The 143,636-nt window shown below is 42.9% G+C and overlaps 8 protein-coding genes across 49 annotated transcripts in view; 5 read left to right on the forward strand and 3 right to left on the reverse strand.

The window, feature by feature from the left end:
* Positions 1–15,053: 15,053 nt before the first annotated feature.
* On the forward strand, positions 15,054–18,629 carry pus1 (pseudouridine synthase 1). The gene is made up of 6 exons (XM_021602276.3): positions 15,054–15,253; positions 15,904–16,136; positions 16,808–16,945; positions 17,138–17,240; positions 17,551–18,248; positions 18,446–18,629. Exons 2-6 carry the CDS (start codon positions 15,936–15,938, stop codon positions 18,482–18,484), a joined length of 1,179 nt encoding a protein of 392 aa, XP_021457951.1. The 5' UTR covers positions 15,054–15,253; positions 15,904–15,935; the 3' UTR covers positions 18,485–18,629.
* A 301-nt stretch (positions 18,630–18,930) lies between these two features.
* Positions 18,931–26,021, forward strand: noc4l (nucleolar complex associated 4 homolog). The gene is made up of 15 exons (XM_021602278.3): positions 18,931–19,120; positions 19,292–19,412; positions 20,836–20,942; positions 21,848–21,955; positions 22,267–22,416; positions 22,641–22,743; positions 23,676–23,710; positions 23,816–23,866; positions 23,966–24,077; positions 24,315–24,375; positions 24,630–24,740; positions 24,867–25,030; positions 25,204–25,286; positions 25,389–25,502; positions 25,752–26,021. The coding sequence occupies exons 1-15, from the start codon at positions 18,968–18,970 to the stop codon at positions 25,875–25,877; spliced, it is 1,599 nt and encodes a 532-aa protein (XP_021457953.3). The 5' UTR covers positions 18,931–18,967; the 3' UTR covers positions 25,878–26,021.
* Positions 26,022–26,300: 279 nt separating this feature from the next.
* LOC110523521 (vacuolar protein sorting-associated protein 29) lies at positions 26,301–29,062 on the forward strand. 2 transcript variants are annotated; one of them, XM_021602280.3, is made up of 4 exons: positions 26,301–26,418; positions 27,968–28,159; positions 28,284–28,519; positions 28,663–29,062. In XM_021602280.3, exons 1-4 carry the CDS (start codon positions 26,416–26,418, stop codon positions 28,778–28,780), a joined length of 549 nt encoding a protein of 182 aa, XP_021457955.1. In that variant the 5' UTR covers positions 26,301–26,415; the 3' UTR covers positions 28,781–29,062. The 2 variants fall into 2 exon arrangements, with proteins under 2 accessions (XP_021457955.1, XP_036833054.1); XM_036977159.2 differs by having other exon boundaries at positions 26,343–26,433.
* Positions 29,063–31,394: 2,332 nt separating this feature from the next.
* Positions 31,395–33,837, forward strand: atpbb (ATP-binding domain 1 family member B). Its single transcript, NM_001165158.1, is given in 8 exon segments — positions 31,395–31,582; positions 32,014–32,122; positions 32,207–32,374; positions 32,516–32,640; positions 32,754–32,869; positions 33,030–33,126; positions 33,248–33,376; positions 33,535–33,837. Coding segments are annotated over 8 exon segments (858 nt in total). The 5' UTR covers positions 31,395–31,534; the 3' UTR covers positions 33,601–33,837.
* Positions 33,817–37,027, forward strand: LOC110523522 (actin-related protein 2/3 complex subunit 3-B). The gene is made up of 7 exons (XM_021602281.3): positions 33,817–34,024; positions 34,494–34,593; positions 34,890–34,966; positions 35,362–35,430; positions 35,591–35,717; positions 35,834–35,928; positions 36,051–37,027. Exons 1-7 carry the CDS (start codon positions 34,019–34,021, stop codon positions 36,111–36,113), a joined length of 537 nt encoding a protein of 178 aa, XP_021457956.1. The 5' UTR covers positions 33,817–34,018; the 3' UTR covers positions 36,114–37,027.
* LOC110523523 (ubiquitin-conjugating enzyme E2 G1) lies at positions 36,654–40,712 on the reverse strand. The gene is made up of 6 exons (XM_021602282.3): positions 39,990–40,712; positions 39,355–39,457; positions 39,168–39,265; positions 37,773–37,951; positions 37,428–37,537; positions 36,654–37,249 (listed from the first exon to the last, which is right to left on the reverse strand). Exons 1-5 carry the CDS (start codon positions 40,030–40,032, stop codon positions 37,451–37,453), a joined length of 510 nt encoding a protein of 169 aa, XP_021457957.1. The 5' UTR covers positions 40,033–40,712; the 3' UTR covers positions 36,654–37,249; positions 37,428–37,450.
* A 5,066-nt stretch (positions 40,713–45,778) lies between these two features.
* Positions 45,779–82,826, reverse strand: ulk1b (unc-51 like autophagy activating kinase 1). Of its 41 annotated transcripts, none has more exons than XR_016495956.1 (27): positions 81,957–82,826; positions 81,075–81,167; positions 80,922–80,963; positions 70,061–70,093; positions 67,570–67,606; positions 66,350–66,523; positions 64,830–64,903; positions 64,389–64,490; positions 62,045–62,103; positions 61,611–61,693; positions 61,462–61,512; positions 61,180–61,271; positions 60,261–60,423; positions 58,778–58,841; positions 58,569–58,655; positions 57,867–58,001; positions 56,004–56,158; positions 55,823–55,900; positions 55,231–55,481; positions 54,805–55,063; positions 51,032–51,154; positions 50,415–50,596; positions 49,184–49,374; positions 48,841–48,959; positions 48,435–48,632; positions 47,936–48,071; positions 45,779–47,146 (listed from the first exon to the last, which is right to left on the reverse strand). XR_016495956.1 is itself a non-coding variant. In XM_021602284.3 (27 exons), the coding sequence occupies exons 1-27, from the start codon at positions 82,044–82,046 to the stop codon at positions 47,091–47,093; spliced, it is 3,087 nt and encodes a 1,028-aa protein (XP_021457959.3). In that variant the 5' UTR covers positions 82,047–82,826; the 3' UTR covers positions 45,779–47,090. The 41 variants fall into 41 exon arrangements, 27 of the variants coding, with proteins under 27 accessions (XP_021457959.3, XP_021457958.3, XP_090090466.1 ...); XR_016495962.1 differs by having other exon boundaries at positions 48,475–48,632; positions 49,184–50,274; XR_016495963.1 differs by having other exon boundaries at positions 49,184–50,274.
* A 25,557-nt stretch (positions 82,827–108,383) lies between these two features.
* Positions 108,384–143,636, reverse strand: part of mmp17a (matrix metallopeptidase 17a) — a 99,614-nt gene continuing 64,361 nt past the window's right edge. The window contains exons 4-10 of the mRNA XM_021602292.3: positions 138,329–138,615; positions 133,838–134,014; positions 122,329–122,431; positions 120,390–120,472; positions 117,191–117,343; positions 113,016–113,273; positions 108,384–109,549 (exon numbers count right to left, since the gene is read on the reverse strand). Coding sequence (XP_021457967.2) covers positions 109,221–109,549; positions 113,016–113,273; positions 117,191–117,343; positions 120,390–120,472; positions 122,329–122,431; positions 133,838–134,014; positions 138,329–138,615 — 1,390 coding nt within the window. The 3' untranslated portion in view covers positions 108,384–109,220. The remainder of the gene's footprint in view (positions 109,550–113,015; positions 113,274–117,190; positions 117,344–120,389; positions 120,473–122,328; positions 122,432–133,837; positions 134,015–138,328; positions 138,616–143,636) is intronic.

A 143,636-nucleotide genomic window follows, 5' to 3' on the forward strand; every position in this document is an offset into this window, starting at 1 on the left:
TCTTTCTTACTCCCCCTTTATTTGTACCACTATGCTCCATACTTGCTTCACTTTCTTCTCCATCACTATCTCCTACCATCTCTGACCCAGTCACAGCACAGCCGTACCGAGTAAAGTTTGACGCTTTGTTTATCAACGATTGATACCGGAGCTCGGATCAACCCACGTTACTAACGTCTCTACTGTTCCCAGCTCACTTTCCTCAAAGAACTATGCCGCGTTCACGTGCTAGTCGGAACTAGGAAATGTGAGATTTGTGCTAACTGGTTGGTTATTTAGTCGGACATTTTCGAGTCTCCTAGTTCCGACTAGCACATTAATGCAGCGTTACATATATTTTCTTTAATATTACAGCCCATTCATATAATTTATCTGGTAATATTTAGAGCATTTTTATTATAATATTTATATAAAACCAGCTAGTGTGAAAAACCTGATAGATTAACTGTAAAATAATCTTGGCATATCACTTGAGGGTCAAAACATACAAACATTAGCTAGGATTCCATCAATTGGCCACATTTTCATGCAAATTTCAAAATTCGCATAAAAACAATAACGCCTTTAACCGCCAGAGATGTGTTTCCATAAAATTGGTATGTTGCAGATATAGCCCCACAGTGGAGGCATCATAATACCCTCCCAAAACCTAGCAGTCAAAAAGGGAAATGGTTCTAATAGTTTTTTCGCCATTCATTTTCTCATTGGGGATTTCTGAAACACTTAAAATAAGCACTGTGTTTCGTGTAGGCTTACCCGGGCGTGACGTTTTGATAACCATGTAAATCTCTCTAGGACAAGGCGACTTCTATCAATATATTCGGCTCTATTTACTCTCAGGTTAGATGACGCTAATTAGTATCAAAGTAGACATCATGCAAGATTGCAAGTCCCTGCATGGTCCTGCACGTCATTTAGAGAGAGATTTACACGGTTATCAAAAAGTCCCCCGTCCCCCTTAATCATATTACAATCAACTTTTACCAGTTGAATGTAGATACAAATATATTTTTTCCCCGAAATATTGTATTCAAATTAGCAAATGAGTTAATAACTAATGAAATATGTGCATATTTGCATTTCCTGTAAAAACATTTTTTGGGACACTTATGCCTTAATCACAAATCAGCCTAATACTTTGGTTTAATTTTGTTAAAGGCCAATTATGCCACTTTTTAACCTTATGTTCATTATCTCCAGCACCAGACCAGTGTTTAAATATCTGAAAATGGTGAGTTTATATGATCTGTGGTTAAAAAGAAAGGTCATAAAAAAAAAGGTTGTCTGTAAATCAAATAAAATAAAATTGTATTTGTCACATACACATGGTTAGCAGATGTTAATGCGAGTGTAGCGAAATGCTTGTGCTTCTAATTCCGACAATGCAGTAATAACCAACAAGTAATCTAGCTAACAATTCCAAAACTACTACCTTATAGACACAAGTGTAAGGGGATAAAGAATATGTACATAAAGATATATGAATGAGTGATGGTACAGAGTGGCATAGGCAAGATACAGTAGATGGTATTGAGTGCAGTATATACATATGAGATGAGTATGTAAACAAGTGGCATAGTTAAAGTGGCTAGTGATACATCTATTACATAAAGATGATATAGAGTACAGTATATACATATGAGATGAATAATGTAGGGTATGTAAACATTATATTAGGTAGCATTGTTTAAAGTGGCTAGTGATATATTTTACATCATTTCCCATCAAATCCCATTATTAAAGTGGCTGGAGTTGAGTCAATGTGTTAGCAGCAGCCACTCAATGTTAGTGGTGGCTGTTTAACAGTCTGATGGCCTTGAGATAGAAGCTGTTTTTCAGTCTCTCGGTCCCAGCTTTGATGCACCTGTACTGACCTCGCCTTCTGGATGATAGCGGGGTGAACAGGCAGTGGCTCGGGTGGTTGTAGTCCTTGATGATCTTTATGGCCTTCCTGTGACATCGGGTGGTGTAGGTGTCCTGGAGGGCAGGTAGTTTGCCCTTTCTTCAGCCTCCTGAGGTTGAAGAGGCGCTGCTGCGCCTTCTTCATGATGCTGTCTGTGTGGGTGGACCAATTCAGTTTGTCTGTGATGTGTACGCCGAGGAACTTAAAACTTACTACCCTCTCCACTACTGTTCCATCGATGTGGATAGGGGGGTGTTCCCTCTGCTGTTTCCTGAAGTCCACAATCATCTCCTTAGTTTTGTTGACGTTGAGTGTGAGGTTATTTTCCTGACACCACACTCCGAGGGCCCTCACCTCCTCCCTGCAGGCCGTCTCGTCGTTGTTGGTAATCAAGCCTACCACTGTTGTGTCGTCCGCAAACTTGATGATTGAGTTGGAGGCGTGCATGGCCACGCAGTTGTGGGTGAACAGGGAGTCCAGGAGAGGGCTCAGAACACACCCTTGTGGGGCCCCAGTGTTGAGGATCAGCGGGGTGGAAATGTTGTTGCCTACCCTCACCACCTGGGGGCGGCCCGTCAGGAAGTCCAGTACCCAGTTGCACAGGGTGGGGTCGAGACCCAGGGTCTCGAGCTTGATGACGAGCTTGGAGGGCACTATGGTGTTAAATGCCGAGCTGTAGTCGATGAACAGCATTCTCACATAGGTATTCCTCTTGCCCAGATGGGTTAGGGCAGTGTGCAGTGTGGTTGAGATTGCATCGTCTGTGGACCTATTTGGGCGGTAAGCAAATTGGAGTGGGTCTAGGGTGTCAGGTAGGGTGGAGGTGATATGGTCCTTGACTAGTCTCTCAAAGCACTTCATGATGACGGAAGTGAGTGCTACGGGGCGGTAGTCGTTTAGCTCAGTTACCTTAGCTTTCTTGGGAACAGGAACAATGGTGGCCCTCTTGAAGCATGTGGGAACAACAGACTGGGATAGGGATTGATTGAATATGTCCGTAAACACACCAGCCAGCTGGTCTGCGCATGCTCTGAGGGCGCGGCTGGGGATGCCGTCTGGGCCTGCAGCCTTGCGAGGGTTGACACGTTTAAATGTTTTCCTCACGTCGTGTAACATCACAGGGTAGGATTAAATGTAAAAAAGGTGATTTTCAAAACCTGCAACGTCCCTCTGAACAGAGGGAGAGTATTTTCTTGCGCCCCACAATACCGCAAATCTCATTTTTTTTATTTTTTTTTATTTCACCTTTATTTAACCAGGTAGGCTAGTTGAGAACAAGTTCTCATTTGCAACTGCGACCTGGCCAAGATAAAGCGTAGCAATTCGACACATGCAACAACACAGAGTTACACATGGAATAAACAAAACATACAGTCAATAATACAGTAGAACAAAAGAAAACAAAAAGTCTATATACAGTGAGTGCAAATGAGGTAAGTTAAGGAAATAAATAGGCCATGGTGGCAAAGTAATTACAATATAGCAATTAAACACTGGAGTGGCGTGCAAAGGAGCAAAATAAATAAATAAATAGATACCAGTATGGGGATGAGGTAGGTAGATAGATGGGCTGTTTACAGATGGGCTATGTACAGGTGCAGTGATCTGTAAGCTACTCTGACAGCTGGTGCTTAAAGCTAGTGAGGGAGATGTTAGTCTCCAGCTTCAGGGATATTTGCAATTCGTTCCAGTCATGGGCAGCAGAGAACTGGAAGGAAAGACGACCAAAGGAGGAATTAGCTTTGGGGGTGACCAGTGAGATATACCTGCTGGAGCGCATGCTACGAGTGGGTGCTGCTATGGTGATCAGTGAGCTGAGATAAGGCGGGGCTTTACCTAGCAGAGACTTGTAGATAACCTGTAGCCAGGGGGTTTGGCGACGAGTATGAAGCGAGGGTCAACCAACGAGAGCGTACAGTAGTGTTACATAGTGTTACAAAATCACTGTTTTTAAAATGTTTTAACCTTTGGTAATGTCACCAGGTATAACTTTGTAATGTTATATAACTTTTTACAAAATGTGGAAAAATTTGCAGTTTTCACATGTAGACAGACACTGGTTTAGTACTGGAAATATAATTATGAGGTTGAAAAGTGGCGGAGTTGCTCTTTAAGACACACTTAAGAGCAGATTGTGGATAAATTATTTTTTATTATTATCTTTCTATTTGTAAAATACTAAAGACATGTACATAAAATGACTTTTTGCCACCTTTTTCTAAAGAAAATGGACAACAGAATAAAACATGGATAACATATCAACAAGTCTCGAGAATATATCTAAGGATAACCACACAAAATTTGATGAATGTATATGCTTCTGGATCTGAGTAAAATTAGTTGTCATGTGGGAAGAGTCTTATTTTCGGGAAATGGCTGGCAGTTGGCTGGCATCTATTTAGACCCAATCTCCATCTTTTCAATGTAACAGTTTGTTACATTGTCTGTGAAATTGTCTTTTAAATGATGTGTAATTCAATGTAGTGAGCTTTGAAATGATGGCTGTATGTCCATTTTAAAGTGGTTAAAAATCATAAAATGTTGCTGGCGGTAGTATGATAAACTAAAGAAAATATACATTTTCATCAAGATTTTGACATCTTTAGGTTTACTTTTTGAAAGTACTAATATTAATGGACCAAAATACCAACAAATCTCAAAATTGATAGGCAGATGCAAACATATCATTTCAGCCTGTGGTGCCTGGCCTTAACATACAACTGACAGCTAATATTAACACATCTGCTAAGGTCAGCAAAAATAAATAATACTAGAATTACATTCACTCATCCGGTTTGATAAAAGCCCAGTTAAAATCCATGTTGTCTATGTTTTTTCCCTCATTGATTGCAGTGGAGAGCAGACCTGGGTTGTGAGGTGTGATTCAGAGAGGTCCATTATCTATTGGTTTGCATTGGTGGACTGTGATCACCAACATGTCATAGGTGGACTGATGGGTTTCTGGAGGTCAATTGCGTATTCAGTGTTTTCATACAATCTTGATCCAGATAATTTAGTCTCATTTGTGGGAATCCCACTAAAAAACCTTTGACTCTGCTCATGTGAGTCATTGACCTGTCACTTCTCCCTCACTCACAGTAGTTGTTCTGTCAATGCAGGAAGAGGATATGAGAGGCTGCCTCCTCCACTCAAGACCACATCAGATGTTTCTATAGCTCCTCAGCATCCCCAGTGTGAGACACTATTTGCTGCCTGGCTCCAACATGTTCAATCAGGCCATCACTATTAAATGGCTTGCATGAAACCCCTACTCCACTGGAAGATGATAGTCAGTGAGTGGAGAACATGCTGTAACAGCTATCTTGCACAAAGTAACTCACATTTAACACAAAGTAAGAGATGGATAATATTTTTGGTTAGTATAGTGCATGTGTATTGGCAGTGTGTGTGCCTGTATGTGGTTATTTTGGTATTTTATTAGGATTCCCATTAGCTGTTGCAAAAGCAGCAGCTACTCTTCCTGGGGTCCACACAAAACATGAAACGTGACATAATACAAAACATTAATAGACAAGAACAGGTCAAGGACAGAACTACATAAAAAAATTGTAAAGGCACATGTAGCCTACATATCAATACATACACCCAAACTATCTAGGTCAAATAGGGGAGAGACGTTGTGCCGTGAGGTGTTGCTTTATCTGTTTGTTGAAACCAGATGTATTATTTATTTCAAAAATGTGAGATGGAACAGAGTTGAATGTAATAATTTCTCTATATAATACTGTATGCTTTCTTGAATTTGTTCTGGATTTGGGAAATGTGAAAAGACCCCTGGTGGCATGTCTGGTGGGGTAAGTGTGTGTGTCAGAACTGTGTGTAAGTTGACTATGTAAACAATTGGGGATATTCAACCAATTAATGTTTCTTATAAAAAGAAGTGATGCAGTCAGTCTCCCCTCAACTCTTAGCCAATAGAGACTGGCATGCATAGTATTGATATCAGCCCTCTAATTACAATGAAGAGCAATATGTGCTGCTCTGTTCTGGGCCAGCTGCAGCTCAATCTGGTCTTTCCTTGCAACACTCGACCACATGACTGGACAATAATCAAGATAAGACAAAACTAGAGCCAGCAGAACTTGCTTTGTGGAGTGTGGTGTCAAAAAAGCAGATAATCTCTTTATTATGGACAGACCTCTCCCAATGTTTACAACCATTGAATCTATATGTTTTGACCATGATAGTTTCAAATCCAAGGTAACGCCATGTAATTTAGTGTCCTCAACTTGTTCAACAGCCACACCATTCATTACCAGATTCAGCTGAGGTCTAGAACTTAGGGAATGATTTGTACCAAATACAATGCTCTTATTTTTAGAGATGTTCAGGACCTGTTTATTACTGGCCATTCCAAAATAGACTGCAACTCCTTGTTAAGGGTTTTAGTGACTTCATTAGCTGTGGTTCCTGATGCGGAAATGGTTGAATCATCAGCATTACATGGTCCCACATGCTTTGTGTTTAATGCCAGTGTCAGGTCATTGGTAAAAAATAGGAAAGAGTAGAGGGCCTAGAGAGCTGCCCTGCGGTATACCACACTTTACATGTTTGACATTAGAAAAGCTTCCATTAAAGAAAACCCTTTGAGTTCTGTTAGATAGATAGCTCTGAAACCACAATATGGCAGAGGTTGAAAAGCCACAACACATGTTTTTTCAACAGCAGGTTATGGTCAATAATATCAAAGGCCGCACTGAAATCTAACAGTACAGCTCCCACAATCTTCTTATTATCAATTTATTTCAACCAATTCTCAGTCATTTGTGCAGTGCAGTACATGTTGAGTGCCATTCTCTATAAGAATGCTGAAAGTTTGTTGTTAATTTGTTTAACATTTGGTCAAACACAATTTTTTTCCAACAGTATGCCAAGAGCTGGCAGCAAGGGTATAGGTTTGCTGTTAGAACCAGTAAAGGCCACACTTGGGTAGTGGAATTTCTTTGGCTTCTGTCCAGGCCTGAGGACAAAGACTTTCCTCTAGGCTCAGATTAAAGATATGACTGATAGGAGTGGCTATAGAGCCAGCTACCATCCTCAGTAGCTTTCCATCTAAGTTGTCAATGCCAGGAGGTTTGTCATTATTGATCGATAACAATAATTTTTCCACCTCTCCCACACTAACTTTACAAAATTCAAACTTGCAATACTTTTCTTTCATTATTTGTTTTTTTATGTATGAATGTGGTGGCTCACTGTTCGTTGTTGGCATTTTCTGCCTAAGTTTGCCCACTTTGCCAATAAAGTAATCATTAAAATAATTGGCAACATCAAATGGTTTTGTGATGAATAAGCCATCTGATTTGATGAAAGATGGAGTTGAATGTGTCCATAATTTAATTTAAAGTACTTCAACGTTTTTTCCATAATTGTTTATATCATTGATCTTGGCTTCATAATACAGTTTCTTCTTCTTTTTGTTGAGTTTATTCACATAATTTCTCAATTTGCAGACTTATTAGCCACTCCTTTTGCCCCATCTCTTTCAACCATACAATTTTTTAATTCCTCATCAATCCATGGAGCCTTAACAGTTCTAACAGTCAGTTTCTTAACAGGTGTATGTTTATCAATAATTATTAATCACATCAGACCAACAAATATTGTTAACATCACCCACATAAGAGTCACAGCAAAATATTTTGTTGAATCTCTTAAACAGTATTTTAGGCCCAGCTTTTGGAACTTTGGCATTCCTGGATATAGCCGATACAGCTTTAGGTGTCTAGAAGCCTCACTGTCATCACTATCTGTATGCAGAGGATTCCCCCCAGATACTGGTATTATTAGGTCTGTGAGAGATGAGCCCCATGCTCTGATAGATATGGATGTGGATTCAACACAGGTCACCCCATTACCCATTAGGCTATCTATGGCCATATCAGGGTCTATTAGCATGTGCTGTGGCAGCTAAAAATAATACATGAAATGTTGTTGCAGAGTTCTATAAAGTTCTACTTTATTATTTTTAGGCCTATGTGAGTGTATGATTCACATTTCCTGATATCATACCAACCAAGGGTGCAGGTTCCTGGACACAGGTTAAGCCTAGGGGCGGCAGGTAGCCTAGTGGTTAGAGCATTGGGCCTGTAACTGAAAGGTTCTTGGATCAAATCCCAGAGCTGACAAGGTAAAGATCGGTCATTCTGCCCCTGAACAAGGCAGTTAACCCACTGTTCCCCTGTAGGCTGTCATTGTAAATAAGAATTTGTTCTTAACCGACTTGCCTAGTTAAATAAGAAAAATTGTCCTGGAATAAAATGCACACTCAATGCAGAATTGAACATGCTTTTTGGTCCAGGATAAGGTGTAATCTATGTCCAGGAAACTGCCCCAAGAAGTCGAGTCTGTACAAAATCTTGTGAATGTGAATATCACCCCTGGGTTGTGAGTTATTCGGGGAGGTGGATTATAGTAGGAGATGGTTTCTGTCTTTTACAGCTGGCCTGTTGTCTGCCTGAGATTATGGTTATTTATAGAGACTGTGATTAGTGTGTCTTTTCATACATCAACCCCCAATGAGGAAAATAGATAGAGTTTCGTGTAGACCTCTGATGGAAACAATAAAACAAGGGTCTGCAACATTTCTGCCACGCCAGATAAGATGTAGGAGGGCTGACATTGTTCAGCTGATGTGGGGTTGTTATGGAGATCTGCCCATCAACTAGTCCCAGAGCTTTTAAAATGGGCAGTAGATGTTTAATGCACATTACTCCCATACAATGTAAAGGTTAATGTAAAAGCTTAAGGTAAATGATGTCTTATTGATGTTCAGATGGACTGAAATCCATCATGAACCGTGGGTCCCCAGTATTACCGTTGAGAGAGATAGAGATACAGACAGGCTGACTGTTGCAGACTTAACATCATGGTAAAATATCATGTCATGTCCATTATCTCAGATTTGAAACAAACAATAAAAATATATTATCCCCCCAGGCTCCCACCACCAACACACACACACCAGTTCCTACTTATTTTACCAAATAGTTTTACTTGTGTGGAAATGGAATGTGGCTGCTTGTGTTCTTTTCCCATATTAAGTCTGTTTGACAACTTCCTCTGGGCAGTTTGTCAGATGATCACCTTATAAGGTGCTGTGAAAAATTGGGAGAAAGAATCTGGTTTGACATAGAAATAGGGAAAATTCACTCTATTGATTAAGGATGATAATGCTGATTGATGTGTCATTCATGGCGTCTCTACATGTAGTAGACTTGTGACCAGTATACCACCATTAAATCAAATCAAAATCAAATCAAATGTATTTATATAGCCCTTCGTACATCAGCTGATATCTCAAAGTGCTGTACAGAAACCCAGCCTAAAACCCCAAACAGCAAGCAATGCAGGTGTAGAAGCACGGTGGCTAGGAAAAACCTAGGAAGAAACCTAGAGAGGAACCAGTCCTCTTCTGGCTGTGCCGGGTGGAGATTATAACAGAACATGGCCAAGATGTTCAAATGTTCATAAATGACCAGCATGGTTGAATAATAATAAGGCAGAACAGTTGAAACTGGAGCAGCAGCACGGCCAGGTGGACTAGGGACAGCAAGGAGTCATCATGTCAGGTAGTCCTGGGGCATGGTCCTAGGGCTCAGGTCCTCCGAGAGAGAGAAAGAAAGAGAGAATTAGAGAAAGCACACTTAAATTCACACAGGACACCGAATAGGACAGGAGAAGTACTCCAGATATAACAAACTGACCATAGCCCCCCGACACATAAACTACTGCAGCATAAATACTGGAGGCTGAGACAGGAGGGGTCAGGAGACACTGTGGCCCCATCCGAGGACACCCCCGGACAGGGCCAAACAGGAAGGATATAACCCCACCCACTTTGCCAAAGCACAGCCCCCACACCACTAGAGGGATATCTTCAACCACCAACTTACCATCCTGAGACAAGGCTGAGAATAGCCCACAAAGATCTCCGCCGTGGCACAACCCAAAGGGGGGTTGTCCAACTCAGACAGGATGACCACATCAGTGAATCAACCCACTCAGGTGACGCACCCCTTCCAGGGACGGCATGAGAGAGCCCCAGTAAGCCAGTAACTCAGCCCCTGTAATAGGGTTAGAGGCAGAGAATTCCAGTGGAAAGAGGGGTACCGGCCAGGCAGAGACAGCAAGGGCGGTTCGTTGCTCCAGAGCCTTTCCGTTCACCTTCCCACTCCTGGGCCAGACTACACTCAGTCATATGACCCACTGAAGAGATGTCTTCAGTAAAGACTTAAAGGTTGAGACCGAGTTTGTGTCTCTGACATGGGTAGGCAGACCGTTCCATAAAAATTGAGCTCTATAGGAGAAAGCCCTGCCTCCAGCTGTTTGCTTAGAAATTCTAGGGACAATTAGGAGGCCTGCGTCTTGTGACCGTAGCGTACGTGTAAGTATGTACGGCAGGACCAAATCAGAGAGATAGGTAGGAGCAAGCCCATGTAATGCTTTGTAGGTTAGCAGTAAAACCTTGAAATCAGCCCTTGCTTTGACAGGAAGCCAGTGTAGGGAGGCTAGCACTGGAGTAATATGATACATTTTTTTGGTTCTAGTCAGGATTCTAGCAGCCGTATTTAGCACTAACTGAAGTTTATTTAGTGCTTTATCCGGGTAGCCGGAAAGTAGAGCATTGCAGTAGTCTAACCTAGAAGTGACAAAAGCATGGATTAATTTTTCTGCATCATTTTTGGACAGAAAGTTCCTGATTTTTACAATGTTACGTAGATGGAAAAAAACTGTCCTTGAAATGGTCTTGATATGTTCTTCAAAAGAGAGATCAGGGTCCAGAGTAACGCCGAGGTCCTTCACAGTTTTATTTGAGACGACTATACAACCATTAAGATTCATTGTCAGATTCAACAGAAGATCTCTTTCTTTCTTGGGACCTAGAACAAGCATCTCTGTTTTGTCCGAATTTAAAAGTAGAAAGTTTGCAGCCATCCACTTCCTTACAGTGCCTTGTGAAAGTATTCGGCCCCCTTGAACTTTGCGACCTTGTGCCACATTTCAGGCTTCAAACATAAAGATATAAAACTGCATTTTTTTGCGAAGAATCAACAACAAGTGGGACACAATCATGAAGTGGAACGACATTTATTGGATATTTCAAACTTTTTTAACAAATCAAAAACTGAAAAATTGGGCGTGCAAAATTATTCAGCCCCCTTAAGTTAATACTTTGCAGCGCCACCTTTTGCTGCGATTACAGCTGTAAGTCGCTTGGGCTATGTCTCTATCACTTTTGCACATCGAGAGACTGAAATTTTTTCCCATTCCTCCTTGCAAAACAGCTCGAGCTCAGTGAGGTTGGATGGAGAGCATTTGTGAACAGCAGTTTTCAGTTCTTTCCACAGATTCTTGATTGGATTCAGGTCTGGACTTTGACTTGGCCATTCTAACACCTGGATATGTTTATTTTTTAACCATTCCATTGTAGATTTTGCTTTATGTTTTGGATCATTGTCTTGTTGGAAGACAAATCTCCGTCCCAGTCTCAGATCTTTTGCAGACTCCATCAGGGTTTCTTCCAGAATGGTCCTGTATTTGGCTCCATCCATCTTCCCATCAATTTTAACCATCTTCCCTGTCCCTGCTGAAGAAAAGCAGGCCCAAACCATGATGCTGCCACCACCATGTTTGACAGTGGGGATGGTGTGTTCAGCTGTGTTGCTTTTACGCCAAACATAACATTTTGCATTGTTGCCAAAAAGTTCAATTTTGGTTTCATCTGACCAGAGCACCTTCTTCCACATGTTTGGTGTGTCTCCCAGGTGGCTTGTGGCAAACTTTAAACGACACGTTTTATGGACGTCTTTAAGAAATGGCTTTCTTCTTGCCACTCTTCCATAAAGGCCAGATTTGTGCAATATACGACTGATTGTTGTCCTATTGACAGAGTCTCCCACCTCAGCTGTAGATCTCTGCAGTTCATCCAGAGTGATCATGGGCCTCTTGGCTGCATCTCTGATCAGTCTTCTCCTTGTATGAGCTGAAAGTTTAGAGGGACGGCCAGGTCTTGGTAGATTTGCAGTGGTCTGATACTCCTTCCATTTCAATATTATCGCTTGCACAGTGCTCCTTGGGAGGTTTAAAGCTTGGGAAATCTTTTTTGTATCCAAATCCGGCTTTAAACTTCTTCACAACAGTATCTCGGACCTGCCTGGTGTGTTCCTTGTTCTTCATGATGCTCTCTGCGCTTTTAACGGACCTCTGAGACTATCACAGTGCAGGTGCATTTATACGGAGACTTGATTACACACAGGTGGATTGTATTTATCATCATTAGTCATTTAGGTCAACATTGGATCATTCAGAGATCCTCACTGAACTTCTGGAGAGAGTTTGCTGCACTGAAAGTAAAAGGGCTGAATAATTTTGCACGCCCAATTTTTCAGTTTTTGATTTGTTAAAAAAGTTTGAAATATCCAATAAATGTCGTTCCACTTCATGATTGTGTCCCACTTGTTGTTTCTTCACAAAAAAATACAGTTTTATATCTTTATGTTTGAAGCCTGAAATGTGGCAAAAGGTCGCAAAGTTCAAGGGGGCCGAATACTTTCGCAAGGCACTGTGTGTCTGAAACACATGCTTCTAGCAAGGGCAATTTTGGGGCTTCACCATGTTTCATTGAAATGTACAGCTGTGTGTCATCCGCATAGCAGTGAAAGTTAACATTATGTTTTCGAATGACATCCCCAAGAGGTAAAATATATAGTGAAAACAATAGTGGTCCTAAAACGGAACCTTGAGGAACACCGAAATGTACAGTTGATTAGACATAGGAGATGGTTGGGGGGGAATTGGGGGAAATGGTAAAAGAATAACATTTGTTATTATAACACACTGTCATGACAGGATTTAATCAAAAAGGTTATTTGCTATTATTCAGTGTCTTTGCTTACAAATTACAGATGTGTCTTATTGTGAGATCTGGTGAGAGCTGTGAGGTGAGTATACTTCGCATTATAACATTAATCAAAAACCTTTGTGATTGTATTTGACCGAGGGTAGAAATGTACATGTGCGGCTGCAAATTTGATGGAATTGAGCCCTCAACTCTGACCCTTGCTTTTCATGGGCATACAGTATATTTGTGATGATCTACTGCACTCTAGTGGGCACAGATAGTGCATGAAAATAGGGACAGAGCTTGAGAGGATCTGCAGAGAAGAAACTTCCCAAATACATCTGTGCCAAGCTTGTAGCATCATACCCAAGAAGACTCTAGGGTGTAATCACTGCCAACGGTGCTTCAACAAAGTACTGAGTAAAGGGTCTCAGTACTTATGTAAATGTAATATTTCAGTATTTTTTAAATATATTTGCAAACATTTCTAAAAACCTGTTTTTGCTTTGTCATTATGGGTATTGTGTGTAAATGTATGTGGGAAAAAAATAACAATTTCATAAATTTTAGAATAAGGGTATAACAATATGTGGAAAAAGTCAAGGGGTCTGTATACTTTCCGAATGACCTGTATATGCCCTCCAAAGAAAGGTTGGTGGCAGTGGCGTGTATTCATGGATGCCATGGAAATGTATCCTTGGCATCCATGAATACTGTATCTCACAGGAGAAAGCATCCGAGTGAGCGAAACAGCACCCCTCTCTCTCTCTATGTGTAGGCCATCTATCTGATGTTGTCTGGGAACAAACAAGTATGACATTGTAGCCCACAGCATTGAAGGGAAGGAAAGCCAGCGAGCATCTGGCCTCCCTTGACAAAAAAACTATAAATAAATAGCCAATCAGCATTGAGCTAAACTAAGCGATCTCAACTGTGAATGCTCCTGGTGTACCAAAAAAAAGTGTCAAGGGAAGCCAACTTGGATTTGGTGTCAGTCCTATCAAATCCCATTGAGATCATTCGTCATTGACAGAAAAACTTGTTGTGTTGTTGTCCTCCGGTGGTTAGCTTGCCAGCTAGCTAAAATGGTCCCTTTCCTAAATTAGCCATGGCTGGAGAAAGGGATTTGGACTTGTGCTTTTACTTTATCCTCTGTACTAGCCAACGATTATAATGCCAATTCTGATCCAACCATTATGTCATACATTGTTGTGCCCCTGGCCTGAGAGGATGGAAGTTCCCTTTGTAGCTAGATGTAGAAGGCTAATGTTAACTAGCTAACGTTGCCCAAGAATGGAAGTTAGGCTAGAGAGCAAGAATTTTAGCCAGGTAGCCTAGGACAATAACAAATAAATACTTTACTGTATGACAGAGTGATAGACCGTTTTGTCAACTTGAAAGAGAGGACGATGGCATTGGTGTTTCTCTACAAGTAGGGTGAGTCAACATGTTTTTCTACTTGCACAAACGCATGTGCACGCACACACACATGCACACTCAAACAGAAATCAGAACCATGGACAGCCACATCATATTTAACTTATGTTGATTGGACTAAATTGTGTTTGGTATCTTTTAGTTGTGACTGTATTAGACTAAGCAGAGGTGATTTGTGGATGTTGAAATGTTGAAGTTGAAATGGTCCTAGAATAGTGGAGGCAGCTTCTGTTTTCTTTGCAACTTGCGGTAACTGTCTGTTGTTCTAAATTAGTTTAGTGGTCTGCACATTTCGGATACATTAACTTGCTTGGCCATGCTGTAGGTGATGTAACGGTCTGTTACTGTACATGCAATAATCTTTGTGTACTTCACTGGACAGAGGTTACTATCTGGTTTTGTGATAAAACATAGGCGTGGTTGAATTTATTCTGCCACTGTGTCTTCTTACTATCTTGGCCTTTAGGCCTGTATATCATAGTTGCAAGCATAGGAATTAACAGGTTATAGAGAAAACAACGCAATTATCACAACACAGGTTGTAATGTGGCTTGAAATCATCATCACATCTGGTTGGCAAGCATGTGAATGGTTTGTGTCTGGAGTGTATAGTAGATGAAATGGTGGAACATGTTATATAGTTATATAGTATGTTGAAGAGAGGTGAAAGGCTATGGTTAATGAGTTTGGAAAGGGATTTTAGAAGTTAGTAGGGCTCTTTTTTTCTCAGAAGTAATGAGTCCGGTAGAAGGATTTAGAAATGTGGAGCTTATGTTGTAAACCGTGATTGACCACACTCCAGCACAGTAAGTGGCGGCATGCACCTTTAACGTTTGTTTGCGGAACCGCCATTATATCATAGAAGAAGAAGAAGGTCAAAGTTGATTTTGCCCATGTGTGTCGCTGTTTCTGCCTGCAGTGATAGCTATCTAGCTTGTAAAGGGTTTCTTGCATTTTTGTTTCAGATTGTACAGCTGTCGTAAATGGATTAACTGCCAAAGTTGTGCTATAAGCAAGACGTGTATTTAACGATTTTTCGTGGATCACACGTGAGTCTCCTGCAAATGATTTTTCCTATTTATTGCTGGTCATGGTAGCTAGTTAGCTGGCTAGGTAGCAAACCATAGGCAATTTGTATTTGTTGTGTGAGGAAGCTAGTTTGCCTAGCTGAATCGGTAACGATAGCTAGCTGGCTCCTATTTAGATCTTCAGAACTTAAAACATTATCATATGTCATTAAATTAACACTTGAGAAATGATGAATATTTGTCCACCAGTGTTGCGTATCAGAAGCAACTGTAAACCTAATTGAACGAAATGATCTGACTACTTTGGAAGAAAGTCAAATTTAGAGAATCCATATTGTTGTGGTGTTCTAATGTTCGTAAAACTTTCATGTAATGATGACCATTAGCTCCTCCTCCAGGCAGGAAGTCATGTAGATCTGAAATGATTGGATATGTTGTCTGTAGTGATTCTAGAGTACCTAGGGATAAGGGTCTAGGTATCGATTTCAGCCTTAAGCCAACGGCTGGATTTCATTTTAGAAGGTTGTTCCCTCCGTTCTGGTCTCCTTCACTCCCCTTCTCAGATAGGATTTTTTAGATATGAAGTGATTTATTAGGTGAAAGGAACAGGGTGGAAACTCTAGCTCACTCACAATACTATCCCTTTAACTAGCTATCTGTGTTTTCACCAGGTTGGCTTTACAAGTGTGCAGGGATCCGGTGGATGATGAGTGAAGAAGGGTCAGGAAATATGCTGATCAAGCCACTGAAACGAGTGGAGGAAGGAAATGGAGAGTCGGGTGAGAATGGACACATCAGAAAGAAGCTGAAGTCTGTAGAACCAACTGGCAATGAGAGGAAACACCCCAAAAGAAAAGTGGTCCTGCTTTTGGCATATTCAGGCAAAGGTTACTACGGTATGCAGGTTGGTATTAATCTTAATATTTTCATAAAGGGATGATTTAATAAAAATAGCTAGTCCTCCATTTAGGTGCAGCTTTCTATATACTGAACAAAAATATAAACTCAACATGTTGGTCCCATGTTTCATGAGCTGAAATAAAAGATCCCAGAAATGTTCCATACGGACATTTGTTTACAACCATATTAGTGAGCATTTCTCTTTTGCCAAGATAATCCATCCACCTGACAGGTGTGACATATCAAGATGCTTATGAAACATTTGATCATTACACAGGTGCACCTTGTGCTAGCGACAATAAAAGGCCACTCTAAACTGTGCATTTTTGTTGCACAATACAATGCCACAGATGTCTCAGGTTTTGAGGGATCATGCAATTAGCATGCTGACTGCAGGAATGTCTGCCACCCAGACAGCTGATGTAACAGGAGTATTTCTGTCTGTAATAAAGCCCTTCTGTGGGGAAAAACATTTTGATTGGCTGGGCCTGGCTCACCAGTGGGGGGATCTATGCCCACCCTTGGCTGCGCCCCTGCCGAATCATGTGAAATCTATAGATTAGGCCCTCATTTCAATTGACTGATTTCCTTATATGAACTGTAACTCAGTAAAATTGTTGAAATTGTTGCATGTTGCGTTTAGATTTACTTAATCTGCTGTGTTTTGTGTTTCAGAGAAATGCTGGATCCTCCCAGTTCAAAACCATTGAGGATGAGCTGGTCACAGCACTGATTAAGTCTGGGTGCATCCCAGACAACCATGGAGATGACATGAAAAAAATGTCGTTCCAAAGATGTGCGAGAACAGACAAGGTATGGGAGGCAAGCATGGAAAAGGCTTAGTAGCTGTCTGCCCAAATGCATCCCTTGAGCAAGGATCCTTACATTTGTTTTATACCTGAAGAAATTAAATGCACAGGAAAAGACGTACACTTTGTGTGGCCTCAAACACAAATTCATTGTTATTACCTTGCTTTGTGATCAGCTTAATTTGTTTTCTGTCAGGGTGTTTCTGCAGCAGGTCAAGTGGTCTCTCTAAAACTGTGGATGATTGAAGACGTAATGGAAAAGATCAACTCCAATCTTCCACCACAGATCAGAGTGCTGGGTGAGATCGCACTGCTTCCTGTCAAATGTGTTGGAGACAAGCCTAAAACCGTCACAAAGCAGCCTATGGTTCTTGTATAAAGACTAGGAGATCTTGGTGGTCCCTTTTGGGAAGTAATTGATTCAAGGTGTTATGTGAAAATGTGTTGGACATGCACTGACAATGCAATGTTGTTTGTCCAATGCTGTTTATTCTGCCTATTGGCTTGAACATATAATAAAAACAATTGATATCAAAAAGAACTTTAAAGACAAGAACGGTTTAGTTACCAATGTTGTTCTGCATTGTTTGTGATCTTTTGTCCCTATAGGTCTGAAACGAGTGACTGGCGGCTTCAATTCTAAAAACAGCTGTGATGCCCGCACATACTCCTACATGCTCCCCACTGTGGCCTTCTCCCCAAAGGACTATTACACCAACAATTCCGCTGCATTCCGCCTTGAGCCAGAGACACTGCAGAGAGTAAACCAGCTGTTTGGCAGCTACAAGGGCACCCATAACTTTCACAACTTCACCTCCCAGAAGGCCGCGCGGGACCCCAGCGCCCGCCGCTACATCACAGAGATGTCCTGTGGCGAGCCCTTTGTGCGTGGCGGCGCCGAGTTCGCAGAGATTACTGTGCGTGGCCAGAGCTTCATGATGCATCAGATCCGGAAGATGATCGGCCTGGTGATAGCTGTGGTGAAGGGCTATTCGGGGGACGAAGTGTTAAAGCGAAGCTGGGGTGAGGAGAAAGTGGATGTGCCGAAAGCCCCTGGGCTGGGCCTGGTGCTGGAGAAGGTGCACTTTGACAGGTACAACAAGCGGTTTGGTGGGGACGGCCTCCATGAGTGCCTGGAGTGGACTGAAGAGGAGCAGGCCATCTTGGCTTTCAAGGAGGAGCACATCTACCCCAGCATTGTGGAGACAGAGTGCAAGGAAGGGTCCATGGCTAGCTGGATGGCCACACTGCCCATACATGACTTTGAGGCAACTGCAACAGGAGCGCAGGATAAGGACAGGGAGCAGGTGGGTGAATACAACACAATTATATATTTGCCAGTTCAATTATCAGTGGTTCTTTGTCCTACAAAATGTTTAACATTATTAGATGAATCATCAACTATAAGCACTTAACACCCAGACCTCATAAAACCTGCTGTGTTTTTGGGAGGTGCCATCACCCTCCCTTTTTTGAAACTCATAAAACCATTTTCCATTTTCAGGATGATGAGGAGGGTAATAGATCAGATTCTGCACTTTGAAGTCTCTGGCAAGTGGAAAGACACCTTTTGCTTTGCTGTATCTCAAGAATGAGCTTTTGTTTTGCTATGGAAATGCATTGTCAGTAATGCCACTGATTTACTCAATAATGAAGACATTTTAATAAACATTTTTGTTATTTTTAAACCATTGTGTGAATCCCATTGTGAATCCTTTCTAGTAAAATCTTTGTAACACATTTTATTTGTAAGGATTTGTTAGTTGGATGTGTATCATGAAACAAACACAAATTGATAAGACATGTAGGTCTAAGACAGGAAGCAATGATAGGAATGATGGTGTTTTATAAAGCTTTCAATTTGTTTTGGAATGTCACATGTAAATTATGGAAGTATATTTGTTACAGTACAGCTAGAATATTTATTTTAGATATTTGGCCAGGCCCAGCACAGTATACACGCCGACCGCAAGGGGGCGAAATTAGAACGTAAAGGAAGTCAACACTACCCTCATCTGGGGGAAAAATGGCGGCTTCGAGGAGGTGCAACGTGAGTTCGGAAAACTTAACCGTAAATGATGTGAAAACACCTAAAATAGACATCAACGGTAAAGTAGATCTGATTATTCAGAGCAAGAAACATGCCAACGATGTGTTCGACGTTCTTGAGTATCTTCAGGTATGTAACTCAACAGAAACGGTCTAATGTGCGTGTTCAATGTTAGCTTTGCCTCTTGGTTTTGGAAAGCTAGCTAGCCCCCCCCCCCCCAATATTTGGCCCCATGGTTCTCATGGTGATTGACGATATATATTACATACCAATGCACATTCTCCCCACTTTCATCCTCAGTCAGAGAAAGAGAAGAACATTGTTTGTGCGATTGATGGATGTACTAAACTGTTCAGCACGTTGTTGGAGAGGGGAGAGCTGTATGTTGGGCAACTGCCCAAAGAAGAGTTGCTGATTGGTGGTGAGTATCAGTTTTGCTCTGCAACCTCAGATCTGGCAACCAGAAAAAAAGGTATACTAAAAATATATATAAACGCAACGAGAAACAATTTCAACAATTTTACTGAGTTACAGTTCACATAAGGAAATGAGTCAATTGAAATAAATAAATTATGGTCTAATCTATGGATTTCACATGGGTGGGAGCCAGGCCCAGCCAATCAGAATGGCTTTTTCCTCACAAAAAGGCTTTATTGCAGACAAAAATACTCCTCGGTTTCATCAGCTGTCTGGGTAGCTGGTCTCAGACTATCCCGCAGGTGAAGAAGCCGGATGTGGAGGTCCTGGGCTGGCGTGGTTACACGTGGTTGTGAAGCCGGTTGGACGTACTGCCAAATTCTCTAAAATAACGTTTGATTCAGCTTATGGTAGAGAAATTAACCTTCAGTTCTCTGGCTACAGCTCTGGTGGACATTCCTGCAGTCAACATGCCAATTGCATGCTCCCTCAACTTGAGACAGCTGTGGCATTGTGACAAAACTGCACATTTCAGAGTGTCCTTTTATTGTCCCCAGCACAAGATGCACCTGTATAACGATCATGCTGTTTAATCAGCTTCTTGATATGCCACTCCTGTCAGGTGGATGGATTATCTTGATACAGGAGAAATGCTCACTAACAGGGATGTAAACAAATTTGTTCACACAATTTGGGAGAATATTTTTTTCTGTGTGTGTGTGTATGGATCATATTTGGGATCTTTTATTTCAGCTCATTTAAAAAAAATGTTATTTCACCTTTATTTAACCAGTTAGGCCAGTTGAGAACAAGTTCGCATTTACAACTGCGATCTGGCCAAGATAAAGTAAAGCAGTTCGACACATAGCAACACAGAGTTACACATGGAGTAAAACAAACATACAGTCAATAATACAGTAGAAAAATAAGTCTATATACAATGTGAGCAAATGAGGTGAGATAAGGGAGGTGAAGGCAATAAATAGGCCATGGTGGTGAAGTAAATACAATATAGCAATTAATACACTGGTAGATTTGACAGATGAGTGTGCACAGTAGAAATACTGGGGTGCAAAGGAGCAAAATAAATAAATACAGTAGGGGAAGAGCTAGTTGTTCGTACAATTTATAGATGGGCTATGTACAGATGTTGTGAGCTGCTCTGACACCTGGTGCTTAAAGCTAGTGAAAGCTCATGAAACATGGGACCAGCACTTTACATGTTGCGTTTTATATTTTTCTTCAGTATTTCTGTGGCATTTCCTCACCAAGTACAAGGACAACATATGTAGTCTGTTTGGGAAAGTCTTTTGTTCAGTTACATCTATAGAGTTAGACTTTGCAACAACAAAAAAAAAAATACCTTTAGGTGTCTTGTTGCTTGGGCCTCAGGCTATGCCGGTGATTGACTTTTTGTGTCCTGGCAGGTGATCGCAGTGCGGATGAGAAGTACTGCATGTTCATGCGTCACCGATACAACGGTTGTTTGGAGCTGCTGCTGGAGCACATCAGCCATGAATCATACCAGATTAAGGCAAGTTACTTTTTTGTCAACACCAAAAGTTCATTGTTAGGGCCAGGAGGGAAGACTGGCTTGGTCCCAGATCAGTTTGAACTCTTACCTACTCCTTATCACTCAGGAGGATAGGAGTTTGCGAGAGAACAGAAACACTGGCAACCAGGCTAAGAAAACTCTAGGCCCTAGTTAGTCCCAATTGTGGCACATAGGGGAAAAAAACAACTAAATGTCCCTTGTCGGTCACGAATGTTGTATAAAATTATATTTGAACGTACTCTGCCGATTGGCCATCAGGTTTGTCTTTCAGTGGGTTGAAATTTGACACAAAATATCCACAGGAAACTTTTTTATTAAAACGACTTCAAAACGCAAGTCTCAGTCTGTGGCAATCAAGAGTTGTTTGCTCTTGACCTAAAGCACGTGCACAAGACGGAAGTACATGCACTAACTGAAGTCTTGCAGGTGTTTACATGGTTTTGCACATGTGCTAGGGGTATACATTTCAACAGCAGTACTGGCACTCTAAAAAGTCTGGTAAGTAATACTTTTCTGTGGATATTTTGTAAAAAATGTTGACCCACTAAAGGACCAACTGCACAGACAACCGTTTAAGTAAGTTAAAATGTTATTTTATTTAACATTCTGGCTTGTAATTAAACTTTTTGCAGTGCTTTGTTTCAGACTGTATACCAGTAATTGGTATCTCAGTCTGATTTAGGCACTAGAATAAAAGGTCAGCTGCTTCATAAGTTCTGATTTATTAGTGCCTGGTGTTTTTCTGGGGTCTGGTCACACGGTAAAGAAAAACCATTGGTCCTAATCATTAGTGACGTGTGGTGTGTGTGAAATGTACTTATTTTAAATGAAAGATTTAGTCATGTTGTGTGTTTGGGCTGACGATGCTATTTATTCCGATGCAGGAGAGTGCCCTGTGTGCACTGATGCAGTTTGCCTCCATGGAAGGAAAGTTCCCCCTCCAAGACTTGGACTGGAGTGAACACTACAGCTTCCCAAGAGAACTCATCCAGGTAGGGGTTTCAATTAAATACTGTACTACATGTTAGTTGCCTGGCACAAATGTTGCACAATTTAAACTGTCATAAGGGTGCATTTGCGCACCAAAGATGCAAGTTTGAAACTGAACCGCCTGTATTTATGCCATTTATGAGCCGCTTTTATTCAAAGCAACTTAGTCATGTGTGCAGACATTGTTAGTATTTGTGGCACCAGCGGGAATCGATCCCACAATCTTTGGCGTTACAAGCGCCATGCTCCACCAACTGACCCATACCTGTTACATTGAGATTTTGTATGTAACGATCCGTTGCTCTGTGAACAGGCAGTGGTGGAGCGGCTGCTCTCTCAGGAGGAGGATATGGCGCTTCTTATCTCCAGATTTCAGGAGTACCTGGATATGGAGGATGTGCGTTACTACGTCATGAGCTCTGTCCGTGAAAACGTGGGCAGGGTGATGGACAAAACCAAAGGGGTAAGCCCCGCCAGGACTAATGTCTGTTTGGAGGCTCTAAATGAGATGGTGTAAAGTAACTTGTTTAGGTGTTTGTTCTATAGCAGTTATGTATTTTTAACATTCTTGACTATTTTGTCTTTAATCACCTCAGTTGACTTGTGCTCCACGCCTTAGCTCAAGTGTTGGGCTGTCATATCTGATTGATGTTGTTTGTTTAGAATGGTCTTGTCTTGTCTCTTCAGGCAGTGATGCCCATTTACCAGAACAACGTGTTCACACTGCTGTCCAATATCAACATGCCTAGCCAGGAGTCAGAACTCACCAACTACCTGGTCAAACAGGAAGGTCAGCCTGCTGTTTTGCTCTTATTCTATATATTAAAATGAAAACAATGCATTTTTAGTAACTTGTATGCAACATGTTCTTAAAATTGTCCATATTTTTCAATGGGGAAGGTGCATAAAGATGGAGGCCCCCGTGTACTTAGCACAAATGCTTAGTTCGCCGTATTGTACATTGCTCAGCTTTTTTTACAGCATTAGCACTGTATACATGGCCCGAATTCTAGCTCCAAGACAGTAGCAATTTGAAAAAACAAAAAAGTAAATTGTGCTGGTTTACTGGTACATTGAACCATGCCGTGCGCCGTAGTTTAAGAACTCTGTGGGTAGTGTTAAAAACAATGATGTCATTTCTGAATTCCTCCATCTTTATGCACCATCACCATTCTTGTGCAAAGGTGCCATTAAATTATCAGAGTGGCTGAGTTGCCAAATTCTCTGGATGCCTCTTCAGCTAAACACCTGAAGCTTCTGTGTATGCGTGGGATTCTCTACGCACAGATGTGTTTTAGCTGCTCAGGAGCGATGATCGGACGTCTTTGTCTGGTGTAGCCGGCAACCTTCGACATGTTGTAGAAAATATTATTTAACAAACTTTGTCTGTTGTAACAGTAGGCTATTATAAAACGTAAGCGCAACAGACAGGCAGTCTAAATAGCGATTTCATGTTATTTTTTCATCATCATTGCAAACATTGGCGAGGCAGACAGGCGGTCAAAGTTGTAGTGTTTTTTTTGGGGGGGGGGGGGCTTAAGTGAGAAATGTGAAGGGAGGGTGAGCAGCAGCTACGGAGAAAAAGGTGTGCGTAAAATAACACATACACAGAACGTGATTCGGTTCTTTAGCTCTGGGGAAGAAGCTTCCAGACTTCCTTCTGTTGCGCAGCCTCAGGCTTAACTTATTGTGTGATTGTTTGCCCCTTGGTTCATTTTACAGCTAAACATGAAGACTGGAAAGCAGCCAAACTAAAAGTAAGCAAAGCCCCCTATCATCTGGAGAAAACATGCTTTTTGTGTCTCATGATTTGAAGTATTGCTATAACTGTGAATGTAATGATTATCTCTCCTTCCCATCAGGAACACAAGCGTACCTTTGAGCGGTTGTGGCTCGGGTTTCTGAAGTATAAGGTATAAGATCCACTTTAACATATAGACCACCTTTGAACTTGTCTTTTGTTCCAGTCTAGAGTCCCAGATTTTCAGTCTCATGTCTTTCATACCCTGTAGTTGCCCAGCAGCATGTACAAGAAGGTGCTGGTGATCCTCCATGACTCCATCCTGCCCCACATAAGCAATCCCACAGTGATGATCGACTTCCTGACTGCAGCCTATGATGTTGGTGAGTTGAGTTTCCATAGTTTGTCACCTATAGAACAATCTGACTAGATGCCACACTGTACTGAAAGAGAAGAGTACTACGAGAAATATATTATTTGTGGTGTACTGTAACCATACGTGTGTTAGAACGTCTGTAATACAGCCATACTCATCACCCAAAGTGGCATTCTGTGTAGCTTTATTTTGTACGACTGGGAAAGTTCATTCCTTGTATATTGTTTTTTCTGTGTCTGTACAGGAGGGGCAATCAGTCTGCTGGCTCTCAATGGCCTGTTTGTGCTCATCCATCAGCACAACCTGTGAGTATTCCACACTCTTAGTGCAGAAGGTACTGAACCAGCAAACATGGTCTTCCTCAGCTTCTGAAGGTTTAGGTTTTTGCATTGGATGCAAACTATTTAAACAGAGGTAGACATTACCCACTATCATAGGAACAAAAAAAACCTGGTCCTAGCTATTGAATATTTTTACGTTGGAGTTACTTTCCCTCAACACATGAGTCAAGTGACTATTCTAGTAATAACCGTTTAAGTGTGTGCCTGTGTGTTTGCAGAGATTATCCTGATTTCTACAAGAAGTTGTACAGCCTGCTGGAGCCCTCTGTTTTCCATGTGAAGTACAGAGCACGCTTCTTCCACTTAGCTAACCTCTTCCTCTCCTCCACGTAAGACCTCTCTGTCATGTTCACTCCATTAACTATCGATGACTGGCATTTTATCATCACACTTTCTGTAAATCAGTTAACAGTTATCAACTATTTGTCCATGGTGTCTTTTCTTTCTCTCTCCAGTCACTTGCCAGTCTACTTGGTGGCAGCGTTTGCCAAGCGTCTGTCCCGCCTGGCCCTCACGGCGCCTCCTGCTGTTCTGCTCATGGTACTGCCCTTCATCTGCAACCTGATCCGCCGCCACCCTGCCTGCCGAGTCCTCATTCACCGGCCTAGTGGAGCAGACGGTAAGTATCCCCATTTCACCCCATACATTCACCTGTCTGGAGATGGGAATGAATTCATTTGATTGTGATGATAATGTTGATGTGGTGGTTTGACATATAGGCTAGGTCTTAAAAAGGCTTTCCAATAGATAGGTTGTTTGACATGGCTTGTCATTTCCTGTGTGTTTGGACAGAAGCCTGTGATGACCCCTACCTGATGGAGGAGGAGGACCCCTCCCAGTGCCACGCCCTGGAGAGCAGCCTGTGGGAGATTCAGGTGTGTAGGGGTATCCAGAGAAACAAGAACATGATACATAGAGATGAACACAGCCAAACTCACTGTGCTCTTCACTTTCCCCTCCTGCTCTCCTGAGTGTAGACCCTGCAGAAGCATTACCACCCTGATGTGGCCACGGCTGCCATGGCGATCAACAAGCCACTGTCACAACAGGAGGATGCCATCAGTGAGCTGCTGGAGCTATCCACCTATGAGGTGAGGTGACATGACCAAACTCTGAATGTCCTTTCGTCCACTTTTTGGTCCTCATGGTGATTCACATTCCCAAGTGGTTTTACTTTGTTGGTGAGGATATTAATCTCAATTGTAATGTCTTATCATTTGTTAGCATGTTACTTTGTCAGTGTTTTGGTGTCTGTCACTGTAAATTGTGTGCATACATGTGTACATGCATGGCTTTGATCATGTTGTTGATGGAATGTGGTTCTGTGTCTGTGCACACAGCTGATGGAGCGGGACCTGAAGCATAAGCAGAGCAAGACTGTGCCGCTGGAGTTTGACCCTGCCACCCAGCTGCTGCAGGGCTCTGGGGGGGTGGGGGTGCTGGGCCTGAACTTCTCTCTAGAGTAGAGACAAACAACCCCAGGACACTCGCACACCTAGCTCTCTGGACCTCACTGTCTCCCCCATATCCCCTTTTCATTCCACATCCACGATTACATATTTCTGTTTGGAATTAGTTGTACCCCAATAAACCTTTCTAGAAAACTGTGAGCTGTGTTTATAATTTAGGCTTATTGTCAGATAAGATTTACAATGTTTTGTAGCTGTTGACTCATTGGTATGAATGTCTGCAATCTCTGTGAGACTGATATAATTTTATACAGAATTTAAATAAGGTTTGACAGGGAGGGAGTAGCACTTGAAAGATACATTCACAACTCTATGCATTATGTCTATAATGCATTCGAATGTGGGCATTGAGAGAAAGTAAAGCAATTAATTAAAAAGAATGGCAGGAATCCACCTTGCCCACATTCGAGTATGTTCTACATTGGCCTCCGTAAGATTGCCCGGCATTCATTGGCTGATTGCATGACTTACTTGTTAACGTCATTACGTTTTCTTGCGTAGCTGCTTCCTGAAGCCCAACACAGCAAAATAGACGATGGTAAGTGAAAATAAAGTAAATATTAGATTTTTTTTTACCTTGTTTATTTTTCGTGAACATTGATTGTATGTGGATGTATGGACTAATTGCGTTGTGACCGTAAACTCTTATCTCTAGATCCCAGCATATAAAGCATGTTGGTCTGCTAGCTAGCCCGAGATGGATGGATGAACGATGATCACATGACAAAAAAGTGGTCTGAATAACAACGCAGTACTGCTCAAATCAATCACCCTTTCAATCTGCATTGGGTTCTACTTTAAATTGGTCATTGTCTGTGAATCTGTGTGATTGAGTTTGCTCGAGTAGGCTAGCTAACGTTAGCTAATTTCCTTCTCCATGTCTCAGCTAGCAGGTGATTTCTTCATTTTCTCTGGTTGTTTAGCTACCACCATGTCATTTCTCATGCCTACTCATCGCAGCAAGTTACGTATTTAAATTCAGTCATTTTAGTTTGATTTAAACTTTATGGACCTTTTGACATTTTGTGTCAGTGCACAAACCTAACGTTAGTGTTTGGTAGGGGCACTACTATAATCACTCACGCTATAGTTATGATCTTACTTGCAACCCACTAACAATTAAGGCTATCATCTATTGTCACCTTACTAACACTTATTTGTTTGGAATGTTTCCTTAATTTTTTATTTAAGTTTTCACTATTTTCCCACCTGGTTTTATTTTTTAATTTCCTATCTTTGATCTTGCTTCATGTCAATCTCTCCACATACATCCTGCTTCCCACCCCTGTTACCCACCCTACCCCTTCTCCAATCTTCTGCTCTGTATTCAGGCTGGTCACCGGGTAAGTGCACGCTCTCTGTTGGAACCTGTACTCTGCCTGTTCTACCTCTTCTGGAGGCTTGTTTTGCAGACTAATGGAGGGATGCCTGTCATTGTAACACTCCATACCTCGCTAAACTCTAAGGGTTAGCCTTATAATGATGTCCTGGTAATAAAGACATTTTCCATACTAACACACATACACACCAAGAATGTTGCCATGCATTCAGGTGAGGATATTGAGCAATCTGTTTGATACATTTAGAGGCAACTCTAAAAACAAACTGTTATTTTGGGTACACACCCTTTGCTGGATGGTTGGTGATGTAGTATGACCTTTCTAATGTGTGATGTGGAAAAATAAATACGCCTTAATTATTTGTTCGTCGCTGTTCAGACAAACTGATATCTGTGCGGATAGAGTATTCTGCGGAATGGGACAAGCTTTAGTCCTTGATCAAATTGGCAACAATCTTCTAATTACCATGGAGTATTGATATACCCTACTCGAGAACTTAGTTCTCTTCCAACTCAAGAACCAAAGTTGTGGCATTTTTAAGATTAATTGAAATTCAATACGACAGACTAGTTGAACATTTGCAAGTCACATGTTGAATTTCATTTCCTGAGTTGACTGAGTTTAAATGGTATCGACTCCAAACTTGATGTCATCCTCCTAATGGACAGCCTACATTTTGTAAGTATGACAGCTCCCTCCTGTAACTGCCAACATATCTCATCTCTCCATCCACTGTTTTGATGCCAGTTGGTCCTGGTGTTAGGTGACCTGCACATCCCCCACCGATGCAACACCCTACCAGCCAAGTTTAAGAAGCTGTTGGTGCCAGGCAAGATCCAGCACATCCTCTGTACAGGAAACCTCTGCACCAAGGAGAGCTATGACTACCTGAAGACACTGGCTGGGGACGTACACATTGTCAGGGGAGACTTTGATGAGGTTTTTATATCCGCTTCCCTTATGCTTTATTACATAATCCATTATATCAAAATGAATGTATAATCTTTTAATGGGTAAGGAAAGTGGATGAGCTGTGGTGTTTTCTGCCTTCTCTTCCCTATAGAACCTGAACTACCCGGAGCAGAAGGTGGTGACAGTAGGTCAGTTTAAGATCGGCCTGATCCATGGGCACCAGGTGATCCCCTGGGGGGACATGGCAAGCCTGGCCCTGCTGCAGAGGCAGCTCGACGTCGACATCCTCATCTCTGGACACACACACAAGTTTGAGGCCTTCGAAAACGAGAACAAGTTCTACATCAACCCTGGCTCAGCAACTGGAGCCTACAATGCACTGGAAAGGTAATGGTGGAATTTCTACAAATTAAGCCGTTGACATATTTATTGGGTCATTTAGCAGATGTTTTTAAAGTGACTGCTAACTGCTAGCATTACACTGGTGTGTAAATATGAGCATTCCTCTCCCCTGTTTGGCTTCTCCTCAGCAACATCATCCCATCTTTTGTATTGATGGACATCCAAGCATCCACAGTGGTGACGTACGTATACCAGCTCATAGGAGATGACGTCAAAGTGGAGAGGATTGAGTACAAGAAATCCTAAACCCAGGGCTGAAAAGGGAGGGGTGAGGCAAGGGGTGCTGTCGTTCAGTGTATTGTTTCATTCCTTTCTACCTGCAGCTCCAACTACATAACCACAAAAAATGCTCTACCATAACTGTTTGCTAGCTTAACTCTATAAAGAAATGTATAATATTTTATGTCATCCGCATTGGAATGTGTTCCACCCACCATGTGGTGTCTGTAAAAATACATTTAAAAAATGCAATTGTCACACGCGTTTGCATAATGTCATTCAAATAAATATTTGGTGCCACTTTTTGAATTTTATGTATTGTCATGTAAAATGTCCTGTAAGTACATGTAGCTCCATGGCCTTTTATTTTCCTGTAGTGAGCCTTCTCTTACTAATTTCACCCACAATAAGAATCCCATTTCATTCTCAGCCACCTGTTCATATTAAATTGTAAGACAAAGAAAACACTTTTAGGGATACTTCAGGATTTTGGCAATGAAGTATGCTAGCAGATACCCATAGACTTCCAGTCATTGCGCTAATACTAGTTAGCATTGGCTCGCGAAACTTGACACAGAGACATCAAATGATATCCACAAGATCATCTGACTCTGGGGAAGTAGATAACAGGCCTCATTGCCAACATTCCGAAGTATCCCTTTAACACTTAAAGAAAATTACACCACATGTAAAAACACTGAAAACAAATGAGCGATGCAGTCATATGATTGAGAATAAGTCGTCTTGCTCCCCCATAGACAGTGAGCTCATGCATTCACTCAGTCATCAGCCATTTAACTCCAGGTTGTCTTTTTATGAACACTGATAAAGGCACAGATGTAAGCATGGAGTAAAAAACTGCCTTGAGGACTTTAGTCCTGCTTTTTAGATTTCCTGTCTTTCGACACAGAATAACCTGGTGATGTCCTGTAGGGTTAACAACAGGCAAAAAAAAGACAGTTTTTGACATCAGATTCTAAAAAAGTAAACACCATACACCTCATTTGTTGATTGGGGATATTTGGTAGAATGGTTTACCCATATGTCCTTTGGTCCACAATGTGGTCGAGGCGTGGTCTTGCTGTGAATTTTGGAATGATGTTAATTTGTCTCATGACTTAACATAGGTGTTCATCCAACCTCTGGATGCACATCTAGGACTCGGACCTTCTCCCTTATGGAACCTACAAAAAAAAAATGTGAATCCTATGAGCACTTTTGTTATGCCTCAAACAGGTATGACCACCAATCTTAAACATCATCATCATTGTAGTACTTCACTGTCCCCCAACCTCCTTGTAGGATGTGTCCACCGTGGTTATAGAGTAACCACTAGTTTTCCCTGTCCTGATGCATCTGTGAAGCACATTTTAGGTCATGTTTCTGGATGAGTTTATGTGCATGCTCTGTAAGCATCAGCAATCGTGGATATGTAATGCTTCTGTCCTGGTGTCAGCCCCAAATGCTGTAGTCTTTTAGCCAAGTGTGACATGCCAGTAGCCTGCTGAATCTTTCACAGACGTGGCCCAGTGATTGCATCGGGCCTGAATTAATTTGCTGCTTTTTGGAGTGGGAATCAATTCTTTAAAATACATTTTCAGTAGTTCCAAGCTAGCGTTCCTAATGTCGTCTGACCCCACATGGGCAGCATGAGCCCCCAGTGATTTGAGCCTTCCTACGGCTTTAGGAAAACACTACAACATTATGCATTAATGTCAATATGGTTTTGCTTTCCTACTGAGACTAAGGGTCTGGTTGCCTTGGAGCTTGATGTTGACCAAGAGGAGTGGCCCTAGCAAGAAGAGCGGCTGTTACTCCAAGGGAAACCACTGAACACACTGCTGCCTGCCAATATGCAACATTCTTCATTTTGATATTTGAAATATTTTGATGAAGATGTTCCTCACTAATATACTTGCCGTTTCCACATAATTCTAATGCTTATTGGTTATTTTGTAATCTCAATTTTCCCGTAAATTTAATGCGCTGCCACAGTCCCCATTAGAAAAACTCGTCTCAGATTACAATCTACACATATCATGATATTGAAAACATGTTGTTTTTCCTAAAGTTACCTCTCTTTGAATTATGAAATTCTACAATAGAAAATAGGTATTTTCATTGTCTGGTTAAAGTCCTTGAATTGACCTATTGAATGTATTTATTGACGAAGTGAATTGACCTATTCTATTACTTTATGTCAATGTTAAATTTAATTGAACGCTATAAACGAATGTAATCTATAACATTTAAATAACATTTAAAATAATTAATTGTACTATTTCAATAAGGGACATAGACACATGATTAGAAACGTGCAATGTAATTTGTCCTATATAGTGTTCAAAGCAGATAATATTGGAGAATGACATCAAGACCATTATTGCACTGAGACAGCCATACATTTTTGGCAAGATACCATCATCGTGTTTCATCCGATGCACTCTGACATAGTCTTGGCATTTTCAGCAAATATCACCTGTTTTTTTTTATTCAAAACCAGAAGTAGCAATAATATTGACTGACAAAATCTAAGTTGCTGTCGATTCATGACATTGACGTGTAGGTAAGATTATTTGTACGCATGCGTGAAAATCTACTGCTCACTCGAACGACAACTTTTGGTCTTCACACAATACCCGTAGTTAGCGAATGTCTTCTGCCTGCAAGCATGTTAGCTGTGAATGTAGCCGCCGACATGGTTTAGCAACATTACTCTTTAATAATTAAGCGACTAAAATTGTTTTGTGTAGTTTCAGTCCTTGGGATATTATAGTATAAATGCCTCGTTATGCTCAACTCGTGATGGGCCCCGCGGGAAGTGGAAAGGTAAGTTAACTAACTAAGCTAGCTTGTTTGTTTTTAGCTAAAGTCGTTAGCTATCCACAACACTGAAACGTTACTGTTAGCTTCAGTGGGTAGCTAGCTAACGTTAAGTGTTTGCTGTTTGTTCCATGTCATTCCAAAATGTAGCTAAACGAGCAGGGCTAGGCTATGCTTTACAATTAAAGGCAATTCACATATTAAAATAGTTATAGTTAGCGCTTGCTAGTTTAGTTGCAACATCCAAGGTCTGAGCTACATGCACTGCCATTGACCATGACTTGTCAGTGTCAGAAATGCAGTTCCAGCACTTTTCTAATGTGCTTGTACTGTAGATGTTGCTTGATTTATCCTATTAAAAGTTATCATATCATCACGTATGTTTTTGCCACAGATATTTCAGTCCGCTGTGGTTTATTAATCTCCCCTATCTGTAGAGTACCTACTGCTCGACACTGATCCAGCATGCAGAAGCCATAAACCGCTCTGTACAGGTGGTCAACCTAGACCCAGCCGCTGAACACTTTGATTACCCGGTCATGGCAGGTAAAACACATCTCTGGGGAGTTCTGTGATAGTCCTGTTTATATTACAATGAGTGGCACTGACTGGTTGTTTTTCTACCCTCAGATATCCGGGAGCTGATTATGGTGGATGACGTGATGGAGGATGAGTCACTGAGGTTCGGCCCAAATGGAGGGCTGGTGTTCTGCATGGAGTACTTTGCCAACAACTTTGACTGGCTGGAGGAGAGCCTGGGCCACGTGGAGGATGACTACATACTGTTTGACTGTCCTGGTAAAGTGCTATTCATAGAGAGGGGCAAGGACTTTGATGGATCTGATTTTGAACATGATGATCATAGTTGTTGAGAAGTTTGTGCTGATGTTGTAGTGAGTGGTATTAACTAAAATTATGACGGGTTGTTGATGTCTGCAGGTCAAATAGAGCTCTACACACACCTCCCTGTGATGAGGCAGCTCGTAGAGCAGCTCCAGCAATGGGAATTCCGTGTTTGTGGCGTCTTCCTGGTAGACTCGCAGTTCATGGTGGAGACCTTCAAGGTAATCTGGCCACTATTAACCCACTTTATTCCTGATCATGCTGCCTTTTACTCTGTCAATAATATGCTCTGACAGTAGTATTTGAAGTTAATTGCAATTTTCTCCCATCCCAGTTCATCTCTGGTATCATGGCTGCTTTGAGTGCCATGGTGTCTTTGGAGATTCCAACAGTCAACATAATGACTAAAATGGACCTGCTGAGTCCCAAGGCCAAAAAGGAAATTGAAAAGTAGGTGCCAGAATGAAAGAATTCCTCCTTTTTATGTGTTTATCTGTCACAGTGGTCTTTGTTTATCTGATTTTGTGTGTCTGGCTCTGAATGCATCCTATGCACATGGTTAGCGGACCTGTATTGGCTGACACTGACAGATCTCACTCTCTCCATGCAGATACCTGGACCCAGACATGTACTCAATGATGGAGGACAACTCTGTCACCATTAGGAGCAAGAAGTTCAAGAAGCTGACCAAAGCCATCTGTGGCTTGGTAAGTTCCTGCTGTGCACACAGCCACGCTCAGAGAAAAGGCAGCAATGGTGTTAATGATTTTGAATGATTTCTGAATTTGGAATTCATTTAAAATATATATATGTTTGTTTGTTTTCCAGATTGATGACTACAGCATGGTGAGATTCCTGCCATTTGACCGCACAGATGAGGAAGGCATCAACATAGTGCTTCAGCACATTGACTTTTCCATACAATACGGAGAAGACTTGGAGTTCAAGGAGCCAAAGGTAAGTACATAAAAATCCACTATGTGGACTGAAACGTATGCCTAGTGCTTAACTATAATCCTGCTTTTGGAAGTAATGTACTACATTTCTAAGTATACTAAGTGCGCTCCCAACTACTTAAAACCTTTCACTCACTTTACTTGTTTTTCTGTCCTTAGGAGCCTGAGGAGGAGCCTGACAACACAAATTATGATGATTTATTTCAGGACAAAGTAGAGGACTGAGAGGTGACATAAGAGGCCCAGAAAGAAAAGAATAACATTTGATGGTCAGAGGGAAATGTTAATTGCAGTATCATGCCACAATTATTTATTTATAGACTTATTATGTCTGTTTAAAAATGTTTTAGTTATCATTTTAAGATTGTGTATAGTGTATTGTGACCCTGATATTGCAACCCCCTCCCCCCGTGGAATATTTGGATTATATTTTTTTTGAATAAAAACTATTGTAAAACAGTTTTCACACAAGTATTGCTATGAAAATGTTAAATTGGCACCACCCTGTGGCCATTCAAATATTATACACACCGTATCTGTCTACTTCCTGTAATTCTGTTGGGTGGGACAGGCGGAAGCAGTGTTCTGGCAAACGAAACATTTTTATTTTGCTTGGTTAAAAGATTGACATTTATTTCTTAAAATGCCGGTAAGTAAATTACAATATTATGACCACCTCTTAAATGAACAACCTTTATCAAGTGTGTAGTAATACTGAAATTGGATTAGTTGTATGATAATTGTGCGTGTATGCACCCTAATGATGTACAGACGGTAGAATTGCTAGCTATTGGTGATGCCTTTACCTCACCAGAAGAAGTTGGCTACGTAATTTAATGTACAATATTGCATGATAGTGAGACAGACTAGTTGCCAGTTTAAATGAAAACTAGCAAATTAACATGTTAGCGCTTGCAGCTAATATGGCTAATTTCTAAATTAGCTAGCTAATCTGCTCTTTTGTAACTACTAGTATTATTGACAGCTATCAGGTGCACTGGCTTCTCATCTTGTTTATTTTTTTATTTAACTAGGCAAGACAGTTAAGAACACATTCTTAATCTCACGAAAGGGCCATTATACTATACAAACATCAACTTTTTCAATTTGCTTCGCAGGCGTACCACTCTGGCTTGATGGATGGGGACACCAAGATGGTGGGGAACATGGCTATGCTGCCACTAAAAACCCAGTTCAAGGGCCCTGCAGCAAAAGAGAGTACGTTTCAGCTTGCAAACTCGTACCATCCACACATGGTGTTTAGAAAATAGGCTACAATAATGGACAAAGTTCATGTGTGATACGAACAAGTATTCTGTGATTTATAATTGAGCTATCCATACTCTCAACCTGCACATCAGTTTTTTTTCATTCGCTTCTGACTTTGGTTGCCTGGTGGGGCATGTTTCTTCCTTATTTGGTGTCATGAGTCAGTCGCGTGTTGATTCTCTTTATTTTGAAGAACTTGTCCATCATTCCCTAACTTCCTGTATACTCAATACTCGTTATTTCAGCCAAAGATTCTGACATCATTGAGGAGGCCATCTACTATTTCAAAGCCAACGTCTTCTTTAAGAATTATGAAATCAAGGTAAAGGAAAACTTAATTATTTTATTGTCTATGAGTAAAATGGTGACTGTAAAAGTAGTCACCTGACATGTAAGGAATACTGTCTATGTTGTAATTAAGTTACTTTTTATTTTTTTACAGTACCTATCATTTAGGCCTCTTGCTACAGTGCTTTGGCCCTAGTTTTCCAACATGCCCCAGCCTGCCTCTGAATATTGACACTACAATATCGGCAATACAATCTTCTCATAGCTCTGTTAGCATTCTAACTAAGTTGGATGGTGACTGAAACTAGGCTCTGCTCGCATACACCTATTCATGTTGTTATCAGATAACAGATAGACTAAAGTCAGTAGTAATGAGAATACAAAAGGCTTGGTGTATTCTTGGAGTTAACAACCTGTCCCCCTTCCCAGAACGAGGCAGACAGGACTCTGATCTACGTCACCCTTTACATTTCTGAATGTCTGAAGAAGCTACAGAAGGTAACTGAATCTGATTTGATTGCCAACATGATTTTCAAATGAACTAAATGGCTAATGAATCCAAATAACCGCTCCCTAAGTTATAGAATGTTAGGTCCTCAGAATAATGCAAAGAAAGACATTTGTATTGTGAACTCCCCTCCCAAATTATTTGTTACAGTGCAGCTCCAGGGGTCAGGGAGAGAAGGAAATGTACACTCTGGGCATCACTAACTTCCCCATCCCTGGAGAACCTGGCTTCCCGCTCAACGCCATGTATGCAAAGCCCAGCAACAAGCAGGAAGAGGGTAAGGAGCATTAGCACAAGTCCTTGCAGGATGAGATGTGGGAATGCCAGTAGTACGTTAATCACTTATTTTTAATTGATCTTATTGGTTTCTGGTTTCTGGTTGTCCCTGATCAGAGACAATGAGGGCGTACCTGCAGCAGATCCGCCAGGAGACGGGGCTGAGGCTGTGTGACCGTGTGTTTGACCCCCAGACAGACAAACCCAGCAAGGTGAGACTAATATTTGACTTCCCTATCTGTCACACTAAATCCCAAGTGTACTCAAGTACTAACATTGACAATAAAGTGAAATTGCAGATTACTTAATTGGACTGTGACCTTTTTTTTTTCAGTGGTGGATGTGCTTTGTCAAGAAACAATTCATGAACAAAAGCCTTTCAGCTCCTGGACAGTAGACAACTCAGGAGTGCTGGAGGTTATTCTAAACTAATGTGAGGCAGATGGATTTTTCGGGCCTCCACTTTCGTGTGGCTAAGATGATTTTATACTGAGAGTACATGGACGTGCTATTGTTTCATTGATCACGTTAAACTGGTGCTTAATGTGTCCCTGTTGATCTGAGAAAATGTAAGAACAGCATTGTATTTTTCTTGTTAATTGTGTAAATCAACACTTTATTGGGCTCAAGTTATAGACATTAACTGTGGGTGTAAATGCCTACAATTTCACGTCACACAGGTGAATGGGTAGAACTATTGAGCTACAAGTTTTATTTCTTGTCCATCGCCACTTCCATTAGATATTGTGTTGCGGAGGGCCAGTCTAATGTCTATACTTGAGTAAACATTTAACCAAAAGTGGCATCACTTCATTCATCATACACACAAAACAAAAAGGCTGAGCCAAATCTAAAATTACTTGTGTACATGAGGGCAAACTGATATGTCCCTAAAAATCTAAGCTATAACAGCAAGGAGAATCAAGTACAGTACATATTTACAATCAAATTTTAGATGATCTTTATTACAAAAAATATTCTCTGTTCATCATGCTAATGTTTTTGGTTTATCCCCAAAAATATTGATCAAACACAGAAGAAATGTATCCAGACAGATGTTGACATCACTGGAGACAGTTTCCTTTGCTTACAGGAAAACAACTTAAGGCAGCAGAGTGTATTGACCTCTTTGAAAGGACTTTGCAGAACACTTGAGGGGATGGGCTTCCAGGGGTATAGAACGGGCAACGAAAGCCTTTGTTGGTAACAATCTCTTCAAATACTCTGAACTCCAAAATTGCATAAGAGACAAGTCTAAAATAGATGGCTCAGTGGCAGGTTGAAAATAAAGAATAAGCTCATCAAAACAAATACATCTTGAATTGTCATGATCATCTAAATAAATAAGTATAAGGTGAGAACTGGACAATAACCATGAGGGGGATGTTTATCTACACACATTTACTTGACCCTATTTACACAACTAAAGAAAAGGGTTGGCTTTTTATTCCACATCTTCCTAAGAGCAGAACACGGGTGCAAAAGTCTTTATTGAAGAGTGACATGATGTATCCGCCAAGGTAAAAATTTCAGCTAAAAAAGAAAAAACAGTTAGCTTGCAGACATAAAATATAACAGACAAAGGAGCATCAAGACTGACTAGGAAACACAATGGAAGACTATTTAGTGACCAACCAAGGCACTGAATGGGTCTCACTTTTTGCAACATGAGTGTGAAATTATAGCTGTGTGGATCCAGAAAGGAACTCACTGGGTTTGTGTCGAGGAGGGGGCCTAGTCAAACGCCATCTCCTGACTCTTTCGTACACAGCGAGCGACCTTCCTCTTGAACTCTCCGCAAGGATCCTCTCTCCATTCCTTCTGCAGGGCACAATACAACTGTACATCAAAACCCTGGGTTTAACAATCACTACAATCAACTAAATGGTGGAGTATCCTTCACCACTACCAAATATCAAGACAAATCATGAGCAGTGAAATTTCACATCGAGACAATAAAAACAAACTAGCACCATAATTTCAGCTTTTTCTAACTGAATGGAACGCATGTTTCCCCTGTCTGTGAGGATGTATGTTTGAATTTATGGGACTTAACGGCTGCGTCCACGTTGGCGGGTGAGTCGCCGTTCGGGTCGGCCAGCATGGAGATGACACTGATCATGATGGTCTCTACAGTGTGGATGGGCAGCCAGCGCTCCTCAGGCTTTTCATAGCCAAACTTGTCTTCTCCGGGCTCATGCAGAATGGAGATACACACGTCACCATTCTTTGCCACTGAGAGAGGGAGGAGAGGGGGAGGACACAAACACAGATCTTTGGCTAGATGTATAGCACATGAAACAAAACTGAAGACGAACTCAAAATGTCAAATACATTCTTCTGTACGGATCTGAAACATGGATACCTACTACGAACATGCTGAACAAACTAAAGTCATTCATTAAACACCATCTTATTCGACTTCTGGGAGTCCACTGGCCAGACTGCATCAGCAACATCTGGCTGTGGGAAATTAAAAAACAGGTCCCAATAGAAGCACAACTTAAGAGGAGGAAGCGGTGCTGGATAGGACACACACCAAGAAGAAACAATAAATCAATCACAAAACAGGCCCTAACATAAAACACATAAGGCAAACGCTAAATAGGAAGACCTAAAACCACCTAGAGACCAAGCACAGAGCAGATGGTCTGACATCGCTAGGCCTAGAGAGGATAGCACATTTTATTTTTAACCTTCATTTAACCAGGCAAGTCAAATAACAAATTCTTATTTACAATGACAGCCTAGCAAGAGGCCTATGGGGGCGTGCTGGGATAAACAATTTAAATGTAGGACAAAACACACATCACAACAAGAGACACCACAACATAAGAGACCTAAAGACAAAACATGGCAACACAAACATTGTTAGGCACAGACAACAGCACAACATTTTAGAGACAAAAACATGATGCAGCCACAAGTATCAAGAGTGTAGAGATGGAGATAAAACTGTCCAGTTTGAGTGTTTTTTTGCAGCTCGTTGCTGTGGCTAGCTGTAGGGAACTGAAAAGAGGAGCGATCCAGGGATGTGGGCCTTTAACAGAATGTGACTGTCAGAATGGGTGCTGGAAGATGAGGGTTGCTGTAGGCATCTCAGACAGGAGGAGTGAGGCCCAATATGTTTTTTATAAATAAGCATCAACCAGTGGGTCTTGCACCGGTATACAGAGAGGGCCAGTTTACAGAGCAGTACAGAGTGCAGTGGTGTCCATTGGTGGAAAATCTGATGGCCGAAGAGTAAAGAACACCTAGCCGCTCGAGAGCACCCTTACCTGCCGATCTATAAATTGTCTCCACAATCTAGCATCTAAATCTGGGTTAGTTTGGCAGCAGGTGTGAAAGTGGAGCGAGCACAGAAAGGGATGAAAGCATTCCACGATGGCTTATGTTCCACAAGGAATACAAAAGGCCTAAGTAAGTAAGAATTGCACATGAAACCAATTACCATTGGGATGCCATATTTCTGTGATGAACTTCATCTTCGGGGGCCTATGAGGGTAGTCATGGGGAAAGGTCAGGTAGGCTTTAAAGAAACCACCCTCACTGTAAAGAGAAGATGAGACCATTTGTAAATCAGATGGACGGTAGCAAATGACTTTTCCAAACACACAAAGTTAGTAAAACATACTCACAATAATGTATCTTGAGGGCCAATAACGACCACCTCCCACTGATGGATGTCATCATCGTCTATGAGACCGGCAGAAAATCCCTCCACGGGGTTCTTGTTGAGTTCTAAAAAGATTAAACAAACACACTGACGTTACCCAATACCCCAGCCTGGAAAATGTGCTTTACTTGTAACGTTAGCCGTGCGTGTTGTCAAGCTTTTCTCAAACATCCTACTGGAATTCAAATAACTTTGTTAGTTAGCTAACGAGTTACAATGGAAATGTAGTTTTAGACAGCTGGCTTTGAAGTGACGTACCTGGTACACTACTCCACAAGCCTTAGCAAATTAGCTACTAACGTGTTAACGTTACTATCAATGTTGTGTTTCGCTAGTTAACTAGCCAGCTTGCTAGCTAACTACAAGCAAAGAAGTGGTATGTCACGCGTTAGCTAGCTAAACATTTATCAGCTGTGAATTTGCATTGCGTAGCTAATAGCTGTAAATAGCTAAATTGACATATTCAATACAAGCAAAAACCAGCATAATTCGACTACTAAGTGATTAGTCACTAACGTTATAGGTAGAAAGTTAACGGTAAAAAGCGTGGTAGTTTAACGTTAAGTTAGCTAACGGTTGTGTAGCGAGCTATTTTACCTGCCAGTTGTTTTCGAAGCAGCAGTGATGATTGATCAGTCATTTTATGTGGATTAGTTGAGCTAACTAATATAGACAACGACCTGAGCTAACTCTAACATAAAATATAACACAACAAAGAATTAGAGAGATACCTAACTACAGTAGCCTGCTTCCGATGTTAGAATAAGGCCTATTTGGTTGATCGTTTCGCGCAGGGATGCACAGCTTGTTACACGGCTAAGCTAGCAAAAGCCCCACACAAACACCGCATGCGCCTTGCTCGTATTCTTCTTCGAGGTTTATTGGCAGACTACACTCATTAGATGTATTGCCGCCACCTATTCTACGAGGTAGTAAAAATACCCCAAAAAACAAAATATGTTTTTGGATGAAAAAAATCATACTAATTACCAACAACAACAAAAACACTAAGCAAATGCACGCTACATTTCAAACAAAACACTGTACTCCTTCAGTTGGATTTAAATGCCTATTCAGATCCATACACAGCACAGCAACCTCTTCATTCAGTAGTCCGTGTAACATTTCGGCTGTAAAGACCCAGAAACCTATTTGCCGCTTCTAATTAGATTTTTGATTCGTTTGTTGCGTTCACTTGCACTAGTCAAAGTCCACCTTCTTCACTGTTCGTGTGTCGGGATCCTTCTCCTAGATGGCATTCACTCCAGATGTGGGACATCCACTACCATCTCTACTCTACTCACCCCTTCAGCAATTTTCACTGTCTCTACATATAACACCTGCTTGATAGTCCTGAGCCTAGCTACTGCGACCTTCATCCTTACAGGGCACTCCGGGGATTTGGGAACGTGATTCCTTTCACAACTACAGAAACATGCTTAATCTGACTCTTCAACTACTACACATTTATTTATTTACACTTTCCACGTGTCCAATGTTTTACATTTGTACCCCTGCAGCAATTTCTGTACATAGGGTCTCACAGAATATTTCACATACCCAACTTTTACATAAATCGGGAGAACCACTTCATCAAACGACAGGAAAACCGATAGGCTTAGTTCCTTCTTTCCGTCTATCATTCGATTTAAGCGACGTGCATCTACCACGCCTGTAATGCTATCCCCAAAAGATAACACCTTTAATCGGTGCCCTACTCTGAAACGCCAAGAAGAAAGAGCAAGACATGTGCAATAGTTTTGTCCCCGTCCCTGTTTAGGTAGAAATACTGAGGGATGTGTAAACCACTCAAATACAAAACTGTGGTTGCAAAACTGACAACCCATGATATCACAATTATAGTTTTAACCAGGTTTTGAGGCCATATAGTGTTTGTTTACATTTGCTTTGCTTCCTAACATTGGAGTAAAACAAGCTTATATGTTGGGTTCTGATGGGGTACAACATTGATCTAAGCTCATGAGACATAAATTATATTCTTCCAGGATCAATGAATGGTGATTTATAATTAATTTAGAAGTCCTAAAATGGATGTAGCAAGATAAATCATTTTCAATTTCTTCCATTACTGCAAAAATACTTTTAAACAGCTGAAGGAAAGCTACACAATATTTCTTCATGGAACATTACCTTCTTTATATCTTGAAATTATAACATGCCAATGGATACAATTACACTGAACCAAAAATATAATTGCAACGTAAAGTGTTGGCCCCATGTTTCATGAGCTGAAATAAAAGATCCCATACATTTACCATACACACCAAAAGCTTATTTCTCTCAAATGGTGTGCACAAATGTGTTTACATCCCTGTCAGTGAGCATTTCTCATTTGCCAAGATAATCCATCCACCTGACAGTTGTGGCATATCAAGAAACTGACTAAACAGCATGATCATTACACAGGTGCATCTTGTGCTAGGGACAATAAAAGGCCACTCTAAAATGTGGTTTCCTCACACAACACAATGCCACAGATGTCTCAAGTTTTGAAGGAGCATGCCATTGGCATGCTGACTGCAGGAATGTCCACCAGAGCTGTTGCCAGAGAATTTGATGTTCATTTCTCTACCGTAGGCCACCTCCAACTTAATTTGAGAGAATTTGGAAGTACGTCCAACTGGCCAACCACATTTAACTACATCAGCCCAAGACCTCCCCTTCCGGCTTCTTCACCTGCAGGATGGTCCAGCCACCTGGATAGCTGATGAAATTGTGGGTTTGCACAAGCAAAGAATTTCTGCACAAACTGTCAGAAAACATCTCAGGGAAGCTCATCTGTGTGCTCATCATCCTCACCAGGGTCTTGACTTGACTGCAGTTTGTCGTCGTAACCGACTTTAGTGGGCAAATGCTCACCTTCGATGGCTACTGGAGCTGGAAAAGTGTGCCCTTTACGGATGAATCCTGGTTTCAACTGTATCGAGCAGATGGCAAACAGCTTAGCGTGTATGGCATTGTGGACGAACAGTTTGCTGATGTAAATGTTGTGAACAGAGATCCCCATGGTGGCAGTTGGGTTATGGTATGGGCAGCCATAAGCTCCGGACAACAAATACAATTGCATTATATCAATGGCAATGTGAATGCACAGAGATACCGTGATGAGATCCTTAGGCTCACTGTCATGCCATTCATCCGCTGCCATCCCCTCATGTTTCAGCATGATAATGCATGGCCCATGTCACAAGGATCTGTACACAATTCCTGGAAGCTGAAAATGTCCCAGTTCTTCCATGGACTGCATACCCACCAGACATGTCACCCATTGAGCATATTTGGGATGCTCTGGATCGACAGCATTGTTCAATATCCAGGAACTTCACAGAGCCATTGAAGAGCGGGACAACATTCTACTGGCCACAATCAACAGCCTGATCAATTCTATGCAAAGGACATGTGTTGTGCTGCATGAGGCAAATGCTAGTCAAACCAAATACTGACTGGTTTTGTGATCCCTGCAGCCTCCTTTTTTTTTAAGGTGCTTGTGACCAACTGTTCCATATCTGTATTTCTAGTCATGTGAAATCCATAGATTAGTGTCTAATGAATGTATTTACATTGACTGATTTCCTTATATGAACTGTAAGTCAGTAAAATCTTTGAAATTGTTGTTTCTATTTTTATACAGTGTACAATAATGTTAAGTATAGAAGTAGCTAGACTAACATCATTTCAATTACATTTCAGAGAGTTTGTTGCACACCTCCAGAAGTATAACATTGGAACTTCAACTTCCTAGAATATAAAACCACCAAATTAACCACATGCACGAATAAAACAAATAATAACAACTTAATTTCTTGCACAATTTTATTATTTTAAACCAAAAAATGATACATCACACAGACATTTAAATGTGTATAGTTTAAAAAAATCTTTGACAGGCTTAAGTGTACAACAGTCAGAGATATACAGTGAGCTCCAAAAGTACAGTGACACTGTTGTTGTTTTGGCTCTGTACTCCAGAACTTTGGATGTGAAATGATACAATGACTGAGGTTAAAGTGCAGACTGTCAGCTTCCATTTGAGGGTATTTAACCATTTAGAAATTACAGCACTTTTTGTACATTGTCTCCCCCTTTTAGGGGACCAAAAGTATTGGGACAAATTGACTTATGTGTATTGAAGTAGTCAAAAGTGTAGTATTTGGTCCCATATTTCTCGAACGCAATGATTACATCAAGCTTGTGACTCTACAAACTTGTGCATTTGTCGTTTGATTATTTTGTGCCCAATAGAAATTCATGGTAAATGATGTATTGTGTAATTTGAGTGACTTTTATTTGATATTTGTGCTTCTGTAACTTTCCCACGCATCATTATTCAGGAGTATTCATAATCATAGTAGCATCCACATGAATGTAGAAGTGTTCAGAACATATTCTATTCTTATTTACAATAAAAGTGACTCCAAAATGACAATACCATTTCTATCAGGCACAAAATAATCAAACTCAACCAAAACAAACAGCAAATGCATCCAACAAGTTTGTAGACTCACACACGTAATCCCGGTGTACTAGGAATATGGGACCAAATAACAAAACATTTGACTACTTTAATATACGTATATGTGGCACCTTCATTGGGGATATAGATGAAAATACCTTCAAATTAAAGCTGACAGTCTGCACTTTAACCTCATAGTCATTGTATCATTTCAAATCCAAAGTGCTGGAGTACAGTCAAAAAAAGTGTCAAACCCCAATAATTTTGGAGCTCACCGGAACTCTTGACTAAAATCTAGAATTTACTGGGATTGTTCTAATACTATTATTTTGAAAGATGTTTTGAAAGGTGTGTGTGTGTGTGGGGGGGGGGGGATTCTATCCATGCTTTGTAATATAAACACATTCAGAGCAATAACATACTTTTTTTTTTTGATACAGAGTCTGAGATAGTAAGGTAAATTAGCAGTGTGGAACAAGCTTGCAGGTATACTGCATTGATAAAGCATAGAAGCAAAACTGCAAACCTCTCAGGTTGTATGGCAAAACCTTGTATTTTCAGTGATATCCCTTATGGAAGTGGGCATGTATTTTTAGTGTCACCTAAGCATTGGCGTGCAGATCAAGCTTTTACGTCATGGGCTTTTCAATTAACCACCTTCTAAGTTGTAATTCTTCTACAGAGTGATTTATTTGCCATTTATGTGGCTTTAGGCTACTAATTGTAAGAAACAAAAGAAAAAAGTGACACATGCATAAAAAGCTTAAAGGTCTACCATTGCCTTGCTACCAGCCACTCGTTGAACATTTCCCACTTTACACTAGCTGATCCGTAGGAATCACACTGGCTGACAAGAAGCATATGGGTCACTAGACATGACATAATCATCTGGAATGTGTATAATATAAACTAGACATTAATGCATTGACATACGCTCTATGCAAATGAAACATTTCAGAGTAAGAAAAAAAGAGACTTTTTACTGACTGGCCAGAAAGCATCTATGGGGAAACCAAAATATTCAGACAATCTTCACAGGGGAAAATGCTCCCTTCCTCATACTGCTCTACCCATGACGAACAAGGCGGTCAGGTAGGATCCATAGCTCGATATGCAACAGAGCTGCAGGACTGCTCTCGCACGGAACACGCAAGCTTCTTGGAGTGGGTAGAAGTCGCTTCTAACCACTCGTCCATTGCACCGTCAGATATATGGTCAGATGTTTTATCTACCCACAAATTGTTATTGCTGGGGTTACAATGATGTGGTCCTAGAGCTGTGGTTAGGGAAACATCCACCCACCTCAAGCAAAACTCTTCCCAGCAAATATCCATTGAACAACTGATACACTACAATTCCATAAACTCCAAGCATCAAGTCCTCATTTTGGCTACTGTGAAATGAAACAAACACACTCCATACAACAAATATTTTTTCAGTGTATAAATGTAGCAGTTTTTTTTTAGGAGGGGGGGGGGGGGGGGGGGTCTTCTTCTCAAAGGCACCTTTCAAAATTTAATAGCTTATGACACTTCCCTGTCAAGATTCAGACACCCATCATACATCTGACTATGAATAAACCTAAAACAAAACCGCCTAAAACTACAATAAAACCCATAGAAATTATTCTATATAAACTGAAATCTCTCCTAATATGTACAAGAAAAACTGAACATATAATGTTTCATGTACATCTTATAAGTCACCTTCACTCTTCTTTCTGTACAGTACTGATAAACCTCAACACAGTGCTATAACACCAGTAATCAATCACTGGTGTAGTTCAGTCACAGGGGCTGCTACTCTACTGCCAACATGTCTTACAAACTGATTGTGATTGCTGTACTCCGAAAAGAAGTTTGAATGGGAAAATATGCAATAAATAAAGCTCAACTAAATCTCACGTGTCTGGTCAGAGATCAGTGCAAATTTGTTTATTTTTCAATTCGGGCAATATTCATTTGTCTGATTGGTCTACAAAGTGCTATTCCTGGCCTATACTGGATAAAATAACAATATTTGCTACAAACTTCAGGAAATATTAATAAGATGATCCATCTCAAGCACTCAGACTAAAAAAGCTCAATGGGGTTTATGCAGTTCCAGCTGTTCTTCCACCATGGCAGCCATTTCACTTTGGTCAAAAGGAAATGCGCAGTGAGGTCCATTTCCTGTCAAGGCCCAGAAGTGGCACATACAGCAATCCTCTCTACATTCTCCTGTTTATGGTCAAAAAAATCTATCTGCTGGGTCCAAAAGGGCAACATTGTCATTCTTAATACGGCAAACTTAGCATCGACAAATTGTCACAGACAGCGATGAATAAAGTACAATACTTCTGTAACAGCACCTTTATATGGTTCTATCACAGGAATGTACATTAAGCTGGGTCAATAACAACACACAACATTTTTTTCTCCACACACAGGCCTGTGGGCTGTGACAGGCCATACAATTGTGTTAACGCTCTTAAAAACTCTTCTGGTTTCCTCGAAAACGACAAATAAAATCAAAATCAATGTAAATCATCAAAGAAACCAAAAAGAGGAAAACAGACAAGTTAAGCCCACTCACTATAATATCAGGCTATACTATTGTCCACAAATCACCATTACAAGCCAAACTAAAAATAGCACAATGCCCCGCGTAGGGGTTGAGATTCATATTTTTCACACAGAGTGGCTTCTTATAGAGTGATACCTCACGTCTTAAGAGAAGTGAGGGTCTATTTGTGATTGCTTAGCGCTGAATTATTGACAGAATCAAATGGAGCGTGTCTGTGACTGCAGTAGAATCCTCCGGCAGACTGCTTGGCTGTGATTGCTCAGGGCAGCGTTACTGACGGTAAGAGGCTGTGTGTATGGGACACTGCACAGAAATGAATAGCTAACACACTCAGTCCGTGTAGTGGGGTCCTGTCTGACACACGGAGGAGTGTGTAGTGGCCTTCTCACAAGCCCTTCATCTCCAACATCAACCAGGCGGTCACAGGCTCCACTGTGAGTATGAGAGACCAGCGTCACCAGTCCCAAGCATACCCAGTCCAGGCCCTTCATAACACACCCCCTGCCCCCACCACTGGCTGGTATCTCCATGGAAACTAGAGGGTGGAGGGAGGATACTGAGTTGGTAGGGAGGAAGTCAGATTGAATGGGCATGGTGGTGTCTGTCCAGAATGACTGACATCATAGTTTAGCAGCATCCACGGGTGCTGAGCAGAGTCCTCAGATGCAGAGCCCTGACTGTAGTGCTGTGAGGCGACGCTCGATGCACTCCTTACCTGCAGAGAGAGAACGGGGGGATGGGGGTTTAGAAGCAGTAGTTAATCAATGGATATGGTCAAAGGGACAAGTCACTGAGCTAAGTAAACAACAGTATACTTCCAAAACTATTTAGCGTGAAATTGCATTCCTGTAGTCATGGAAATAAAATGGTGTTCTATGAAGATATATGTTCCTTTTTTATTTTCCCCTAACCCCATCACCCCTCCCGATTGGAGAAAACTAATGGACAACAATACTTAGGCTTCTATTTCCAGCTATACATACATTTTACAGACACAGTATATTTAAGCAATAAGGCACGAGGTGTGGTATATGGCCAATATACCATGGCTAAGGGCTGTTCTTATGCACAACGAAGCACCGAGTGCCCGGACACATACCTTAGTCGTGGTATATTGGCCATATATCACAAACCCCTGAGGTGCCTTATTGGTATTATAAACCGGTTACCAACGTAATTAGAGCAGTAAAAATACATGTTTTGTCATACCCATGGTATACGGTCTGATTATAAACCAACCAGTTCATAATTTACATTCGTTCTCTTTTGTTTGTTTTAGTCCCATCCTTCAGCTATTCTCAACCCCTCCCAACTATCTCTGAAGAGCGTCCAGTTTTGATTTCTAGCTGCCATATATTTTTTCCACTGTGCTGTTTCACAAAAGAACCTTCCTATTCTCATAGTTTCTACAGATTGTAAATTAAAGATACATTTTTTTGCTAAGAGTATTTTGCTAGGCCAGATCTAGGTAAGGGGTTGTGGTGAGAGATGAGAGGTGACTTACATTTGGTAACGATGAGGATGTCTTCGTGCTCGGTGAGGAGCAGGGACAGGCCCTCCATCAGCAGCAGGGCCTTGTGGTAGCGCTGCACCGACGCCTCTCCCTGGTGGAACATCTCATCCAGAGCAGCAGCCTGCACCTGGGGAGAGACAGAGGGAGAGACAGAGGGGGAGATAGTGGGCAAAGTCAGAGAGGATAGAGGAATACTGCCACGATAAAGGTTTGTAAATGGGTTTGAATACAAGGGATTCCATTTGGAAGTATGGGTGAATAATAGCAAAGACCCCAATCATACTCCTTATTATCAGGTTAACTCAAATATCACTTTATGACAGCTACACACTACATGCACGTGGTTGATGAAAACATGTAGCTGTATAAAATGGTTAAACGAGTCAACCACAAGCCTAGTAGAGGGTGAAGAAGAGATCAGATGCTGAAGAAGAGATCAGATGCTGAGATGACAGAAACGGTGTTGAGCTGAACACAGTGTCTCCCTCACCATCTGAACGGTGTTGAGCTGAACACAGTATCTCCCTCACCATCTGAACGGTGTGGCTGAACAGCAGCCTCTCGGCGGTGATAGTGTTAATGTGGTCCATGAGACGGTGCTTCCTAGAGAAGAAGCGCTCCAGCCGGGCGTTGAGGGAGAGGCAGGACGACACGCTGGACTTGAAAAGCTTGTTCAGTCTCTTCACCACTAAACACACGGTCACAGAGGAGAGGGTTAAGAGAGGAACAGTGTTATATACAGACAGAGAGCATACCTACTCCAAGTAGGGTTGGGCTCAAGAATATTTACTGATATATCATCTACTACTTAGGTTTAATGTTATATCCTCCTGTAAATGTTGGCTTTTAATTTTGGCTTCTCCAATCAGCCATGTTGTAAGGTTGTTGGGTCTTACCTTGTTTGACAGTAGCAGAGGGGTACAGTTTGCCCTGTTTGATGCACTCCATGGCTGTGTGTAAGGCAGACGACAGGAGCTCTGCAGTCTTCATGTACAACACCAGCTGCTCCGCATAGCTGAGACACAAACACACACAGATCAGAATCATGGCAAGTTTTTTAGCTAGTGCTACAGTCATCGCAAAGTGTCTCTGAATGTCAAAGTGAGCAGTAAACAAGTCTGACTTGCTTTTATCATCCATTTGTAAAGAGCTCCTCTTCCATTAAAAGGAAATACTGGACAAAGTCGTTTCAGTAATAGTGGTAGAACTGGTTAAGCTTTATTGGCTGGTGGCTCTCACCTCCACTCCCGGCTGAGGGAGCTGATCTGGTCTGCCACCAGGCTCTGCTGCTGCAGGAGGGAGGGTGGGGAGGTGTCCCCTTGCTCCGCCACAGCCCCAGCCCCGGTCCCCCTGACTCCCGCCACCTCCATCAGACAGCAGGCAAAGTCCAGGGTGAAGTGAAGGCTCCTCAGGGTCTCTGTGTGCTCCTGCTGCTCTCAGACAGTCAGAGGGAGAGAGAGAGACAAGGTCACTCACATTGACCACTACAAAGTTCGCTATTACAAACCTAATTATCTTAACATGTCACGTTAATTCTCCTAACCTGCTACAAAAAGTCACTTCTGCTATTCAAAACTGGCAGATATGCCCTGAGAACAGTCTTGGTTTCCACTAATGCGATAGAGCCGCTCTGCATTTGAGTAACCATAGCAACTGCTGCGTTTGGCTGCTGCTCTGCGCTCACGAGACAGTTGCCTCGGCTGCACACAGGTGATAATAACAACATTATGAGATTTTGGCAATGAAGGCAGCCCTTGCACTTTATTTGACTTGATGAGAATCTGTTTGGGATGAAAATGTTGTCAATAAAGTAGTGAATTGGGAGCTTTAACAGTGTGAGGGCCTTCATGTTCTATACTAGTATTCTTTATTAGCCCTGCACCTATGTTTTTAAGGATGTGCATATGACCACAAACTTTCCTAAAGACAGCCCTTGTACTTACCCAGAGTTGGATGAACTCATGGATATGGACATGTGGAATTGTGTAAATCTCTGCATGCATTTGAGGTAAAGTAGTGACTGGCTACAACTGGAGCGAAACTGAGCCGACATGAGGGGGAGGGGCAAAATGACCATGGATTTTTAAAAATATATTTCTATTAAGTTAACTATTAGCCCTACAAACAGTCTCCTTCTGAAATTATCCACACAATACATATTAACCCCCCAAACAAACTCTGTTTAGAACTACTGCCCGTTATTGTGGAGTGTCGATTCTGTCCTGTCCTGAACTTGACTCTAGAACTTCACTCCCATTCCTGCTGGAATACCACTGGACCTGCAAGACCCACGGGAGTCCTGTTCCCGTGTCACCCTCTAATGGGCATTCCTTAATACAGACACAGAGATGAAATGAGAGAAAGAAACATGCAGAGACAGAGAGAGTGACAGAAAGAAACATGCAGAGACAGAGAGTGACAGACAGCAACAACCCCACATCCCACCCCATGCCCACTCTCATCCTCTCACCGCCATCAGTGTCTCCTCTGGCAGCTCAGGGGCCAGGAAGGTGACCGGTCCCCCCATGTTGGCTGTGATGGGGTCCGTGAAGCTGTAACGTGGACTGGAGGGATCCTCGAAGCCTTCCAGATAGGTGCCTGTCTGATATCGGCTAGTAAAGGACCCCACTGGGCTGATAGAGCTGGAGGAGCCTGCTATAGAAAGTAGAGGTTAGAGCATGGCAAGAAGCTCAGAACAGGCACTAGATCATGGCTAACATAGGGAAATGTATTGTGTACATCGTTGCCACTGAGATCGCCATAGCCAGTCGCATTCTAATTCTGTGGTGGGACAGCTAGGAGGGGTCTCACTATCTTCCTGGCAGGTGGGAGCTGGGGAGGGGGGATGGGAGGGTCAGGTCTACGGGGATCTGGGATTGTGGGAGGAGGGAATCTTATGGTCTACCACAACCTTTTTTGTTTCATACTGCAATATCCAAATTGTACCATTTGTAACCTTTACCAAACTGTGCCATTGTATACTCTGCTGCTGTTTTTCATCATTGGTATCAATATCATTTTTTAACACATTACATAGTGGTGCTGTGCTGAGTAAAGGATGACATCACCAGGCTGCTGAGAATTTACCTGAGTACTGCCTGGTCCTGGAGGTGTGTGGTAGGGTGCTGCTGTTGGGTGGGGAGCCCACAGTGAACACCACCTGGGCTGGGCTGGCTGAGCCTGCAGCCATGGCACCATCACCAGAGGGTGCTGACGGACAGAAACACAGCACTAATAATTTTTTACATGTATTTTATTTCCCCTTTATTTAACCAGGTAGGCTAGTTGAGAACAAGTTCTCATTTGCAACTGCGACCTGGCCAAGATAAAGCAAAGCAGTGTGACACAGACAACACAGAGTTACACATGGAGTAAACAATAAACAAGCCAATAACACAAACAAGTCAATGACAAAGTAGAGAAAAGAAAGTCTATATACAGTGTGTGCAAAAGGCATGAGGAGGTAGGCAATAAATAGGCCATAGGAGCAAATAATTACAATTTAGCAGATTAACACTGGAGTGATAAATGAGCAGATAATGATGTGCAAGTAGAGATACTGGTGTGCAAAAGAGCAGAAAAGTAAATAAAATAAAAACAGTATGGGGATGAGGTAGGTATATTGGGTGGGCTATTTACAGATGGACTATGTACAGCTGCAGTGATCGTTTAGCTGCTCAGATAGTTGATGTTTCAAGTTTGTGAGGGAAATAAAAGTTCAGCGATGTTTGCAATTCGTTCCAGTCACTGGCAGCAGAGAACTGGAAGGAAATGCGGCCAAATGAGGTGTTGGCTTTGGGGATGATCAGTGAGATATACCTGCTGGAGCGTGTGCTACGGGTGGGTGTTGTTATCGTGACCAGTGAACTGAGATAAGGCGGAGCTTTACCTAGCATAGACTTATAGATGACCTGGAGCCAGTGGGTCTGGCGACGAACATGTAGCGAGGGCCAGCCGACTAAAGAATACAGGTCGCAGTGGTGGGTGGTATAAGGTGATTTGGTAACAAAACGGATGGCACTGTGATAGACTGCATCCAGTTTTCTGAGTAGAGTGTTGGAAGCTATTTTGTAGATGACATCGACGAAGTCGAGGATCGGAAGGATAGTCAGTTTTACTAGGGTAAGTTTGGCGGCGTGAGTGAAGGAGGCTTTGTTGCAAAATAGAAAGCCGATTCTAGATTTGATTTTGGATTGGAGATGTTTAATAGGAGTCTGGAAGAAGAGTTTACAGTCTAGCCAGACACCTAGGTATTTATAGTTGTCCACATATTCTAGGTTGGAACTGTCCAGGGTGGCGATGCTAGTCGGGCGGGCGGGTGAGGGCAGCGAACGGTTGAAAAGCATGCATTTGGTTTTACTAGAGTTTAAGAGAAGTTGGAGGCCACGGAAGGAGTGTTGTATGGCATTGAAGCTCGTTTGGAGGATCGTTAGCGCAGTGTCCAAGGAAGGGCCAGAAGTATACAGAATGATGTCGTCTGCGTAGAGGTGGATCAGGGAATCGCTCGCAGCAAGAGCGACATCATTGATTTAGACAGAGAAAAGAGTCGGCCCGAGAATTGAACCCTGTAGTACCCCCATGGAGACTGCCAGAGGTCCGGACAACATGCCCTCCGATTTGACACACTGAACTCTGTCTGTAAAGTAGTTGGTGAACCAGGCGAGGCAGTCATCAGAAACAACAAGGCTATTGAGTCTGCCAATAAGAATACGGTGATTGACAGAGTTGAAAGCCTTGGCCAGGTCGATGAAGACAGCTGCACAGTACTGTCTCTTATCGATGGCGGTTAATGATATCGTTTAGTACCTTGAGCGTGGCTGAGGTGCACCCGTGACAGGCTCGGAAGCCGGATTTCACAGCGGAGAAGGTACGGTGGGATTCGAAATGGTCAGTGATCTGTTTATTAACTTGGCTTTCAAAGACTTTAGATAGAGACCTATATCCATCCTGCCCTGCCTAACAGTTTGGGTCTAGGGTGTCACCCCCTTTGAAGAGAGGGATGAACGCGGCAGCTTTCCAATCTTTAGGGATCTCGGACGATACGAAAGAGAGGTTGAACAGGCTGGTAATAGCGGTTGCAACAATGGCGGCGTAGAGTTTTAGAAAGAGAGGGTCCAGGTTTTGCAGCTCTTTCAGAACATCTGCTGTCTGGATATGGGTGAAGGAGAAGCTGGGGAGGCTTGGGCGAGTAGCTGCGGGGGGGATGGAGCTGTTGGCCAGGGTTGGAGTAGCTAGGAGGAAGGCATGGCCAGCCATTGAGAAATGCTTATTGAAATGTTCGATTATCATGGATTTATCAGTGGTGACCATGTTACCTAGCCTCAATGCAGTGGGCAGCTGGGAGGAGGTGCTCTTGTTCTTCATGGACTTTACAGTGTCCCAAAACTTTTTGGAGTTAGAGCTACAGGATGCGTATTTCTGCTTGAAAAAGCTAGCCTTTGCGTTTCCTGACTGACTGCGTGTATTGGTTCCTGACTTCCCTGAACAGTTGCATATCGTGGGGACTATTCGATGCTATGGCAGTCCGCCACAGGATGTTTTTGTGCTGGTCAAGGGCAGTCAGGTCTGGAGTGAACCAAGGGCTATATCTGTTCTTAGTTCTGCATTTTTTGAACGGGGCATGCTTATCTAAGATGGTGAGGAAATTACTTTTAAAGAATGACCAGGCATCCTTGACTGATGGGATGAGATCAATATCCTACCAGGATACCCGGGCCAGGTCGATTAGAAAGGCCTGCTCGCAGAAGTGTTTTAGGGAGCGTATGACAGTGATGAGGGGTGGTCGTTTGACCGCGGACCCATAGCGGATACAGGCAATGAGGCAGTAATCGCTGAGATCCTGATTGAAAACAGCGAAGGTGTATTTGGCCCATGTTTACGGATTTAGGGTTGTACCTGGTAGGTTCCTTGATGATTTGTGTGAGATTAAGGGCATCTAGCTTAGATTGTAGGACTGCCGGGTTGTTAAGCATATCCCAGTTTAGGTCACCTAACAGAATGAACTCTGAAGCTAGATGGGGGCCAATCAATTCACAAATGGTGTCCAGGGCACAGCTGGGAGTGGAGGGGGGGTCGATAGCAGGCGGCAACAGTGAGAGACTTATTTCTGGAGAGGTTAATTTTTTAAATTAGAAAACACATAGGCCAGAGAATATGAACCATAGTAACTAATGACCTAGCTATGTGCAGTGGAGCACGTAGTCATTTACCGTGGTAGTTAGATGCATGCTTTTAACATCCAGTTTGCCCATATTATTAGCAGAGCAGTATAAATAAAACCTGATGTCCTCCAACAGCAGGGGTTTAAAAACAGTTAATGTTTTAGTATGTTGAAACATAATATACCAGTAAGGAAACCTCCATCTTATCAGAATCAACTTTCACTGACCCACTTAGACAGGCCACCTTGAAAAATTATTGGCTCTTTGTGTGGTTTTGCACGCCAAATGTGCTACAGTTACAGTCCAAAGCTGAACGCCACACTGAAAGCCTCTATCCTGACCAAACTGACTAGCATGATATTCCACCTTATCTCATCTAGAATAAAATGGGATCCTTGTCTCTTTTTCAAAGGTTTAAGTGTTGAAATTTACCCCTGTGGAATGTCACCCAATTGATACCGTGACCCCAGTTGAAAAAGTGAGTGAAGAAATCTGTTTAGTCTTGCTGAACATTCATACAAAGAGTGAACCAACGAAGTTGCTTAACTTTAAACAAGGATCTCCAGTCAGTCACTGATATATATATATATATATATCTCTAGTCAAGCTCAGTTCATGAACATAGCAGCTCTCTCTTTAGTCATTCAGGTAGTCATCTACTGAAGAGTAAAACTTGGTAAACAGCTCTACTAAGCCCACCTGTGATGTCTATGGCTCCTCTGTTAGAGCCGAGGTTCTCATTGCTCCCCTGCTCCCCCAGCGGCCCTCCAAATGCAGCCATCAGCAACATGTCAGACAGACGACTTGCACTCTGAGACCTGCCAACCTGCTGTCCTGGGTCCCTGTGGTCTGAGGCAGTCCTGCTGCCAGGAGGGGCCAGAACCAGGCCCTGCTGGGCCAGGAAGGTCACCAGGTTGGGGGTGCTGGGAGGTTTTGGAAACTCAAAGGGTGGGATGGCCTGTAGACAGGATGTCAGTGTCAGAGGCAAGACTCAGCCAAAGTAGAGAATATAAAGACTATGGACAGTGAGATTGACTGATTAAAGCCATTTGCTGGATACCTCAGCTTCCTGTAAACACAAGCATAGGTCTTATACTTGATGCGCTGTCCAAAACATGAACTTACTCTCGAGGGAGATCCTAGAATGGTGGGGAGGGGGCTGCGCTGCATGAGTTCACTCAGCCTGGGGGAGGAGTGCAGGGGCCGCATAGTCACCATGCCTGCCTGGTGGTTGGCCACCACTGGGTCAGAGTGCTGCTTCCTGATATTTTGCCTGCCGCCCCTGCTAGCAGCCTCGAGGAGACATGGGGCGCTGTGAAGCCGGGTGACCAGGCCTTGCTGCTGAGTGGGAGGCCGCATGTCGAGGAACTGGAGAGCTGGAGAGGGACAGGGGTTAGAGGAGGAATAATAGTGCAGCAAAATGTGAATAATGAAATGTCAATATATATTATATTAGATGAGGGACTAACTATATACACACTGACAAGGTGAGGGAAAGACACATGGAAGTAAAACATCAAAAGGTTCCTTTAAGTCAGTTTTAAACCCCACTGATCAAGCCAACAGGAAGTGGATAACCTTGGGATACAAAGCAAGAGTCTCCAGTGCCCCTGACCAGTTTAACCATGACATCCACCACTAACAAAACACTAAAACAGTCAACATAGAAGTTAGGGGGACGAAAAGGGAAAGAAGGAGGGGAACTCTGGGTTCTCACCTCCGTCCTGCGACCCCCCGCTACCGGTGTCTGTGCCCAGCGGGCGCACCTGCCCTGGCAGCTCAGGGATGGTACCCACTTCAGACACAGAGGGAAATGAGAGAGGGGGGGGGGAGAAAGAAGAAGAATAAGAGGAGAGAAAAAGAGACATTTTATGACACATCAGTGCACTCTGGCAGACCTTGAGGTGAAAGCTGGAAGGGTCTGGCCCCTCCTACAGACAGCCTGCGGAGGCCAGCCAAGGCCCCGTGGCCTCCTGGGTAAGGCAGAGATGGGCCAGTCCTTCCAAATCCCAGTGAACTATTGCTGCTACAGCGACGCACTGGGGTGGACAGCCTGTGGTGGGGAGAGAAACAGAGAAGTCACAAAATAAGACAATATTCCCTATTACCGCCAAGCCAGAAATTATACTACTGTGCCACAGAGGAGACTATAGGTTAATATAAGCGTGTGTGTAGATAATGCATGTATATCTGCAGTGCTTCCATGAGTTTCCACCCCCATGAGTTATTCCACATTTTGTTGTGTTACAGCATGAATTCCAAATTGATTAGATACACGTTAGTATCACCTTTGGCAGAGATTACAGATGTGAGTCGTTCTGGGTAAGCCTCTAAGAACTTTGCACACCTGGATTGTACAATATTCTTTTTAACATTCTTCAAGCTCTGCCAAGTTGGCTGTTGATCACTGCTAGATAACCATTTTTATGTCTTGCCATAGATTTTCAAGACGATTTAAGTCAAAATTGTAACTAGGCCAATGTCTTCTTGGTAAGCAACTCCAGTGTATATTTGGCCTTGTGTTTTAGGTTATGTCCTGCTGAAAGGTTCAATTTGTCTCCCAGTGTCTGTTGGAAAGCAGACTGAACCAGGTTTTCCTCTAGGACTTTGACTGTTCTTAGCTCTATTCTGTTTATTTTTATCCTAAACAACTAGTCCTTGCCGATGACAAGCATACCATAACATGATGCAGCTATTACCATGCTTGAAAATATGAATCGTGATACTCAGTGATGTGATGCTGTCTCAGCCTCCAGTATTTATTCTGCAGTAGTTTATGTGTCGGGGGGCTAGGGTCAGTTTGTTATATCTGGAGTACTTCTCCTGTCCTATTCGGTGTCCTGTGTGAATTTAAGTGTGCTCTCTCTAATTCTCTCTTTCTTTCTCTCTCTCGGAGGACCTGAGCCCTAGGACCATGCCTCAGGACTACCTGACATTATGACTCCTTGCTGTCCCCAGTCCACCTGGCCGTGCTGCTGCTCCAGTTTCAACTGTTCTGCCTTATTATTATTGGACCATGCTGGTCATTTATGAACATTTGAACATCTTGGCCATGTTCTGTTATAATCTCCACCCGGCACAGCCAGAAGAGGACTGGCCACCCCACATAGCCTGGTTCCTCTCTAGGTTTCTTCCTAGGTTTTGGCCTTTCTAGGGAGTTTTTCCTAGCCATCGTGCTTCTACACCTGCATTGCTTGCTGTTTGGGGTTTTAGGCTGGGTTTCTGTACAGCACTTTGAGATATCAGCTGATGTACAAAGGGCTATATAAATAAATTTGATTTGATTTGTTGTATTTGCCCGAAACATAACAATTTGTTCGTTATTCAGGACATGCAGTTTACTTTAGTGCCTTATTGCAAACAGGATTAATGCTTTTTACCCATCTACCAATAGGTGTCCTTTTTTGCGAGGCATTGGAAAACCTCCATGGTCTTTGTGGTTGAATCAGTGTTTTAAATACACTGCTAGACTGAGGGACTTTACAGATTATTGTATGCGTGGGGTACAGAGATGAGGTAGTCATTCAAAAATCATGTTGCACTATTATTGCACACAGTGAGTCCCTGCAACATATTATGTGACTTGTTAAGCAAATGTTTACTCATGAACTTATTTAGACTTGTCATAACAAAAAGGTAAACTTACTAATAAAACAATTCTAAAAACGTAATACCACTTTGACATTATCGGGTATTGTGTAACAACAAAATGTGGAAAAAGTTAAGGGGTGTGAATACTTTCTGAAGGCCCATACACTGACCGTGGGGAGCCGTCCTGGCTGGGGGAATGGAGCTTCTGCTCCATACGCTGGTAGTTTTGGACCTGAGTGGGAACCGGAATGGGCACCGACTGACCATAGTTACCACAGTTACTGCCAGAGAACTCGTTAGGCCGACTGAAAGAAGAGAGAAAGGGGGAGTTGGTTACGTTTAACCATTCCATCTGTTAAATGCATTAAGAGAGTGAAACTGCAAAAATACTGAGGAAAAAAATCTATGTAAAAGTGTGTGAGAGAAAGAGTGAAAGAGAGAGAGACAAACAGAGTGAGAGAGAATGAGAGCTGAGAGAGCCCTTGCTTTGGGGTTGACGTACTGGCCAACCGAGTGGCGCAGTGGTCTAAGGCACTGCATCTCAGTGCTAGAGGTGTCACAACAGACACCCTATTTCGAATCCACGCTGTATCATAACCAGCCGTGATTTGGAGTCCCATAGGACGGCGCACAGGGGTTGGCTGGTGTAGGCCATGAATTGTAAATAAGAATTTGTTCTTTACTGACTTGCCGGTCATCGAGCCTTACACACTAATCCTCTTACTATAGAAGGGTATATCATCGACCTTTGCTTTCAGTGCACAATACACCACCCAGCTACCAGGGTGACCTGACTAGCATGCCTAGATGGTTTAATCTGTCTGAACACTGAGAATGAATTCCTGTCCAGTAAGAGTGTGTTTTGCTCTTACCTGATAGGATTGGGGGAGCCACTGTAGGAGGGGGAGTGGGGTGGGGTCTTGCCCTGACTGCCCAGGCCACCAAAAGCTAGCAGAGAGCTAATGAGGAGTTGAGAACACAAAAGTTTTGTGATTATAATGTATATTATATTACTATGAAGAAGTAGGATTGGGTGCATTTACCATCAGCATCTAGGTACGACCCTGACCACTAAACTCACCCGCTGTTCATCAGACTGTCGTGGAACACCTTTCCAGTAGGCCCCTCACAGGTGAGCTCACCTGCTGAGAAACCATGGCAACACATCAAACCAAACTGATGAAACCTTGGAGTAGAAACCTACTACATCCTTAAATCCAGACTTAGTACGTCTCATTTAAATAATTTGTGATTATGAAATATAAAATTGTCGAGGCGACAAAACAAAACCAGGCAAGACATAATGTAAACAAACCCAGACAAGACGTCATAATGTGCTCTGAGAGTTCTCAAGTGGCTCCTGGGCCAGCCACCCTTCCATCAGTCAGTACCAGACAAGCATGTAGGTTACTCTACTGCATAAAAATTACAATTTACAAGTGAGTCAGCTATGAACGTTGCAGCACTAAAATGTAATTCTAATTGACATAGACATGTTCAACAATATAGGCCGTCTACTGCCATGCGATGGTAGCGCTGTTATAAGCTTGATCTCTTGCAGTGCAAACACTTGCCTGGAAAAGTTGACACTCAGCAACTATAGGGTTTAATAAACTCGCCATCAAAAAGGTTGCATTAGAATAAACATAATAAATAGAATAAACTCCACATCCAAGAGGAAAACAATAAGCCAGCTAGCAACTCCAGATACATTTGCAAGAGTATGAATGTTTATTTAGCTGTAAACGAATCACCCAACGGTAGGCTATGCACATTTGCAAGCAATGCGTGTGTGGTCAGATCTATCTGTTTCCTAGTTAGCTTGCTTCACTTCCCAGTAGACAGAGCTGACTTTCGTAAATATTATCCATAGTGTCCAGCATGCTGCTGGCACAGATCGTGCTGAGAAGTCTGAAATATGGTCAAACTAGCAAGTGCTGCACTAGGAAAATATTCTCAATCCCCTGCTGAATGAAAACTGCCCACAATTCATTAAGAAGCTCAAGCTAGCAACATCAAAGCAACTCTAACAACAGACCCACCAGTGGTTTCAAATCTGCAAATCATCAGCTGTCGCAGACAGACCCACAGACAGGAGCCAATATTAATAACCTTTACGACATGCATTTGTCAGCTAAATTACATGTTTATTCTGTGTCACTCAACTCTCATTTGTGAGTCTTGTTTGTATTCAGAGGGATATAGCTAGATTGTGTTGCTGTAGTCGTGGATGGATCAGAGGGACAGATCGGCCTAGTGCATGTTCTATGTGTCATAATTACCTGGATAAATCTTACCTGCAATTTCTTAACAATGCTGCTGTACTTAGAATTTGTAAAATCTTCATTTGTATCACTTCGAAGTGATCCAAATGACAAATTCATCTTTCATCCATTGAGATATATTTTTTTTTAAGTAACATTTTATTAGTCTGGCTTTAAACCTTTATTTTCTTACTCCGAGAGAAAGTGATCAATTCTAAACTTCACTCACAATTTCTGGATTCTATACATCACTGACTGAGCTCTATGGGAGTACATTGGTAGAGTAGAGAGTGTACTCACTGGGAAAGTGGGCGGGTACCATGACAAAGTCGTCTGTGTCACAGGAGGAGTTCTTACTGCTGCAGCCCCCTCCAGACGAGTCCTTGAGGAGGAAGCCAGGGGAATCCTGGGTAGGAGAAGCGAGTGTCTTAGTATGGACCTGCTGGACCTCAGCCAGGGACTGCTGCAGAGAGAGAAAGGAGAGAGAAAGAGAGAGGTAGGAAGGAACGATGACCACAGCACTGACCCTGAACTACCCGCACCGTCTATGTTTCAAACAATCAACCATCCACCATATACAGTATCACTGATAACAGACTATAATCACAAGGGTGTCATCAAATTTCACAGGCAGCAGCACATTACACTAGATTAGACAAAAAGCCCTATACCAGCCAGCAAACACAAGACCGAGCACACACTTTGACAGTATATACTGTATTTTATACCATCTATTGCATCTTGCCTATGCTGCTCTGTCATAGCTCACCCATATATTTATATATTCTTATTCCATTCCTTAGATGTGTGTGTATTAGGTAGTTGGTAGGGAATTGTTAGAGAACTTGTTAGATATTGCTGCACTGTCAGAACTAGAAGCACAAGCATTTCGCTACACTCGCAAAACATCTGCTAACTGTGTGTATGTGACCAAATACAATTTGATTTGATCAACAGTAGCTCTAACCTAGTATGTTTCAGTTAACAACTGTTGGGCAATAACAGTCTATTCTGCCTATGGGTCATTAAGTCAGACAGCTGGGCCTTATCACACAGAGTTGAACACATCATCAGTGATAAGACTGAGGCCCCACGGATGAGTTACTACGGTCACCTCTGAATCACGCTGTTTACAAGATGCTTTAAACAAACACATGGTATATACACTGTATAGCATGCACACAAGCATGTATATATTGATGCACACACACACACTCACCGGTGGGGAGGCCAGGTGTGAGGTGGAAGAGCTGCTACAGGAGCTGGCTGAAGCGGAGCTGGGAAAGCACGTCATGGTCACAGCAGGAGTTGCTGTATGAAAGAAAAATATCAATATCAATTCTCAAAGTAATAAATCAGACTGTCCTCTTCATATGATAGATAGGCCAATTAAGTCAAACCCATCAAAAATCACCAAGAAAACAAGTGAAAATCAATATTGGGATGGTTTGGAGGTTTCAGTTAGGGATGGGAAGATGGATGAATAAGGACTATTAGTCACTTTTCTTCATGGACGAGCTCGCCTCCAGGAAGGGGTGACGGAAGAACTCCTCTACAATGAGAAGAGAAAAAGATTGAAAGCGAGGAACATGCTAGGGATACCCTATCAATTTGAAACATCTCTTAAATAATGAGCGTGGCCAGACTGACCAAAGTCCATGCGGTCCTTGTGGTTTCGCTGCAGAAGACCCAGCAGCAGAAGCCTCAGGGGACAGGAGGTCTCTCTGGGGATACTGGGAGGGGAAACACACAAGTCACCATGAATGCGTGATGGTACTTTACGCGTAATTCCTGCTGTAACAACTGATCAGGGGCATGTTTTGCAATTTGCCAAAAATGGTTAATTTTACAATTGTGGTAGTGAAAGCTACTAAAAGCAGTATGTGAGAGTATGATAATCAAAAGTCATTTGTAACACAGGCAATGATGAAATGTGATCTCCCACAACATTAGTACATTAAAATGGAAGCAACATTAGTGCATTAAAATGGAAGCAACATTCAACAAACAATCTCCTGTGAAAGAATAAATCTAAGAAATCTGAACCCTCGGTCTCTAAAAACAGACAGTTCGTGAACACTTACTTGGGGCTGAGGTTCTTGTTTTTCTCATAAAATAGCCGGAGGTCCTGGGGACTGCTAGCCTACGGGTACACACACACATCAAATCAAAGTTGAATGGTCGTGTACACAGATTTGCAGGTGTTATAGCAGGTGCAGTGAAATGCTTATGTTACTAGCTCCAAATGTGCATTAGAACGTCTCACAAATACAATACCATTTTTTTTATATACAGACAGAACAAATCACTTGAATGTTTGCATGTTTGCAATGTTTGCACACATATTATTTTCAGAGTGGAAAGATCTAAAGTGGAAACAGTCAGTTGACCTTTAAAAATCATTTTCTGGACAGTTTGGATTACTTGTATGTAGTTCACTCTCAGAGACAAGACACCTCTATGGTTTCCCTAAATTAGACTGTCATGTTTTGACCTACCTGAGAGCCTTAGGAAAGGCTGAATAAATAGTATTGTTGAGATAAGACGGTTTGTTTAGAAAAGTCAGTCTGTTTGGACAAGTCTGAGAGAAAACCAAAACAGATTGCTTCCATACCAGTCTGAAATATTGAAGTGCAGGCAAAGCACGTGTGTGCAAATGGCTGGGGAACGACGGCTGGCTAGTGGTCAGTTTGTTCATATGGGCAGAATATAGGGCTTGAATAAATAAAAATGTGCTGCATTCACTGCCTTTCTTTTAAACAGAATAACCTAAATAAAACAGGGTTGGGCGAATAACTTTACAAATTTAATCCATAAGCATACATTAGAGGGTAAACTCATTTAAAACCCGTCTGAAGGTTTTCATATATTTGTTCACGTATGTCTTAAAATACATTTGTTCATATGGGCAGAATATTGTATAAAATATATATATCTTTTTTATAAACTGCAATCGTTGTCTTCCTTTTAGACACAGAAAATAAATCAAGGTTGGGGGAATAACGTGAAATCGATAAGCCTATTAATATATGAATATATTTCAAATGTTCACATATAAAGAAAAGTTATTTCAAGCGTGTAATAATTTATTTACTTTCAAATTGCTTCATGGAATCTAATTATCAATATAATAAAACTAGGCCTATGATAATTCCTTGACATTTGCTTCCAACCCCTTATGGCCCATCAGCGGGACAAGTCTAGCTGAGTCTATAAGAAGGTGTGTTACCGCTTTATCAAGCGTTCCTTTGATATTTTAGGCTACGCGATGAAAACACTTTTCATGGGCACACAAATCCAAAATGATTGCAAATTCAAATGCTTCTTCCTGAAAGAGTCACCTAACTTTTGTATGGTTCTTCAATAGGCTATGCCAAAGTTAATCGACTTACCTGTTGGATGCGCATTAGGTACCTGTTTAGTTAGGCCTAGTGATATTGTCAACCATCCTGGATCATTTCCTTCTGATCCAGGAAATACTTGACAGTCAAGTGACAAACAGCTGTTGTGATCTAGCATACGATGCAAAAACACCCAGTGTGGAAAACGGTGTCCAGAACATGTTGAGGTCTCATTCGCTGCGCAAGGGAAGTTGTGATCCGCGTAAGATCCAACCCAATACCCCTACATTTATGTTGATTATCTGCTATTGTCTACAGATTTACAGTAGGGTACATTTTTAATATTTAAATACTTAAAGATTTAACAGAGAAACCACCAGGGTATTACAGATTTAACAGAGAAGGCATCAAGGCAATGAGTTAATGTTTTCATATGTTTCTGTGCATGGGATTAGACACCGAGGTCGGCTACTTTGCGTGACTGTGTAGGATAGCCTAGGCTGTTGTAGGAACACCCAAAGGTATTTCCTTTCTATTATCCAGGACATTTAATGACAACAAGTTAGTAGCCTAGTGGGCTTCTAAATACATTCTTTTGTGATTTTGAATGATATAAATCATGATAATGATGATGGTAACAGACAGACTCTGGTCCCTTTAATCATAAACTATTGTTACCTTGTGTCTCTGAAATCACATTTCTAATGTCATGTAACAGTCTTGAAAGGACCAAATGTCGTTGGCCTTTCACCAGATGTAATATTTTCATAAAAACAGAAGCCTATGCTACAAAGTATAATATTCTGACCATATGAATTAATTTTAGGCCATAGCCTAAAGAACAGCTACATGATTGAATGAAAAGCAGCAAATAGACAACATTGAGTATTTTATTGAAGAATGTGAAACAAACAGAAACAGGCAATATGCTACGGGGGGGGGGGGGGGGTCTGTTTCTCTCTCTCCCTCTCTGAATGACCCATTTCTGAATTGAGTGGATTCATTTTAAACATTTAAACACCCTCTCTTTGAGTTGGGTATATCTGCGTATGATTGAGTCTTATATCGTTAGGACTATGGTGCTCACCTGAAACGGGGCTTTCCCTGTCAGACACTGGAACAAAATGGTTCCTATGCTCCACAGGTCAGCCTTGGCATCATAGTTCTGAGACATGATGACTTCAGGTGCCTGGTGGATACAGGAAAACATTTCAGAGTTGCCCACATCAAAAATTGGACTGGCAGATAAATGGCAGATAAAACATACAAATAAATACAAATGCTGTATTTAACCAGGCAAGTCAATTCAATTCTTATTTACAATGACGGCCTACCCCGGCCAAACCCAGACGACACTGGGACAATTGTGCGCCGCCCTGTGGGACTCCCAATCACGGCCGGATGTGATGCAGCCTGGATTCGAACCAGGGACTGTAGTGACGCCTCCTGCAGTGCTTTAGACCGCTGCGCCACTAGGGAGTATGACCATAGGCTGTTTGAGGGTGTGTAAGGAACTAGAAGTGCTCACCATGTACATAGGGGACCCACACAGAGTAGCAGCCATCATGTTGTTCTGAAGGTACCGTGCAAACCCAAAGTCAGCTGGAGAGAGGAATAGGAGAGAGAGGGATAGAAGGGGGAAAAGATGATTCAGCAATAAACCGGTTGGTTGTTTAGCAACAAAACCGATGCGAACACAACTATGGTGTAAAACAGACAGGGCTGGCTTAGATTGCTGATAACATATAAACTATACATCCTCTCCAAATGTTTATTGCAACAAATACATTTGTACAACGAGCACTTGTCTCTCAAATACACTGTTACAGTTGTTGATTAGCTAGCAATTTTTTGTAATATTAGCGTTGACAAGAAATCAGTCAAAACACCTCTACTAAACTATATGAAATAGTTTTAAGGTCATACCAATAATCATTTAGCTATTTGATTTTAAGTGTTGAGACCCCTTGAAGTATCAAAATAAATATATATTATTTTTTAGGCCTTACTGCTATTAGCCCATACAAACGCATTGAATAACAGATTCACTACATGGAACAACAGATAGTGCCACTCATTTTTTCAACTGGTACCGGGGACCTTCGGACAAGTCTTGTGAGACCTGTGGGCGTCCTAAAGCAACATCTATGTGTTCGTGAGAGTCTCATCTTACCATAGAGGGGTATTAGTGTGTAGGCTAAACCGTTCGACGCTACAGACGATTTTGTGTGAAGAACAATTTTCGGGATGTCTCATGGTCTGACAAACACTGCTGTAGCTCTGTCACCTTTCACCACAGATGCGCATAGATGCCTGACTGATTTTTATGGGGATTTTGTTTAATGCTAATTAGATTTGTGGGGGTGCGTACATCGACCTTTGGGGGTTAAAAAGGCTAACATTCAAGATCAATGGGCACTGAGAAATATCCACACAAAAATAAATGAGCAAGTTTCAAAAGAAGTATCAGGATTATAGCAGTCTGTTGTGAAGCATGCTTCAGTCTTCACAAAGGCAATCAATTCTGTCTGCAGGATACATGGGCTTGAGAAGGATTAATATGAGTAAGGACTAACGATGTATAAAATTCTGCTCTTCAGTCTTCAGCCCTGCACTCATCCATTCTACCTCATCCCCATACTGTTTTTATTTATTTACTTTTCTGCTCTTTTTGCACACCAATATCTCTACCTGTGCATGACCATCTGATAATTTATCACTCCAGTGTTAATCTGCAAAATAGTAATTATCCGCCTACCTCCTCATGCCTTTTGCATATATAGACTCTCTTTTTTCTACTGTGTTATTGACTTGTTAATTGTTTACACCATGTGTAACTCTGTGTTGTCTGTTCACACTGCTATGCTTTATCTTGGCCAGGTCGCAGTTGCAAATGAGAACTTGTTCTCAACTAGCCTACCTGGTTAAATAAAGGTGGAAAATTAAAAAAATAATAATAATAATAATAATCTTCACAGCTATAAGCTTGAACACGTCTCTATCATTTATATGATGCATTACTGAGCATGTGCACACACACCCCCCTACCTATCTTGATGCAGGTGTTGGTAGAGTGGGACTTGCGTCCTGCGGGGTAGGAGAGCAGAATGTTCTGTGGTTTGAGGTCTCTGTGAATGATCCCCTTGGCCTGCAGCACCCTCATGGCCCCGGCTATCTGCTGCAGGAACACTCGGATAGTGTCCTCACTCAGGGTGCCCTTGGCTAGGGGTGGAGGGGTGGGACAGGACAGACTGACATTAAGGGAAAATAAAATACTCCACCTTATTTGACTATCAAAAGTATGTAAATGACCTTATTTTTCAATACTGAACTTTCTTTTTGGTGCCATTTGACTGTCGTGTGGTTAGCCTTGCTTCACAGACCATAACAAGCATGTTCATTTCACTTCCAAATGTAACGGCAAAAACAGGCCCAGACGAGGCATCGTCTCTCATTCCACCTTCCTCTAGCTCTCACCCCACTGACCTCTCTCTCCAATCACTTCCCTGGCCCAGAGATGGTGTCATAATCCCTCCCTCCCCCTTAGTTGTCTGTGGAAGTCAGACAGCGTGCCCCCCTTGCATCCTAACAGAAACACCAGACCTGTTCCTGTTCCCCAGCAGCCTATCAAAACACAGCTTCCCTGTAGCCTGGGACTGGAGTCTAAATAAACAAGCAGCCTAGGGAGGGCCTAAACTTCCTGTGCTAAATTCAGAGGCCTGGTTGCTTCAGCCCACACCCTCATTACCCACCATTACATCATCCCAGCTTTCATTTTCACTTTGCCAACATACTCTAATACTCTGCCTTGATGCTCTAGGTGACTTTCAATATACCCAGCTTTTTCCACACACAAGCTGGCTCCAGTCACTGTGTGCTCTGAAACCTTCCCCCATTTCACTGAGTGCTCTGAAACCTTCCCCCACTGAATTTGTCACACTATGTGCTTCCCCCATTTCATTGAGTGCTCTGAAACCTTCCCCCACCGAATTTGTCACACTATGTGCTTCCCCCATTTCATTGAGTGCTCTGAAACCTTCCCCCATTTCATTGAGTGCTCTGAAACCTTCCCCCATTTCATTGAGTGCTCTGAAACCTCCCCCCACTTCATTGAGTGCTCTGAAACCTTCCCCCATTTCACTGAGTGCTCTGAAACCTTCCCCCACTGAATTTGTCACACTATGTGCTACAGAGGCCCAACTGAAGGAAAGCAAGCAATTCTAATGAGAGCTTCTCTGGGCTTTTGACAGATGAAATAGTCCACTTACAGTGTAGATAGTCCGCCAGGTCCCCACCATTGCAGTACTAGAGAAAGATAGAGAGATGAAAGGGAATGACATTAGGAGACATACAATCAGCAGAGAGCAACACACACAGAGGTTGAATTGCTGAAGAAACATTAAGGCTTTAAATGCCTGACATTACCCTCAATCAAATGACATTTTTTAGCAAATGTACAAAGTTTTAGTCGGGGACAGCCCTAATGGGGATAGATACATAATACTCCTCACTAAGGAGGTGTGTGTGAGAGAGAGGGGTGGCGGCTAACTGAATGACCCTGATGGTGCAGCATTAATATGAATGAAGCCTGGTCATTGGGTGGGGTACGTTTTGACTCCTTTGTATAACCCTGAACAGGTTTTGTCTTGTGTCACTTCACTCTGTAAGACATACAAGTTCCCTTTTAACAAGAAAGCTAGAGAAACAGTCAAGTTCAGCAGGAATTGGGTCTTTTATTTTGTTAAGCTACTGAGGTGTTTAGTCAGAACCCTCATAGATGGAGGGCGATTAAGTTGACATGACCCAATGGAAACCATGAAACCTACTAGCCTACAGTGGCAAGAAAAAGTATGTGAACCTTTTGGAATTACCTGGATTTCTGCATAAATTGGTCATAAAAATAAAATCTTCATCTAAGTCACAACCATAGACAAACACAGGGTGCTTATACAAATAACACACAAATGATTATATTTTTCTTGTCTATATTTAATACATAATTTAAACATTCACAGTATAGGTTGTAAAAAGTATGTGAACCCCTAGGCTAATGACATCTCCAAAAGCTAATTGGAGTCAGGAGTCAGCTAACCTGGAGTCCAATCAATGAGACGAGATTGGAGATGTTGGTTAGAGCTGCCCTGCTCTATAAAAAACCCTCACAAAACTTGAGTTTGCTATTCTCAAGAAGCATTGCATGACGTGAACCATGCCTAGAACAAAATAGATTAAGATTAAGAATTGTTGACTTGCATAAAGCTGGAAAGGGTTACAAAAGTATCTAAAAGCCTTGATATTCATCAGTCCACAGTAAAAAAAAATATATATATAAATGGAGAAAGTTCAGCACTGTTGCTACTCTCCCTAGGAGTGGCCGTCCTGCAAAGATGACTGCAAGAGCACAATGCAGAATGCTAAATGAGGTTAAGAAGAATCCTAGTGTCAGCTAAAGACTTACAGAAACCTCTGGAACATGATAACATCTCTGTTGACAAGTCTACGATACATAAAACACTAAACAAGAATGGTGTTCGTGAGAGGACACTACGGATGAAGCCACTGCTGTCCAAAAAACAAAACAACGTCTGAAGTTAGCAAAATAACTCTGGATGTTCTACAGCGCTACTGGCAAAATATTCTTTGACAGATTACACTAAAGTTGAGTTGTTTGGAAGGAACACACAACACTATGTGTGGAGAAAAAAAAAGGCACAGCACAACAACCTCATCCCAACTGTAAAGTATGGTGGAGGGAGCATCATGGGTTGGGTCTGCCTTGCTGCCTCAGGGCCTGGACAGCTGCTATCATCAACAGAAAAATGACTTCCCATGTTTATCAATACATTTTGCAGGGGAATGTAAGGTTGTCTGCCTGCCAATTGAAGCTCAACAGAAGTTGGGTGATGCAACAGGACAACGACCCAAAACACAGAATGGCTTCAACAGAAGAAAATACACCTTCACCTCATCCCGATTTGAGATGCTGTGGCTTGACTTCAAGAGAGCGGTTCACACCATATAACCCAAGAATATTGCTGAATTTAAACAGTTTTGTAAAGAGGAATGGTCCAAAATTCCTCCTGACCGTTGTGCAGGTCTGATCCACAACTACAGACAACGTTTGGTTGAGGTTATTGCTGCCAAAAAGAAGGTCAACCAGTTATTAAATCCAAGGGTTCACATACTTTTCTCACCCTGCAGTGTGAATGTTTACACAGTGTGTTCAATAAAGACATGAAAACATATCATTGTTTGTGTAGTATTAGTTTAGAGACTGTTTGTCTATTGCTGTGACTTAGATGAAGATCAGATCAAATTTTATGACCAATTTATGCAGAAATCCAGGTAATTCTAAAGGGTTCACATACGTTTTCTTGCCACTGTAAATAGGTTTGTAAAATTCTGGGACGTTTCAATAAATTCCCTTTTTTCCCCCAGAAATCCATGTTGGAGGATTCCTGTTTTCCTGCATATACCAACCCTCCTGATTCCTCCAAATGGGATTTTGGGAAACCAGGGAATTATAGAAAGTTCCCCGAATTGTTCAACCCTAAGCCTAACTGAACACAATAGCTGTCCTGAGGTCTGATTGTAATTTGATTAGGCACAACCGAGGATCTGTAGCTTTTTTCCCCTTCTTTATACAGAAGTTAATTCTCTCCCCAATGCACATGTCTCCTGCGAGCCAAAGGACCTAGCTAATTACAGTCTCAGTAAGGGTCGAGTTAGAGCAGGGGTGCTTATGTCGAACAAGCTTACCTCCATGACCAGGTACACAGAACTGGCCGTTTCCTAGAGAGAGACAAACACACACAAGTCAGGGTGGGTGCAGAGGACAAAAAGGAAAGAGCAATACATCCAGGTGTCGGAGGTTTTCGCATGTCAACACTTTGGCCACTTGGAACAATCGGATCTGTGACAATGTGTTATGGAGCAGGAGTTGATGAAGGCACACACCTACTTGTGCTCTGTGACTTAAGTAAAAAGTCATTGCTTCACTGGAGTAGGTAGGGTAAATTAAGAAAGATGACTTCTAAACAGGGACATTTGTAGAGAAGAATATGTAATCAAAAAATGTATGTTAGTCAAATTAAAGTCTACCTCACTGGAACTTACATCTTCTTTGACATAATCCACTACAATGACAACTGGCTTTTTAAGTTGTTTGAGCTCAAACCAAAGATAGAAGCAACGGCACATCACTACACTAAGTCCCTGGGCCATCCATGCTGAGCTAACAGTATGGGCCGTGTTTGCCTGGGGGTCACAGAGGTTAGTGCAGACCAGGAGTGGGGAAGAGTTCAGAGGGTCCCCCTGTTGTGACAGATAAAGTGTGAACCATGTTAAAGCGATTATCTGAGTAATCACGCTCATTCAGCTAAAGGTGGAGAGGATCAACATCTAGCAAGCTAACCTCTACAGGGTTCTCCAGTACTGCTGCCTTCAGCACAAGTAGCACACCGATAGAACTGAGCTCATCATAGAACATATTGGGAGCAAGGCTTAACCTGACTAATTAAAATTCAGAAGCACCATGAATGTGCCACAGAGCCATATGAATATGGGGGCTGCCTGCATGACACACAAACAGGAAAGTTCAATTTAGAAACGGATAGGCTCGTCTTCTCCCATAGCAACAGTTGGCATGTCAAGAGTATAATGGATTATAAAGCACTGTAATTAAAAATTACTGTATGCAGTGTCTGAGCGTTCATTTCAGAGAGGCATCTGCATTAAAGCTAATTGGGTTTTTGTGGGGGGACAGCTTGACTTGGTTGACAAAGGCAATATTGGACCACCAGGGAGGTTCACTGTTAAAGAGATGGTACAAGTCTATTGTCTGAAACCAAAACAAATTATCTTCCAAAGCACAAACAAACAATTAGAGTTGTACGCCATATTAGGCCCACCTCAGTAGCTTGTAGGGCTGTGACGATACCAGTATCAGAATATATTAAAACAAGAAGCAGACCAAACTCTGTGGTCCTTTAAAAACCTGCTGTATGTCAAATATTGTGTGCTACATAGCTTGGAAAATACATAAAATGTGACCCTGGATGACAACATAATGTTTGTTTCCAACATTAGGGCTGTTTTCCTAAAGAAGTTAAATCAGCCTGTTTTGTTTCCTTGCCACGATACTAACGAGTATCACGATACTGGTATCGTCCAGGCCCTAGTAGCTTGGCTGCTCTTTGACACTGAAAACAAATGGGCATTACTGAGCCCTGGCAACCATTTTTTTTCTCTACGTTTTACCAACAGCTTGTCAGCCATGGCACATGCCTTATGAAAACAAGACAGTGCAGCACACTTCAAAAAGCCCTTCACATAGAAACAGATGACCCTGCTCTTTCTCCATGTCTAGGTCTCTTTCGACAGCCAATCAGAGCTAGAGTACTGGCTGATCTCAGAGTTAACTACTGCTGAGTCAAAGCTTCTGAAGTTGTTTTTTTGGCCAGATAGCAGCCAGCCATCTGGTTTCCATTGTACTTTGCCAGGCAGGCAGGGACAGAGATACAGTATGTCTGCCCAAGGTGGTTTTGGCTTACTGACCTGCTAGCATATCCTGTTTATGACAACCAGCATACAATAGAAAATGATGCATACAGCGCTCCTCCCCAATGCTACGTGCCAAGAGGAGTGTAGGCCTACATGCCAGCCAGGTGTTAACACATGCCAACACAGGAGCTTAACACAGGGCATGGCTTTTCTTCTCCACACACCACGCCACTCACATGTAGCAAGGAGCCCAGTGAACTGCAGCACATATCATGCAGGGATGCACAGAACTGTGTTTACCTCACAGGTCAAACATACATGTATGTTTGCCCAGAGGCCTAAATCAGCCTAGCCTCGAAAATTACCAGACTGTAGCGAAACAGAATGTAAACTTCCGAGATTTCTGGATGGTTTTACGAGGTTAACTGCAGCAAAGGTAAATACAAAACCTATCTTATAGAAATACTGTAGCATGAAATATAGTAAGACTTTGAAGCTGGTGGAATAGGAAAAGACAAGGCAAGCCTAATGATCTAGATCAGGGATGTGCAACTTTGATGGGGGCGGAGTCCCACAAATAATCTGAACTCATCACAAGGGGCCGCAGTTGCTCGCGGGTCTGCGTACCCGCATCCTGAAATATTTGTAGTTTTTAATATATTGGTGTGAGACTAACAAAATCAATGGGGGCCCCGACAATGAGGGGCCTCAACAATGATAACAAATTTAGATAGCTAGTAATCCCAAAAATGTTAGCTGACATGGGCTAATTGACCGACATAAGAGTAAAACTGCTGATGCACAACCAAATTTCGAAATTGCAACTTGTGTTCTCGTCACTTCCTGTTGAACGCAGAACTAAGGAGAGCTCGGTTTGTTGTTTTGGAAAAGTTTGTAGTATAGGAACAAATTGAAAGGCTATTGAAAAAATGTGGAAACTAAATCGAATCAAATGTTATTAGTCACATGCGCCAAAAACAACCTTACAGTGAAATGCTTACATACAAGCACCTAACCAACAATGCAGTTTCAAAAATATGAATAAGAAATAAAAGGAACAAGTAATTAAAGAGCAGCAGTAAAATAACAATAGCGAGACTATATACATGGGGTACCGGTACAGAGTCAATGTGCGGGGGTACCAGTTAGTCGAGGTAATTGAGGTAATATGTACATGTAGGTTTGATTAGATGTTCATGAGTCTTAGGGCTTGGGGGGGTAGAAGCTGTTTAGAAGCCTCTTGGACCTAGACTTGGCACAGCTTGTCATGCGGTAGCAGAGAGAAGTCTATGAATAGGGTGGCTGGAGTATTTGACAATGTTAAGGGCCTTCCTCTGACACCGCCTTTTATAGAGGTCCTGGATGGCAGGAAGCTTGGCTCCAGTGATGTACTGGGCCGTGTGCACTACCATCAGTAGGGCCTTGCGGTCGGAGGCCGAGGAGTTGCCATACCAGGCAGTGATGCTCTCGATGGTGCAGCTGTAGAACTTTCAGGATTTTTATTTATTTATTTTTTTTATTTCACCTTTATTTAACCAGGTAGGCTAGTTGAGAACAAGTTCTCATTTGCAACTGCGACCTGGCCAAGATAAGGCACAGCAGTGTGAACAGACAACACAGAGTTACACATGGAGTAAACAATTAACAAGTCAATAACACAGTAGAAAAAAGGGGAGTCTATATATACATTGTGTGCAAAAGGCATGAGAAGGTAGGCAAATAATTACAATTATGCAGATTAACACTGGCGTGATAAATGATCAGATGGTTATGTAAAGGTAGAGATAGAGATATTGGTGTGCAAAAGAGCAGAAAAATAAATAAATAAAAACAGTATGGTGATGAGGTAGGTGAAAATGGGTGGGCTATTTACCAATAGACTATGTACAGCTGCAGCGATCGGTTAGCTGCTCAGATAGCAGATGTTTGAAGTTGGTGAGGGAGATAAAAGTCTCCAACTTCAGCGATTTTTGCAATTCGTTCCAATCACAGGCAGCAGAGAACTGGAACGAAAGGCGGCCAAATGAGGTGTTGGCTTTAGGGATGATCAGTGAGATACACCTGCTGGAGCGCGTGCTACGGATGGGTGTTGCCATCGTAACCAGTGAACTGAGATAAGGCGGAGCTTTACCTAGCATGGACTTGTAGATGACCTGGAGCCAGTGGGTCTGGCGACGAATATGTAGCGAGGGCCAGCCGACTAGAGCATACAAGTCGCAGTGGTGGGTGGTATAAGGTGCTTTAGTGACAAAACGGATGGCACTGTGATAAACTGCATCCAGTTTGCTGAGTAGAGTGTTGGAAGCAATTTTGTAGATGACATCGCCGAAGTCGAGGATCGGTAGGATAGTCAGTTTTACTAGGGTAAGTTTGGCGGCGTGAGTGAAGGAGGCTTTGTTGCGGAATAGAAAGCCGACTCTTGATTTGATTTTCGATTGGAGATGTTTGATATGGGTCTGGAAGGAGAGTTTAGAGTCTAGCCAGACACCTAGGTACTTATAGATGTCCACATATTCAAGGTCGGAACCATCCAGGGTGGTGATACTGGTCAGGCGTGCGGGTGCAGGCAGCGAACGGTTGAAAAGCATGCATTTGGTTTTACTAGCGTTTAAGAGCAGTTGGAGGCCACGGAAGGAGTGCTGTATGGCATTGAAGCTCGTTTGGAGGTTAGATAGCACAGTGTCCAAGGACGGGCCGGAAGTATATAGAATGGTGTCGTCTGCGTAGAGGTGGATCAGGGAATCGCCCGCAGCATGAGAAACATCATTGATATATACAGAGAAAAGAGTCGGCCCGAGAATTGAACCCTGTGGCACCCCCATAGAGACTGCCAGAGGACCGGACAGCATGCCCTCCGATTTGACACACTGAACTCTGTCTGCAAAGTAATTGGTGAACCAGGCAAGGCAGTCATCCGAAAAACCGAGGCTACTGAGTCTGCCGATAAGAATACGGTGATTGACAGAGTCGAAAGCCTTGGCAAGGTCTATGAAGACGGCTGCACAGTACTGTCTTTTATCGATGGCGGTTATGATATCGTTTAGTACCTTGAGCGTGGCTGAGGTACACCCGTGACCGGCTCGGAAACCAGATTGCACAGCGGAGAAGGTACGGTGGGATTCAAGATGGTCAGTGATCTGTTTGTTGACTTGGCTTTCGAAGACCTTAGATAGGCAGGGCAGGATGGATATTGGTCTGTAACAGTTTGGGTCCAGGGTGTCGCCCCCTTTGAAGAGGGGGATGACTGCGGCAGCTTTCCAATCCTTGGGGATCTCAGACGATATGAAAGAGAGGTTGAACAGGCTGGTAATAGGGGTTGCGACAATGGCGGCGGATAGTTTCAGGAATAGAGGGTCCAGATTGTCAAGCCCAGCTGATTTGTACGGGTCCAGGTTTTGCAGCTCTTTCAGAACATCTGCTATCTGGATTTGGGTAAAGGAGAACCTGGAGAGGCTTGGGCGAGTAGCTGCGGGGGGGGGGGAGCTGTTGGACGAGGTTGGAGTAGCCAGGCGGAAGGCATGGCCAGCCGTTGAGAAATGCTTGTTGAAGTTTTCGATAATCATGGATTTATCGGTGGTGACCGTGTTACCTAGCCTCAGTGCAGTGGGCAGCTGGGAGGAGGTGCTCTTGTTCTCCATGGACTTCACAGTGTCCCAGAACTTTTTGGAGTTGGAGCTACAGGATGCAAACTTCTGCCTGAAGAAGTTGGCTTTAGCTTTCCTGACTGACTGTGTGTATTGGTTCCTGACTTCCCTGAACAGTTGCATATCGCGGGGACTGTTCGATGTTAGTGCAGTCCGCCACAGGATGTTTTTGTGCTGGTCGAGGGCAGTCAGGTCTGGAGTGAACCAGGGGCTATATCTGTTCTTAGTTCTGCATTTTTTGAACGGAGCATGCTTATCTAAAATGGTGAGGAAGTTACTTTTAAAGAAAGACCAGGCATCCTCAACTGACGGGATGAGGTCAATGTCCTTCCAGGATACCCGGGCCAGGTCGATTAGAAAGGCCTGCTCACAGAAGTGTTTTAGGGAGCGTTTGACAGTGATGAGGGGTGGTCGTTTGACTGCGGCTCCATAGCGGATACAGGCAATGAGGCAGTGATCGCTGAGATCCTGGTTGAAGACAGCGGAGGTGTATTTGGAGGGCCAGTTGGTCAGGATGACGTCAATGAGGGTGCCCTTGTTTACAGAGTTAGGGTTGTACCTGGTGGGTTCCTTGATGATTTGAGTGAGATTGAGGGCATCTAGCTTAGATTGTAGGACTGCCGGGGTGTTAAGCATATCCCAGTTTAGGTCACCTAACAGAACAAACTCTGAAGCTAGATGGGGGGCGATCAATTCACAAATGGTGTCCAGGGCACAGCTGGGAGCTGAGGGGGGTCGGTAGCAGGCGGCAACAGTGAGAGACTTATTTCTGGCGAGAGTAATTTTCAAAATTAGTAGTTCGAACTGTTTGGGTATGGACCTGGAAAGTATGACATTACTTTGCAGGCTATCTCTGCAGTAGACTGCAACTCCTCCTCCTTTGGCAGTTCTATCTTGACGGAAGATGTTATAGTTGGGTATGGAAATCTCAGAATTTTTGGTGGCCTTCCTGAGCCAGGATTCAGACACGGCAAGGACATCAGGGTTAGCAGAGTGTGCTAGAGCAGTGAGTAAGACAAACTTAGGGAGGAGGCTTCTGATGTTGACATGCATGAAACCAAGGCTTTTTCGATCACAGAAGTCAACAAATGAGGGTGCCTGGGGACATGCAGGGCCTGGGTTTACCTCCACATCACCCGCGGAACAGAGAAGGAGTAGTATGAGGGTGCGGCTGAAGGCTATCAAAACTGGTCGCCTAGGGCGTTGGGGACAGAGAATAAGAGGAGCAGGTTTCTGGGCATGGTAGAATATATTCAGGGCATAATGCGCAAACAGGGGTATGGTGGGGTGCGGGTACAGCGGAGGTAAGCCCAGGCACTGGGTGATGATGAGAGAGGTTGTATCTCTGGACATGCTGGTTGTAATGGGTGAGGTCACCGCATGTGTGGGGGGTGGGACAAAGGAGGTAACAGGGGTATAAAGAGTGGAACTAGGGGCTCCATTGTAAACTAAAACAATGATAACTAACCTGCACAACAGTATACAAGGCATATTGACATTTGAGAAAGACATACAGCGAGGCATACAGTAATCACAGGTGTTGAATTGGGAGAGCTAGCTAAAACAGTAGGTGAGACAACAGCTAATCAGCTAGCACAACAACAGCAGGTAGAATGGCGATTGATTAGGCAGAGGGTCGGATTAACTACACACAGAGCCTAAGTGCGGCTGGGGCCGACAGATAAAACATAAACAAGCAGAATGGATTACCGTGATTAATGGACAGTCCAGCATGCATCAGCTATGTAGCCAAGTGATCAGTGTCCAAGGGGCAGCGGTGGATGGGGCAGGGAAGCTGGACTGGCGAGTGTTATCCAGGTTAGAAAACTAACAATGACCAAATAGCTTGTAGCCAGTTAGCTGGTTAGCTTCTGGAGGTTCTTGAGTGTGTTCTAAAAATGTAAAGATAATAGCGGTTCCGTATCACATTGGGTGAGGCAGGTTACCGGAAGGTATAAACAAATTAAAAATCGAAAAGGGATAGAAAGTAAATATGGGTTCAGTGAGTGTTTGGGGCGCGGCGATTCAGACGGTTAGCAGGCCTGTGCTAACAAGCTAACAGTTAGTAGACGGTGCTAAACACGGTAGCAGTTAGCGGACCGGGCTAAACAAGCTAGCAGTTAGCAGGCCGAGTTTGCAAGCAAGGAGATAGCAAGGGCTAGAGAGTTAGCCTTTGGGGACGTCGCGATGGGGGTATCTGTTTATTCCTCTTCATGCAGTGACATCGATGGACCGGTCGTGGGTCTGGATATTGTAGCCCAGGAGCTCAGAATGTTCCGTTTGCGATGGGAATCCGGGGATGAAAAATAAAATAAAATAATAAATAGGTCCGTTATGCTCTGGTTAGAGTCGCGTTGTTCGAACTGGCGAGAGCTTTCCGAGCTAAAGGTTAGCTGATGACCGGTTAGCTGAAGACCGCTAGCAATGGATCTGAGGACCCATGCCTAATCTTTTCAGTCTCCCGAGGGGGAATAGGTTTTGTTGTGCCCTCTTCACGACTGTCTTGGTGTGCTTGGACCAAGTTAGTTTGCTGGTGATGTGGACACCAAAGAATTTGAAGCTCTCAACCTGCTCCACTACAGCCCTGTCGATGAGAATGGGGGCATGCTCGGTCCTGCTTTTCCTGTAGTCCACAATCATCTCCTTGGTCTTGATCACGTTGCGGGAGAGGTTGTTGTCCTGGCACCACACGACCTCCTCCCTCTGTGATTAGGCCTACCATTGATGTGTCATCGGAAAACTTAATGATGGTGTTGGAGTTGTGCCTGCCTGTGCAGTCATGAGTGAACAGGGAGTACAGGAGGGGACTAAGCACACACCCCTGAGGGGCCCCCCATGTTGAGGATCAGTGTGGCAGATGTGTTGTTACCTACCCTTACCACCTGGGGGCGGCCCGTCAGAAAGTCCAGGATCCAGAGGGAGGTGTTTAGTCCCAGTGTCCTTAGCTTATTGATGAGATTTGAGGGCACTGTGGTGCTGAATGCTCAGCTGTAGTCAATGAACAGCATTCTCACATAGGTGTTCCTTTTGTCCAGGTGGGAAAGGACAGTGTGGAGTGCAATAGAGATTGCATCATCTCTGGATCTGCAAATTGGAGTGGGTCTAGGGTATCTGGGATAATGGTATTAATGTGAGCCATGACCAGCCTTTCAAAGCACTTCATGGCTACAGATGTGAGCGCTACGGTCGGTATTCATTTAGGCAGGTTACCGTAGTGTTCTTGGGCACAGGGACTATGGTGGTCTGCTTAAAACATGTATTACAGACTTGGACAGGGAGAGGTTAAAAAGGTCAGTGAAGACACTTGCCAGCTGGTCAGCGCAGGCTCGCAGTACACGCCCTTGTAATTGATGAAGCCAATGCCTGAAGTGGTGTACTTCTCAATGCCATCGGAAGAATCCTGGGACATATTCCAGTCTGTGCTAGCAAAACAGTCCTGTTGCTTAGCATCTGCTTCATCTGACCACTTTTTTATTGACCAAGTCACTGGTGAATCCTGCTTTAATATTTGCTTGTAAGCAGGAATCAGGAGGATAGAATTATGGTCAGATTTGCCAAATGGAGGGTGAGGGAGAGCTTGGTACGCGTCTCTGTTTGTGGAAAAAAGACGGTCCAGAGTTTTCCCCTCTCTGGTTGCACATTAGTTTCCCTGCATTAAAGTCCCTGACCACTAGAAGCGCCGCCTCTGGATGAGCGGTTTCCTGTTTGCTTATAGCAGACCACAGCTCATTGAATGCGGTCTTAGTGCCAGCATCAGTCTGTGGTGGTATACGCAAAATACGAAAAATACAGATGAAAACTCTAGGTAGATAGTGTGGTCTACAGCTTATCATAAGATACTCTACACTCTACACTTCCTTAGATATCTAGCACCAGCTGTTGTTTACATATATACATAGTTTCCCCCCCTTGCCTTACCAGACGCCGCGGTTCTATCCTGCCGATACAGTGTATAACCAGCCAGCTGTATGTTGATATTGTTGTCGTTCAGCCACGACTCCGTGAAGTCTAAGAAATGTGTTTTTAATGTCACGTTGGTAGGTTAAACATCCTTGTAGGTCGGCGATTCCCCCCCCCAATGATGCATGCATGTTAACTAGTAGAACAGAAGGCAGTGGGGGTTTACTCGATCGCCTATGAATTCTCAGAAGGCAGCCTGACCTCTGTCCTCTTTTTCTCCATCTTCTCTTCATGCAAATGACAGGGATTTGGGCCTATTCCTAGGAAAGCAGTATGTCCTTCACGTCGGGCTCGTCGGACTTGTTAAAGGAAAAAAAAGCATCTGCCAGTTTGTGGTGAGTAATCGCTGTTCTGATGTCAATTTTGTAAATTTAGTGAGGGAGAGGTGTAAAAATAATTTTTAGCGATCAATAATGGCAACCCTCCTGGCATTGACAACTGAACGCTCAACTAAGAAAAGCCAACTGACATTAACTCCTGAGGTGCTGACCTGTTGCAACCTCTACAACCACTGATTAGTATTTGACCCTGCTGGTCATCTATGAACGTTTGAACATCTTGAAGATGTACTCTTAGAATATCTGCACGGCACAGCGAAAAGGGGATTGTCAACCCCTCAGAGCCTGGTTCATCACTAGGTTTCTTCCTAGCCACTGTGCTTCAACATCTGTATTGCTTGCTGTTTGGGGTTTTAGGCTGGGTTTCTGTATAGGCACTTTGTGAAATCTGCTGATGTAAAAAAGGACTTCTCTGACTACTGGAACACGCCTGTATGAGATCATCTTCAATCATCGCCACTTAGAGCCATATGGTTTCATAGTGGGACCACAGAAAGATGGCTACCAACACCCTTCAGTGGGATGTGACATTCCAGTTTCTGGAACCATTTTTACCACCTGACCGTGACCTTGTTATTGCTTGAGGCGGAAAGGATCGTCAAATGAACTAATGTGTCTTAAAATTAGCACAGATCAAGCTACACTGGGTCGGGCCAATTTGTGTTGTAAGATGTGGATATTTTGAAGCTGCTCCAGTATTCATGATTGTCAATTTTTTCATGTGTAGGAAGACCATGAATAATAAAAATGTAGATCATTGGCAAAAAGTTTTTTATAATAATATTGTAATGAAACAGGCAGGGAGGGAGCAGGCACTTTGACCTTCTAGCCCGAAGTCCAGCGCGCTATCAACTGTGCCCCAAAAGCATGCTCAAGCGGCAGAGTTGATATCCGCGATTATAAACCCAGGGTCGTTACAATATAAACAGGCCTATGATCAAACTTTGGTCACAATCAGCAAGTGATGTAACAAAGATTAAATTAACAGAAGTGGGTCAAAATTAGAATTTCCACCAACACGCACAAATGCTCTTCTTGGCTGATATGACAACTGGGACATGGAAGAACAACATGACACGCTTTAAACTTAGTATAAACAGAAGTTCAAACTCCATAGTAGAAATCTTGCCCTGTCCACACATTTCTTAAAAATGTATTTGGTTTAATAATACATACCTGAAAGTCATGTAATGCAACAATGTTTTCATGTTTTAGTTCCTGGGGAAAATAAACAGGAAATGTTAGTTCGTTGCAAATAAAAACTCAATTTGAGTGAACATATGGAAATGATTGAATATACTACATCAAAAATAAAACTGGTTGCCTTACCTTGAGAATTTTGATCTCTTTCCCCAGAAGGGTCTGAGACTTTGCCAAGTTCTTCTTGTTTATGCATTTCACGGCCACCTCCCAGTCGTGTTTCTAAAGACAGACAAACAAGAATGATGAATTATAATGCAGTTTGACTAGAATTTTCTGGATGCCTGTAAGGCTGTTTAAAGAATGTTAATAGGTGAAATGCATGGAACATAAAATAGTGAAAGTGGTAAGGTAGCCTACTATATAGCGAAGGAATTACCCATGGACACAGGACTTAAATCCTTAGTTACCTACTAGCTATAAGAGGCATGGTGACAACATATAGAGGAATGTATAGCAGGCTTGGCTCCATTTTCCCATGGACCAGAATCCTCCCTCAGCATGAAGTGTGTTGATGTTGGACAGACATGTCTCAGCATGCCTTTGTGGTCAATACTTACATTTGGTCTTTTGGAATAGCAATTTTTCCCCTCTTTATCATTTCACAACACCCTACCCACCCACTTCAACATAAAATTATAATTCTAGCCTAGATGTTAGACCATCACAAACCCACCGCCCAAACTGTTAAAGAAAAATACTAATGTATGTTCATAATACACTTGTAATAAATTATCATCATGAGACTCAAAAGATCACATTTCATCTGCAAATGGCTGTTGATATTTTTCATCATCAACCCAGACGATCACATCCTTCAGCTGCCAGGCCTCTCGATTTAAGGTCGTACTAAAACAACATCAGAGCAAATTCTACAAACGTAGGAGAAACATGATGAACAATGCATACGGGAAGACTTAATTTGAATAATAGCTAAATTGATACAATCTTGTTAGATCTAGAAAAAATACATTAAAACACGTTTAAAAAAATGCCACATCGTCGCCTCACCTCTCTATTCCTGCCTTTGAACACCACCGCAAATGCACCGTGTCCTATCAAATCCTTCCTGCTAAACTCGAATTTCCCCACGGTTTCCATCGCTCCAGAACCTCAGGGTTTTATTTTGAGGTAAAATGAAAAGCGTTGCAGGGTTGCAGATCTCTCTCGGATGTCCCTTTCTCCTCCGTGAAGTAGGCACAGCTGGAAAGTTCACCTCGTCTTTCGATTGCCATTGGCTGCCTTCCTGAGAAAGAACGATTTTCTTCTCGCATGTTTAGCTAACGTATGGAAAGGAGTCTGCCTCCTTTCAACAATATACGAGTCCCATGTTTCTTTGTTATGGTAGTTAGCTAGCTAGCACAACTGACGCAGTGTTTACAAAGATACTAACTCCAATGTAGACTGGCTAGGTAGCTGCTAGCTTAAATATCCACCTTAAAAACAGAAGCCTCGGTTTTGTTTGTGTACGGAGGAAATCGTTGGCTCCATTGCAACCCGTTCAATAATGTGTTGTAATTTGTTCCAACGCAAGTTCACGATAATTAGGCTAGCGGCATCTCGTAATAATTTAAATGGACTTGAGTAGTAGTTATTTTTTCTTTGCAGAGCAATCCTCGTATCAATGGTGGTCTCTAAAAAGCCTCCAGTTACTCTCCAAGCACCGAAATGTTGCGCAGGCGCACGAACTTAAAGCTTTAATTTAAAGAGAGGTGTCACATCGGTGTTCTGTTGTTGCCTACTCTACTGCATGTAACCACGTAAATACTATACCACCTCCTACACTATAGAGTACAACGGTATGAGCCATATCACCCATTACACCTAGCGGCCAAACAGGTAAATGGTTCCAATCGTTTTTCCACCATTAATTTTTCTCATAAGGGATTATAGAAAAAAAGGGCTGTGTTTTGTGTAGGCTTTTCCTCGGGTGACGTTTTGACACATGTAAATCTCTCTAGGACAAGGTCACATTTATCAATATATTTACCTCCGAAAAATGAAACGCTAATTAGCTGCTAATGTGGCTATCAAATCAAATTTTATTGGTCACATATTTAGCAGATGTTATTGCGGGTGAAGCGAAATCCTTGTGTTCCTAGCTCCAACAGTACAGTAATATCTAACAATTCACAACAATACACACAAATCGCAAAATAAGAATTTGTTCTTAACTGACTTGCCTAGTTAAATAAAGGTAAAATAAAAATAAAAAGTGGAATTTATAAATATTAGAATGAGCAATATCGAAGTGTCATTGACTAAAATACAGTAGAATATAATACAGTATATACATATGAAATGAGTAAAGCAGTATGTAAACATTATTAAAGTGACTAGTGTTCCATGTCTATGTATATAGGACCGCAGCCTCTAAGGTGCAGGGTTGAGTAACCCTGTTTTTCAGAATTTATTTCCCATATTTGATGCACCTGTACTGACCTCGCCTTCTGGATGATAGCGGGGTGAACAGGCCGTGGCTCGGGTGGTTGATGTCCTTTTATGATCTTTTTGGCCTTCCTGTGACATCGGTTGCAATAGGTGTCCTGGAGGGCAGGCAGTGTGCCCCCGGTGATGCGTTGGGCAGACCGCACCACCCTCTGGAGAGCCCTGCGGTTGCGGGCGGTGCAGTTGCAGTTCCAGGCGGTGATGCAGCCCGACAGGATGCTCTCAATTGTGCATCTGTAAACGTTTGTGAGGTTCTTAAGGGCCAAGCCAAATTTCTTCAGTCTGAGGTTGAAGAGGCACTGTTGAGCCACACTCTCTATGGGGGTGGACCATTGCAGATCGTCAGTGATGTGTATGCCGAGGAACTTGAAGCTTTCCACCTTCTCCGCTTTTTCCTGAAGTCCAGCATCAACTCCTTCGTTTTGTTGACGTTGAAGGAGAGGTTATTTTCCTGGCAACACTCCGCCAGGGCCCTCAACTCGTCATTGTTGGTAATCAGGCCTACTATGGTTGTGTCGTCTGCAAACTTGATGATTGAGTTGGAGGCATGTGTGGCCAAGCAGTCATGGGTAAACAGGGTGTACAGGAGGGGGCTGAGTACGCACCCTTGTGGAGGCCCTGTGTTGAGGATCTGTGAAGTAGAGGTGTTGTTTCCTACCTTCACCACTTGGGGGCGGCCCGTCAAGAAGTCCAGGACCCAGTTGCACAGGGCAGGGTTCAGACCCAGGGCCCCGCGCTTGATGATGAGCTTGGAGGGTGCTATGGTGTTGAAGGCTGAGCTATAGTGAATGAACAGCATTTCTCTTGTCGAGGTGGGATAGGGCAGTGTGCAGTGCAATGGTGATTGCATCGTCTGTGGATCTATTGGTGCGGTAAGCACATTTAAATGGTTCTAAGGTGTCAGGTAAGGTAGAGGTGATATGATCCTTAATTAACTAGCCTATCAAAGCACTTCATGATGACAGAAGTGTGTGCTACGGGGCGATTGTCATTTAGTTATTAAAGTACTACGAATGCCATGATGATCTGGACGAGACTGCCCAATCGAGACAAAGGTAAGATTCTATGGATTAACTATCTAATGTTAGCTAAATGTAGTAATTAATAAATTGGCTACATTTCAACTGTCTTGTGCAAGTTTTAAATTGACACAATACCTGGTAGCAAAGGTGTAAACTAGAGATGACGTGCAGGAGCTTGCAGGTATTTGTAGTTTTCCATGCTTTTTCAAATCAAACGATGTCTACGTTGATGCTAATTAGCATTTTAGAATCTGAGAGTAAATAGAGCCGAATATATTGATAAAAGTTACCTTGTCATAGAGAGATTTAAATGGGTATCAAAAGGTCATGCCAAGGTAACCCTACACAAAACACTGCCCTTATTTTAAACGTTTCTAAAATCCCCTATGGGAAAAATGAATGGTGGAAAAACGATTGGAACCCTGTTTGACCAGTAGGTTTTATAGGTATTATGAAACCTCCAATGTGGAGCTATAGTCCACCTAGTCCTAGCCAATACCAGTAGTTAGACTACAATAGGCTGTTGTCTTTGATAGCAGAGCTGTTTTCGAGTCTTATTATGGGTCTTATTATTATTATAGTAAAAGCACACATTTTATGGAATCTTATAACACAAGTGTAATAATAACATTATGGCACCATGTGTTATAAATCAGTGTTGAGTGAGGGTCATACACATCCCCAATACCCGTCTGTGCAAGCGTGTGTGTGTATGTACACAGACTTATGAGTTACTTATTATAGTTTTAAATATGAATTGCTACATTATTGAATATTAAAGGGCCATTATGATGAACACTAGCTAGCTGCCCACTGAACTACAGTACAGCTGTTTTTTAATTGAACCTTTATTTAACAAGGCAAGTCAGTTAAGAACAAATTCTTACTGTATTTACAATGATGGCCTACACCAGCCAAACCCAGACAACGCTGGGCCAATTGTGCGCTGCCCTATGGGACTCCCAATCACAGCCGGTTACAATGCAGCCTGGATTCAAACTAGGGTGTCTGTAGTGACGCCTCTAGCACTGAGATGCAGTGCCTTAGACTGCCGTGCCACTCGAGAGCTTTAATAATTTAATTGATTAAAAAGGACATATGTGTTGTCCTGAGTGTTTTATCACGGCTACAAAACAAAATGTAATAAAAAGGCTTGACATCACAATATAATAGAATGTGAGAATAGAATGTTGTCTACTCTGTAGTAGACAGTGTTTCCAACATTCTAGGGACATACTGACTAACAAACAGTATTTCAATTGAATTCGATGCAATTTATTTTCCCTTGAAGGAATTGGAGTACTTAGAAGACTACACAGTACACACATAACAAACAACATAGAGGACAGGACATACAGAACAAAACATCAGGAACAGCCAAATGTAGACCAACACAGCAGGTTAATGCTGCATTTGTAACCAAGTGGGAAATGGGAATTGACCACACACGACTGGGAAAAATCCACTTGAATGGCCCTCTAACAGGTGGGAAACTTGTCTATCATACTGAGCTCCCATATGCTGACCTCTGATGTCACCTACCAAGGAAATGACCTCGATAACAGTATTTTCAGCAGTTAAATGCAACAACAAAACATTATTTACGAAAAGCAATCGATTAATAATATAGTTTTTGAACACTATCATTTGTTTACAAGCATGATATCCATACTTTAATTTATTGTTTACAGAGCCAGCTTGTTGGCCATTAGCCAATCAACATTTTTCAACTAGTTCTAATCACAAGAGTGCATCCAACTGGTATTTACTCCCACTTGGTTAAAAACAGCAAAAGTTGGCTCATGATGATATTCGTTTGCCATTCTTTTCTATTTAATTAAAAGTTTATTTTTTATTTTTTACTAATACCAGAGCCAAATAATGTATGGACTAAGAATTTTTATTTTGGATATTTATTTTAAAAGTAGGCTAGAATCCCCCTACCTGACCAGTGATGACCCCCATACCCCTGATGTCCCCTGCACCTTTGGCAGCGATTACAGCCTCGAGTCTTCTTGGGTATGACGCTACAAGCTTGGCACACCTCTATTTGGGGAGTTTCTCCCATTTCTCTCTTCAGATCCTCTCAAGCTCCATCAGGTTGGATTTTTCAGGTCTCTCCAAAGCTATTTTCAAGTCTGGGCTCTAGCTGGGCCACTCAAGGACATTCAGAGACTTGTCCCGAAGCCACTCCTGCGTTGTCTTGGCTGTGTGCTTAAGATATTTGTCCTGTTGGAAGGTGAACCTTTGCCCCAGTCTGAGGTCCTGAGCGCTCTGGAGCAGGTTTTCATCAAGGATCCTGACTAGTCTCCTAGTCCCTGCCGCTGAAAAACAACCCCACAGCATGATGCTGTCACCACCATGCTTCACTATAGGGATGGTGCCAGGTTTCCTTCATTAAGTCAGGATTCCTATTTGACTTAGACATGCCTCCTTGCCCGTCCAACATTTCCTCATCTCCCATCTCTCTAATGCGACTATCCCTGATGCTTCTCCCTCTTTTTCCCCTGCAGTGACTGAGTCCAAGGTGCTAGAGGAGCTCCTGAAACCTGACCCCCAAAAAACATCTGGGTCAGATGGTTTAGACCCTTTCTTCTTTAAGGTTGCTGCCCTTACCATCACCAAGCCTATCTCCAACCTTTTTAACCTGTCTCTCCTTTCTGGGGAGGTTCCCATTGCTTGGAAGGCAGCCACAGTTCGTCCTTTATTTAAAGGGGGAGATCAAGCTGATCCTAACTGTTATAGGCCTATTTCTATTTTGCCCTGTTAATCAAAAGTTTTGGAAAAACTTGACTGACTGGCTTTCTTTATGTCTATAGTATTCTCTCTGGTATGCAATCTGGTTTCCGCTCAGGTTATGGATGTGTCACTGCAACCTTAAAGGTCCTCAATGATGTCACCATTGCCCTTGATTCTAAGCAATGTTGTGCTGCTATTTTTATTGTACTTGGTGAAAGCTTTTGATACGGTAGACAATTCCAATTCTTGTGGACTGGCTAAGGAGTATTGGTGTCTCTGAGGGGTCTTTGGCCTGGTTTGCTAACTACCTCTCTCAAAGAGTGCAGTGTATAAAGTCAGAAAATCTGTTGTCTCAGCCACTGCCTGTCATCAAGGGAGTACTCCAAGGCTCAGTCCTAGGCCCCACTCTCAACAACATAGCTCAGGCAGTAGGAGGCTCTCTCATCCATTTATATGCAGATGATACAGTCTTATACTCAGCTGGACTCTCCCCGGATTTTGTGTTAAATTCTCTACAACAAAGCTTTCTTAGTGTCCAACAAGCTTTCTCTACCCTTAACCTTGTTCTGAACACCTTCAAAACCAAGGTCACGTGGTTTGGTAAGAAGAATGCCCCTCTCCCCACAGGTGTGATTACTACCTCGGGGGGTTTAGAGCTTGAGGTAGTCACCTCATACGTGTACATGGGAGTATGGCTAGACAGTACACTGTTCTTCTCTCAGCACATATCAAAGCTGCAGGCTAAAGTGAAATCTAGATTTGGTTCCCTCTATCGTAATCGCTCCACTGGTTGATGCTTATTTATAAAACCCTCTTAGGCCTCTCTCCCCCCTATCTGAGATATCTACTGCAGCCCTCATCCTCCACATACAACAGCCGTTCTGCCAGTCACATTCTGTTAAAGGTCCCCAAAGCACACAAATCGCTAGGTCGCTCGTCTTTTCAGTTCGCTGCAGCTAGCGACTGGAACGAGCTGCAACAAACACTCAAACGGGACAGTTTTATCTCAATCTCTTCATTCAAAGACTCAATCATGGACACTCTTAATGACAGTTGTGGCTGCTTTGCATGATGTATTGTTGTCACTACCTTCTTGCCCTTTGCACTGTTGTCTGTGCCCAATAATGTTTGTACCATGTTTTGCGCTGCTACCATGTTGTTTTGCTACCATGTTGTTGTCATGTTGTGTTGCTACCATGCTGTGTTGGCATGTGTTGCTGCCTTGCGGTCTTAGGTCTCTCTTTATGTAGTTTTGTGTTGTCTCTCTTGTCGTGATGTGTGTTTTGTCCTATATTTATATGTTACATATATTTTTTAATCCAAGCCCCCGTCCCCGCAGGTCTTTTTGTCTTTTGCCTTTTGATAGGCCGTCATTGTAAATAAGAATTTGTTCTTAAATGACTTGCCTAGTTAAATACATTTTTTAATAAAATCCTCCAGAAGTGACGCTTGTGAATTAGTCCAAAGAGTTCAATCTTGGTTTCATCAGGCCAGATAATCTTGTTTCTTGTGGTCTGTGAGTCTATGTGCATTTTGCCAAACTCCAAGTGGGCTGTTGTGCTTTTTACTGAGGAGTGGCTTCCGTCTGGCTCTACCATAAACGCCTGATTGGTGGAGTGCTGCAGAAGGTTGGAAGGTTCTCCCATCTCCACAGAGGAACTCTAGAGCTGTAAGAGTGACCATTGGGTACTTCGTCACCTCCCTGACCAAAGTCCTTCTTCCCTGATTGCTCAGTTTGGCTGGACGGCCAGCTCCAGGATGAGTCTTGGTGGTTCCAAACTTCTTCAATTTAAGAATGATGGAGGCCTCTGTGTTCTTGGGGACTTTTAATGCTGCAGAAATCTGTGCCTCGACACAATCCTGTCTCGGAGCTCTATGGGCAATTCCTTCGACCTCAAGGCTTGGTTTTTGCTCTGACATGCACTGTCAACTGTGGAACCTTATATCGACAGGTGTGTGCCTTTCCAAAGCATGTCCAATCAATTGAATTTACCACAGGTGGACTCCAATCAAGTTGTAGAAATATCTAAAGGATTATCAATGGAAACAGGATGCACCTCAGCTCAATTTCGAGTCTCATAGCAAATCAAATCAAATGTATTTATATAGCCATTCTTACATCAGCTGATATCTCAAAGTGCTGTACAGAAACCCAGCCTAAAACCCAAAACAGCAATCAATGCAGGTGTAGAAGCATGGTGGTTAGGAAAAACTCCCTAGAAAGGCCAAAACCTAGGAAGAAACCTAGAGAGGAACCAGGCTATGAGGGGTGGCCAGTCCTCTTCTGGCTGTGCCGGGGTGGAGATTATACCAGAACATGGCCAAGATGTTCAAATGTTCATAAATGACAGTAGCAAAGGGTCTGAATACTTATTTAAATAAGGTATTTATGTTTCTAGTTTTTTTTTTTTGCTTTGTCATTATGGGGTATTGTTTGTAGATTGCCGATGAATAAAAAAAAAACATTTTAGAATAAGACTGTAACATAACAAAATGTGGAAAAAATATTCTGTATTCTGTATTCTGTATTCTAGTCAAGACCATCCTACTCAACTGTTGCCATACACATACTATTTTATCCTACGTTTTCTTCAAATATACTACATATACTATATATGCAAAAGTATATGGACACCCCTTGAAATTAGTGGATTTGGGTATTTCAGTCACACCCATTGCTGACAGGTGTATAAAATCGAGCACACGACCATGCAACATTGGCAGTAGAATGGCCTTACTGAAGAGCTCAGTGACTTTCAACGTGGCACCGTTGTCTTCCAACAAGTCAGTTCGTCAGATTTGCCATGCCATGCTAGAGCTGCCCTGGTCAACTGTAAGTGCTGTTATTGTGAAGTGGAAATGTCTAGGAGCAAGTGGTATGCCACACAAGATCACAGAACCAGAACGCCGAGTACAGAAGCGTATAGTGCGAAACAACGTCTGTCCTTGGTTGCAACGCTCACTTGCAACTGCCTCTGGAAGTAACGTCAGCACAATAACTGTTTGTTGGGAGCTTCATGAAATGGGTTTCCATGGCCGAGCAGCTGCACACAAGCATAAGATCACCATGCGCAATGCCAAGCATCAGCTGAAGTGGTATAAAGCTCACTGCCATTGGATTCTGGAGCAGTGGAAACATGTTCTCTGGAGTGATGAATCTTACGCTTCACCATTTGGCAGTACAATGGACAAATTTGGGTTTGGAGAACGCTACCTGCCCGATTGCATAGTTCCAACTGTAAAGTTTGGTGGGGGAGCAATAATGGTCTGGGGCTGTTTTTCATGGTTCGGGCTAGGCCCCTTCGTTCCAATAGTATGCAAGTATAAACACCATGGGACCATGCAGCCGTCATACCGCTCAGGAAGGAGACGTGCTCTGTCTCCTAGAGATGAACGTACTTTGGTGAGAAAAGTGCAAATCAATCCCAGAACAACAGCAAATGGCCTTGTGAAGAAATGGGGCAAACAGGTACAAAAGTATCTATATCCACAGTAAAACAAGTCCTATATCAACCTGATAGGCCGTTCAGCAAGGAAGAAGCCAGCGCTCCAATACCACCATAAAAAAGCCAGACTACGGTGGGGACAAAGATCATACTTTTTGGAGAAATGTCTGCTGGTCTGATGAAACAGTGACCATCATTATGTTTGGAGGAAAAAGGGGGTGGCTTGCAAGCCCGAAGAAGACCATCCCAACCATGAAGCACGGGGGTGGCAGCATCAGTTTTTCATACCAAGATGGCATAGCAGTCAGACGTCCTTTGTCCTCGTCGTGTCCCGTGGATATATATATTTACATCTTTCTTCGCATATCTTTTATATATTTTCTTTTCCAAAAACTCAACTTCAAAACACTCTTCTGCAACCCGCCTCACCAATTTAAAAAAATTATTATTTACCTCAAATCTGAAATCCACAATAGAAGCTAACCAGAAGCTATCCAGAAGCTAACCAGAAGCTATCCAGAAGCTAACCAGAAGCTAGCCAGAAGTTAACCAGAAGCTAGCCAGAAGCTAACCAGAAGCTAGCCAGAAGCTAGCCAGTTTACTGGCTAACGTTAGTATTCAGCTAACCACGGTTTGTGGTCATCAGCTATCCTTTAGCTCAAAAAGCTATCACCAGTTTTGTACAACGCGATTCAGACCAGAACATACCGAACCTATTTTTCTCTCCATATCCCCGGATTTCAACCGCAAGCTCTGGACTTTTACACCTAGATCTCGCATCTAGTTGCTATCCGTGTGACTATTGGCTTACGTCGATCCCGGAGCAAACATCAATTATTCCAGAGCTAGCCAGCTGAATAGTTCCATCAGCCACTCTTGGGCTACAATCTTTTACTGCCGATGCGGAGCCCCACCGGGCCTTCACGACTGGACTACCGACGTTATCTGCCCGAGGGAGTTATCCAACTGGCCCCTCCGTCGCGACGTTACCTGAACGCCCATCTGTGGCCCGCTAATCGTTAGTTGTCTTATCGGCTGCTATCTGAATAGGTCTATCCGACAATTTTTCTTGGGTCACTATAACTATATCTATTTTTTCAATTGGATTGATCCTCTCTACAACACGGAACCCCACTAATCTACCGACGGAAACGCACGAGGTGGCTTCAAAAATACCTCCATCCTATGCTAGCTTGCTACCGATGGCCCGGCTAGCTGTCTGAATCGCCGTGACCCCAACCAACCTCACTATTCACTGGACCCTTATGATCACTCGACTAAGCATGCCCCTCCTTAATGTCAATATGCCTTGTCCATTGCTGTTCTGGTTAGTGTTTATTGGCTTATTTCACTGTAGAGCCTCTAGCCCTGCTCATTATACCTTATCCAACCTTTCAGTTCCACCACCCACACATGCGATGACATCACCTGGTTTCAATTATGTTTCTAGAGACAATATCTCTCTCATCATCAATCAATACCTAGGTTTACCTCCACTGTATTCACATCCTACCATACCTTTGTCTGTAAATTATACCTTGAAGCTATTTTATCGCCCTCAGAAACCTCCTTTTACTCTCTGTTCCGGACGTTCTAGACGAACAATTCTCATAGCTTTTAGCCATACCCTTAACCTATTCCTCCTCTGTTCCTCTGGTGATGTAGAGGTGCAGTGCGTAGCTTCACTCCTATTCCCCTGGCGCTCTCTTTTGATGACTTCTGTAACTGTAATAGCCTTGGTTTCATGCATGTTAACATTAGAAGCCTCCTCCCTAAGTTTGCTTTATTCACTGCTTTAGCACACTCTGCCAACCCGGATGTTCTAGCCGTGTCTGAATCCTGGCTTAGGAAGACCACCAAAAATTCTAAAATCTTCATCCCTAACTACAACATTTTCAGACAAGATAGAACTGCCAAAGGGTGCGGTGTTGCAATCTACTGCAAAGATAGCCTGCAGAGTTCTGTCCTACTATCCAGGTCTGTACCCAAACAATTTGAACTTCTACTTTTAAAAATCTACCTCTCTAAAAACAAGTCTCTCACCGTTGCCGCCTGCTATAGACCACCCTCTGCCCCAAGCTGTGCTCTGGACACCATATGTGAACTGATTGCCCCCCATCTATCTTCAGAGCTCGTGCTGCTAGGTGACCTAAACTGGAACATGCTTAACACCCCAGCCATCCTACAATCTAAGCTTGATGCCCTCAATCACACACAAATTATCAATGAACCTACCAGGTACCACCCCAAAGCCGTAAACACGGGCACCCTCATAGATATCACCCTAACCAACTTGCCCTCTAAATACACCTCTGCTGTTTTCAACCAAGATCTCAGCGATCAATGTCTCATTGCCTGCATCCGTAATGGGTCAGCGGTCAAACAACCTCCACTCATCACTGTCAAACATTCCCTGAAACACTTCAGTGAGCAGGCCTTTCTAATCGACCTGGCCGCGGTATCCTGGAAGGATATTGATCCCATCCCGTCAGTAGAGGATGCCTGGTTGTTTTTTTTAAATGCCTTCCATAAATAAGCATGCCCCATTCAAGAAATGTATAACCAGGAACAGATATAGCCCTTGGTTCTCTCCAGACCTGACTGCCCTTAACCAACACAAAAACATCATATGGCGTTCTGCATTAGCATCGAACAGCCCCCGTGATATGCAACTTTTCAGGGAAGCTAGAAACCAATATACATAGGCAGTTAGAAAAGCCAAGGCTAGCTTTTTCAAGCAGAAATTTGCTTCCTGCAACACAAACTCAAAAAAGTTATGGGACACTGTAAATCCATGGAGAATGAGAACACCTCCTCCCAGCTGCCCACTGCACTGAGGATAGGAAACACTGTCACCACCGATAAATCCACTATAATTGAGAATTTCAATAAGCATTTTTCTACGGCTGGCCATGCTTTCCAGCTGGCTACCCCTACCCCGGTCAACAGCACTGCACCCCCCACAGCAACTCGCCTAAGCCTTCCCCATTTCTCCTTCTCCCAAATCCAGTCAGCTGATGTTCTAAAAGAGCTGCAAAATCTGGACCCCTACAAATCAGCCGGGATAGACAATCTGAACCCTTTCTTTCTAAAATTATCTGCCGAAATTGTTGCAACCCCTATTACTAGCCTATTCAACCTCTCTTTCGTGTCGTCTGAGATTCTCAAAGATTGGAAAGCTTCCGGCATCATCCCCCTCTTCAAAGGGTGGAGGGACACTCTTGACCCAAACTGCTACAGACCTATATTTATCCTACCCTGCCTTTCTAAGGTCTTTGAAAGCCAAGTCAACAAACAGATTACCAACCATTTCGAATCCCACCATACCTTCTCCACTATGCAATCTGGTTTCAGAGCTGGTCATGGGTGAACCTCAGCCACGCTCAAGGTCCTAAACGATATCTTAACCGCCATCGATAAGAAACAGTACTACTCTCTGGTCACCCCCAAAACCAATTCTTCCTTTGGGCGCCTCTCCTTCCAGTTCTCTGCTGCCAATGACTGGAACGAACTACAAAAATTACTGAAACTGGAAACACTTTTGTCCCTCACTAGCTTTAAGCACCAGCTGTCAGAGCAGTTCACAGATTACTGCACCTGTACATAGCCCATCTATAATTTAGCCCAAACAACTACCTCTCCCCCTACTGTATTTATTTATTTTGCTCCTATGCACCCCATTATTTCTATCTCTACCTTGCACATTCTTCCACTGCAAATCTACCATTCCAGTGTTTTACTTGGTATAATTGTATTTATTTCGCCATCATGGCCTTTTTTTGCCTTTATCTCACCGCACTTGCTCACATTGTATATATACTTATTTTTCTACTGTATTATTGACTGTATGTTTGTTTTACTCCATGTGTAACTCTGTTGTTGTATGTGTCGAACTGCTTTGCTTTATCTTGGCCAGGTCGCAATTGTAAATGAGAACTTGTTCTCAACTTGCCTACCTGGTTAAATAAAGGTGAAATAAATAAATAAAATAAAATAAAAAATGTTGTGGGGGTGCTTTGCTGCAGGAGGGACTGGTGCACTTCACAAAATAGATGGCATCATGAGGGAGGACAATTATGTGGATACATTGAAGCAACATCTCAAGACATCAGTCATGAAGTTAAAGCTTGATCGCAAATGGGTCTTCCAAATGGACAATGACCCCAAGAGAACTTCCAAAGTTGTGGCAAAATGGCTTAAGGACAACAAAGTCAAGGTATTGGAGTGGCCATCACAAAGCCCTGACCTCCATCCCATAGAGAATTTGTGGGCAGAACTGAAAAAGCGTGTGTGAGCAAGGAGACCTACAAACCTGACTCAGTTACACCAGCTCTGTCAGAAGGAATGGGCCAAAATTCACCCAACTTATTGCGGGAAGCTTGTGGTCGGCTACCCAAAATGTTTGACCCAAGTTAAACAATTTAAAGGCAATGCTACCAAATACTAAATGAGTGTATGTAAACTTCTGACCCACAGGGAATGTGATGAAAGAATTAAAAGCTTAAATAAATCATTCTCTCTACTATCATTCTGACATTTCACATTCTTAAAATAAAGTGGTGATCTTAACTGACCTGAGACAGGGATATTGTACCAGGATTAAATGTCAGGAATTGTAAAAAACTGAGTTGAAATGAATTTGGCTAAGGTGTAAGTAAACTTCCGACTTCAACTCTCTCTCTATATACAGTGGGGCAAAAAAAGTATTTAGTCAGCCACCAATTGTGCAAGTACTCCCACTTAAAAAGATGAGAGAGGCCTGTAATTTTCATCATAGGTACACGTCAACTATGACAGACAAAATGAGAAAAACAAATCTAGAAAATGACATTGTAGGATTTTTTATGAATTTATTTGCAAATTATGGTGGAAAATAAGTATTTGGTCAATAACAAAAGTTTATCTCAATACTTTGTTATATACCCTTTGTTGGCAATGAAAGAGGTCAAATGTTTTCTGTAAGTCTTCACAAGGTTTTCACACACTGTTGCTGGTATTTTGGCCCATTCCTCCATGCTGATCTCCTCTAGAGCAGTGATGTTTTGGGGCTGTTGCTGGGCAACACGGACTTTCAACTTCCTCCAAAGATTTCTATGGGGTTGAGATCTGGAGACTGGCTAGGCCACTCCAGGTCCTTGAAATGCTTCTTACGAAGCCACTCCTTCGTTGCCCGGGCAGTGTGTTTGGGATCATTGTCATGCTGAAAGACCCAGACACATTTAATCTTCAATGCCCTTGCTGATGGAAGGAGATTTTCACTCAAAATCTCACAATACATGGCCCCATTCATTCTTTCCTTTACATGGATCAGTCGTCCTGGTCCCTTTGCAGAAAAACAGCCCCAAAACATGATGTTTCCACCCCCATGTTTCACAGTAGGTATGGTGTTCTTTGGATGCAACTCAGCATTCTTTGTCCTCCAAACACAACGAGTTGAGTTTTTACCAAAAAGTTATATTTTGGTTTCATCTGACCATATGACATTCTCCCAATCTTCTTCTGGATCATCCAAATGCTCTCTAGCAAACTTCAGATGGGCCTGGACATGTACTGGCTTAAGCAGGGGGACACGTCTGGCACTGCAGGATTTGAGTCCCTGGCGGCTTAGTGTGTTACTGATGGTAGGCTTTGTTACTTTGGTCCCAGCTCTCTGCAGGTCATTCACTAGGTCCCCCGTGTGGTTCTGGGATTTTTGCTCACCGTTCTTGTGATCATTTTGACCCTACGGGGTGAGATCTTGCGTGGAGCCCCAGATCGAGGGAGATTATCAGTGGTCTTGTATGTCTTCCATTTCCTAATAATTGCTCCCACAGTTGATTTCTTCAAACCAAGCTTTTACCTATTGCAGATTCAGTCTTCCCAGCCTGGTGCAGGTCTACAATTTTGTTTCTGGTGTCCTTTGACAGCTCTTTGGTCTTGGCCATAGTGGAGTTTGGAGTGTGACTGTTTGAGGTTGTGGACAGGTGTCTTTTATACTGATAACAAGTTCAAACAGGTGCCATTAATACAGGTAATGAGTGGAGGACAGAGGAGCCTCTTAAAGAAGAAGTTACAGGTCTGTGAGAGCCAGAAATATTGCTTGTTTGTAGGTGACCAAATACTTATTTTCCACCATAATTTGCAAATAAAGTCATAAAAATCCTACAATGTGATTTTCTGGATTTTTTTTCTCATTTTGTCCGTCATAGTTGAAGTGTACCTATGAAAATTACAGGCCTCTCTCATTTTTTTAAGTGAGAGAACTTGCACAATTGGTGGCTGACTAAATACTTTTTTGCCCCACTGTATATACACACAGTATCATTCAAAAGTTTGGACACATATACTCATTCAAGGGTTTTTCTTTATTTTTCCCAAATTCGTCATCAAAACTACAAAATAACAAACATGGAATCATGTAGTAATGAAAAAGAAATCAAAATATAGTTTATATTTGAGTTTCTTCAAAGTAGCCACTATTTGCCTTGATAACAGCTTTGCACACTCTTGGCATTCTTCCAACCAGCTTCATGAGGAATGCTTTTCCAACAGTCTTGAAGGAGATCCCACATATACTGAGCACTCGTTGGCTGCTTTTCGTTCACTCTGTGGTCCAACTCATCTCAAACCATCTCAATTATGTTGTAGTCAGGTGATTGTGGAGGCCAGGTCATCTGATGCAGCACTACATCATTCTCCTTCATTGGTCAAATAGCCCTTACACAGTCTGAAGGTGTATTTTGGGTCATTGTCCTGTTGAAAAACAAATGGTAGTCCCACTAAGTGCAAACCAGATGGGATGGCGTATCGCTGCAGAATGCTACGGTAGCCATGCTAGTTAAGTGTGCCTAGAATTGTAAATAAATCACAGACAGTGTCACCAGCAAAGCCCCCCCACACCATCACACCTCCACCTCCATGCTTCACGGTGTGAACCACACATGCGGAGATCATCCGTTCACCTACTCTGTGTCTCACAAAGGCATGGAGGTTGGAACCAAAAATCACACATTTTGACTCATCAGACCAAAGGACAAATTTCCATTGTTCTAATGTCCATTGCTTGTGTTTCTTGATCCAAGCAAATGTCTTCTTCTTATTGGTGTCCTTTAGTAGTGGTTTAAAAACTGCTTTAGTAGTACTTTATAGTATTTTTACTTAAGTGCTTTACACCACTTGTTTCATGATGGTGTTTGCAACCGCACTTGAAGAAACTTTAAAAGTTCTTTAAATGTTCCGCTTTGACTGACCTTCATGTCACCTTTAAGTAATGTGGGACTGTCGTTTCTCTTTGCTTATTTGAGCAGTTCTTGCCATAATACGGACTTGGTGTTTTACCAAATAGGGCTATCTCATGTATACCACCCACTACCTTGTCACAACATTAACTTATTTGCTCAAACACATTAAGAAAGAAAGAAAATCCACAACTTAACTTTTAACAAGGCACACCAGTTAATTGAAACGCATTCCAGGTGACTACCTCACCTGGTGGCTACTTTGAAGAATTTGTTTAACCCTTTTTTGGTTACTACATGATTCCAAATGTGTTATTTCATAGTTTGATGTCTTCACTATTATTCTACAATGTAGAAAACAGTAAAAAAAAAAAAAAGAAAAACCCTTGAATGAGTAGATGGTTCCAAACTTTTGACTACTTTTGACTGGTACTAGATATTTATACATACATACATACATGTCGTTTCCTGTTTTATACCGTCCCATTGATTCCATTCCAGGAATTACATTCAGCCCTCCTACTATAGCTCCTTCTACCAGCCCCCACTGCCGCAATAACATCCATCTGCTAAATATGTGTATGCGAGAAATACAATTTGATTTGAAGTAATTAGGCAATTTTGTAGTTATTAATTCATATCATAGGCTAATTTGTGTTTTATAATTTGGCCAATCATCAAAAGTATCAATATTTTCAGTAAAGCAACTTCGAGCTCTCTTGTGGTGGTCACATTAGGCCTCCTACTCAGACTTTGCCCTCCTACTCGGACTTTGGTAGCCCATTACGAACCTTACTTTCTGTTTCACTACAGACTTTGGCCCCAGAGTGCTGTCTATGCTTTAGCCTCCTTGTCAGACTTTGCCCCCCTACTCAGACACAGTCTATTTCCTGTCTTCTCCACCAACATTCTACCTTCATTCCTTAGGATAGCATTATCATCTTTCCACCGTTATCTTCTGAATGTCGGATTTTTTTGCAAGTGCAAAAAAAGTCCTATATTACAAAGATAAAAAATAGTTTTTGCACGTTATCACAATAGTATTTGATTTCTTTTCACCACTAGGGGACAGTGCAGGTCTTCCCAAGTGAGGACACGGAAGCTAGAGATGATGTACTGCAGATGAGTGACACCAAAAAGTTGTCACCGGGGGCGTTAGTTGGGTCCCCAAACCCTAGGTAAAGACCAAAAAAGTATTCCTTTAAAGTTGGCAACAACAACAAAAAGTAAAAATAATTCCAATTCCGATTAAAATGCAACGGCATTTTAGCATTGTGGTTGACTTTAGGACCATGGGAGCACTGCTCGGAGAGCAGCCAGTCTGTGCGCCTTTTCTGACTGTTTTAGAAAGCTGAGGGCAGTGCACCTATTGCTTTGAATTTTATGTCATTTGAACATAATGTAAATTGATAGCCAGGGGTTAATTTAACTGGGAATTGAGAGGTGGGGACCATTCGAAATTAAAACCTGCTTTATTGCTATTAAAATATAAGTTGTGATAGCTGTAAGCATAATTGTTATTTTAATTTATTTGCCCAATAGGCTAGTGCAGTTTTGGTTTCATGTAGGCCTATTGGTATGAACTGAACAACTTGCAATTTAGAGCATTTCCCCTAAACACGTCTTGTTTTTGGCTTCAAATACAATAACAATGGTAGGCAATAACAAATGTGCATTGCATTGCAGTGACAGAACGATAATTGAGGAAATGCAAATCATTAATGATTTAGTTGGGCTAACTTTTTAACTTCTTGCTGTAGGCCTAGTTCATCATCATCCTCTGCCTGCATCCCTAATCCCTACCTGAAGCCTATCTGCCTCTGGTATAATGCATTTCCACCTCTCACTCGATCAGTCTTGCTTGCCCATCTTCCTGAATTAAAATGGCATATTCTAACTGATTAATATTGCTGGCAAAACATCATTAAATATTGCTAAGTAAATATAATGAGCACCCAGATAGTGCAAATGCTATGTAGGCACCACAATAATCAGACAGAGACAAGCTGTCCTGGGGAAACATTTGTGCGGTCCTCCTCCTTGTTGGCAACTATGTTGCAATGTTAATATTCTCGCTGCCTTGTTGATACAAAATGTTTTTATATTCTCAGAGCCGTCTTCTTTGTTTATACAATCAGTGGCGATTTTAGCATGTAACTCTTGGTGGGGCCTGCCAGCACAGCCACTACACAACACTAAACAATACATGAATTGCACTATAACGGTGTCAAACTGTGCCCACAAACTGTTAGGTCCTACAGCAGTCCCAATGCCTGCTACACCTGGCTATCAGCGCAGCCTATTCTGGCAGCAAAACAGTTCATTCAGTCTCATTTACTGCCTTAAAAAAACGTAGCTGATATGACTGAGTTGCTTAAACAAATGGGGTTTCTACTGACAATTGGGATGTACAAACTATGGCATAACGGGATAATGAGCGGATAGGAAGGAATCCATAATTTAGATTAAGACGTTAATGAGCGAGCTAGGACGGACGTATTCAATATAACTAGTTGTTCAGCACTTTTAAAATGTACCGTGACAGAATTCAGAACATGGGCCGTTCTGACTGTATTCTCCCTGTACACCAAGTCAGAACCGTGGGATAAATAAAGGGGGCATATAAGCAGACAATGAAAGCTCTTACAATATTCAATGATGGCATTTCTCTAATACAGACTATAGGCTAAATGTGTGCCACCAAGTCAGAAAAGTAGGCTAAGTTATTAGGTGAAAAGGGAGAAAATTATTAGGGTGAGGCACATGGGCTACGAAGAGCTTACTACACAATATACACTTGGTATTGCTTTCTTAGCTATAGTATACATATCTCCCTGTCATGTTACATAATTTATGCAGCAGCATACAATACAATTTTGGACTCACTTGAACAGGAAGGTGGCGCAGCGATCCTTTGTCGTTAATTTTGTCATCAAAGTCTGCCATTCTTTGGATTTATGGTGCTTTCAAGACAACTGGGAACTCGAAGAAAAAAAAAACAAGGTTGAATCATGACATCAGTGATCTTCAGTTCCGAGCTCTAGAAAGAGGCCAGAGTTCCCAACTTGGAATTCCGAGTTGGATTACCGTTCAAAACGTATTTTCCCAGTCGGAGATCCCAGTTGTCTTGAACTCACTGAAGTCTGAGATTTCCCAGCTCCGAGAAGTCATGCTGGATTGACAGAATGGCCAGTGTTGAATGTTTATCCTTTTAAGCTTGGAAAAGAGACCCTTAAACCCAGACTTGGACACCCACTCCACTGAAAATAAAATGATTTGCCAGTAGATTGTCAACTTGATTCACGATGATGACTGCTAACTTGCTAGCTAAGATTTAGAAAGTAGGATGTTGACATTATCAGTTTCCAATTTAAGCTACGGTACATATGAGGTGATTTGACGTCATTTTATCTATGGCAGCACCCAAGGGGCTTGAATTATCGAGCTCTCCCCGTAGATTTTGCAGTGACGTAGTGTCCCCATGAGTGACAGAACACTGAGCCAATCACGGCGCAACTAGAGAACATTACCAACCCCGACGCTCTGTATTTTCCGCTGGCTGCCCCACCACCACAGAAAGCACTGAGCTAGGCTGAAACACCTACATTTTGGAGATGCCTTAATCAAGAAAGCAAAAAAGGGCTTTATAATATATATTTTTTACATTGTTTTTAAACTGATATGGCATTTCCAGTCAACTGTTTTATGCTCTGGTTACTTTCACATTGATGTTGGTACAGTATTTGAAGTCGACATTGACAGCATTTATTATGCATCTATTTCATGTTGCACTGTATGCGCTGTTCCACAAGTAAATAAGTCAATGTATGTACACTGAGTATACCAAACATTAGGAACAGCTTTCCAATATTGAGTTGTACCCCCTTTTGCCCTCAGAACAGCCTCAATTTGTCAGGGTGTCAAGGTGTCAAAAGCATTTCACAGGGATGCTGGCCCATGTTGATGCCAATGCTTCCCACAGTTGGGTGAAGTTGGCTGGATGTCCTATGAGTGGTGGACCATTGTTGATACACATGGGAAACTGTTTAGCGTGAAAAACCCAGCAGCATTGCAGTTCTTGACACAGACTGTACGCCTGGCACCTTCTACCATATCCTGTTCAAAGGCACTTAAATATTTTGTCTTTCCATTCACCCTCTGAATGTCACACATACACAATCCATGTCTCAATTGTCTCAAAGCTTCAAAATCATTCTTTAACCTCCCCTTCATCTACACTGATTTAAAGTGGAATAAACAAGTTACATCAATAAGGGATCATAGCTTTTACCTGGATTCACCTGGTCAGTCTATATCATGGAAAGAGCAGGTGTCCTTAATGTTTTGTACACTCGGTGTATGATGAGTAGCACATTTTTTTATAAGTGTCAGGGTTAGTGTCCCGCTCCTTGAAATCGGCAGCTCTAGCCTTTAGCTCTGTCCAGATGTTTGCTATTTTATTTTTTTATTTTACCTATAATCCATGGCTTCTGGATGGGATACAGTATGTACGTACGGTCACTTTTCGGACGATGTCGTCGATGCACTTATTAATGAAGCCGGTGACTGAACTCCTCAATGCCACCAGATGAATCGCGGAACATATTCTAGTCTCTGCAAGCAAAACAGTCCTGTAGTGTAGCATCCACTTCATCGGACCACTTCCGAATTGAGCGTGTTACTGGTACTTCCTGTTTGAGTTTTTGCTTGTAAGCAGGAATCTGGAGGCTAGAGTTATGGTCAGATTTGCCAAATGGAGAGCGAGGAGGAGCTTTATATGCGTCTCTGTGGAGTGAAGGTGATCTAGAGCTTTTTTCCCTCTGGTTGCACAGGTGACATGCTGGTAGAAATTAGGTCAAACGGATTTCAGTTTTCCTGCATTAAAATCACCGGCCACTAGGAGCACTGCCTTTGGATGAGCGTTTTCTTGTTGGCTCATTGCCCTATAATAACTTGTTGAGTGCAGCATCAGTTTGTGGTGGTAAGTAGACAGCTATAAAAAATAATAGTATGGTAAATAGTAATGTCTACAGCTTATCATGAGGTATTCTAACTCAGGCGAGGAGAACCTTTAGACTTCTTTAATATTAGAGATCGTACACCTATTGTTGTTGACAAAGAGACACACACCCTGCCCTTGAGTTCACGAGACGCTGCCATTATGTCCTGCCGATGCATAGATAAACTAGCTAGATGTATCTATGCCACGACTCTGTGAAGCCACGACTCTGTGAAGCATATTACAGTTCTTCAGGTCCCGTTGATAGGATGGTCTCAGACGGAGCTTGTCTAGTTTGTTCTCCAGTGATTGTACATTCAACAATAAAAATAAAAAAAACTCCAGGCAGGAAAGGCAGGAACCTAGGAAGAAACCTAGAGAGGACAAAGGGTCTGAGGGGTGGCCAGTCCTCTTCTGGCTGTGCCGGGTGGAGATTAAAGGATACATGTCCGTTAAGGCCATAGTGTTCTTCAAGATGTTCAAACGTTCATAGATGACTAGCAGGGTCAAATAATGTGGTTGTAGAGCGTGCAACAGGTCAGCACCCCAGGAGTAAATGTCAGTTGGCTTTCATCGCTGAGCGTTCAGAGGTCGAGACAGCAGGTTTGGTAGAGAGAGTAAGTGAGAGAGAGGGAGGGGGAGTCAGGCAGAACAGGCAGAGCAGTTGAAACTGGAGCAGCAGCACGACCAGGTGGACTGGGGACAGCCAGGAGCCATCAGTCTAGGTTGTCCTGAGGCATGGTCCTAGGGCTCAGGTCCTCCGGGAAAGGAGGGAGAGAGAGAGAGAATTAGAGGGAGCATACTTAAGTTCACACAGGACACCAGATAAGACAGGAGAATTTCACCAGATGAGACAGGAGCCCCCCGGCACATAGACTACTGTAACATAGATACTGGAGGCTGAGACGGGGGGGTCGGGGGGATCGAGGCGGTTTATTCACTTGCCGCTGTCTTTTCATCAGATTGCCCCACGTCAGTCTCTATTTCGTAGTTTCATCAGATTGCCCCACGTCAGTCTCTATTTCGTAGTTTCATCAGATTGCCCCACGTTGGTCTCTATTTCGTAGTTTCATCAGATTGCCCCACGTCAGTCTCTATTTCGTAGTTTCATCAGATTGCCCCACGTCGGTCTCTATTTCGTTGTTTCATCAGATTGCCCCACGTTGGTCTCTATTTCGTAGTTTCATCAGATTGCCCCACGTCGGTCTCTATTTCGTAGTTTCATCAGATTGCCCCATGTCGGTCTCTATTTCGTAGTTTCATCAGATTGCCCCACGTTGGGCTCTATTTTGTCGTCTTTTCCTCTTTTCCTAGTGTCTGGGATTAGGGCCTGGTCCCGGGTCATTAAAGTAGAATTCTTCATAGAAATTGAGGTTAGTGAACACTATTCTGATGTCCAGAAGCTATTTTCGGTCATAGGAAAATATGGCGGAAAGGCTATGTACAAAAAAAAGCTCAGATCAGCTTAATTATTTTTTTGCATAATTGGTTAGGAGCCCGTAAAACGACTGCTATACATGCCAATGCCATTCTTGTCCCGATAAACTCCCAGACAGCAGCACTGCAGCCTCTTTAGGCTCTGCCTTGGGGTGACAGGTAGCCTAGTGGTTAGAGTGTTGGACTTGTAACCGAAAGGTTGCAACATCAAATCCCTAAGCTGACAAGGTAAAAATCTGTTGTTCTGCCCCTGGACAAGGCAGTTAACCCACTGTTCCTAGGCCGTCATTAAAAATAAGAATTTGTTCTTAACGGACTTGCCTAGTTTAATAAAGGTAAAAAAAATGGCAGGTTGGGTGTAGAGGAGCAGGTGGCTTGAGAAATTGAGATTAGAGAGCCAGAGCAGTGTAAGGTTTTAACTGTTCCAATAGTCAGTGTGGTGAACAATGTGTCATGTGTGGAATGTGTGACATGTAGTAGTTGTACAGTGCCTTTAGGAGGCACATCAGAAAGGGTTATTAAAGAAGTGTGCTTGTGTGTCAAATATACCATCAGCAGAGGAACAAAGCCAAAAGATCCATCTAAAATCAGACTGACAAATGCAGCATGAGTGCGGGCAGTGGCACATGGCTCATGTATATAACATTGCATACAATGTAGACAATACTAAGATTCAGTGGTTGTTCGGTTCTCACATCCGGTGTGTATTTTCATGTCAGAATCTCCCCTCAGTGCAGGTGGTGTAACCTGCCGTAAGCATCACAACACCACCTCCTGTCATTGTTATCAATACCAGCAGATGCTGCACTCTGTAAGCGTTTTCTCTGGTCTTGGATGTGGGCGGCATTGTGAGCCCCTGGGGGTGATGGATTGGTTAAAAAACCTGGTCCGTCTGCGGCTTGGTCCAAAGTCTTGCGGTCTTCTGGCTGAGTGGGGATTGAGGTTAGCTCAAACACACAGGTTAGACACATACATGCACACACAACCTCATACACTACACACACTCACACGTCATATCGGTCCTACAGTGCTCACCAGTCCTACAGTGCAAACCTGACCTACAGTACACACCTGTTCTACAGTGAATGTCTCACAGAGCTCAAGCTTGGCTGGGAACTTGCCTTTCATCTCATATTAATATTGTCAGTCTATGACAAACAGAAAGTGTTTTTTTGTTTAAAATCTATTAATTATTTTAGATTACTGGTTGTAAATCGATCTCTGAATGTGCTACAGTGACAAAACCACTTTCTCCCTTTGCGTTATGATTTAAGGATTCCAGGCATATCTGTTAGTGGCTGTAACATAGGGTTCAGCCAGGAGTTGATGGACAGTTGGAAGAGCGAATTAAATGGTAGGAAGGACATCCCAGCTTCAATTGGTGTCAGATTTGACATCTTGTGTCACACAGGCAGAAGAGACATACTCCCGTGTCCCTGAGAATTAAGGCTACCGCTCAATGCAAGCCTTTTCAATCTAAAGTACGATGTCCACATAACGATTTATAAGCAGAAATGTTGGTTGGAACCGGTACCAGAACCACGCAGGTCCCCAAAACAGGGGACTTTACATCTAACAGGTTTTAATGCTGAAAAAGACTCACTGTTTGTGTGCGTGTCTGCTTCCTGAGTGTCTGCCTCACATTTCTTTTTCCTTGAGTCAATAATATCTGGAGTTTTATGGTCTCTATTTAGTAAGTCAACATTGTTCAGTCTTCCTCTCAAAAGTCACTGATTCCTATGACAAAACATACATACACATAATCCTGAATAAACAGATCTGAAACAAGGAATGCATGTAGAGGAAGATGTCTTATTACCAGGAGAGCACATCTTGATTAGCATGGTTTTGGAGTGAGGAAACAATAACCTGCCTGTACATGGGAAACATGGCTCCCAACAACTCAAACCAGAAAGTAGCTGCCAGCCTGTGTGACTGCAGCTGTTGCGTGTCCTCCTCTCCCTGTTCCACCTGGGCTCCATGTGACACAAAATCATTACACAACCCAGCACACACTCTCTCTATTACCCCTCTTTATTTTCCTACAAAAATATTTCATCTTAGAAAAGATGGCTTAAAATGTACATGTTGTTTTTGGGCAACTGCCATTGAACTTTTCAGCTCAAATATATCTGTATATATATACAGTGCCTTGCGAAAGTATTCGGCCCCCTTGAACTTTGCGACCTTTTGCCACATTTCAGGCTTCAAACATAAAGATATAAAACTGTATTTTTTTTGTGAAGAATCAACAACAAGTGGGACACAATCATGAAGTGGAACGACATTTATTGGATATTTCAAACTTTTTTAACAAATCAAAAACTGAAAAATTGGGCGTGCAAAATTATTCAGCCCCCTTAAGTTAATACTTTGTAGCGCCACCTTTTGCTGCGATTACAGCTGTAAGTCGCTTGGGGTATGTCTCTATCAGTTTTGCACATCGAGAGACTGACATTTTTTCCCATTCCTCCTTGCAAAACAGCTCGAGCTCAGTGAGGTTGGATGGAGAGCATTTGTGAACAGCAGTTTTCAGTTCTTTCCACAGATTCTCGATTGGATTCAGGTCTGGACTTTGACTTGGCCATTCTAACACCTGGATATGTTTATTTTTGAACCATTCCATTGTAGATTTTGCTTTATGTTTTGGATCATTGTCTTGTTGGAAGACAAATCTCCGTCCCAGTCTCAGGTCTTTTGCAGACTCCATCAGGTTTTCTTCCAGAATGGTCCTGTATTTGGCTCCATCCATCTTCCCATCAATTTTAACCATCTTCCCTGTCCCTGCTGAAGAAAAGCAGGCCCAAACCATGATGCTGCCACCACCATGTTTGACAGTGGGGATGGTGTGTTCAGCTGTGTTGCTTTTACGCCAAACATAACGTTTTGCATTGTTGCCAAAAAGTTCAATTTTGGTTTCATCTGACCAGAGCACCTTCTTCCACATGTTTGGTGTGTCTCCCAGGTGGCTTGTGGCAAACTTTAAACGACACTTTTTATGGATATCTTTAAGAAATGGCTTTCTTCTTGCCACTCTTGCCACTCATAAAGGCCAGATTTGTGCAATATACGACTGATTGTTGTCCTATGGACAGAGTCTCCCACCTCAGCTGTAGATCTCTGCAGTTCATCCAGTGATCATGGGCCTCTTGGCTGCATCTCTGATCAGTCTTCTCCTTGTATGAGCTGAAAGTTTAGAGGGACGGCCAGGTCTTGGTAGATTTGCAGTGGTCTGATACTCCTTCCATTTCAATATTATCGCTTGCACAGTGCTCCTTGGGATGTTTAAAGCTTGGGAAATCTTTTTGTATCCAAATCCGGCTTTAAACTTCTTCACAATAGTATCTCGGACCTGCCTGGTGTGTTCCTTGTTCTTCATGATGCTCTCTGCGCTTTTAACGGACCTCTGAGACTATCACAGTGCAGGTGCATTTATACGGAGACTTGATTACACACAGGTGGATTGTATTTATCATCATTAGTCATTTAAGTCAACATTGGATCATTCAGAGATCCTCGCTGAACTTCTGGAGAGAGTTTGCTGCACTGAAAGTAAAGGGGCTGAATAATTTTGCACGCCCAATTTTTCAGTTTTTGATTTGTTAAAAAAGTTTGAAATATCCAATAAATGTCATTCCACTTCATGATTGTGTCCCACTTGTTGTTGATTCTTCACAAAAAAATACAGTTTTGTATCTTTATGTTTGAAGCCTGAAATGTGGCAAAAGGTCGCAAAGTTCAAGGGGGCCGAATACTTTCGCAAGGCACTGTATATATATATATATATATATATATATACAGATATATTTGAGCTGAAAAGTTCAATTTATATTCAATATATATATATATATATATATATATATATATATATATATAGACTGTAAGTAAATATATCTTAGCAATATTAATAAATCCAGTTGTGTAGTGAGTGGGTGCACTCCTCTAAGCAGGCAGGTCTCTGGTGGATATCCATGTCCTGTCACTGCCCTGTACACAGGCATCCCCCCTATCCTTAGAGAAAGTTAATGTTAGGAGAGATGTCCACTGGAGAAGGAGAACGGTGTCCCTGGGTGACTGTTGGTTATTATTGACCAAGACCAAGGCATTATGAAAACCACATCATGCACATCCCCGAGTAGGGCCCAACCACAATCCCTCTGTGTTTATTACAAAAATACGTCCTAATAATCAATACTAACAGGTTACCCTCTCTGATAACGGCAGGAGGTGCTACTGTTACTGAGCTGAGAAAAAAAAGAAAGATACAGGTGCAAAGGTCACAAAAGGGCACGTGAGTGCAGTCAAGGAAGGACAGTCAGTGTCATTACAGGAAGTAGTGTCCATTCCATCCAGATAGTCTTGACATTAAAAACTCAGTGAGAGAGCAAGCTGTCCAATGAGAGCGTAGTGTCCATCCGGCCAGACCAGACATTACCATTTGAGCGAGTGAGCAGAGACGGAACATTATTTCCCAGCTAGCTCAGTCCATAGAAACCGCACATGGAGTGGTCTGTGTATGTGCGAGGGTTCTTAAAGCACTTATAGTGATTGCAGGAACAAGGGGACAGGGCGTGCGTCATCCCAGAGTACCACTCTCTTGCTAGACTGCTTAGTCACAGAGGAACTCATTTGCTGTGAACTTATCATAACTATAATCAAATTGACAAACTATTTCCATTTGTCATGTTATCACATTTCTAATTCAATCCAATATCATAATTTTAACATAAATAGTTTAAAAGCAAGTTGATCCATTGAATATAATAAATAACAAAAACACAAAAAAACAAATAAACACTGAGGATCCCAATTAAGATAATAATAACAATAACAGCTAATTCCTCCAGTCATCGTTTTGTCGGACAGTGGAGCTGGTCTGACAGTACCCCTTAAGCCACTTCCCCACTCTCATCAGATTGGCTGCTGTACTTCATGTCACAGAGTGAGGCTGCTCACCTCTACTTACATCATAGAGGGGCGTAGGATTGTACCACTGAGAGAGTCAAGAGAGGGGTGAGCAGCCAGAGGGGGGAGGGCGAGGGCCGGGCTCCCAGGGGTAAAGCAGAGTCAGAAGTGCAGGAGCATACCTCGTAGCCATTTTCGGCATGGTCGGCGTGGTGCTGCCCATGTAGCCGCGTGTTAGCTGTGTTATTGGCCTCTGTGGCTGGAGAGTCCGACTGCATCTCTGTGCACACCAGCCAATCCTTTCCTATGGGCCGTGGGTACCCAGCCTCCACCTCCATATCACTGCCAACCACGCGCCAGTACTCCTTCCCCTTGAAGAAGTATGAGGAATCTGAAGGAGAGGAAGAAGACAGAGGCTGCATGAGGATTACAAGGGGACTGTGATGATGATTGCTATTGCTATGGTAATACATCAATGTCGCTTGATTCTGTCACACTGTTTTCCTATCAGGCTGCTCTCTCTATCCACCAGTTCGTTTTTTACACAAAATAAACTCTCCCTCTCTCGCATGTCATTTTTTCCCTCCCTTATCTCTGTCTTTCCCCCTCTCGCCATCCCTTCCTGTCTATCTGTCTCCTCCTTCCCAGCCGCTTTCTCTCCCTCACTCTCCCTCCCTAGCTCTCATCCTCCCTAGCACTATCTCTCCCTCTCTCTCCATCCCTGTCGCCACAGCTCTCTCTCTTCCTGAGGTGATGGAATAGGCCTGGAGAGAGAGCTCTCTGACGTGCTTCCAGTTCCCAGGCCCACAGGTCTGTGTGTGTGTATGAGTGTGTGCTTCCACTCTGGTAGCTTAGGCTGTGTGGGGACTCTTGCTTTTATACTTGGCTTGTGCTTACACACACACATTAATCAGCTCTGAGCAGGACCTTGGAGCTAGAAGTGGTAAAGAGCCCAGACCCTGAATGAGGGTAGCGTTCATGTGAAGACTGGGCTCGTGCCATGTTTGTGTGTGTGTAATGCCTTTACTGAAGAATTTTGATAAGCTATTTGATATGCGTGTGTACTACGAAGCTACAGTGAAGGCTTGACTGTTTGTTTGTGTGTGTGTGGGCTTGAGTTTGTATGAAACAGATGGAGAGGTGAGTATAATGCATGTGTGCTTTGGTGTGATATGATTTATGTAAATGATTTCCCAATATTTCCCAATGTTTAAGGCGGTGAGTGTACTTTAATTGCAGGTAGACTGGCCCTCCATGATTAAGGGTCTGACTCTGAGATAGGCATGAATAAGGAGCTCACTGCTGAGAATGCTCTGCATGAGCCGAGACATGATGCCCTAGCACCATCCTGCTCTCTTGCACGCACGCGCACACGCACACACACACACACACACACACACACACACACACACACACACACACACACACACACACACACACACACACACAAACATATCCCAGCTGCAGGCGCTCGCTGCCATGACGACCCAACAATGAAAACACAGACTCAGCTCAGCTACTTTCGCTCTCCTTCCTGGACCAGCCAGCCCCATTCACCCAAACACTATGGTTGTCCCAAATGACACCCTATTATGCATTACTTCTGACCAGAGCAGAGCCCTACGGGCCCTGGTCTTTTGTAGCTCAGTTGGTAGAGCATGGCGTTTGCAATGCCGGGATAATAGGTTCAAATCCACCCATACATAAAATGTATGCACATATGACTGTAAGTGGCTCTGGATAAAAGCGTCTGCTAAATAGCATTTATTATTATTATATTATAAGCAGGAGGGAGTGGAGAGAAAAAGTATGCAGTGTGGGCTAATATAGTGGATATGGAACTAAACCTTCTGTCAGTACCCTAAGGGCAAGCATGAATAAAATACATTGAGGTACTCCATTCATTTTGCATTCTTTTTGACAAATGCTTGTTATTTTTGTGTTAGTGCAGTACTGTATGTGTAAGTATTTAGCTTGTATTGCTTGAGTGTTTAGAAGTGAGTGTCGTGTGTATATGGAGTGTGTATGTGAGAGTATACAGTATGTGAATGTTTAGCTTGTTGATGTGTGTGTGTGTCACAAGAGGTTGGTGGCACCTTTGTTGGGGAGGACGGGCTCGTGGTAAAGATTGGAGAGGAATTAATGGAATGGTATCAAATAGATCAAACGCATGGTTTCCATGGTTTCCATGTGTTTGATGCCATTCTATTTGCTCCGTTCCGGCCATTATTATGAGCCGTCCTCCCCTCAGCAGTTTTATTAGTCATACGGGATTTGTACGGTATACATCATCCAATGAAATGCTTACTTGCAGGTTCCTTGTCGAGAATAATAAATAATAAAAGATAAGAATAGAAAAGTAGTAGAATAAAATCATTGTTTTATCATAAGTATAGTACAGGAAGGCACAATGTATAGTCCAATATTTACACATGTATTGGGGAAGGGGGGGATTGGGGGCAGTGTAAAAACTGAGCACTATAATAAGTCTGGTAGAAGCAGCTGTGACGAGTGTAGCATGAATGTAAAATCAGCGACCAATTTATTAGGTACAATTTATTAGGCACCCTGTTCACGAAAATGGATCGCTCTTGCGGACAGTGATTCACGTGGCCGCGGCTTGCTATATAAAGCAGGCAGACAGGCAGACAGGCATTCAGTTACTGTTCGATTGAACGTTAGAATGGGCAAAACGAATGACATTAACGTATTTGAGCGTGGTATGATCGTCAGTGCCAGGCGCGCCGGAGCCAGTATCTCAGAAACGTCTGCCCTCCTGGGATTTTTACGCACAACAGTTTACCAAGAATGGTGTGAGAAACAAAAAACATCCATTCAGTTGAAGTCCTGTTGCTGAAAACAGCTCGTTGATGAGAGAAGTTAAAGGAGAATGGCAAGAATCGTGCAAGTGAAAAGGTGAGACACAAACAGACAAATAAACAGTGCAATACAACAGTGGTGTGCAGAACGGCATCTCTGAACACACAACTCGTTGATCCTTGTCATGGATGGGCTATTGTAGAAGACGATCACACTGGTTTCCACTCTCATCAGCTAAAAACAAGAAGAAGCGGCTTCAGTGGGCATGCAATCACCAACAATGTACAATTGAGGAGTGGAAAAATATTTCCTAGAACATGACAGCGAGCTCAGCTTACTTGTGTGGCCCGTGCAGTCCTCAGACATCAACCCAATGGAGCATTTTTGGGATGAGAGAACAGGCTGTTCACAGCATGAATGCACCCCCGTCTAATCTGCAGAAACTGAGTGATATCATCGCTTCAGCATGGACCAACATCCTTGTGGAAAATTTCTGTAGAATGCCTCAAAGAATTCAGGCTGTTCTGAAGGTAAAGGGGGGTCCGACCCAGTCCTAGATGGGTGTACCTAATAAACTGGCCAGTGAGTGTATATGTCTGTCTGCATGAGTGAGTGTATGTGTGCTAAGATGCGGAGAATCAGTGCAGGTGGTCAGTCCAGTTCAAGTGTCTGCCCGACGGTAAGGGATTGAACAGCTCATGACTGGGGTGTGTGGGTCCTTGATGATGCGGAGTCCTTTCCTCACTGTTCCGATGGCGGGAGCATGTTCCCAGTGATGTACTGGGCCGTCTTCACCACCCGCTGGAGTGCCTTGCGGTCGTGGACGGAGCAATTCCCGTGCCAGGCCGCAATGCTCTCGATGGTGCAGCGGTAGTATTTGGAGAGGACCCAGGACCGAATTTCTTCATCCGCCTTAGGAAGTAGAGACGCTGCTGCGCCCTCTTGACAAGAGTGGTGGTGTTGTAAGTTCATGTCAAGTCCTCGGTGATGTGGACGCAGAGGAACTGTGTGTGTGTCTGCATTTGTCTAATACTCACCATCCGACCATCGCATGGCGTCGTCTAGTTGGGGCGGGACCCCCTTCCACAGTGTGCTGTCTTTGGGGTAGCCCAGATCCATACGCCGTAGATGGTCATCATAGCGCCAGTAGTGGTTGTCCTTGAAGAAGTAGGTCTTGTCGTTGTGGAGCCACACGAATGCTGCGTCCACGCCCTCCATGGGCAGGCCAAAGTCACTGATTGGCCGAGGATAACCCTCCTCCACGTTGTTGTCCTTGAATATCCAATACTTTAGTCCTGAGGAGACGGGACAAAGGAACGTCAATCAACGAGAGTTAACTGGATAAGTTGTTTACATTTTATTTCAATCACTTTGGTGCAATTTTCAGAAGTACGTGGTACATTTTCACAACTCTAATCACAAAAATCTAAACAGGTCATCAAAATGGCTCATGTTTCAAAACTCAAAGCAAATTTTCAATAGACTGAATACAATAAATACATTCGCAGTCACTTGTTCACTGCACCACTTGTTCACTGCAACAAATCACTCTTTCTAAGTACATGTATCTGCTTTTCAAAATGCTATATTTACCTTAATTTTGATATGATTTTCTTGCAATTTGTTAACAATACAATAAACTATCACTTACAGTAATTAAACTGCTCAAAACTGATAACTACTGAACCACAATGATGAATTGCCTAGTTAACGTATATAGTTTGATTCTGCTGAACACTGTACAATTTTATATTTTCACCTCATAAATGTATTAATTTGACATGAATTTGTGTTGGAAGGTAAAACCATTCTTCTCCATCAGCCAGGGTGCTTCAGTAGGACAAAGTGGAAATAGCCACCATGTGCTACCATTTGGAATTATAGTGTATTATACAATGCACTGATTTACCTGGGTTGTAGAAGGCCCTAAAAATTGTCAACGACTCCAGTCACACTAGTCATAGACTGTTCTCTCTGCTACCACATGGCAAGCTGTACCGGAGCGCCAAGTCTAGGTCCAAGAGGCTTCTAAACAGCTTCTACCCACAAGCCATAAGACTCCTGAACATCTAATCAAATGGCTACCCAGACTGTTTGCATTGCCCCCCCCCTTTTACACCACTGCTACTCTCTGTTGTTATCATCTATGCATAGTCACTTTAATAACTGTACCTATATGTACATATTATCTCAACTAACCGGTGCCCCCGCACATTGACTCTGTACCGGTACCCATGTATATAGTCTCACTATTGTTATTTTACTGCTGCTCTTTAAATACTTGTTATTTTTATTTCTTATTATTATCCTTATTTTTTTAAACTGCATTGTTGGTTAGGGGCTCGTAAGTAAGCATTTCACTGTAAGGTGTACACCTGTTGTATTCGGCGCATGTGACTAATACAATTAATATTTGATTTGCATATACAGTATTCCACTCATCTGAATTTCATTGTTGCACTGTAAGCTGATGAAGTTCAAGCAGAGAGACAGGCGATTCTGTATCAGTTGACAAGTCACATAGAAAAGGTGAACTTGACAATGTTGCATGGGGAAGAAATGGCCTACAACACTGTGCTATGTTTTTAAAATCGCCAACTGCTTTACAATACCCCTATTTGTCATGGTTTTTCCTACGTATGTATTGCATAAGAATAATGCAACTGTAAAAGTAGCCTTGGCTTGTGCGAGCCGACACTCATCGGAGCAGAAGCCTATCTCCTGTTTCTGTTGGGCAAGGCTGTTTGATGTACAAGTCCACCATCTGGTCAGGGCGCTAGTCTGTCACAGGGCCTGACATTTCTCCACATGTTCACAGCCTGCCATTGGATACAAATTATTTTAAAAATAGTGCATGTCAAGTTATAGCCAAATTCTATATGGAAATCTACTATTCAGTTTTGAAATGTGTATCTTTTATTTTTAGCTATTGGATTTAATGGTAGTTAAAATGACTAAATGGTGAGCTTAACATTATCTTATGTATTGGTGACTAAACAAAATGTTCTCATGGCATTTAACAGAAAACACTCGCATGAATGACTCAGGGGTGAAAGATGTGTGAAACCCCAATGAATGCCCAATCAAAGGTTCTGAACATATGATAGGGGGCATTCACCACATACTTGTGAAAATAGCACCAAGCCGAAGAAAAAAACAACTAATTTGATAACTCAACCAACTGAAAGCGATTAAATGTGTTTTGAGGGTTCTGGGTGGCGCAGATCGGACATGATAGGGAGCCCCATAGAACGGCGCACAATTGGCCATCCGGGATAAGGGAGGGTTTGACGGTGGTGCTTTCCTTGGCTCTAGAAACTCCTTGTATTTATTTGTATTTGTGTTTATTATGGATCCCCATTAACTGCTGACTCTTCCTGGGGTCTGACAAAATTAAGGCAGTTACACAATTTTAAAAACATTACAATGGATTCATAACAGATTTCACAACACACTAAGTGTGTGCTCTCAGGCCCCTACTCCACTACCACATAAAATCCATGTGTACGTGTGTATAGTGCGTCAGTTATCATGTGTGTGTGTGCATGTCTCTGTGCCTATGTTAGTGTTGCTTCACGGTCCCCGCTGTTCCATAAGGTGTATTTGTATCTGTTTTTTAAAATCTGATTCTACTGCTTTTATCAGTTACCTGATGTAGAATAGAGTTCCATGGAGTCATGGCTCTATGTAGTACTGTGCGCCTCCCAAAGTCTGCGCCTGCGTGTCTGAGCTGTGTGCTAGTCGTTTAAACAGACAACTCTGTGTTTTCAACATGTCAACACCTCTCACAAATACAAGTATTGATGAAGTCAATCTCTCCTCCACTTTGAGCCAGGAGAGATTGACATGCATATTATTAATGTTAGCTCTCGGTGTACATTTAAGGACCAGCCTTGCTGCGCTGTTCTGAGTCAATTGCAATTTTCCTAAGTCCCTCTTTGTAGCACCTGACCACATGACTGAACAGTAGTCCAGGTGTAACAAAACTATGGCCTGTAGGACCTGCCTTGTTGATAGTGCTGTTAAGAAGGTAGAGCAGGGCTTTATTACGGACAGACTTCTCTGTACTCTTTAGCTACTGTTGTATGAATATGTTTTGACCATGACAGTTTATAATCCAGGGTTAGTCCAAGCAGTTTAGACACCTCAACTTGCTCAATTTCCACATTATTTATTACAAGATTTAATTGAGGTTTATGATTTAGTGAATGATTTGTTCCAAATACATTTCCAAATGAAATATGTAGGATTAATTATGCCTTGACACCCATTCTGAAACTAACTGCAGCTCTTTGTTAAGTGTTGCAGTCATTTCAGTTGCTGTAGTAGCTGACGTGTAAAGTGTTGAGTCATCTGCATACATAGACACACTGGCTTTACTCAAAGATTGAAAAAAGTAAGTGGCCTAGATAGCTGCCCTGGGGAATTCCTGATTCTACCTGGATTCTATTGGAGAGGCTGGATTATGTTGTGACTGGGCCGGGCGTCTGTACACTGACTCCGGTCGTCAGTCGAAAGGTGTTTCCTCCGACACATTGGTGTGGCTGACATCCGGGTTGGAAAGCAATGTGATAAGAAATAGGTGGCCAGGGGAGTCATGTTTCAGAAAACACCTTGGCCTCTCCCGAGCCCATTGAAGAGTTACAGAGATGAGCCAAGGGACCAAATTCAGGGAGAAAACGGGGTAAGAAAAATACGCTTGTGGCCATACCACCCTGAACACACCTGTTTAGGGTCGGACCTGGTCAGTACTGGGTCGGGAGACCGCCTGGAAATACCAGGTGCCGTAGGCTCAAAAAATTAATAAAAAATACATGTGTTTTGTGATGAAAATATTCAATTGACCTTGAAATACAGACAGAGAAAGAAACATTTTACCAAGAGGTGTAAGAGAGATGTCCTTGTTTTTGTTCTTTTGTAAGGTTGATTGCATTTTTAAGCCCTCTATCATCCATAAAACCGCTAACAAAGTTCAAAGCCCATAATGACACATCACTTGATGGACCTCTTTTCATATCTTTCTCAGAACACCTTCACATTTATTTGAACAGCCTTGACACTTCAAAATAATAGTCATAACAGTCTCCTCGACAAATCAAAAACCTTTAAATTACATCACAACACTCCCTTTCATAGTTGATGTAACATAGTTGGTATATGGTTGACCTCCTTGCCACCACCACAACCATGGTTGGGTTTCTGGGTCGGGTACCTTTGAAAAAGACTATCTTGTGGTCCCCAGGTCTCTCGTAGACAGCGTCCACACTGTCCAGGTTGGTAGGCAGGCCTCTCCAGAACCTGTGGATCTGAGCTGGACGCAGAGACACCAGGTGCTTCTCCCGCGTCAGACGCCAGAAATACTTCCCTATGAGGAGGAAGAGAGAGAAAGTAGGAAGAAAATAAATGTAGGTAAATAGGTAAAGGAGGACGGGTACAAAGTTATTCAAATCAAATCTTATTTGTCACATGCGCCGAATACAACAGGTGAAATGCCCGTGAAATGCTTACTAACAAGCCCTTAACCAACAATGCCGTTTTAAGAAAATAGAGTTAAGAAAATATTTACTAAATAAAAAAGTAGAATAATAAAATAACAATAATGAGGCTATACAGGGGGTAGTAGCGTGATGCAACAAGTGCTCTCGATGGAGTAGCTGTAAAACGTTTTGAGGATCTGGGGACCCATGCCATATATTCTCAGTCTCCTGGGGGGGAAAAGTTGACGTCGTGCCCTCTTCACGACTGTCTTGGTGTGTTTGGACCATGATAATTTGTTGGCGTTGTAGACACCAAGGAACTTGAAACTCTCAACCCACTACACTACAGCCCCGTCGATATGAATGGGGGGGGGGGGGGTGTTCGGCCCTCCTTTTCCTGTAGTGCACAATCAGCTACTTTTTCTTGCTCACGTTGAGGGAGAGCTTGTTGTCCTGGCACCACTCTGCCAGGTCTCTGACCTCCTCCCTATAGGCTATCTCATCGGTTGTCGGTGATCAGGCCAACCACCGTTGTGTCATCAACAAACTTAATGGTGGTGTTGGAGTCATTCTTGGCCATGTAGTCATGGGTGAACAGTGAGGGGACTAAGTACACACCCCTGAGGGGCCCCCGTATTGAGGATCAGCGTGGCAGATGTGTTGTTGCCTACCCTCACCACCTGGGGGCAGCCAGTCAGGAAGTCCAGGATCCAGATGCAGAGGGAGGTGTTTAGTTCCAGGGTCCTTAGCTTAGTGATGAGCTTTGTGGGCATTATGGTGCTGAACACTGAGCTGTAGTCAATGAACAGCATTCTCACATAGGTGTTCCTTTTGTCCAGGTGGGAAAGGGCAGTGTGGAGGGTGATTGAGATTGCATCATCTGTGGATCTGTTGCGGCAGTATGCGAATTGGAGTGGGTCTAGCGTTTCTGGGAGGATGGTGTTGATGTGAGCCATGACCAGCCTTTCAAAGCACTTAATGGCTACCGAAATGAGTGCTACGGGGCGGCAGTCATTTAGGCAGGTTACCTTCGCTTTTTTGGGCACAGGGACTATGGTGGTCTGCTTGAAACGTAGGTATTACAGACTAGTCAGGGAGAGGTTGAAAATGTCAGTGAAGACACTTGCCACTTGGTCCGCTCATGCTCTAAGTACACGTCCTGGTAATCCGTCTGGCTCCGCGGCCTGATTAAGCGTTTGTGTAAGTGTTTGTGTGAATGTGTGTACACACTTGTGTATGTGTGGGAGTGTACTGTATGTGTGTACGCTAGTGAAAAGTGTGTGTTTGTATACATCCCATGTGTCAATGTTTATTTCTGAGTGTGCTTGTTTACGCTGTTGTCCATATTCAAATGGTCCACAGGACAAACATGTGTGGATGCCGCAGAGGAGATTTTACCCGGTTAGGCACTCAACTGGCTGAACCAACCAAGCGAACACAGAGAGGCAGATTCAGCCTGGCTTCCAGTATCTGTGTGGGACACATTTAGTCTAAGTTTGTCTGAGTTGGGTCACAGCCTCTGTATTATTTAAGTGATAATGCCAGAGGAGCCGGTGTTTGGAGGATCAATTGGCACGGGTGTTGTTAGGCCCAAGAAAAAGTTGAGGGCCGGCAAACTGTGCCGATATATCCTCCAAACACCGGTTTCAATGTCATTATCACTTTTATACAACGTGTTACCAATATATTCAAATAGTGATTGACATATTTTCATTAAAAAAAATATTTTGATAAATGTATTCATACATTCATCCTACCACAAGATATAGTCCTGACACAAATCTAGGGTTGCTACCCAAGCCAGCTGGTCATTCATTGTATAGGTTCAATTGCCAGAGACGCGACCCAGTCGTTCAGTCTTTTTGTTCTGTATCTCTGGACGCGACCCAGTCGTTTCATTGCCATACTGCCTGACAACGTTCTTATCCCTTGCCTGCTAGCTAGCCAACCACAGCTAACTTACAGTCACGTCAAACATTGCAGCCAGAATAACAGCAAAGTAGCTACATTTGCGTTTGTTTAAGCTGTTTTCTAGTGACATTTATTTGGATACATCCTAACACTGAGCTAATGATGCACGATTTCACCTGGCGGAGAAAATGTGCTCTCTCGTCAAGACACAGTTGTTCAGAAGAGCTAGTCAACAATAAAGCTAACACAATCACTTCAAACTGAAGCTGGAAAGACAGCAAACTAGCTGCACTTTGTTTCGTTTGGCCTGTTTTCTATTGATAGTTCTTTGTGTATATCCATAAAAATGATGCTGATTCATGATTTCGAATGGCTGAGAAAAGTTGCCTGCCTTTCTGTCTCATCCGACTCCCGACAAGTTCATTACTATGGGACAGCTGGAGATTGAATTTGCATATTGAAACAATGTTGCAAATGTCGGAGACAGACAGCGATGTTTAAACAAACCTCTGCTGTTGAAATCTAAATGCTGGTCTAAAAGAAATGTGAGATACTGGAGATCAAGTTCATAAATTGCTTGGCTGCGCAGTTAGATGGGACGGGGTAAATAGGCATTTCAGCGTCATAGATTTAGCCGGTGGTAACTTGTGGAATAGACACCGGCTAGAATTCGGTTTTAACCAATCACCATTCAGGATTAGACCCACCCGTTGTATAATACTTTTTCATCTGCAGCTCTACAAGCTATTAACATCGTCCATAACATACAGACCAAATAAAACGTTTTATATTACCATGGAGATCTCTTGAGGTTAACATATGTTAATTAAGAATCTCCTCAATTCAAACCATATAGCTTTACAGTAAACATGGGACCATGGGCCCCTCCAGGGTCTATCTATCTGTCCGTCTGTTGAGTGTGAAGTTGTGTGTGGAACTCTGAGAGAGATGCTTGGCTGCCTTTTATATTGATCGCAGGCAACGCCACAAACTGTTCTCTCTCCCTTTGGCCCATCTCTGTACCTTTAAAAAAGAAGGCCTCCCCGCGAATCTGGGCCACTGCATCAAAGTGACTGGTGCACCTGTCAGGGGAATCTCGTGCTGGCCTAAGAGAGGAAGAGAGAGAGGGGAGGGGGGGGGGGGGGAATTAATTCAAGAAACTAAAACAGAATGTACACCAAACCACTTCTCTATCCCCAGTCACTATACCAGTCTAAATCAGTGTCTTCCCATCTTAAACCATTGTGTGCGTGTCTCTGTTTGTGTTTATGTGTGCAGAGCGCTCATGCACACTATGCTTGTGTGTTTATCTACTGAGTATATGTGTGTGTGTCACTTAAAAAAACAGGCCAAACATTCGGGGAGATGTTATCGTCCTGACGCAGGAGACCGAGGTCCTCACATGCATTATCCCAGTGCTAATGACTGACTTTAAGCGCCTGACGTGTCCGGGCTGCAAATGGCGAGGCAATTACCACAACAGGGCTGCTTTTGTGAGACGCTACTCGCCTAGCTCCTTATTAACAAAGATCTCTATTCAGGGAGTATTAACAGAGGAGCGCAGAGAGGACTATATTAGTGACCTTTGTCAGGCTAAATCCACCTTGTCCACACACACATCATCCTGAGAGTTGGAGTGGACGAGAAATTATAAGGGAAAGCTACAGAGAGGAGTGAGGAAAAATAACAAAAAAGAGGACAAAGTATCCACTTGCTACCAGTCAAGTATGAAAATCTATTATTTTCTCAGGGCTTCTGTTCTGACACTTGCTGTTGAGTGCTGTGTAGTCTGGTGTGTGAACACTGGCGACGCGGTGTGGTATAAACATACAAATTTAATACTGAGCACACTTGGAAACAAGGACTGTTATCTCTCTCCGCGGCATTGTGACAATGTCCAAACTCGCTGAACTACAGAACAGTCTGGAAACAGAGGGAGAGAGAATGGGTGTATATGGGTGTGTGTAGATATCCACTCAGTGGACAGTTTATTAGGTACACCCATCTAGTACCGGGTCAGGCCCCATTTGCCTCCAGAACAGCCCGAATTCTTCGGGGAGTGGAAACATTACTCAATTGGTACAGTACTAAGGGTCCTAACGTCTGCCAGGAAAACATTCCCCACTGAACCAACACCACCAGCCTGTACAGTTGACACCAGGCAGGATGGGGGCATGGACTCATGCTGCTTGCGCCAAATCCTAACTCTTCCGTCAGGAACCGTGATTTGTCGGACCAGGCAATATTTTTCCACTCCTCAATCGTCCAGTGTTGGTGATAGCGTGCCCACTGGAGCAACTTATTTTTGTATTTAGCTGAACCCGGTGTGGTCGTCTGCTGCAATAGCCCATCCGTGACAAGGATAGATGTTTTGTGCATTCCGAGATGTTGTTCTGCACACAACTGTTAATCTGCGTAGTTATTTTCCTGCTTGTGGCCCGTCTGTTAGCTTGCACGATTCTTGCAATTCTCCTTTGACCTCTCATCAACAAGCTGTTTTCGCCAACAGGACTGACGCTGACTGGATGTTTTTAGCTTGTCACACCATTTTCTGTAAACCCTAGACACTGTCGTGCGTGAAAGCCTAGGAGGCCCTCTGTTTCCGAGATACCGGAACCGGTGCGCCTGGCACTGACGATCATACCACGCTCAAAGTCGCTTAGGTCACTCGTTTTTCCCATTCTATAGTTCAATCAAACAGTAACTGAATGCCTCAATGATGCTTGTCTGCCTGCTTTATATAGCAAGCCACAGCCACCTGCTCACTGTCTGTAGGGGTGAACCATTTTCGTGAAAAGGGTGAAGTACCTAATAAACTGTCCTCTGAGTGTATGTGAGTGGGTGAGTGTATGTGAGTGGGTGAGTGTATGTGAGTGGGCGAGTGTATGTGTGTCAGCAGATATATTATATGGAGTGCTAAGGTGTATGTGTGTGTGTGTGTGTTTGTGTGGGTGTGACTCACGGGACAGTAGATCTGTTCTCAGGGAGGTCCAGTAGTACAGGTGGGTCAGCGGTCTGGGAGGGGTCACCTGGCTGGCCCGTATGTGACACTGAATCGCTCACCCCTGGGAAGGACGAGAGGTCAAGGGTCAATTCAACTGTACTTAGAGACACACAACCCCACATTCACATACACACATTCCAAGCATACAGCCCCACTCTACAGCGGCAGTATGATTCAACATGTTTTCTCTCTCCCTTCCTTTCCCTGTCTCTATCTCACCTCTCTCTCTCTTTCCTTTCTCTGTCTCCTATCTCACCTCTCTCTCCCTCCCTTCCTTTCCCTGTCTCTATCTCACCTCTCTCTCTCTTTCCTTTCCCTGTCTCCTATCTCACCTCTCTCTCCCTCCCTTCCTTTCCCTGTCTCTATCTCACCTCTCTCTCTCTTTCCTTTCCCTGTCTCCTATCTCACCTCTCACTACATCCTTTCCTTTCCCTCTATTTCACCTCTCTCTCTATTCTTTGTCCTACCTTGCCTGTTACCTCTCCAGTCTCTTCCCTTCTCCCCCAGCCACTTATCCCCTCTCACCTATCAGTCTTCCTTTCCTCCCTCTCTTCTCATCACCCCTCACCTATCCGTCTTCGTCTCCTCCCTCTCTCAGTAGCATGGCACACAGTGATAAGCAGGGTTTGTGCCACAGGGATGACCAATTAAAGCAATCTCTCCACTAATAATTAATTAAATCAATTATCACTGCATACAAACTAATCAATTCTGCTTCCTGTGCCGAGGCCTTGGGTTTCCTGCTCTACACCGCCATGTTGCATCAAGGGATGGGCGGACACGTCCCATTAGGAATCATGGGTAATTCTAGGAGACATTTGCAATGAGAGGTTTGAGGGGTGGTGGTGGGGCGGTCTGCACCTGTAGATTAGACAGTTAATGTATACAGTACCACTAGGATTTTCTGCACAGTATATGCACATGGAAGGGATGGCAGAATGCCAGTCCATTGATGTATGTCTAGTATAAGTGAGGTAGGCGTGTGGAGGGACGGGTATAGAGGAGTAGCTAGGCAAGAGGTGTTCTGATTTGTGCCAGATTAAGTGATATGACATGCTATTCTATAAAATCCTTTCTACGTAATTAATATTACCTGATTGAGCTAATCATGTAAACGTAATTAACTAGAGAAAGAATATCTGTTATCTTCCGAATAAACTCTTAAAGACCTAGTAATATTTTAAATCAATAGCAGTCAATATTAATCGTCACCTTAATTCAGTCTCATCTGAAAGTTGTAAATTCTTGGTTATCTTCACGAACCCTGGCTAACAAGTTGAATCAGCAATACAAAATTGGGTTTAATGATTTATTTACTAGATAATCACACAGAATTACATATACAAAGAATGAATCATACCTTGATTACAAATTACGTCATAAAGGAAAACGTCCCTAGCGGGCGGAACAGATATGACAGCTGGTTACACAAAAGAAAAGGGGCTGGGTTTGAGTGAAAAAGCGGGAAGACTGAGGGACAAGGGGAGAAGCTGTGCTATCGTAAATACAGTATCTTATGCATTCTAAATTACCACCCATTTGGAAAAGGAAAATGCAATAAATATTTACTCTGAGCTGCGCTTCGGTAGGTTGGTGGTAGATGGAAGGCCGTGTTGCCAAACAGAGTCCTTTCAACAATGTCTCTGGTGGTCAAATGGATACGTTGTAGTAATGTCGTTGTGTGGTAGACAGAATACTCTGTCTGTTCTTTCCTAGCCCGCATTTGCAGCTGCTGTGGCTAACTCAACGGCTAGGAGGTATCACTTCTGTAGTGAATAAGAGTTCAAAGTTCATACCATTCGCAACCAAAGCTCACGCTGAGGTTGGCTTAGTTCTGTAGTTGACATGTTAGTCCTTTTAATGCAGAGGCTGCAGACCTCACGTACTTGGAACAGGAGGTTACATTTTCGTCAAGGCTTTATATAGTGGAGCGAGAAGGGTGTGTCTGAAAAGTTTTATAACCCATGTCTCTTCACAGGGGCGGGCCACTGATTGAGCAGAGCCCTAACCTTATGAAAACCCAAATCTCTCATTTGGATGCTAAAATTACATTTAATCTTTTCACCAATAATTTTATATTCAAACATTTAAATTGAAGAACAATTCCATGTGAATCTGATTACTCTGATGTGTAGACTTTCCACTGCAGAGTTTATGTCACCCTATCATCGATGAGAATGTCTCAGATGACAACCGAACTGACATCATATTCATTAAGTACCACCGCATATGTTCAATTGGTCGGATTACCAGAATATCGTTCATTTCCCCCCACCTTCTGATGTTCCCAGAATCTCTATGTTAACCAAGGGATTTTCAAATGTCACATCAGTAGGGTAGAGAGAGGAAAAAGGGGGGGAAGAGGTATTTATGACTGTCATAAACCTACCCCCAGGCCAACGTCATGACAGTCCCCCAATGTTGGGTTCAATCTTGCGATTAACCTGCATGTTGCAAACCAACATAAAAATGACCGTGGGCAGTCCTGGTTGTGGACCATCGTTGTGGTCTCCATCTGGGAGGGTTTCCGCTCCATGGCTGGGCAGCAGATGTCCGATTGGTGATCGCTGTTGCAGTCCCCCCTCTGGTGTGGTCGACCCGGGTAGGGTGTCTGCAAATGAAGAAGTCCGCTCCATGGCTGGGCAGCGGATGTCCGGATTGGGATCGCCATTCCGGACCCATCGTCTGGTCGTCCAGACTGGAAGATCTGGGCAGTAACTTAGGCAGATGTTAACAACGCACACACACTCATGAAATATATCATTACATTTCCTCCCAAATGAGCGGCGTTGTGGCACTAACTGATGGTTGTATGGGGAAGTTGTTTATGGCTCTGTCACTTTCTACGTGCCGAAGAAAATGAAACAAAATGAATGAAAGCATAAACAAAACAAAATATAGTTATGCCCCCTTAATCATCTAATTGGACTGTATTCCATCTACGTCCATGGTCTTGGCAAAATGACCCTATCATGGCATTGTCTAATGTCATATCTAGGGCTTTCCTAATTTGCGGGGTGTTGCTTAGGGTACTGTCCTAAGTTGATAACTATATGTTAAGTCTACAGCTGTAAGGCACTAGTTTTGGGCAGTCTACAGGGATGACCTATGGACTTCTGGGGAGAAAACTGGAGAGTACTGTAGCGGTAGAGTTAAAGGCCTCAAAATAAATGTTCAACTTTACTAAGGCTGGTATTTTGCTCGGACCCTTAAGTGATCCTAGCATAAATTCTAATTGGATGTTTCGTTGTGCAAGTGCGTTTATGCTTACGCAAGCGCACATGTCAAGGGAAGGAAACCAAGTATCCTGGCAGATTACAACTTGTTCAGAATGAGTCTGACGTAGTCAGGTAATTTTCAGGTCAATGCCTGGAGGTCAGTCAGAATTGGTGTCGAGGGAGTCTGTAGTGGTTTTACTACCAGTCACTGTCTTCCACTATTGTAGTGGCGGTAGGTAGGAAGAAGTCTACTTCATAGCGAGGTTATCCACGGAGGAGCTAGCCTCATGACGGAAGTACTCTAAGTAGTAGACCAGTCGTACATGGTGTGATTGTGGTTCATGACTCCTAATAACTTTTCTCCTGAACGGAGGGTTCTATTTATTAGTGGCGTGTGTAACCATTGGACGAGTGCAATGGAGATTCCCTTCCCCGTGTTGCACTCTGAGTGACTCCTATGTTGCTATTATCAATAGCAATTTAACTTGTGAGGTTACTAATCCTCTTACTGAGTGTTGCTGGACTGACTGTGGTATTGGTACTGGTACTCAAGGGGTCCAGTTGTCCTACCAATTTATTCTGAAATGTTATCCTACAGGAATACATGATTAGAGCATTTTACTAGTTGTCTTGTAGTGACTACTACACATGGCAAGGAATGATTATTGTTGCCATTTGTTTTGGAGGTGGACAAGTCCACTGGACTTCCTTTACGACCAGTGTGGTACACCTCAGTACTATCTTAGATGTGTTCTAAGATAATCCCCGTCTAGGGGCCTGTCTGCTCCTCACTGTTCTCAAATGGGAGTTTACAACTAGATTTGATTTATGCTCTGGCGGCCTCATACGGTGTTGTCCATAGTCTCGACCCCCCCCACCAGCCTCGATAAGGCTCATCATGGGTCTGGACTACTATTCCCCCAATTTGTGTCTTGGGACCCCCCCACCAGCGGGTGGTGTTGGTATCCGAGGCGTAAACGAAATGTTCGGACCCTATGTACGAGTTGTCAGTGGCCGCGTTATTATGAGAGTGGCTGTAACCTTTCAACCAAATCTCCAGGTGTTTGTGCTTCAACACCCTCAGTGGCTGTCGAGGTCTGTCAGTCACCACCGCGTCCGCATGTGGCAACCTCTTCAGTACCTGTGAACTGAGACGAGGATATCGGTCTGTGTAATCGCAAAGTGTTTCACCAGTGGGAGTCATCGGGTCAGTTGCTGGACTGACGCCATTAGTGTCAGATGTGTCATCTGAAGCAGAGTATACTCTGCGCATCAATGTTTTTCTTGCTGAAACGACCGCAGTGCTTGCGGAAGTGTCCGAAGGGCAAGAGAAGTTAATCTGAACTACTGTATTGCACGACTGCAAGGAGGAGGGAAGTTGCTCATTCACAGAGACAGCTGGCTCGAAATCAGGAAAAGAATGGTCAATCAGATCGGCTGATGGATGTGTCGAGATATCGTAATATCTCCTTGGATCGGATTCTTCACCAAGAGGTTTCTAAACGTCTTTTCCCAAGGGGTGCTTTTGACAGATACCCCTCGTGAATGACTGCGTTGCAGCTAGAGTTAGGGGAAGAGAGTGTGGTCGGTGGAGAAGGCACTGTAGCCTGTGACCATACCTGGTTGGTTTTCCAATCCATCAATGGGAGTAACCGATCCATCAAGTCTGCTCCAAGTAGCAGGGGTACAGTTTTGAGGCTGGTAACATACACAGGGTGAACGAGCGAGACGTCCTGGAAGTGTAGTTTCAGCATGACTCTCAATGTGAGAGGCGAGGTAGTCTGAGTGACCCCTCGAAGTGTAGTGTTGCATCGTTCCACTTTTAACCAACGTTTAGTTGGCTTCAAAGCCATTTTTAGATCATCAAACAATGTTTGAGAGATGAGTGATATTGTCGCACCCGAATCAATTAGCGCATGTCCTCCAGGACTGTTTCCAGGTATGGTCGTTTCGATTCGTGTTTACTGGACATATTCCCCACAAAGTGGAGTGGTCGTTCGCAATAACGTGATGTGTCATTTCTGTTCAAGGTGGAAGCAGATCGAATTTTCAGATTTTGAGTGGGCTTGGCTTTAATGAAGCGTTTGATCTTTTTCTTCGCAATCTTTGTATCAGAGTCTATAGACAAAGCCCGTGGGCTTGTTTCTTGATCAAGCGGGCCCTGGATAGGGTCTCGAGTGAGAGCGGGAGAGATTTGAATTTTAATGTCCTTGCTAAGGGTGTTAATTCCTGCGGACCTGGTGTCCGGTAATTCCCCGTCTAGTCCTTGTGACTTATCTTTTACTCTTTTCTCAAATGTTTCTCGCTTTAGTTCTTCACGTAGTGGAACTTCTGGAGAACATTGGTCTACGTTTTGATCCTCCTTCAACCCTTTCTTACCCTTGTGCTCTGACACTTTGTGTGGGTTGGGTGCAGGAACGTAGTGAACAGGTCGATTGTAGCGGTAGTCGTTTTGATGGCGACGTACTTTACAGTTATTTCGACCGCGGAGGTTATTGGAATGGTAGAAACTGTTGTTGTGCGTCATCTCTTAACGCTCCAATACCTGATAATGCAACCTCTAACTGGAGTGAGTGCTCCTGGTCAAACTTCAAAACAGAGTGGTCAGGGCTCTTAGCATTGCGAGCTTTTGATGCCTCAAAAGCTGTGCTTGCAAGCTCTCTGAGTTGTAAGATAGGCAAGCCAATGTGGGCTGCAGGGCCCAAGTAGGTAATTAAGGTGGGATACATGTTTGACAGGAATATTTGTTTAAATGGTAACAGGTCTTCCATGCCTGTTTCAGCGAGTAGGCCAAAGTAAGCTGAAAGAAGCCTATGATAGTAAGCTTGTGCGTGTTCATTCCGAGCTTGTTTGACCGTTTTAGCCAATGAGCTATCGTGTTTGCGAGTTGCAGAACCACTGAATTCTAATTTCAAAGCTGTGGCAAGTTTAGCATAGTCATTTAGCACGTGTTGCTGTTGTAGGCGAATGAACCTTGTCGCATGTCTATTCGACATTCGCTTCAACAGGTAAACCCTGTCAGAACCCGTAACGTTCGGGTAGCTATCCAACGCGTCCTCTATGTCAGCTAGGAACGTCTCAGTATTGTTTGGCTGACCTGGAACGGGGTCAAAGTTGGGGAAATTCTTGACGAGTTTGTCAAGGTATTCCGCGTCAAGCGAGCGGAGAGGGTTGGCTTCATCCTGTGGGGAAATTGGGGCCGAAAGGCCAAGAGGAGAAGCCAAGCTTTGGCTTTGTTGTCCAAGAGGCGCCATATTACTCAGTGCCGAATGGCCAAGAGGAGAAGACTGAGGGACACTTAATGGAGGCAATGTCTGAAACCTATCGTCTTCACTCCTTTGAGTACAGGGCTACGGTTGCTTGGGATGGGTAGTCACACGGAGGAGCGTGACCATTCTAGATTTCCTCCAGATGGTACGTAAGGGTTGTATTCTGCTGCATTGCAGAGTCCACTTGAGTGCTTAGAATACTGATTTTGGACACGTGAGTGTCACACTTGCTCCTTTCGGTCTCAAACTTATCTTATGATTTGCAGATAGAGGTTTTGAGTACGGAGCGAGAGATTCAGTGATGAGATTTCTTCCGCTTGCTTAGAAATCAAGATTTCCATCTTCATCACCCGAGTTCTCTCATCATTCATTTGGTCAGCGACTTCAATGAGTTCTGCTGATTTGTCATCCAACTTAGTCATTATGTTCACTAATTCATTGTCTTTGGTCTGCAGAATTTGGAGTAGAACATTGTTACCTTGTGTAACATTCAACAAAACTGCCTGCATGTTATCAAATTGCGTGCTCCTGTTTGTAGATAACTCGACAGATTTATCTAGTTTGGAGTGGACTACATCGTATTTAGTTTTGGCTTAATCGAGTTGTTCCTGGAGACAACAATTTTGTTGAAGAGTTTGTGCTCGTTCATCGTCATAAGTATTTGCAATTACTTTTAATTGTTCAGATTTCAAATGCAGATCCTTGACTAGCAGAATGTTTTCATTTCCTGCTCTTGTCAATAGTTGCTCAGTTCTCTCCACCTGTCCCCTCATGTTAGCCATGTCTGGCACGTGCTTCGGCTGTGCACTGTGGTATTGGACCGATGCCACATTTTTATGGCGATACATCAGTGCAAAAGTGGGGAGAACCGTCACAAAGCCTGTGTTTGCAATTTCGTCTGTCTTTTCGCTAATGGCATAATTAGGGTTGGTATCGCTGCTGAGGTCAGAGATCAATTATTTTATGGGTGGAGGTTCACTAATTACGGAGGAGTGGTGACCACCTCCTTTGATAGCTTGCACATTATTAGAAAACATTGGGTTTGGAATTCATTGGAAGCTGCAAAGACAAGTTTAATAGATTTATAGATGTTGACGAACCATCAGTACTGTACCAGTAATGTGGAAGTTGGACGTGAATGAATTTGCAAAAGCAAATTGAATTAATTAATCAATGCCAATGATTAATCCTACCTGTGTGGGCTATCTGGGTATTAAACTTGAATTAACCTGAGATGTTGCTTCATCCAGGTTAATATAAGAAGTTTAAAAGTGTCTCATTTGATTGGAAGAACATGTTCAACAATTTAACTTAAATTAAATTGTATGGATTATTGTCTCATTCAATCTCCATTGATTGGATATCATAAGTGTAAACAGTAGATCAAATGTTGGGAACATTCAACACTGTGGTACACTTCTCCCTAAGGCCGAAGCCATATGGGATTCCCGCTGGGGCGGGGCTTCTGTCAGTACTGGATTACTGAATGGTTTTGCAAAAAACAAATTTTACTGATTGATCAATTTAATGATAAATAAGACCTATTTGGGATTTAAACTTTAAATAACCTGAGAAGTTGTTTCATCTAGGTTCGTTTGGAAAAAGTTTACAATGTCTTATTTAGAAACTCATCAATTTGGATACTATTTCAAAGATTTCAACGTGGCACAAGAAAACAAAATGGCTATTTTCCCTTGTTAGCTTTAGCACCTCGTGCAAGCTAACCCTACTTTTTGCCTGAAAATGCAGCACATAGGATTCCCTTGGCAAGGGAAAGGTTTTACTTATAACGTATTATGTTCAAACCCTTTTCGGCAATTTTTTACAATGTTTTAACTGGAACACGCGGCAAACAACGAAATGCACCGTGGTCTACTCGCGAGGAAACGTGAGAGAGACAGGGATATCTATCGCTGGTCAAGCTTATATCTCCTGAATTTCAATCGGCTGGCTCTTTGTCCTCGCTCGAGAAATTAATAATGACCGAGCCTATCCGCGTTTGTAACGCGCAAGGCAGAAATAGCCCTGCGTTTGGCCAAATGCTTTATTTCTCAGATTTCTATAATTAGCTTTATCAGCTCTCATACAGAAATTTATTCGCTTACATTACCCACTGACTACGTCAGAGAACAACACGGAGGCGGGGAATCTTCAGCGCACACACACACCCAATAATGCTTGTCTCTAACACTCCAAAAATGTGTACAATAAACTTGGTATATTATGTAATCTGCTTTTCAATTTTATACAGGCTGAATCAAAATGAAAGCTTCATTCTATTTTAGATTCCTCGCACGGGAGCACCAATTATGTTTTGTCTTTGGCTATGCCGGATTAAGTGATATGACATGCTATTCTATAAAATCCTTTCTCCATAATTAATATTACCTGATTGAGCTAATCATGTAAATGTAATTAACTAGAGAGTCGGGGCACCACAAAATAATATTTATAGAGCTGTTATCTTCCAAATAAACTCTTAAAGACCTAGTCATATTTTACATCAATAGCAGTCAATATTAATCGTCATCTTAATTCAGTCTCATCTGAAAGTTGTAAATTCTTGGTTATCTTCACGAACCCTGGCTAACAAGTTGAATCAGCGATGCAAAATTGGGTTTAATGATTTATTTACTAAATACCTGACTAACCACACAGAATTACATATACAAAGAATGAATCATACCTTGATTACAAATTACGTCATAAAGGAAAACGTCCCTAGCGGGCGGAACAGATATGACAGCGGGTTACACAAAAGAAAAGGGGCTGGGTTTGAGTGAAAGAGCGGGAAGACTGAGGGACAAAGGGAGAAGCTGTGCTATTGTAAATACAGTATCTTATGCATTCTAAATTACCGCCCATTTGGAAAAGGAAAATGCAATAAATATTTACTTTGAGCTGCGCTTCGGTAGGTTGGTGGTAGATGGAAGGCCGTGTTGCCAAACCGAGTCCTTTGTCCTTTGAAGAATGTCTCTGGTGGTCAAATGGATACGTTGTAGTAACGTCGTTGTGTGGTAGACGGGATACTCTGTCTGTTCTTTCCTAGCCCGCGTTTGCAGCTGCGGTGGCTAACTCAACAGCTAGGAGGTATCACTTCTGTAGTGAATAAGAGTTCAAAGTTCATACCATTCGCCAACCAAAGCTCACGCTGAGGTTGGCTTAGTTCTGTAGTTGACATGTTAGTCCTTTTAACGCAGAGGCTGCAGACCTCACGTACTTGGAACAGGAGGTTACATTTTCGTCAAGGCTTTATATAGTGGAGCGAGAAGGGTGTGTCTGAAAAGTTTTATAACCCATGTCTCTTCACAGGGGCGGGCCACTGATTGAGCAGAGCCCTAACCTTATGAAAACCCAAATCTCTCATTTGGAAGCTAAAATGACATTTAATCTTTTCACCAATAATTTTATATTCAAACATTTAAATTGAACAACAATTCCATGTGAATCTGATTACTCTGATGTGTAGACTTTCCACTGTAGAGTTTATGTCATCCTATCATCGATGAGAATGTCTCAGATGACAACCGAACGGACATCATATTCATTAAGTACCACCACATATGTTCAATTGGTCGGATTACCAGAATATAGTTAATTTCCCCCCACCTTCTGATGTTCCCAGAATCTCTATGTTAACCAAGGAGTTTTCAAATGTCACATCAGTAGGGTAGAGAGAGGAAAAAGGGGGGAAGAGGTATTTATGACAACGTCAAGACAGTGGATAGAGGGGGTGGAGAGAGAGAGAATGGGAGAGGTAGATAGATAGGCAGGTATATATACAGTGCATTTGGTAAGTATTGAGACTCTGACTTTTTCCACATTTTGTTACGTTACAGCCTTGTTCTAAAATGGATTAAATTGTCCCCCCCTCCTCGTCAATCTACACACTTGGGGTCATTGTCCTATAATGGCAAAGCAAAAACAGGTTTTTCGAAATAACTGAAAATGCACAATTACATAAGTATTTAGACCCTTTACTCAGTACTTTGTTGAAGAACCTTTGACAACGATTACAGCCTTAAGTCTTCTTAGGTATGACACTACAAGCTTGGCACACCTATATTTGGGGAGTTTCTCCGATTCTTCTCTGCAGATCCTCTCAGGCTCAGTCAGGTTGGATGGGGAGCGTCGCTGCAAAGCAATTTTCAGGTCTCTCCAGAGATTTTGAATCGGTTTTTAGTCCAGGCACAAATCTGGGGAAGGGTACCAACATCATGCTGTGGGGATGTTTTTCAGCGGCAGGGACTGGGAGACTAGTAAGGATCAAGGGAAAGATGAACGGAGCTAAGTACAGAGCGCTTAGGACCTCGGACTGGGGGCGAAGGTTCACCTTCCAACAGGACAATGATCCTAAGAACACAGCCAAGACAATGCATGTGTGGCTTCAGGACAAGTCTCTGAATATCATTGAGCGGCCCGACCAGCCCCGGACTTGAATCCAATCGAACATCTCTTGAGAGACCTGAAAATAGCTGTGCAGCGACGCTCCCCATCCAACCTGACTGAGCCTGAGAGGATCTGCAGAGAAGAATCGGAGAAACTCCCCAAATATAGGTGTGCCAAGCTTGTAGTGTCATCCCTAAGAAGACTCAAGGCTGTAATCGTTGTCAAAGGTTCTTCAACAAAGTACTGAGTAAATGGTCTGAATACTTATGTAAATGTGATATTTCAGTTTAGTTTTTTTATTATAAATTTGCAAAAGAAATCTAAAAACTTGTTTTTGCATTTTCATTGTGGGGTATTGTGTGTAGATTGAGGGAAAAAAAAGATTTTATCAATTTAGGAATAAGGCTGTAACATAACAAAATGTGGAAAAAGTCAAGGGGTCTGGATACTTTCTGAATGCACTGTATGTATTAGTCACAGTGTTGGGAAACATTGCGGGGTAAGAAGCAGCTGTGGTGTTGTGTCGCTATGTACTGTATACCCCTTTAGCAGCCTTTTTCCCATGATGATGAGGCGATTTGAGGTACTTACCATAGAGCTGCCATACACGGACCTTGTCCTCATAGGGGAGGTTGTACTTGAGTGGGTCCCCCACAGGGCCCTGGTAGTACGGCCTCATGATGGACTCTATGGCTGAAGTGTGGGCCAGGCCAATAGCATGACCAAACTCATGCACTGCTACCGCAAACAGATCCATCCCGTGAGAGTCTGAGGGGAGAGAGAGAGAGAAAGAGAGAGGGAGGACCGACGTGAGAAAGATAACAATGAGATTTCTCCATCCATCGGAGCAGAAAAAAGCTTTGATATGGCTTCCATATCATGAAAACACACCTCACTGACAGACAGAAGAATGCTATTACTACTATCGCAACTCTCCATTTTGAGTGTTGGACTGACCTACTGCACCTCTACTATCAAGTGTGTGGATTGCAGAGTGTGTTTCTCTTACTTCTGAACACATCTCCATATTGTCAGAGTTAAGAGGAGAAGCAGACAGGCACAAACGCTTTTAATGCTTTTAGGCACAACGCATAGAGAGATAACTATGGAAATACAGTCTGAGCCGCAAGCTGTCATCCACAGAGCATGTAGTGACACCTGGAGCGACTACAGCAGACTAAAAACACCTCTTCCTCCTCCTCGGCGGAATTTGCAAAAAAAAAGAAAGAAAACCTGCTAGTCTGGCTCTGCTAAGCGAGACTAAGAGTTCAAACCTGCGGCTAAGAGATTTAGATTGCGGCTCCACCATCCACCAAACTCGTTGGTGTGGTGTGTGTGTCAGCATGCCACAGTTAGCTAGGTTCCCTGTCTCTGTGTGCATGGCTAGCCTTAGATTAGCACAGGCTTGGCTGCGCCTCAATGTCATACTCAAACACAGACAATGGAGCGAGGTGCTGGTATATTCCCTCCTGGTTAGTCACCAGGGTGATTGAAAGCCCAATACATGTCCTAATCTACAGGAGCACATTGTGCAGAAATGGAGTGGAGAAATGGAGTATGTATGAGAGGAAGGGAGGGAAGGAGGGAGGGAGGTTATGATACCATTTAATTTAAGGAGTATGCAGGGTGGAGGACGAAGGGAGGATGAGAGAAAGAGAGGATGGGAGAGACGGGGAGGGAAGCAGGGAGGTCATGGTATCTACGGCGCCATTTATTTTACACAGAGTCACTGTGGTGTTCATCCCTGTGACTACACAACATACTGACTGCCTGTGTCAAACCTTGCCACACAGAGATTTGGCTGATGTTCTAGATTCAATTAAATGCTGTATTCATTCAGTTGGACCCTGTTGGTAAAAGAGGTGTCTGGTCTGGGATGGCTAGCAGCAGGAGGTGCAGAGAGAGGGAGAGAAAGAGTGCAGGCCAGATGGAGTCTGTCTGTCCCATCAGATTTGGGGATGGGACCCTCTATAAGCAAGCCACAGCTGGCCAGGGTCCTGCTTGGTAGGCTTTAGGAGGTCTGTGGAGGATGATAGTAAAGGCTGTGTGTGTGATGAGAGGAACATACCATATTCCCTTTAGACTACATCTGGTTCAGCCCTGTGATTGTTTACTCAGCCAAAATGCTATCAGCTTTGTGGAACCTGAGATAATCGGGGGAGAGAGAGGGACGCTTTAGTTCACTCTGACTCCATGCCCTGTTACTCCATCTCCATATATGAATAGCGCTCCATTCTGATGTCTCTCTTCATTCCTCAAGAGAGGGCTGCTGTTCCTCTGTGGTGGTGGTGGTGATGGAGTACAGCCGTTTTGGCCATGGTGTGCAGCCTCGTCCCTGAGGAGCTGAGGAGCCAGTCAGCCAGAGCAGGGAGACTAAGTGACTGACTGACAGCTTGATATTGTGGATGAGCAGTGTGGCGCAATTTCTCCCCTCTACACTATCATTTCACTCTCTCTCTCTCTTTCACGATCTGTCTGTCTGTCTGTCTGTCTGTCTGTCTGTCTGTCTGTCTGTCTGTCTGTCTGTCTGTCTGTCTGTCTGTCTGTCTGTCTGTCTGTCTGCCTGCCTGCCTGCCTGCCTGCCTGCCTGCCTGCCTGCCTGCCTGCCTGCCTGCCTGCCTGCCTGTCTGTCTGTCTGTCTGTCTGTCTCTCTCTCTCTGTCTCTCTCTCTAACACAAACATGAACACACTGACGTGTGCACACACGTTGCGAACCAAAGCCAAATTGCGAATGTCATCAAAACACACCTGCTTAATGAGCCTTTTGTTTCGGCCAGCATAATCATTCCGCATTAGCGAGCAACCAGCGGAGAGATAATTAATTAAAGCAATCTGCCTGCTGTCAAAACAAAAACAGCCTTTCCCTGGCTCCACTTATGTGACCCGGACCCCGAGAGTCTGCCCAGGCCACCCCATTGGATGTCTCCCCTGTCAATCAACCAGTGGAGAGCAGAACGCTAGCAAACTTAAATGGAGCATTTAGCATTCTGCTAGCTACGCTGTTCTCCAAACGCCCAGTTTCAATTCATTGCTAATTACAACACATTAGCAGATGGCCCTCATAGGGGGGAATGTTCTAAGGCTCTGCCAAGAACAATACACTGGGATAAGTTTTCAGAAAATAGGCAAGGGGAGAGAGAAAAGAAGGGAGAGAGGGAAAGCAATTACTGGAATCCTTATTCCTCTGATAAGGTCCATCCTTCTTAAGAAGATTAGGGCCCCAGAAATCTGCTGAACTGCCGTGTTTCACTTCTAGCTCCTGACCTTACAAGTTTACAACTTCTCCAAAGATTATCTTCTTGTTCGAAAGTTGCAGGAACAACAACCCACTCCAATATCTAAAAGGGGATAGGGAAGAGATCCAAGGCCAGGCCTTGAATCCTGTTGCAGACTGACTAAAAAGCACCTTGATGAAAGAATCACCTGTATGGCTCGCTATTATGACAGAAAACTAGGAACAACTAGTTAACGTTTAACTCTCTTATCTAACCCAAAGCACCAACGACATTTTCGGTACGCATGTCAAAGAAAACAATCCTTCAGTGTCGTAAACACAACATTAACCATACAACACATAAAAAAACTCACCAAGGTAAGGCATTGGTGTCTGTTTTAGTAAGTGAGCTTCGTGGTTAGCACAGCCTACTGAGCCGTGGTGACCACCCGACGGACTGTGAAGCTGAGAAGAAATTAAGAGCTGTTTAATTAACTGGCTCCTCTGCCTCGACGACTCACGTCTCCCGCCAGAGAGTCAAGGCAAACAAACACAAATAAATAGAGGACTAAATTCCTTGTTCAATCCAAGCAATGAAATTATACTAGGAATCTAGATGGTGGTGTGGGGCATTCAATAGTTTCAGTTAAAGGATTCATATCATAAGCAAATACTGGAGCGATCTCAGTCCTTGGGTGGGTTGAGAAGGGTAAATCATCATTTTCATCATTACCATTATCCTTCACTTCCTCCTCATCATCATAATTTATTCATGCAATGTGCCAATGATGTGAGATTCTTGGAGAAAAGATGGATTTTTCAATAATCTTCCTCCATTTTCTCCCACATCAGTGAATCTACCACTCTATCCGCCCATCTTCTGGTGTATTCCCCTGACCACCACCGTCTCTCCCCTCCCTCCCCCTGTACTCCACCTTCCAGGCGCCGTGTAAGCATCTGCTGCCTGCCTGGTCTGGCCGGTTGGGAGCCCTAATTGGAGCAGACTGAGCAGCTGTCCAGGAGGCCTCCTGCAGGACAGGGGGAGACCAGAGCACGGCCTGGCGGCCTGGCCCCATCAACACGGCACACCAGCTGGGTCAGTCTGCATCACGCAGCCCTGCTCCTCTCCTTCCCCCCACACTGAGGTCTGGTTTGGTGTATCTTTGGGAGAGTGATGTACTGTATCTGTCCTGTCAGAGAGGTCATGGGGTCAGCATACATCACACATTACATCACTTCACCTTTCCAGATGTGTTTGGTTGTCTTGCTATCTTTATCAAGGCAAGCGATGTGGAGGTATTGGGCTTGGCTAGAGTGGAATATGACTCTGGGTGCTCTCAGTAGTTCTAGTCTCATCATAGGTGGGGAGATGAAGGGGGAGCTCGTTCTCTTTTACCCAACACTGTCTATGCTCACCTGCTATCCTCTTCCTCCTTCTGTCTCAGGCAGGACATAACAGAAAATGCATTAGTTTCTCCATCAGAGATGGACAGGAAGGGAGAGATGGAGGGGGGCACCTTGAGTCCACTCAGGCAGATGAGAATGGGAGATGGGAGAGGGGGAAGTGGTGGGCAGTCGATCAGCCTAGCAGCAGCAGGCGGACTTAATGATTAATGAGAGCATCTGTGATTCTGGGAGCGGCTAGTCAGACTGAGTGACCCATGGCTGACCAACCAACTGCTAGAGCCGTGAGGTGTCACTGGGCATTGCACGCACGCACGCACTCATGCACACACGCACACACACAAACTTCTGGAAATGTACTTCATACAAATAAATGAACAGTATAGCACATATACAATCCATGTACAATACACACTAGTCACTACCAACTAAGTAAACTACCAAGTAAACTACCAACCACTCACCTGGTGATCTGAAGGTCCAGGCCTCATCATCATCAAAGTGGGTGTCCCCTGCTGTGAACCTCTCTCCGGGGAAGAAAGCGTGTGCCACAGTGCCCCCCGGCCCGTCAAAGGGGTACCCGTCGTTGTGGTCAGCCTTGGTGAAGTCGATCTGGATGTCTGCGTCGTTGCCCGCCACTTCATGGAAGTTGAGGGGGGAGATGTCACTCCAGACCTTGAGAGCATAGTACATGAGAGCCCGTACCGTATCTCGACCCAACAGAGGAGACTCCTTAGGAAAGGTACGTATCCTGGAGGTGGAGAGGAACGAGAGGAGAAGAGGGAGAGGAAGAGACCAAGTGGGAGAAGAGGAGAGGGGAAGAAGGAGAGGATGAGACAAGTAGAGTGGAAGCAGATGAAAGTAGGAACAGGAGTAGAGGAAAAGAGGGCGAGAGGAGGGCGAGAGAGGAGAAAAAAGATAAGAGGAGGAGAGAGTGAGAGGGGGAGAGGAAAGGTCAAAATTAGAATACTGTACAAGTACACTGGCAGAGCTGCATTCACTGGTCAACAAATTTCAACAGGTTGTCAGTTCATGAATGAGTATAGGGCTTATTTGCAGATACACACTGATTGTATCTCCTTTTCCATTTCATGGCTTGGTGAGTCCTCGCAGTGGAAAACAGATTGACCATAGCGTTCAAATGCATCAACATCTTTGAACTGAGTTGCGGAGAGATGAGAGAGAGGAGAAAGACACAAAATGAGCTTTCAGGAATAGCTTTCGAGGCACTATCCTCCCTTCTCTCTCTCACTCTCTTTCTCCCTCTCTCCCTCGTATCTCTGTCTCTCCCTCTGCTACAGCAGTAATAGGATTTGAATAAACAGGGGGGCAGTCATACTCTCGCCCTCTCTCTTCCATTCTCCTCTTTCTATTTCCTAGCAACCAGAGTCATATAACTATCATTAGCCAAGGTTGCTGGCTACTCAATATGTGCAATGAACAAAAATATAAATGCAACATGCAACTATTTCAAATATTTTACTGAATTAATGTTCATATAAGGAATCAGTCAACTGAAATAAATTCATTAGGCCCTAAACTACAGATTTCACATGATTTCACTGAGAATACAGATATGCATCTGTTGGTCACAGATACATAAAAAAGGTAGTGGCGTGGATCAGAAATCCAGTCAGTATCTGGTGTGACCACCATTTGCTTCATGCAGATTGATTTCCTTCGCATAGAGTTGATCAGGCTGTTGATTGTGGTCTGTGGAATGTTGTCCCACTACACGTCAATGGCTGTGCGAACTTGCTGGATATTGGCGGGAACTAGAACACGCTGTCATACAAGTCAATCCAGAGCATCCCAAACATGCTCAATGGGTGACATGTCTGGTGAGTATGCAGGCCATGGGGCTGTGCATTATCATGCTGAAACATGAGGTGATGGCGGCGGATGAATGGCACGACAATGGGCCTCAGGATCTCGTCGCGGTATCTCTGTGCATTCAAATTGCCATCGATAAAATGTAATTGTGTTCGTTGTCTGTAGATTATGCCTGCCCATACCATAACCCCACCACCATCATGGGGCACCACCATTGTCCACACAACACCATACACGCTGTCTGCCATCTACCTGGTACAGTTGAAACCGGGATACATCTGTGAAAAGCACACTTCTTCAGTGTGCCAGTGGCCATCGAAGGTGAGCGTTTGCCCAATGAAGTCGGTTACGACGCCAAACTGCATTCAGGTCAAGTGAAGAAGCCGGATGTGGAGTTCCTGGGCTGGCATGGTTACATGTGGTCTGCGGTTGTGGGGCAGGTTGGACATACTGCCAAATTCTCTAAAATGACATTGAAGGCAGCTCATGGTAGAGAAATGAGCGTTCAATTCTCAGGCAACAGCTGTGGTGGACATTCCTGCAGTCAGCATGCCAATTACATGCTCCCTCAAAACGTAACAAATCTGTTGCATTGTGTTGTGTTACAATACTGCAAATTTGAGAGTGGCCTTTTATTGACCCCAGCACAATGTGCACCTGTGTAATGATCATGCTGTTTAATCAGCTTCTTGACATGCCTCACCTGTCAGGTGGATGGATTCTCTTGGTAAAGGTGAATTGATCACTGACAGGGATGTGAACAAATTTGTCCACTAAATTTGAGAGAAACAAGCTTTTTGTGCATATGGAAAATATCTGATTTTCTATTTCAGCTCATGAAACATGGGACCAACATTTGACATGTTACGTTTATATTTTTCTTCAGTGTATATGGCTAAAGGAACCCATAGATAGGTCATGCTCAATAGCTTTTGATGCACGGACGGGGAGGGCAGTGAAGTCAGGGAGTGGGGGAATAGTGGAGGGGTGGGTAATAGCAGCCTGCTAGCCAAGGTCAGAGGCAGCCTCCCCTGCATCACAGATGAGCTCTAGAATCCCATGACATTGGCTGTGTTCACACCCGCTATCTGAGCAAGTACATTAAAAATACATTGACCATCATGGCCCTGGAGCCGGTCTAGGAATAGCATTAAGTAGGAAATATGATTGCTACGCTGAGAATTTCTATACCCGTTGGCGCAGTCCAACATAATGTGTGTGTGTGATAAAAACCTTTTAATGAATAAATACTTTAGTAATATTGTGAAACCTTTATTTGACATTCACAATGTAAGTGCACAAAGCAAGAGCAAACAGCACAAACAAAACATTTTCCAATTCTTGGCAGGGGAGTAATAGACGATAGAACCTTGAGAACCGATAGAACCTTTAGACCGTAGAATTACAATGACTTTTATTTCTATGCTTTAGAAACTTAAGACAGACAGAGGTAACCTTTCTGTGTGTGACAGACTGCTGTTTCGACCACAGGCCCTGACTCTGGCTCTGACTCTGACACTTTCACCAGCCTGGACGAGTCTGGAACCATTATGGTGTCATTATCATTGGCTGTGCTGACAGGGCATGGCAACTGGAGGCTATCCGTGTGTTTGTGTGTGTGTGTGTGTGTGTGTGAGCACTGTAAATCCTTGTGGAGACATAAGGTTGTGACACACAAAGGGATAATTGACCCTGAGCTGTTGTTTGAGGGACTTTACAGTAGTATAATTTTGGAAGAGGGTGTACGACACTAGCACTCCACCCGCAAGCACACACTCCATTCACCCGCATGCACACACTCCACCCGCATGCATGCACGCGCTCCACCCACATGCACACACGCACCTCACCCGCATGCAGGCATGCACACACTCCACCCGCATGCAAGCACGCACTCCACCCGCATGCACGCAAGACACACACATTATTCTCCAGAACAAATTCTAAATGCTAAAGCACACTAGGGCTGGGTGATATGGCCGAAATATCATATCATCACGGTATGTAATGACGATATTTGATGCTATTTTTTGTTCTTTAATAATAAAAGTAATAAAAGCTTAATGAGTAGTGAGTGACCCTAGAGTTGCAACACATACATTCTAAGTGAGTCTTTCTCCATTCTGATTGTTTTATAATTTTTATAGTATTTTAAATTTCTCAATTGCCTGCACTAATTTGAGATCATTTCAACACTGGGTTGCACGATATTGGCAAACAACCTAGGCCTTATTTTTAACCAAATGTTGCAATTTACTTGCAATTTAGAGCAAAACACTTGGGTGAACTGTAGGAATCATGGAAATATAATTCTTATTCTAATTCTATAATAGAATAGTGTTGTTCGAAATGACAACAAATTAAAATGCCAGGGAGGAGTTATTATGACAGGGTAGGAACCAAAGTGTTTCCTAGGGGACCATATAATCTTTAGCTACATTTAACGTTTTCTCTTAGCTACTTCATGTAGCTAACATTTCCATGCTTCACGTATTCCTCTTTGATTTAGAAGATACTGTTGCACAAACAACATGCTGATTTAGGTCTACACCATCACTGGCATTATTAGGCTGTATAGCTAATTACGTTTGCTATGGTTCAGTACATTTAATAGCTAGCTAGTCAGCTAACTAGTGATTCGCATTAGCTAACAAGAAAAGACAAACTAGCTGTTTGCAGATATAAGAAACACAAACGCATAGTGTAATTATAGAACGCTAGTGAATTGATATTAAGAAGCAAAGTGAAAACAGCATCGTTGTCATCAACATTGTTGCATGTGCTGCATTGACCATGCAGACTGAACGCAAGTGTCTCGTGGTCTAAGAACAACAAATGCGCTCCTTGAGTGACAGGAGGCGGGGCTAGGTCTGTGTGGAACGAGGCATGAAGAGAGAGCAGAGAGCGTACAGATCACTGACAAACTGAAATGGACCACTCACACAGACTGTGGTGAAGAAGGCGCAACAGAGCCTCTTCAACCTCAGGAGGCTGAAGAAATTTGGCTTGTCACTTAAAACCCTCACAAACTTTTACAGATGCACAATTGAGAGCATCCTGTCGGGCTGTATCACCGCCTGGTACGGCAACTGCATCGCCAGCAACCGCAAGGCTCTCCAGAGGGTGGTGCAGTCTGCTCAACGCATTACAGGGGGCAATCTACCAGCCCTCCAGGACACCTACAGCATCCGATGTCACAGGTAGGCCAAAAAGATCATCAAGGCCATCAACCACCCGAGCCATTGCCTGTTCACCCCGTTATCATCCAGAAGGCGAGATCAGTACAGGTGCATCAAAGCTGGGACCGAGAGACTGAAAAACAGCTTCTATCTCAAGGCCATCAGACTGTTAAAGAGCCATCACTAGCACATTAGAGGCTGCTGCTTATAGGTATAGACTTGACATCACTGGATACTTTAAGGAATGGAACACTAGTCACTTTAATAATGTTTAGATATCTGGCATTACTCATCTCATATGTATATACTGTATTCTATACTATTCTACTGTATCTTAGTCACTTTAATAATGTTTACATATCTGGCATTACTCATCTCATATGTATATACCGTATTCTATACTATTCTACTGTATCTTAGTCACTTTAATAATGTTTACATATCTGGCATTACTCATCTCATATGTATATACTGTATTCTATACTATTCTACGGTATCTTAGTCACTTAATAATGTTTACATATATGGCATTACTCATCTCATATGTATATACCGTATTCTATACTATTCTACTGTATCTTAGTCACTTTAATAATGTTTACATATCTGGCATTACTGATCTCATATGTATATACTGTATTCTATACTATTCTACGGTATCTTAGTCACTTAATAATGTTTACATATATGGCATTACTCATCTCATATGCATGTAATGTATTCTATACTATTCTACTGTATCTTAGTCCGTTCCGCTCTG

The sequence above is a fragment of the Oncorhynchus mykiss genome, chromosome 5, assembly GCF_057628025.1.
Source record: "Oncorhynchus mykiss isolate SJ-2025 chromosome 5, ASM5762802v1, whole genome shotgun sequence".
NCBI classification, from domain to species: Eukaryota; Metazoa; Chordata; class Actinopteri; order Salmoniformes; family Salmonidae; genus Oncorhynchus; species Oncorhynchus mykiss.

Bases quoted from the DNA above. Each gene is read 5' to 3' on its own strand.
- ulk1b (XM_021602283.3), bottom strand. From the start codon at position 82,046: ATGGAAACCGTGGGGAAATTCGAGTTTAGCAGGAAGGATTTGATAGGA. The intron at 49,375-50,414 runs GTGAGAGGATGA...GTCTGAGAGCAG, and splicing joins CAGAGGAGACACTGATGGCG to CAGGAGCACACAGAGACCCT. The intron at 48,633-48,840 runs GTAAGACCCAAC...CCGTGTGTTTAG, and splicing joins CTCTGCTACTGTCAAACAAG to TGGTGAAGAGACTGAACAAG.
- pus1 (XM_021602276.3), top strand. From the start codon at position 15,936: ATGATGAGTGAAGAAGGGTCAGGAAATATGCTGATCAAGCCACTGAAA. The intron at 16,946-17,137 runs GTATGGGAGGCA...GTTTTCTGTCAG, and splicing joins GATGTGCGAGAACAGACAAG to GGTGTTTCTGCAGCAGGTCA. The intron at 17,241-17,550 runs GTGAGATCGCAC...TTGTCCCTATAG, and splicing joins ACCACAGATCAGAGTGCTGG to GTCTGAAACGAGTGACTGGC.
- LOC110523523 (XM_021602282.3), bottom strand. From the start codon at position 40,032: ATGACTGATCAATCATCACTGCTGCTTCGAAAACAACTGGCAG. The intron at 39,458-39,989 runs GTAAAATAGCTC...TAATCTTTTTAG, and splicing joins GCTTCGAAAACAACTGGCAG to AACTCAACAAGAACCCCGTG. The intron at 39,266-39,354 runs GTGAGTATGTTT...TTCTCTTTACAG, and splicing joins GGCCCTCAAGATACATTATT to TGAGGGTGGTTTCTTTAAAG.
- LOC110523522 (XM_021602281.3), top strand. The intron at 34,594-34,889 runs GTACGTTTCAGC...TCGTTATTTCAG, and splicing joins GGGCCCTGCAGCAAAAGAGA to CCAAAGATTCTGACATCATT. The intron at 35,431-35,590 runs GTAACTGAATCT...TATTTGTTACAG, and splicing joins GTCTGAAGAAGCTACAGAAG to TGCAGCTCCAGGGGTCAGGG.
- noc4l (XM_021602278.3), top strand. From the start codon at position 18,968: ATGGCGGCTTCGAGGAGGTGCAACGTGAGTTCGGAAAACTTAACCGTA. The intron at 19,121-19,291 runs GTATGTAACTCA...TTTCATCCTCAG, and splicing joins ACGTTCTTGAGTATCTTCAG to TCAGAGAAAGAGAAGAACAT. The intron at 19,413-20,835 runs GTGAGTATCAGT...GTGTCCTGGCAG, and splicing joins AGAAGAGTTGCTGATTGGTG to GTGATCGCAGTGCGGATGAG.
- LOC110523521 (XM_036977159.2), top strand. The intron at 28,160-28,283 runs GTTTTTATATCC...TCTTCCCTATAG, and splicing joins TCAGGGGAGACTTTGATGAG to AACCTGAACTACCCGGAGCA. The intron at 28,520-28,662 runs GTAATGGTGGAA...GCTTCTCCTCAG, and splicing joins GCCTACAATGCACTGGAAAG to CAACATCATCCCATCTTTTG.